Raw genomic sequence first — 144,179 nt, forward strand, 5'->3', positions numbered from 1 at the left:
ACGGCGCTTTCAGCCGGTCCATCGCATCGGGATCGTCTTGTTTTGTACATGACCGTCGGCACTATCTTTCGCTTGAGAAATATATCGCCGCCGTTTAAAATTCAACATTTCTCATCTGCGCGTGCAGCTACAAAAAGAAATGGTCACACGGAGCATTATCTGCGATCAAGTGATGGCAAACCATGGCTCGTTCCCCGCAGTGACGAAAGCGAAATTGAGACGAAGCGTTTTAAGCCGCAACCTTAGAGTGGATATTGAGATGACGTGACGAAAAATATATGTACTATCGGGGACGAAAGCCTCCAGGGGACAAAAGACACCGTTGCGTGCTGGCGGTGTTGTGCGGTGAAACCAACGTAAGCGCTCGGTTGTTTGTGGCCACCGCAATTGCCGCGCTGGTAAGGATCGCCTGAGTCGCAGTCACGTCATTGACTAAACTGCTCTGCTCTTGCGTCCGCTTTTCATGAAATTTTATATCACGAATTTTGGCTATAGTATTTAACGATTGTTTACCTGTTCGCTGTAACGAAGCCGTCAGGCACAGGCCCCTATATACAGGCGCACACTCATGAAGAGGTCTAGAGGAGAAAAGAAGATGGCAAAAATAAGTGAAAGGAAAACGCTGCACGCCGCTTTCTAGTTCCGTTCTTTTTTTTAAAAAAAATTCATTCTTTAAAAAAAAAACAAAAACAAATGATTAGCCCCATGTCACAACGCTCCGCTCAGCTGGTCCTCATCGGCACACTTTTCCTTATCTTGTACAAGATAGCGAAAAAATATACGCACTCAAAGCGGCATGATAGAAACATTTTTTAAATAAAACTAACAAAAAACATGCATACGCAAACTTTCGGATCACTCTTGATTATTGTTAATGAACATTAACCGGCTTGTTAACCGCAAAGAAACGACGAAGGCCAGGGCCCCACTTTTTTTAAATTGAGTTAGCGGTAAACCGGCCTAATGTTGAAGCATCACGCGTGATTTGCATCGAGAAGCTTAAAGAAAAGGAAAGAGAAAAGGGGCTGCGGGAAGAACTTTGCTTGCACAGAAAATCACAAAGGCAGGGAAAAGCTCGAAATTGGATTTAGGGAATCAGCAAGTTTTCAGGCACTCTGAATGTGAGCTCTGAAGCGGCTGCGCAGCATCTTCCCACTTAAGCCGCATATCTGAAGCGCCGGCACGAGCCTAAAGAAATAACCAGGGCATTATCGAAGTTGTTTACACCGACATTAAAGCGGCGACCCGTGACTCCTATTATGAATGCGAGATATGGTAATCGTAAGTTTATTGGAAGAGACGTGAATTGTTAACACGTTTTTCAGCCTGCGCCTGAAAACACGTCCGATAGCACCGAGGACGCAGAATTTGTTCCTTTTCTCTATTCGGCACATGCGTGCTTTGTGATGTAGTGACTCCGACAAAGCCGTATCTCGGAGCGTCGACGGCAGCTCACAGGTTGCCGCATTTGCCAGAACGCCCTACGAGGGGTATTATAAGCGAGCATTGAAACGACGCTATAGTGCGCGGTTTTGTCAGCATAGCACGGGCCATTTGGTTGTATACAGCGGGCACTACGTCACAGAGGTCGTTGTCCGTCCATTACGTTGGCTCACAACAGTATTAAGAAGCATGGCTTTTCCGTGTTCAGTTTCGATGTAAATACTAATGACGATTATCCTTTCTCGTAAAACACCTGTACAGACGGACATCTTTAAAACAATGTGGGCTTGCGACGTTTTACGCGAAGTAAATAGGCGTCACGTGATGCTGTAGCTCAGGACAGTGTGTCACTTTCCGCTCGACCATAGCAAACTATGCGTGAAGCCATCCGTGACTCGCAACACACAAGATATGCGGGCGGAACTTACCTCAAGAAGAAGTAGGAGTGTGTATTCATGGAGCATTGGATTTCTATCTCAGGTAGCACCGAAACGTTGCAACAATGCTACTTTTCTGTTTTGGACAAATGCTAGTGATGATAATGATGATAGTAAATTTTTATGGCGCAAGGGCATCTGCGGCCAAAAAGCGCCATGGCACAAGGCATTTCCGTTTTGCTCAAGGTGAGGTCATAGACCCATTTCCCAAGCAATTCACCCTATATCGTTCTTAATTTCTATTTTTTTCTAGCGTTTCTGAAATTTTACAAATAAAAGTTGGAATAATCTTGTCCTAACCTTAAACATTTAAACAACACAAGTGAAACTTCCTCGGAGATGGTAAAGTTACCCTGCATGAGTATGTAAGCTTGCAGGTTGTGAAGGGACGCAATTTAATCAACGCTCTGCGGGGACCAGTAGAGAACAAGGGCGACTATTGAGCTCTACCATACTCACCAACCAATGCAACTCATGCACCCACTTAAGGATGAAGAAAACTTAATAACATTATTCTAATATGTTCGGTGGTACTTGATATGAATCGAACTACGGTCCCCGCCGGAGCGTTTCAGGTTATACTGAGCGCGACTGCATGCACACGGCGCCGAAAATGCTTACTTTTGTTTCGCGCCCAGGCGCTATTAACTAGTACTTTTAGTATTCACGTGGACCACAAATGGCGTTCTTAATTTTAGTATGGACCGTTTGCAGAAACAGGACACACATATTATGCCCTCGAAATTAATGAACCCCGGACTACCGCGTGGTGGCGACGTCACTGAAGCCCTGGCGCAAGAATTGTATGATGCCATTTGCACTCCTCGGGCACGAAACAAACGACCTTTGGCGCTTCGGCCTAACAAGCAAGCATAAGAAAGCTCCCGCTGTTCGCTACACGTGGGCACCTAACAAGACCCTGATGTGACCGAAGCGAAGCCGCCGCTAAGCAAGACGTCAAACAGAACCGGTTTGATCGGCTAGCTTAACCGGACTGTTAAAAACACCACCGTCCCGTGGTTGACGATTCGCCCGAGGCCGCAGCAAGCCGTTCGGTCAGGTCTTCTTCGGCCTGCCAGCACGCCGTGCGAGATGAATGTGAGCAGCTCTCCATATTGCTGCCGGCGGCACCGCGCGTTCTCGCGGATGAACGGACTCCCGAATGCCGAGCTACGACCAGATCGCACTCACTCGTTCAAACGCCAACAGACACAACGTGGCTTGGAAAGGAAAGCGCCAGCGCAGCAGGCGTCTGCGGCGAGCGGCGCGCCGGGCTCGGGCCGCTGCGCCTGCCACAGCGGAGCCGGGCCACTTGGGAAATAAGGCAAGCTCTCGACAGCGGCCTCCTCTTCCCCGCCTCCTTCTTCACTCACCCCCAGCAGCGGCAGCGGGCGGAGGCGTTGAATACAGACTAAGTTTCCTTGACTCAGTTTTCCATCCAGCCTGTGTGCGTGTGTGCGTGTGTTCGTGGCCGGGAGCAGCAATTGCGGAGGCAGCACACAGCAGCAGACCAGCGGCGGCGGCGGATCATAATACGCCCGGCCTCGACCACTTCTTCGGACGCAGCAGGGCCCGCCGCGCTGCGAACAAAAGCGGCAGCAGCGGCGGCAAAAATACAATCAGCGGAATAACCCTCTTACTTTGACCCGGCCGCCGCACCGCTCGTTCCGTTCGCAAGGCGAGGAGGTGGACGAAGAGGCCGGAGGCGGCGGAAAGAAAAAGAACCGGCGAACGAGGGCTATCGGCACTCCGTCTCGAGTGGTGGTGTTCGTCTGTGTACTTACCCGCTCGGGTGCACTCGGCGTTGCGGGCGGGAGATTGCGATATTCCTGCAAATGACTGCAAATTTCATTTCGCGCGGAACAGGAGAAGGATCAGAGGGCATGCGTATGTGCGCTGCGTTGTAGCGACGGAGGCAGCAGAACGCCCCAGAAGCCGTGCACCACCTTCGGCCCACCGGCTCTTCCGTATCATGCCCTTCCCCACCCCCTGCTCCGCACAGACCTCCAGAGAGAAGGTGCGCGGTTGCTGCTGCCTTCTTTGGCCAGCGCTGTAGGAACAAAGTCTGAGCTCTGCTGACGTCATCAAAGCACTGAGCCACGTCAAGGAAGTGACCGAAGCAGCCACCTAAGTGGTACTGGGCAGTTGCGGCATGCTGCTATTGAGCACGAGATCACGGGTTTTCAGCCGCCGCAGTAACTGCATATTGAGGGAGGCAAAATGGGAGAAACTATGAGGCGCTTCCGCTTTCACTAAAGTGTGTGACCGCAACAACTGTGGTTCCAGTAATACAGGGCCTTCTCCCAGTGTTTCAAGGCTGACCAGCCTGTGAAGACCTATTTGGCCACATTGTGGTTACAAGATGCCAAGCTGCCAAAAACACCAATACCTCTCCCTGTAAATTTGGGCACCATACAGATGCTGGTGACAGTGCAAGGGGGTCAACAGCACACTGATATTGCCACTAGAAAGCCCCACTAACAACTATCACTATCACTTTCAATGCTCTGCTGGCCAAAACCACTCTGGTTCCTTCCACTACAGCATGCTTCGAAGTCCAGCTGTAGCTTCAGCATTGCTTTCACTACAGACAGAGATTGCTGCTCAGGGACACGAATGAGGTCCAAAGCCAACGCTGGCATGAGAGACAGGTAGTGTTGGCATGGGAAACATTTATTAACAGCCTCTGCTTTTATGTAACAAAAACAAGCATCTCTGGTAATATAAACAAGAGTGCAAATAAAAAGAAGGTGCAGCTCTCAACTCTGTCACAAAGAGAGAAAAACCTGTCGTAAATCAAGACACAGATGCACCAACCTTAGCAAGTTCATTCCTCATACGATGCAAAGTGCATCAATCATGGCTATTTGTTTTGCAAATGAAACAAGCAAGCAAGGAGAGAGTAAAGCATGAGACATCACATGCCAGCATAAATTGGCAGCCAGGCAGGATGTAAAACAGGGTTTCAGCGTTTTCAATTCGCACTTTACACACGACACACTCCGATTCCTGCATTACTTTTTTACCTTTCTTGTCCCCACATAATGGGATGTCACTCTGACTGGATGGAACATTTTTAAATCTGTTAATCGGCATTCACACTGGGGCCAAGTTTAACACAAGCTCAAATTTGAGTTGCACGCTGGCACTGATTACATTGGTCACAATATAGTACTACAACAAAATTTCGTAAAGTACATGTATAATACATTTATGTGCATCTGAAACATAAAACTCAAAGGAACCACAAAAGCTTTCAATTAGCCTTGAGCCATGTGTTCAGCACACACACCACATGTTCATATGCCATGTTCATATGCCAGCTCAAGCACGCAGTGTTAAACACACATTCAAATTTTTTACAAACAGCACTCGAGAGGATGCCAACGTGTTTTATAAAACTAGTTGGTTAAACCGGCAGACACGAATCAGCACTCAAAAAAACAAAATAAGCTACTACTATCAACCATGGAAACCAGTGATGTGGATAAGTGGCACTAGCACAGCAAATTGGTAAATGAGAAACCCTGCAGGGTAAAACAAGTTCATCCATGTGCATGGCATGTTCTTCCTTTTCTGGAGAAAAGTTCCTCTGCGAAGAGAAACTTTTATCTAGGAATTTAAACAGTGCACTTTCATTTGTAGTGTGCTAGGAAGTCATTCCCATTGTCCACAATATGCTGATTACAAGGCAAGAAAGAGAAAAATCAAGATCACAAAGAAAGAAAAGGCCATTTCAGAATTCTTACATGAGGGAGCAGATCAATGGCATCTCACATGTGAAACAAAAATTTCATTTGAAACTGTGCGACGAAATGATGTGCCACAGAGTGCAAGGCATAGTTCTGTATAAAGTAACCACAGTCACCACACTTGGTCAAGCAATTGGTGTGACAGCACCTGGGGCATTAGCTATGCAAATGTTCTCATCAGAGTTTCTGAAAGAGCTGACCATGCCATTTGCTAGCCAACCCAGAAAATTGGCAACCTCCTTAAACTGATCAGATAAGAACCGATAAAAAGAAAAATACACTGAGTTAAGCACGCTCCAGCAAACAATGTTAGCATGTTGCTTTAACTAAGTAAGCACAGCAGTTGAGATGTGTTGCTGCTTGTTAATGCTGCACTACATACCACGAAAAACACAAAATAAAAAAAGACGTCTACAGACGCAGCTCTCTCAGAGTACACCCTACCAAACCAAGAGCGTGCCATGGCTTCCAGAAGCCAGCCGTACAAGATTTTTCCAACCTCTGCCGTGCATCATTCTCAAGCACTACTTAGTTACACAACCACTTTCTTTGTTTCCGTTTTGTCATAGAAAAAATAAGGTGGAGAGTGACAGTGGTGAAGCTTGAGGTGGTGAGCTGTGAATCAGGTGGGGTGGGCGTTTGCAGTGTGGGGTGCTGTACTGGCCTGGTTCCCCGTGGCTGTAGTACCCGCGGTTGTGCCCCCGTTGGGCTGCGGACCCCCTTCTAGGTAGCTCTTCAGCTGCTGCATCGTCTCCACATCCACCTGCCCCATGAGTTCTTCAAAGTTCTGCTCACCCAGTGACTCCCGCAGACTTCGCATCTGCGAGCAGAGGTAGTCTCGCAGGGCCACCGTGTGTACGGGGTCTTGCCTGGACAGCTGCACAGCATACACCACAAAATTGGAAGACCAGCATCTCGAAACGCAGCGGACCGGGCCCACAAGGCACATTACTTCAATGACAATGTAAATGCTGACAACAATCGGCAAGGAAAAGACTACATGAATACAACACAACTTGGTTTAAACTAGGACATGTCACTATTCTACTGACTCTTGGCCCAGAGAAATTCTGCTTCCAGTAAACAGCAAGTTGTGTACTAGTTTAGGTGACTGCAGAAACAGCTGTGTTCTTACAGGGGCTTTTCTGGTGACCAAAGTTCAAAAAAGAAAACCTTCTGCCAGAAATGTGGCTTGCATATAAAATTTCATTACACAGTGTGCCAAGCATTCCTGAAGATGTCAAAAGAACTTATTTCATTTCTGAACAAATTACAGCCCACTCTGAGGGTTTCGAAGGAGGTTACCTCTATCTTGCGGCGATCATGTTCACTTTCTTCTTCACTTGGAGGAATAGGTTCACTGTCCAACATAACAAGTGAACTGGAAGCCGGAAAAACAAGAAAGAATGAGTTGATATGATGTGAAAGGAATCGGCAAGCTCAAACAAAAATGCACGACATGAAGGAATGGTTCTGGCAGAGAGAGAGAGAGATGTAACTAAATAGGCTGTTTGGGCATAACAGGCCTGCTGAATAGCTGCAAACAATATACAATTAGCATCAAATGAAACACAAACGAGACAATTGAAATGCAAACAGCAAAACAAAAAATATTTTAGTTGATCGAATATAGTCCAATTATTTTCACTTCAAAGTGCGCAGGCGGTTCACTGGAAGTGTTTTTGGACTTGGTCTGTAACTAAGGTTTTTATGTTCAAGTTTCATTTGGCGCTGACAGTACATACAGTAGCAGAAAAACAGTGGAATGAGGATGTTCCAAACGTACCTCACAGTAGTCAGTAATACCAGATAGTGGGGAAGGGGCCCAGCCTACAAACGAAACCAAGATAGCGGCCTACAAGGACGCGGTTGTGGGAAACGATGGGTGCGAACTCCCGCCGCATTTCACTCCGAAATCACCATTTCCGTGCTCCATAGGCAAGAAATATATAGATATTTCAGTAGTCAGAGGTCGAATTTAAACCTTGAAACTTTTTAGGCAGAAACTTTGCATTGATCCCAAATATGCCATTTTTGCAAAATCGAAATTTTCACATTTTGATCAAGACCCGGTGTCTCCCCTTAATGGGTTAATGCCAATAATATATGCAGAATTGGTCATTCAGTACTTAACATTCATAGATCCCTGGAAGTCCCCATGCCACTCCTGGCGTAGTGACACAGCGGTTAAGCGATGCATCACTGCCCCTTCAATGGCAGGCTTTGTGATGACACCACAAGGTTATGCAAACTAGGTGTAGGTTGCTTCCCTGGGGATTTTTCGTGGATTTTTCGTTTATGGTCAATGACGCCGACGACAGATTTTCTGCGAGCTCCTCATCGCTACCAAGTTGAAACTGCAGCTCGACTATGTAACAGAGGTATTGGACTGCAGCCCATTTCCTTTTTCACAAAAGCCTCTAGGTTTCTAGCTTAGTCAAAGGTCAAAAGGGTCAATCGTCTCCACTGTGGTCCCATCAAACTTATAACCAACTTATAACTTCAGCAGTGCAGTGTGATCAAATATATGCATACTCACTCCACTTGGGCTCCTAGATTATCACACTTTGTGACATCATTCAAGACTTCCACAATGGACAGGAGAATTCCGCAGATTCGCTCATACACAGCACTGGGTGAAAACAAAACAAAAAGCACAAGCCATAAAGACACAACTGTTAAAGACTGTTGCGGGCATACAAATGCACACAAACATTTCTATGCAAAGGCCATGGTTCCTCTTAAAGCAGCTCCGGGAGTTTTTCAAGGTTAACGTATTCTAATGAAATTTATCCTGTGGCTTTCCCTCTCGTTCCTGACTACTCCCATGAAGTTTAGCAGCCACATGAAATAGCATTCTGGCACAAATCGATCGAAAAGTTTTCCATTTTTGTGGCCTCAGTCTAGATGATTTCTGAAGTCAGTAGCACTGACTTTTTGGCGTCGCAAACATTTCCCACAAAATAATACTTCTCCCCGCTTCACTAACACAGTTTTGAGGTTTGTATCAGGCCTCAGGCACTTTATGAAGGCACTCATCCCTTTCAGTCGCTACTTCAGCCATTCGACATGTGTACAAGTGTTTCTTAATAATGTTTGTGCCATCATCGCTGCATCACGGGAAACATCACAAAAGACAAGGAATGAGTCTCGGTTTTGATTTTCCTTCTTCATTATCTTAAAACGCTTCCGACTTGGTCATGCTGAGAAACGTTTACTGTGGGAGAGAGGGGACTCTAAAGAATGTGACCTGGCTATCAGCTCAAAATGTACGAAAAACACCTCGAGTTGCCCTTTAAAAGACTGAAGATTTTGCGAAATGAATGCTGCTGAGAAATCCAAAAATAGGGAAACTTGTCAGGGACACAGTTCTAGCTACAATGACTAAACCATTGATAGCCAAAAGTGGCTTTACCCATAAAATCCCAGAACTGCTCGAAATCACAAATGTGGCTGAACTGCAGACTGAATGCGGAATAATGCATACTATTATTCACAGATTGTACGTTTATTTCAATACCACAGTGTAAGAGACATGTTACTACCTCATCATCCATGCCATCCAAGCATGCAACACACAAACAGGGGTAGGCATGTGACGGCACGAGGCCATCATTCTAAGGCAAGGACAAAGAGAGGCACACTGCCAACAAACGCTGAAATAATTTTTTTTATTATAACCAGGACTTGCCATGTAGCATAAGAAAGGGCAGTCAATATACTACAGACAACCATAGAGGCTATTTTCATTTGGAAACCTGAACAGGCTGCGGCTCTTAGTGTTGTCCATCAGCCACAGGGTGAAGTCTTTCTCCCAAATAGCCGACAGTCCAACTTCCTGTAGACATCTTGTTCTTGATACCTTTGTTCCTGGACATGTTCGCAGCAGGTGACAAACATCCACGTTGGAACATTTAGGCCATGTGCTAGGCACTGTTGCTACTTGAGAGCCTCATCGGCACATAAACATCGGCACATATTGTTGTTCACACCCACCCCTGCAATAGCCCAATAGGGCTGCAGTATGTATAAATAAATAAATAAATAAATAAATAAATAAATAAATAAATAAATAAATAAACGAGGTAAGGGCCGCCCTAGCTCTAATGCTCTAAGGGACAACTCCTCCAATCTCGTTAAATTACAAGGGAGGTGTTATTTATGTACACGGAGAAATCAAGGCACGTGTACTTTTCTTTGAAGAGGACGTCATGATGGGAAGGGCAGAGCCGAGATCAAAAGCGAGGCTAGATGGGGAGGCATTCTTGGTTGGAGACTTGGTGTTCCTGTGAGAGTGTGTGTTCTTGTCTGGTCAACGTTCTGTGCACCTTCTTATGCCCAATTTACCTGGATGCATTTTGTTATTCTCTTATTCAAGAAAATACATCTCCTAAATGATGCTTAGTCTCTTTGTAACTCTTTTGAGTTGAATGGCAGCTGAAGAGGGTGTGTAAATATGAGCTTCTCTTATAGACACCAAGTTCATTATGGCCTTCACAGCATAATGGTTAGCGCAGACCTCCATCACCAGTCGGTCCAGAGGGACAGACACATATTCCTGATGTGCGATTAACTCAGTGTGTGTCCTACCAGCAGTAGCTGTTCTACCACCCTTGTCTATGACCAACGCATTCGTATAAGCAAAGCATGTTCCTGGACTTCTGTCAACCCCAGTCTGAGAAGTCAGCTTCTCTTTACAACGTAGTTTAGTTATCTTGTTTGTACTTACTGTCGTGTATCTCCAAGGAGGGGGGATCTGTCACTTTCATTGTTTGCGCTGACAAGTCATTAAACACAGCTGCAACAGGCAAAACATACTTGCTCTTTGTTTTGCAGCCTCTTGCTGTTCAACAAGTTCATTCAGCATATTCAGCTCCACATATTCATGGAGAATTGGGATGAGTGTTAGTTGTGGCAGGGCTATGATGGTACACATTCCATTCCTATTAATCGTTTCCAGTGCCACCCACTGTCGGCTCACCTACTGATGAAACTGAGCCCAGAGTGGTATCCGGGGTTGAAGTACTGAACACAGAAACGTCTGACCATTTCAGTACAGGCTTCTCCTTCCCTAGGTAATATTCGCTTGATCAAGTGCAACATATTTGTTGTTGCCCCCTGTGTCCTGTGGAGCCATTGTGTTCCTTTGCCAAACTTATGAATGCCAATCCCAAGGGCTCTCAGCTCATCCACTTCTTGTAATGTCTGATTTCCAATTTTGACTCTTTTAGTTGCCAATTGCATTCTTCCGTTTCTGCCAACCATGTGAAAGTAGCTGGACTTGTGCTGACAGTTCTGATCCTGCTTCACAGATGTACTCTTCCCATGCATTTAAGACCTATTTAAATGAAGATCTGTGCCTTCAGCTGTTTATGAGTGGACCATATCTTGGCATTAGCTATGTAAATCCTGAATTGTACTTGTGGTATTTCATCTTATTTCCAAGTTGTTATGCGGTGGCCAGCCGAAGAATGAGGCGCGATGAACGATGAACGATGAACAAGAGATGACTTAATGGCCGCTGGCCTAGCGTGAGCACTCTGTCCCGTGCCACTGCCAGCTTCGTCTTCTACGTCACACTACCCGGGGCCACCGAGCTATTGTCCTGATTGTTGACAGAGACGCATGAAATGGCGATGGTCTTGAGAGAGGGTTTGAACAGTAAGTTGAAAAGCGTGCAGCGCTGGCCGCCACAATGTGAAAAACGAGAGTATGAGTCCTGGTCCATGAAGCTTCCAGGCCGCAGGTTACCAGGAGCCGACGGCCAAGGCCCCAGGACGCGCCGAACGGCAGAGGCAGGGGAACGGTGTCTTCACATGTGTGCAGCATCTTGGATCGGTGGAGTCAGTAGGTCGGGTCGGTCGATGTCGTCGGGTCCAGTTCGTCGTGTCGGGTGGTCGGGGCGGGGGGAGCAAAGGCGAGGTTGGCTCGGGTCGGAACAGTTGGGGCAAGCCGGGCGACGCAGGCCATGGACTCACAGCCGACCACTATAGTTCATACAGGACGCCGAAGCTCCAGGACCAGGATGCCGATGATTCCCCAGCACCTCACACCAAATGTTACGTGGCGGCCAGCCAAAGAATGAGGCACGATGAACGATGAACAAGAGATGATTTAATGGGTGCTGGCCTAGAGCAAGCGCTCTGTCCCACGCCACTGCCAGCTTTGTCTTCGTCACACTTCTGATCTTCGGTCATGGTGTTATCGACTTTCCGGCACAGTGCCAAGACGTCTTGGATGTAGGTGATGTATGATTCAGTCGCCATTTGGCCACGAGCTACAAGTTCTTTTTTGGCAGCAGGCTGATAGCCAGCTGGCTTCCCAAACAGGTCGCGGAGCTTCTGTTTGCAGACATCCCACGTGGCAATTTCTTCTTCGTGGGTTTCGAACCAGACGCGTGCGGTGCCGGCAAGATAAAAAAAATCACACTGGCCAGCGACAGCGTGGCGTCCCACCTGTTGTGCTGGCTAACATGCTCATAAAGCGAGAGCCAGTCCTCGACGTCCACGTCATCTGTAACGCACAGTGTGCCCAGGTCACGAGGGTGGGCTATACAATGATATAGTTGGTGTGGCAGGCGCAGACGGGGGGGCCGCGTCGGTAGCCATCGCGACGGGTCCGAGGTTACGTCCTCTCCGAAGAGCCAGCGTGTGGTCGGCTCAAACCTGCGACCTCCACCAAGAGATGTTACGGGGATGTTACGGGGAAGTCTGTATTGACGGCTGCGCTGCGATGGCCAGCTCCAAGGGCCCAGCTTCACACTGTCAGCGTCGTCGTCGTCCAGTGCACCGCCACTTCGTCATTCACGATTCATTCATGAGTCGAGTCCACTGATACGGTAACCAGTTCACTGGTAACAATATGAAACCTATACTATTACTGTACAAAGCGTGTAAGGGCCACACTTTTTTTTCCAGACTCCAAGGGCCCAGCTTCACACTGTCAGCGTTGTCGTCGTCCAGTGCACCGCCACTTCGTCGTTCACGATTCATTCATGAGTCGAGTCCACTGATACGGTAAGCAGTTCACTGGTAACAATACGAAACCTATATTACTGTACAAAGCGTGTAAGGGCCACACTTTTTTTTCCAGACTCCAAGGGCCCAGCTTCACACTGTCAGCGTTGTCGTCGTCCAGTGCACCGCCACTTCGTCGTTCACGATTCATTCACGAGTCGAGTCCACTGATACAGTAACCAGTTCACTGGTAACAATATGAAACCTATACTATTACTGTACAAAGCGTGTAAGGGCCGCACTTTTTTTCCAGACTCCAAGGGCCCAGCTTCACACTGTCAGCGTCGTCGTCGTCCAGTGCACCGCCACTTCGTCGTTCACAATTCATTTACGAGTCGAGTCCACCAATACGGTAACCAGTTCACTGGTAACAATATGAAACCTATATTACTGTACAAACGCGTGTAAGGGCCCCACTTTTTTTTCCAGATTCGAGGGCCAATTTTCGTGGTGCACCCATACACGGGATGTGCGATTTTTTTTTTTTAAATTAAGAAGACACCAATTAGGGAATGAGCGGCGTTTACTCTATGTTCAATTGCCATTCACAGATTATTTTGACTCTGAGCTGCTGCTATGCTCTGGTGCACACTCATCCCACAAGATGCTGCGCAGCACTTCCGCTGTCAACGCGTAGCCATTGTTTCGTGCTTCCATCACATAGCAGAGCAGCTCTTCTTTCAGTCCGCGAAACTCGCATGGCTTGCCTCGGAAAGTGTGCTTTCTGCAGCCTGTGTTTCTTAATGCATTCTTTTGGTTGCACCATAATCAGACGCACTTTTCGACCATGTCGAATTTCCTGCCTGTTGCACACTTGCAGTGTTCGAGAGCTAACGCCAGCCCATGTAGCTATGGTGTGTGTCAGCTCAGTGAAAATACCACAATACTATTATCCTGAGCTTTCTAACAGCCAAACAAGGCAGACTACAATAGACTAAACCACATGCAGAGTTTGGTGACAAAGTTTGAAAAAACACCACAGATTCTTTCCTTATACAGTCGAACCCGGATATATCGAATTCGAAGGGGATCGGAAAATAGTTCGATATAGCGAAAATTCGATATACAGATATAGGCTAAAACTGCACTCCCGATCATAACAAATTGTGGCTTACCGTTTGGAACAGCCGCGAATCACATAGTATGGGCGCGCAATGTGAAAGCGCTTTATTTCGCGGAAAAAAAAAATCACTAATTTTGGGCTGCTTTTTCCCCTGGGAAACGAAGTTCAAAACACTGGCCTCGATCTTCTCGAGACTGTCCAGGTGCGAGAGCACAGTGCCTTCCATTTCGCCGCAACAGCGCCGAATCAGGCTAACGCTGACGCCAGTTCAGTGGCTGCGCACGGACGCGTTTCTTCGACAACACAGTTGCCCTCGTCATCGCTGGAGTCGGCGTCTTGAACGCCAGCTACCGCTTGAACTTCGCTGTCAGCGATAAAGTCCTCAACAGTCACTTCGGACGGAACGGCGCCGAGAAAATTGGACAAGTCGCGAAACGCGTCGTCCAAGCACTCATCGTCATCTAAATATTCCGGACAGTCATCTCCGGCCACTTGCCAAAACAGTTGGCTACTGGGGCCTGCTTCACGTCGCGCGTTGAAACACAGGCACACACACACAAAAAAAAACACGCGAGGAGCGATAAGAGCGAAGCCTATGCGAGCGGCAGTCAACCCGGCTGCGAAGGAACGACAGAGGGAAAAGAAAGAGCAGGGAGAAAGATCGGCGCTCTGGGCTTCGTTTTTTTTTTTTTTTTCTGAGCTCTCTCTTTTCCCCAGACCCACGATGTGCCCGCGAGCAACCGTTTTCTCTCTCTCTCTTTCCCCAAGAAGCGTGGTCGCCGCGCGTCTCCATGCGGCGCTCTCTCTTCGCTGATCTCCAATGACCTTGACGGAGCACACGCCGGCGGTACAGGAGGAGAGGAGGAGCGGGAAAGCTCGCGCCGGTGGGGCGCAAAAACGGGGAACAAAAAAAAAAAAAGGGCCCTGCGCCTGCTGACTGCGGAAATGTTCTCCGCTGAGGCGGCTGAGGACCGGACAGGAATGTCTTTGGGGAAAGCGCACCTTCCAGGGGCGCGGCGCGGCGTTCGATATATCCAATGTCCGGCGAAAATGGAATTCGATATACAACGCAACTGTCCTATACTTTTACATAGTATTTTCAAGGGGGTAATCTGTGTGTTCGATATAGCCAATAATTCGAAATATGCGGGTTCGATATATCCGGGTTCGACTGTAGTAAAATTTTGACACGAACACAGTTAATACGAGTTTCGGTATGACACGAATCCGTAAAATTCCTTGGCCTAAGTGCACTGTGCACAATATGCAGAATTTCAGGTTTTCCGAACACTCCCCGGTGCCACTACCAATGATATAAACATGCAAGCCGCAACCACACCTTTGAGCACTAAGCGCTGCCCACGCATCACTGACACATGATTGCCAGCCACATAGTACACACCGGGTGCAGTAAGTGGTGGCGCAGCCACAAATAAATCTTGTAAGCTACAGACAGAACTATGTGAATGCATTTCACGTGCTTCTGCATAAGGATCTTGTTTGTTTTGGAGGATACGAATTTTTCGTAACCCCATGAGATTCATATCACCGAGATTCTATTGTACAAAATTACAGCACACTGAGTGTTAAGAAAACACACATGAATTTTGTGCCAAATGTTTTATTAGTGGTACTCTTTTAGCAGATGCAATATGTGAGGACAACACATAATATATCAGTGAACAAAGGCAGGCTGCATGCACTCAAAAGACACCACCAACACTTACTTTGAATTAGAAGTCAGTATGGAGGTAAGTGTAAGGGCCAGAAGTTTCTCCCTCTCGACGGGGTTTACAAGAGGCATCTTTTCAATCCACTTGTCCAGCAGGTTCCCAAAGACTTCCTCTGCCTGTACATGTAACGTAGACATTTAGAAGCCCAGTATGCAGATGGAAGCAATGAGAAATACATATATATTTATATATATAAAGGCAGGGATAGAGACAGTGAGGAAGAAAGGGTGGAAGAGGGTTACAGAATGTGGTAACAACTCACATCACAACCCTTGCCCTGTGCCTCTTCTTGAAGAAGCTTGGTAAAGCAAGACTTGCAGTGTAAGATGACACGAGAAATGATGGACAGGCAGACTGACGTCAGCATAGAAGCCTTCTGGAAAAAAACCAAGCACCTTGCAGCATGGCTGAGGAGCAGCCAAGTCAAAAAAAGTAAGCAGAAAAGCAAGAATAAGGACACAAATGTCAGTTCCGCAAACGTTCAAGCACTATGCTGCCTTTTCCCCTTTTGCCAATCAGTACCAGCTTTTCATGTGCTTCTCTTCTACGCTTCTCTTTACGGTAGGTCATAACAGGAGATCGTATTGTTTTTCCAATGAACCATAGAAGGCAATGCATCCCGTTCAGCATTTGAGCGCATTCCTCGGTCGCGCACTGTTTCTTGCCGTGGCGGCACTCTCCAATTTCTTCAATGTCAGACAAGGCCTCACTCAGCAAAGCAAGTTTGCAAGCTCACTTCGTCCAATCTGTGCAAATGCATGGCTTCTGACCCACTGCAATGTCTCAGTGGCTATGGCACTCGGCTGTTGAGTGCAGGGTCACAGGATTGAAATTTTGACCAAGGCAGCCACATTTCATTGGAGGTGAAAAGCAAAAGCATCCTTGTGCCGAGCGACGTCAGTGCACTTTGAGGAATCCCAGATGGTGGAAATGAATCTGGAGCCCTCCACTGCAGGGCATGTGCAGCTTTGGGACTTTAAACCCCACATGCCATACCATAGCATACCATGCATGGCTCCTCGTCGAGCGCAGGGGTTGGTAGCACCAGGCAGTCATGTTCATTGTTTGCTGCTGCAACCACTGAAACTTTCTTTCGCATAACATCTGTGTGAAACTAGCAGAGTGCCTTAGTATTTCTTTCGGTCAATAACTCACACAGGCCGTACGCTGCTACACCTGAGAGTAACGACAATACGAGCTCCCTAAAGTGATCACTGGTCACCACTCAGCTAAGACGATGTCTTGACAGAAATTAAGTGCCGCAGATATAAAATTGCCCAAGTTAACGAGTTAAAATCTTACACCTAGCGAACAACTGCACTGTAATTAAAGTGGCCTTAGATTGCCTCACTTAAGTTTGGTGTAAGACGACTGACTGAGTGCCTCCAAATGACAGATTCAAGTCATTATACGTGTACCTCACGATTCCGATCAGCCTGTTAATCTCAATGCACGCACTGTTCACATTGCTGCCTATCCAAGGCAGTAAAGGTGGCAACGCAAAAATGCACCAACCAGTGCAAGAACTTTGTGTTTATCATAAATACAGTTAAACCTGGATGTAACGAACCTCTATGTAACGAATTCCTGGATTTAACGAAATTTTTGAATTCCCCAACGCTGCCCCCATTGAAGCCCATGTATTTTCGACCTCGATGTAACGAAGACGTTGCGGCAGTTAACCTTGATGTAACGAACTCGCAAAGCTGATCAGTCATTACTTTTCGCACTTTTAAGGAAAATTCGACCAAATAAATGCACTTTATTAGTGAATATTAATATTGTACGGAGCCAACAGCTATGCGAACGCCTGGGATCACCGCGACTGGCCGCGACCAAGCGAACTTAGCAATGATGATGATAGCGACGGCTAGCACGCGGCTAGCGCCGCCCCGTGGCTAACGTAGCAGCCTGTTCAGGCTTTGCTTGTGTAGCGTGGCACCAGGTGGCATTTGTAGCGGCGGTTGATTTCTTTTGTTGCATTTTTTATGTATGGATTTGAGGACAAGCACTTTTATTTTGTGATTTCCATTTGTTTCAATGGCTCAGACACAGTTATGTGTAAGAATTCACTTTAAAAGCAACGCTGATGGCCGGTTCTTTCATTACCAGGGCCACGGCCGGTCTCGAGGGGGGCGCGCGCTCTTTAAGAGCGAGCGCGCCCCCCTCGAGACCGGCCGTGCCAGGGCAAAGGAAGGAGAGGGGGGAAAGGAGGACGCGACCGACGAGACGACGCGTTGCATTCGCCATTTTGTGTTTGTCCTGCGTCTGCGCTTGTCAGCTGTGCTCTCGTGCTGGTTCGTTGACTTGTTTTGGAGGTGCTAGGCCTACCGTCGGCGTGTAGTCGTGCGTCTCCGCTTGTAACTGCGTCGTCGGTTGGTCGTGATGAGTTCTGCTGCCAGAAAACGAAAAGTTTTGTCTTTCGAAGACAAACTTGCAATTTTAAATGCAGTCGCCGCGGGCGAGAAGAAGAAGGACATTGCCGTCCGTTTCAGCATTCCAGCGAGCACCCTATCAACGATTTTGAGTGTGGAACACAGCATCAGAAACGCAGTGGAGTCGGGAACAAGCTCGAAGAAAAAAAGACTGAAGACGTCGACATATGCTGATGTGGACAAGGCAGTGTTCACGTGGTTTTTGGACACGCGAGCCAGAAATGTGCCCATTAGTGGCGCGATTTTGCAACAGAAGGCAAAGGACTTTGCGTGTATCTTGGGCCATGACGATTTCAAGGCAAGCAACGGGTGGCTGCAGGGTTTCAAGAGCCGACACGGTGTCGTCGGGAGAGTAATCAGCGGCGAATCTGCCTCCGCAGACAGCGATGCTGCTGCTTCATGGGTGGCTGACAAGCTGCCTGGAATACTTAGTCGCTTCGAGGCGGCCGAGGTCTATAATGCCGACGAGACAGCCCTATTTTATCAAATGCTTCCGGGCCGCACGCTAGCACTAAAAGGCGATGACTGCCGCGGCGGAAAGCAGAGCAAGCTCCGCATAACGATTCTGCTGTGCGCCAACCTCGACGGCACAGACAAGCGAGTCCCGCTGGTTGTCGGCAAAAGTGCCCATCCCAGGTGCTTTAAGGGAACGAAGCGTATGCCCGTCAAGTATGTGGCGAACTCCAAGGCGTGGATGACTCGGACAATATTTTCAGAGTGGTTAAAGGAATTTAACCAGGACGTCAAGCGGCAAGGCCGTCAAGTTTGCCTACTGCTGGATAATTGCTCGGCGCACCACGTCGAAGGCCTGCAGCTCTCGAACATCGAACTGCACTACTTCCCGGCCAACTGCACGTCCCTAATACAACCCCTTGACAAAGGGGTCATTAACAGTTTTAAATGCTGTTATCGACGCCGACTAATCCAGAAGATTCTTCTCGACATCCGGCTGGAACGGGAGATGAAGATTGATATTTATCAAGCAGTCGAGATGCTTGCTGCCTCCTGGCAAGAGGTCAGGGCAGAGGTTATTAGGAATTGCTTTTTAAAGGCCGGAATAGCAAAAAACGCACAGGCTGGTGCCGATGACGAGGAAGACGTTTCTACTCCGTCCGATGTGGCCGAAGCGTGGAACGAGCTACGCACTAACGGTAGTGTACCCGACGACGTTGAACTGGATGACTTTTTGTTTGCCGACAACGCCGCCGTGGCTACAGAGGAAATGACTGATGCAGCACTAGCTGAAAGCGTGCAAGATGATGGTGGTGATGGTGCTTGCGATGCAGATCCGTGTGACGTGCCTACTGCAAAGGAGGTGATGAACGCAATGGACGTTATGCGCCGTTTCGTCGGCTCGCGCAACGATGAAGGAGCTCTACACGATTTAGCTTCTTTGGAGCGGCGTGTTCTGCCTGCACTTGTGCCGAAGAAGCAGGCAGCAATTACGCAATTTTTCAGTGCAAAAAATATTTGAAGGGTGCCTTCACCGCCCGATCCGTGAAAAAAAAACTCCTCGCCCAACGCCGCCTCTCCTCCTCCCGTTCTCTCAAAGCTGCTTTGGCAGCTTTTTTTTTTTCAACGGTCCCTCTCGGGGCCACCAATCGCGCTTCGGCAGAGCATGCGGGCGCGATGCTTCCCGCTGCGTCTGACTCGAGTTCCTCTCTCTACACCAAGTCGCCTGTGCGCAGACACATGGTGCAGTCGTTTCGCGCCACGCACTTTCACGTGCGCGGCGACGTAAGAACAGTCGTGTCACGTCATAAAAACAATTGTGATAATGAGGTATAAACAGTGTTGTAGGCATAGTGTTGTGGGCTATTTGATTTCGTTTCTGCATCATTCGTACGAGCCTTCACGCGAAACCTGCATGTAACGAAAACCTGCATGTAACGAAAAATCGGGAGCTTTCTTCAACTTCGTTATATCCAGGTTTAACTGTATCCCATCACATGTTGGCCTCGCATAAGGCCTCTAAGTACCGTATTTACTCGCATAATAGGCGCACTTTTTTTTCCAGAAAATCCGGCTCAAAGTTATGGGTGCACCTATTACGTGGGGTAAAATTTCCGGAAATTTTTCGACTCGCAAAATTGAACATACCGCATAAACGCACTCCTGTACAGGCCGCACCCCGTTTTCCAGAAGAAAATATTTAAAAAAAGAGATCCGTGTAAGGGCCGCACCAAAACTTTCCACGACCCACGCGGGAATAGCCTTCGAAATGCACGTGCCGAGGCCTCCGCGATCAGCTCTGGCGGCGCACAACGGGCGCTTGATCGCGGAGGCCTCACACGCGCACAGGAGCTTCCAGACACCGCCCACGCAGGGCGCCCGAGGCCAAGCTCATCATCACCATCATTTTCCTCTCCGCCGCGAGCTTTCGCTATCTATATCGCCATCAGCATCACCAGCTCCAGTTTTTTTTTGTTGCTATCAAGTGCCCAGCGATCTGCTCCGGCGGCGGCGCGCGCCGTTAAAGCGCGCTTCGATCACGGAGGCTACGGTTATTTCATCGTGGTTTGTGGCTTTGCCGCCGAGCGTTGCTGTTTTAGCTCGATGGGCAAGCACCTTAACAGCTACACGGCTGGGAGTTTGCTTTCGAACACGGCAAGCGTGCGGCAGGTCGGAAATTCGACGTGGCCGAGAAGTGCGACAGTTGCGACTGCGGCGTGCCCAAATTTTCGTACGCGACTCCAAGCGCCGAGGTTTTCGCGGGCCTAAGTCGGGAACGTTTCCGGCTGGAGATGACGCTTTCCAAACAGACGTTTAAAGTGAGCATCCCTGAAAACTGTGTGCGGCTGCTCTACGCGATGTCGTTGTACGTGCTGTGGGTCCGCAGCAGCTGCGACGGCAGCAGCACTAGTGAGGACTAGTTGTCAGTTCAGCAAAAACTGTTAAAATAAAGATTGGGGAACGGAGGGCGGGGGGCGGTGAGGCGTCGGCTTGCAATCGTGTAAATACAGTATTGATCACAGTGCCAAGTTGGGGGTGCGCCTATTATGCGCGGAAATAAAAAAATACAAATTTTCGCGACCAAACTAGGGGTGCGCCTATTATGCGAGTGCGCCTATTATGCGAGTAAACACGGTACTTACATGTTGGCCTCGCATAAGGCCTCGAAGTACTTACTACAAACTTCTGGATACAATGAACAAATGCCTCATGAAGGTCATGTTCGTTATAAGTAGGCTCAACTGTACTGACTTAAGGCAACGCCACTTTATGAAAAATTGACTACATTGAGGTAAACTGCAAAAATTATGGTGGATTTGCGTAGTTTCGCCAAATGCGAATTAGGTACGCTAGCAGTTTACACTTCAGTTCCAGTGCTCAGATGCAGTGTGCTCTTCCCGAGCAACACTTAAATGAACTGCCACCTGCCACAGTGGGCATGTTGCCCATCACCCGGTGGACAGGTGAGCAGCCTGCCATAAAGCAGGCTTCAGACAGACAAACACATAACGGCTAAATGCGAAGAATGGCCATTAAAAGTGCTAACACACTTAAAAATTCATGACAGACGGAAACAACAAACCTAACGTTTTGCTAACAACAAACTGCATTTCACATCTTGTTACGAAAGCAAAGGCTGCCAGTCGTGGAGAAGTGCCAGTGTATGCTCCTTTTGCTGTTCTTTTCTAACACAGCAAGAAACCAGTTAAAGGTACATAGGCTTATAATAATGCTAAAACTCCAGCTTCAACAGTGAACCGATACAGAAGAGGCTAAAAGTAGGTTGGTTGGTTTATGGGGTTTAACGTCCCAAAGCGACTAAGGCTATGAGAGACGCCGCAGTGGAGGGCTCCGGAAATGTCGACCACCTGGGGTTCTTTAACGTGCACTGACATTACACAGTACACGGGCCTCTGGAATTTCTCCTCCAAAGAAATTCAACCGCCGCGGCCGGGATCGAACCCGCGTCTTTCGGGCCAGCAGCCTAGCACCATAACCGCTGAGCCACCGCGGCGGCTAGGCTAAAAGTAAGTTTCATGCTACATCTGTCAACTGCATCAATTTTTGTTACCAAGACATATTTCTGAGACACAGAGAATATCTTTTAGTCCTTGATATCTAACAACTACAGCAAGTACGATAACAGCACTATGATACTGCACCCCAAAGTCTAAAACATAGCTCTATTCATTTATTCCAGAGTACATAAACCCATGCAAAAGCATTTCATCAAATGCACAGCTGCGGACCGAAGTTTACAGGATATGCATTCGCAGAGGGGACATGCAACCCCACAAATTACCGTATTTACCCAATTCCAGTGCGCACCTTTTTTCGGGGAAAATACGTCTCAAAATCGCATGCGCGTTGGATTCGAGTGCAAACCGAAACTGCCCCATAGCTGCCCATCGTCATCGCCATTATACGATGTGGGAGCTCACTAACTGCTGGCAAACATGGGAGCACGTTTGCTCATCTAGCTCGTCGTTTTCTGCGTCGCAGGAGCCGTTTTCAACCGGTGTGGCGCTTGTCATTGGTCGCGTGCTCAGCAACCACGGACCACGTTCACGGCGACGGTATCCCGTGCACTGCCGCGGGCGGACGCCTCATCACTGCCGTTGCACGATCGAGATACGCGGCTCAAAGAATATGTTGATGAAAGAACGGTTGTCGGAAACGCGTCATTTCGGCGGTATAGTTCCAAAAATGATGAGAGTCCTTTCTGTTTTGCGGCCGATTCTCTGACAGAGATTACATCGTCTGCAGGCGGGGCACGCCGCGCCGCTGGCGAGGTCCTGCATCATGCCGATCTCACAGATAACAGCGCTCGTTTTTACGCTTGTTTTGGCCGTCGAACATCTTTATCTTTCGCTCAGATGTACTGACGAAGTCATGGATGCTCCGCAAGAAGCTTGAAGGATCCAAATGGTGCATCACCGTTGCCGCAGTTACGCCTAGCAGCAGACGAACCTCCCGTCACCGGAGCTCTCCGCTTGCGCTTGGGGCGTCTTCCTTTATAGTGATGCTTTGTCAGGAACTTGCGTGAATGAAAATCTCGTTTCTCAGTCATATCCATAGCAGAGAAAGGAGAAAAACCCAGGCAGAAGCGTTGGTTCACGTCTCGGTGGCGGCAGAACGAAGAAAGAGAGTCTGCGTCTGACCGTGCAGTGGAATGCCCGTAGCCAATCGAAGGGCTCCGATCGTACCACGTGATTTGAAGGGCCAGTCCCGATGCTCGACTCGAGCGGGAAGCAATCTTTTTTTTCCGTATTTTTATCAACATGGAGGAAGGAAAATTAGAATGCGCCACTGTCGAAGTGGCTTCTGGTAGAAGATGGGTAGGCCTACTTCCCCGCGAAAATTCAAGAGCGGGCGACGCCGTGGAGCGAAATGCCGCGTTCCCGGAATTCGGTCAAATTCGCACTTTCGCGAGCCACCGCGAGTGCTTTAATTGCATTTTTTACTAACTTCCCATTGATTATCGGCTTTGATTTTTTTATACATAAAAGAAGAGGCTTGGGGGAATACAAAACGCAAGAAAATACAAAATTGACTTTATCGAAAAAAATCGCAGTTTTTTCACCCGCACCTCTCCTTAAAATATAAAAACGGTTGCAAATTATTTTAATTCGTGGAAGACACATGCACGTTAGAAGTGGGGCTTGTAGTTTTTTTTTCATTACCAGTATCGGGCGCGCGCTAGAACCGGGGCTTAAAATTTTTTTTTTGGTGCCGTAAATTGGGTGCGCGTTGGAATCGGGGCGCGTTGGAATTGGGTAAATACGGTACCTAATGTTTCTCTACGATTCAGCAACCTGCAAACTTTTGTCCATGACTGTACGTGCATTACCATAACCAAACAACCCCAGCTTGAGACAGATTTCAACTATCCTTGGCTGGCCATTCACATCAGAGTAAGTAAAGGGAGAAACTCACCTCCCCTTCTAGGCATTCATCCAAAGCATGAACGAGTAGAGGGTAGAAGAGCTGAGGGCCCTGTTCGGGGAAGACCCTGATCACAAGTTCCACCATCTGGAAAACAAAGCAGAAGCGTGGCCCCTGTAGTATTTGCAGCACTTGTTGCGTTGTATGCATGCAATGCGATTCAGCTCCCAGACACGAGACACGTATGCAGGCAAAAGCAGATGGCTCATGCCCAGTCCATCTGGGAAACAGTTTAACTCTTTCGTTACCATAAAAAAAAAAGACTATTTTTGATAGACCTGAGACAAATTTTTCCCTGCAAAATATGTGAGGTGTAAAAAAACCGAAGTTTACATAAAAATGATTTAAATAGGACATGCTTTCTGAAGACATTTATTTCAACGCAAATACTTGGCATGAATATAGCCCAAAAAAAATCAGCAAAAACAAGAAAGTTTAAAATTAAGAAAAAATTGTACTGACAAGACAGTACCTCTTGGATAAAAAATATTTCAAAAATTCTGGAACGTATAAAATATTTTCAATTTGTTTATAAACTAGTCCCCAAGTGTTTTAATTAATGACAAAAAATTTGAGCTAGAAATTTTTTTCTGACACTACATGAAAAAAAAAAGGCTGATATAAATTTTTCATATCGAGCAAAAATTTTCAGTCAAATATGACATACCAAAATATAGCTCAACAAATGTACTTTCCGACACTGTCAATTTGTGCCGAAAATGTTTTTAAAGAAACTGAAAAAAAAAACTGCAGAAACACGAAATGTATACCTGCCATACCATATATGATGATATACTCACATAAAAATTATAAAAGGTAATAAAGTGAAACCTCATTATAGCAAAATGGCAGAAAATAAACCGTAAAATAGTTCAATATAGCCAAAACTCATATTACAAAATGCCTTAAAAATTCAGGCTGGAGAAGCAAAATTTAATCAGCAAGAGAACAGCAAACAAAAGACAAGCGGCAAATGTTAGTTATGTTGGCTCCTCTGCAAAGCACTGAAGCACACAGTGGTGGTAGGTCAAACACAAGCTAGAGTGGCCTCCTTGCATTCCAGCTGTGTTCCATAAAAAATCGGACGCTAGGATGATAGCTATCGCCATTGTCTCCACCTCTACTTCGTGACAGTCTACATGAGCAAAGGATGGTGGCTGGAAAGCTACAACAACCCACCATCTCGCTGGTTGGAAGGCACTATCTATGGGTGCAAGAGGCATGAACAGGTGCTGACCGCTTGGCTACAAGCTGTTCTCACCACTATATCTTATGTGGTCCAGTTGGCAAAAGCAAGACAAAGCTTGAACCACGGTGCTAACATTCCAGCGCAAGCTCCATTCTCCGCCAACAGAGCGAAGCCTAGAGGAAACTTTTCCCCTGAGCTCATCCTATCCAGCCTTGCTGGTGAGCAAGGTGAGTGACCTTGCTGGTGAGCCATACGACCTCCATTCCTTAGCATATTTGCGTTTGCCTTTTAGCGTTTCTCGCTGGCTGGCATTATTGTTGCTGTAGCAGTAAAGGCCATTTTGTGTCAACCCAGCCCGTGTTGTTCCTCCGTTCCCTCAGAGCTCAGCTCGCCGTGGTTGGCGTGTGCTCGGTAGCGGCGCACGATCACAAGGTGGAGTTGACAGTTTGAATTGTGAACCAAGGATAATTAGGGAAAACCTAGTTACTGCCAATTCCAACCCTACAGATGTCACTTCAAAAGAATTTCCCAAATATGTGACAGCAGCACAGAAATTGAAGGCAGCCTTTGCCACTTCCCTCAGCACCAAGTATCTCCTTAATTTTCTCTCGATTTGGGCCTCCAGGAGTTTCATCCCACATACCAGGGCATTGCCCGGACCCTGGTGTTTACGGCAGACTGTTCTCTGCCACATGCTTCTGTAGAACTGCAGCACTGGTGGCAGCGCAAGCGAGTACAGGTACTGGCACCCCTTTCTCATGGTCGTCCATGATGGCATAATGGTGGCAACAGAGCAGCCGTGAGAAGAGGCGGAAACCTTACTATCATGCTCTGCTGATGAGCATCACCCACATGCTGGACTAGGTTAACTTGATATGGCAGCACATTTTACCCATTGAGTATGTTAACTCACCATGCTCAAGGCATGGCTTAGGCCTATCTAAAATGTCACCTTGAAAACAACGCCCGATATACTTTTCATAAACCTATTGCGCTGTAAAATATAGTCAGCTGCATACATGAAGGACTTGCTTGGGATTATAGCAGGAACTTGTTGACAAGTTTTCGAAAAAATGCAGGAAACTAGTGTATTAACTGGGAAAACGCATCATCCAAGCCCACTAAGGTTTTGAAAAGTGCGACTGACAAAAGAGGAATGAGCTACAAGGTACTTGGGGCACTTTCACTGCCTAAAAATGCTCATTAAAACTTTTTGGTGCAAGGCCGATTAAGTTCCTTCAAGTTCTTGCAAAATTCTACCTGCATGTGTGTTGTTCATTGTGCGGAAAAACACATCCAGTCCATCGACAGCAAGGGCAGAAGTAGTTAACAAAATCAAGAACTGCTCCGCAATTGCTGAGCGACAGAAACAAAGTGCGAGGCTTACCCTCATGACAAAGAGCATGCCTTCACGGTTCAGATCATTCACAAGGTCTGTGGTTGCCTTCAGCAGCCTGTCGCCGTAGGTCTGGCAACAGCAGGAAGCCAAAAAGGAGTGATAAAAATGCACAGAGGCTCAATTCACTGCACTCATTCAAGAAAATGAGGTGGCAATACTAAGTGGCGTTTTCTACTTCTTCTAGCTTTCTATGCGGAAAACTAAAGGGGCTGGAAAAAAAGGTGAAGCTTACAGCTGAGCAGGTCCTAGACCGTCTACATTCTGATTTGATGCAACAACAGACACAAACAGATCAACAGAACTTTCCATTTGAAATAACAGTGTGGTTGAATTTCGACGACTTGAACACAAAGGGGAGCAAGAATATGTTTGGATCATGCAGGGTTTCAATTTTAAAGGCAACAATTTTAATGCACGTGATGTTGGCAAGACCCAATCATCAGTGAATAAACCACATGTTTGAATTAATAGGAGAGTCCAATGCTATATAAAGGTGACGGAAGGTAAAAAAGGCTCCCATTCAAATGCCATATGAATCAAACACATTTTCAGCCTCCTTTGAGTTCTAATTACCTTGAGTCAATTGCAATAAGGAAACACAGTACAGTGCAGAACACAGAAATACTAAAATGTATTACATATCAGGGAAAAAAGTGGAAGTTACAGCCTTTCGATAAAAGTTTAACCCCCGTATTCACAAATGTTCCTTTCCTTAAAGCGTTAAGTGGGCCTTCGGCAAGGACGGCCTAAGTTGAAACGTAAGATAAGGCTGAAGTCAGCCTCAAAAACCAACCTTACGCGATTTTAAGGGCGCCTTACGAAAAGGGGCTCCTATCCGAAAATGTTGGTGATATGGGAGCGAGGCTACTCGCGTTTTTATGTTGGAATCATCTGGAGATACACGTATAATTTATTCCTACTACAAAAAGTGAATAAAAATTTCTCCTAGCACGCTTGCAAGTAAGCATCAGAGATTTTAGGCAAACAGTTTTCCAATTTTGACATTTTTGCTTCTTTTGCAGGCCACCCTGTAGTGTAGCCGTCACAATAATGTGCTTGTTGATTTCACGTCGCCCGCCTCTTTTGCGAGTGTTTGCTTCTCGACGTCGGTTCGACAATCATGTTCGACAATCGAGTTACAATCCGGGAAACTGTCGGCTGGGACACGTTTACAAGGTCTCCGGACGCTGACCAATTCCGAAGCGCCCTCAGCTGCGGCATCGATGAAAAACAGTTAGGTTTAGCGACGACTACGGCAGCCAGGGAGAAACGTTTGCCGGGGGGCAGCGCAGTTCGTCGCTCGGCAGTTCGTCGCTCGGCGTGTCCGCGGGCGGCGTCGTTGCCGAAAGCTCGACTGTCTCGCTGATTGGTTCAGCGGCTTGCGTCTCGCAGTCGAAGGCTGGAAAATCAAGCAGCGAGCAACTTGCCTGCGCGTCGTCCGCCACTTCTTTCGTGAACGGTAGGGACAGACTCACTGGCTCTCCGAAGACCGCGGCCGCATACTCACGTGTTCACGGAGAGTGGACCATCCTGTACATACGCTTTGGTTTTGGTTTTACATTACGGCCTTCGTACTACCTCCTTTTTGTTTCGCCGAGACGGCGTCTGTCAACGCGAAGATCGCGCCTCGCGCAACTCCTGTCGCACTCGAACACGAAGCTAGCAGGGCGTCCGCTCCGGCGGCGCGCCTAGTTTCCGCGGCTCGCCGCTGCGGCGCTGGCATCGCGCTCCCAAGGGAGCACTGGCATTCCGATCGCAAAATGGGAGGTGGCAAATCTACACGCTCCGACGCGCTCCGTATGCGATCCGACGGAGCGGTCTCGGTCTGCCATTGGAATTCAGCATCACTGAAGTCGTCATCGTAGCACGCCGCCATGTTGAATTGTGGTAAGGAGCAGTTTAAGGTGCCTGGGTTGGCACCTTAAATGGCTCCCTTTACCTGAATTTTAAGTTGGGCTAAAGGGGACCGTTAAGGGTAAGGTCTGTTTCTGAAACGCATTAAGGAGCAGAAAAGTGAAGGGGCGCTAAAGATAAGGGCAAGTGTGGTTTGTGAATACGGGGGTAAGAGTACAAGTTCATAATTCATGCCTTTCCTTATCTCTCTCCAATAGGATTAACATTTGGTCAAATATTCAGAGGAATCCCCCAAGGTGGAGTAAATTTGTAAAACGGAGCCAATTACTCATTGGCATCCACCCAAGAGCAGCCATATGGCCACAAAGGAAAGTTATACCCCTGTCACACGGGCACTGTAAATGTACTTTGAACTAAAGCTCCATTACTCCAAGGGAGAACGCGCGCTGCCACACGGACGCGTCTAAGGACACCTAGTTCAAAGGAACTTTGAATCAAGGCAGCTCGAGTTTGCCCTTTGAGGCTGCAAGGGAGTACTCTCTCTCCCAGTAAGTTAACGCAAAAATAAATGGGGATAAGAAACGATCGATATTCTTTTCTTAAATTTGCTTCGTAAAATTATTGGTCTTTTAAAATATAAGGTTATTTGTTTTGTGGCGGTTTCACCACGCCATACTCTCGTCCCGGATTTAAAAGCGCCACGGTAACTACGACGCCATGTCGGCCATGTTGTTTGTTGTTTTCAGCAAGTACGGACAGTGGCGGACAGCAGCTACTAGTGATACATCTTGACGGAGATCGCCGAACACAAGGCATAGAGAAAAACGTGAACAGAATCGCAATGATCGCAAGGCCGAAGAAAACAGAGGAAAAGAAGCAAAAGGAAGAGCCGAAGAACCAAGCCGAGCTAGTTGAGCTCAGTGTGGCCAGCGCTGTGATGTTATGCTCTGTACTTGGCAGATCATGTCATTATTGCAGTTGAAATTGCGTTGATTGAGCATAATATTGATATAAAGCAAGTTTTTTTTATGAAAATACGTTACACTGCTATATTCTCATGTGCACTGAAGTCTGCAATTTTAATCCAGTTTTTCATCGATGGGGGCGCTAAAATCGTTTTCCAAAGGTCGTTCCGCGACCGTGTAGCACGGGCGAACTCCCTTGAAGTAGTGCTCCTTTGGTAGCGTAATGGAGCTTTAGTTCAAAGTACCTTTACAGTGCCCGTGTGACAGGGGTATTATACAGCTTCCACAGGAACTTCGTAGTTAAAGAAAAAAAATGCTAGCCGCCCTATTCACTAGCCACCCCGGTCAGCTCAGTCAGTAGAGTGTGTGCTCCGGTGAAGTGGTGGTCCCAGGTCTGAATGCTGGAGCAGTACAAACTGTTCTTTAACTACGAAGTTTTTGTGTAAGCTGTACAGCTTCCCTTTGTAGCCGCATATGGCTGCGCTTTGGTGGATGCTAATGAGTAATTTGCTCCCTTATTAAAGGCTTAAAATCTAGTTTCATAAATTTTGTAATAGTACATAATCAGTCAAAACTCAAGCAATGAAGTGACCAATCACTAACTCACCTGTAGGAACTCTTTAGGAAACAGCAGGATGTAGGCCTGGACCACTTGCAAGCACATCTTCATGTTTTCAGAACCAAGCTCTGGGAACAAGCAGCAGGACTTTGAAACTACCAGCACAGGGCACGGTCACCTTCTAATGCTTGGACACAAACACACATACCTCTGGTTGCATGCACGTCCATATGCTATGATTTCTAGTTTAAACGTGCCTTTTCTCTTGCAGAGTTCCCATATCATGCCAAAGAAACCCTTGCTCCTTTTGAGTAGGGTGCACGTCAGCATAATAGTGCCGCTATTTAGCACGAGGTTAAGCTGTTTGAAGCAAGCTACACCTCGATGACACTAGATGCCCAAGAGAAATTTTAAAGCATAGGCTTTTCACTTGAGATGACTGCAAGTATGTGCTGCACAGTCTTCTTTGTTTTCCACTTCTTTTACTTTTCAGCATCAGTGACCCAGTAACACTTTGAAAGATAATTTAGGACAGTATGAAAAAGACAGTACTAGTATAAGCAAAAAATGCTTAGTAACAGTACGAGTGCTGGTCTTGTTCAGCGCCCATCCTCTTAAAGTGTTCTCTGTTTGTCCTGTCTTTTCAAATTGTTTAAAAAGATCAAAGAGGATGACTCAACTTGCCCAAATCAGAATTTTAATTAAAACAACACTCTTCTTGCATCCATACCATGCTATAAGAAAGCCGGTGAGCGCCTGAGCATCGGAGAGGAGCACAGCGGCGGCTCAAACCAGAACATTACAAAAACATCCGCTACACTGAAATGCTATGGAGAAAGCAGGCCTTTGAGACCCACAGAGATCTAGAGAGCTCGAGATTGGGAGCGAAAATGTCTAATCCCTCTCACACCAAAGCTAGCGCTTAAACATTCACATTACACACTCGTAACAGTCCTGCGAGTATTTTTTTAACCTCACGCAAAAAAATCCACACCCGACCTATAGAGTTGGTGTTCATCATGTTCTTTTTCAACATGTAGAAAGTGCTTGTGAAGAGAAATTTCAGTCCATGGAATTCCCTGAACTCAATCAAACAGGCGAACTGCAGATTTGCATGATACCACCACAGGTCCTGCAGGAAATCCCACAAGCAGCTGTGGCCATGAAAAAAAAAGAGAGAGCATGCGCTCACCAAAAAGAGGAAAGAGGTACTGTGCCAGCTGCAGCAGTTCCACGGAAGTGGAGTGAGTGTTTGCCAGGAGTGCCCACCACAGGTCGAGGCAGTCCTCGAGCAGGTACACGTGTGGGGACTGGTGCACATCCACCCCAAACGCTACCACCGGCAGCAGGAAGGGATGCAGCCTCTCGGATTGTGCTCCCAGGCCGTTTACCACCTGCAGCAAGTGAACAACACGTCTAACTGTGAAAAGATGCCAGCCTACTTTGTCCGACAGCAGCTTCAAGCAAGCAATATTTACAATGGGTAGCTCGGTATGATAATGCATCACGGATAAAGTTGTCACCTGTTGTCGTCTCCACTGTACAAGCAATGCTGTTCATGACAGCACTGTTGTAACTCTGCACCTGCATTGCTTGAGAGCTCGGAAGGATGCTAAGGACAAATTTAAGTTGGCTTTTACGGCCAGAGTACCACATTCTAATCACAAAGAGACCACTTTCACCAAAAACAGACATTTCATAAGTGAAAAAAAAAAGGCCAAAACATGACATAAAGGTGTCACCATCACTGGCGGATTTCACGAGCAAAATACGTTTGTCGACACTGTTTTTTGGGCACGGATACCAGAGGCAACGTTACATTGCCGTTCACTCTTCAAAATGGTGGCCACCAGTCTCTTTCACTGCAGATGTCACAAGTGCAAATCAGGTGGCAAGAAAATTTTAAAAGACAAAAATTGATAGGGGCTTAACATAGTTAAACTGAGTAGACCTGCGAAAGCAGGTGTTCATTCTTCAATTGGAGGGGGCACTTAAACTCCGCCTTAAGGGTGTGGCATAATATCTTTAGTGGGTTAATGCCCATGTATGTGGAATTGGTAACTCCTACTTAAGATTCATAGATGGCAGCGAGTCCTCATATACCACTACCAGTGCTGTGGCACAGCAGTTAAGCGATGCGCCATTGCATTGGCAGCTGGCTGTTTCTATCCCGGCCACCCGTCGGGATTTTGCGACCCATGTTGCTGTTCCCGAGCAACCTCTCGCGCAGATGGCACGACACTCGTCCAAACTTACCCGAGTTACAACCCGAGTTACAACCCGAGCTTACCGAGTAGCTACCCGGGTTGCTAGGCGACGGCGACTCAAGGTCGTTTGGTAGCCGCACTGCCATAAGCATACACGACAAGCCGAACTGGGCTCCAGTAGTGTTGCTTTCGCAACAAAAGAAAAAGGAACAACTTAACTGCTACAGAGTATTAAGAGCCGAGGGCATCCTGTGCCAGGGTCACAAAACCTGACTAGTTCATTAGCTGATCCGAAGCTAGTCAGGCTCGCCACACTGGGGGAAAGGGATATCGGTAATGAGTGAACTAAATGGTAGCGGGGTAGGCAAATGGGAATTTTTCAAGTTCCGGGCAACTGGGGGATCAGACAGAGATGGCGGAGGAAAGAATAGGCAGGAGTAAAGAGTGTACTTGAGTGAATGTGCCAAAGAATGTGTAGTTGAGGCAGTGAGAGATGTGTCAGGAAAGGAAGGTTCTCAACATTGACACAGTGAATATTTATTTGCTGCTTGTAATGGAGAGTAGTGTCCCAAATTTCTCAGCGATAAATGTATCTTACGCTCTCAGGCAAATGTCAATATATCCAGGAAGAGCCAGCCTTTTATCATGTAGTGTCAGAAAAAGTTTTCAAATTATAATTTCAAATTTTTAATGGCCATTTTATAAACTAATGTGAAACATTTTGTATTCTCCAGAATGCTTTTAATATTTTGTCTCGAAGAGATAATATCTAGGGTGTACAATTTTTTCTTAATTTTCAGCTTTTTTTGTGCCGCAGATTTTTTTCGCAATATTCGCATCAAGTATTTGTGCTGAAATAAATGTTTTCAGAAAGCACATTTTATTGTCACCATTTTCATATATTTGCATTTCTTCACGCCTTGTATATTTTTCACACCTTGTACGAGCTAGCAGACATTCACAATAAGCCATTGAACCGTAATGGGCACTAAATGCATGAGGTTTAAGGCTAGGGTCCCATGCTTGTAGGGACATCAGCCATTTTTCCCATTGTTTGCACAATCGCTTGAGACCTCCTGCTTAAGATATAAAAACATGTTGTAGTTCACTGGAAAGAGAAATGTATTAACTAACGGTATGCATTCTTAACAGCAAAGTGTATAAAACAATATTTTTGTTTGACTTGCCTGCTTGCATGACGTTTTTTGGAAAAACTACTGAACCAAAGAGAAGGCTGCTTCTGCAGCGTTTAAATGAAATGTTAACCTCGGTAAATAGGGAGCTGTTTTTGCTTCAGTGGATAGTTATCTAGAACCGGCGCCCTGAAAAAGACCAAAATGACAAAAATTACCTATATTAAGAGGCTCAACAGCTTCCGGTCTAATTGATAAAAAGCAAACATATTTGGCACATTTGTGGATCATGCATATTCTGTTAAGTGCACACAATTTCTTTAAGCCCAGCTCAGTAGCTCAGTTTTTGTTGATCCCATCATAACGAGAATGCAATCCACAAAGGAGTGTACCCAGAACCGTGTTGGTGGCCACAAATAATTAATATTAAGGTACAGATGGTTTCCACAACACCTTCGGCAGTGAAGTGAGTTAAGCATGCCAAGCGAGGGCTGCTGCTAGGCTTTCATCAGTCAGGTTAGCTTCACCACATGACAGCGATGACGCACGCAAAATGAGTATGAGAGAAAAGACTGCGCTCAAGCACACACACTCATTCACCTTACCAACAGGTGTGCAAGGCCAAGCAGCCAACCGATCTCTGCATGCAGAAAGTGGTCGCGAGAGCGCTGTTAGCAGAAGCACCACTCACAGGGGCACAGCGCATCGTTTGATACCCAAACCCAATGTTCTGGTGAATGGGAGTTCAATAAACGCAAACAAGAATGCTAGATTTTTTGACTCTTTAGAAAGTAATTGGATATACCATCCGGGATCTGTATTAGAAAACTAATATTTGCTCCAGCAGAGATTGTTGTATTGCCTAATTCAATGCATTGAAGTTACTTAATGAAAGTAAGCTGACACTTTTCAAGCGGCAAGCCAAGAGAATGACCATGCAAACCTGGACGAGGGTGGTGACGATGGCACAGCGCAACATGTGGTGTTCGCCGCATGTCTCCCAGAGGAGGGGAAGGTACTGCACCAGGTCACCCGCATACGGCATTATCTGACTGCCAACCCGCTCGATGATGAACGACGTCACGTGCAGGATGCTGATCTGCACAAGAGATGGTGAAAGAGCGTTTACAGTGAGCAAAACATGCACTGCGCCAAACTGTTGCTTCATAATCATGATTTTCAATTAACAATTATGCATGGGTGAAAAGTCATGCAGATGCTTATAGAAGGCGTGTTCTTGGGTTCCGAGTATTTTACATAATGGGAAACTATTGCACTCATGCTACACTATTGTATCATTACACAAGAAATGAACAGCTTGATGACAAGAAAATTGCACATACAAAGAAAACATACAATGAAAACATCGTTCAGAGAGTAAGCATTCAGTTTATCAAGCTATGCATCTTTTCTAGCCATGAGGGATTTAAGGTTATTTACTACAACAACGATAACTGTTTAATAACAAGCAAGAAATGTGACGCAGTGCATGAAAAGTCTTACCTTTGTGTCACACTCTGTCACTTGCTGCAGCAGCTTGTATAAGAGTGACACATAGGACTCCAGGTACTGAAAGATTAGAAGAAAAAAAAAGCCCAGTCACACCTCTTCAAATCAACGAAGAGAATAGAAATTCAAAGCCTCTTGTTGTCCACGATTACTAAATGTTGCCAATAGCTGCTTGCCTCTGTGCTCATAAGTTGAATCGATCATTCTGGTTTCTACACAACATTTCTACTTATAGTTTTATGGATTGTGTCCCAATTAACTTGAGACAAGACACCTTTAGATACGCACGAGCACACCATAAACTGACACTAAAACATCCCATTTGTTGTTAGTCACTTCATTATACAGGATGTTTCACCTAGGATTTTACATAATTTTTAAAAACAGGCTTTTTGAGCTAGAAGAGCACTTTTTTCAGCACAGCATTGTTAGCGGTGTAGTACATCAGAATACAGCTAAGACATGCTAACTAGCAGGCTGACGACGTCTTGGTACGTTGACAATGCGTACACGCCGAGTGGTGTGTCTGCAAACATGGAGGCGCAGCGAACACTGGCTATACACAGCTCTTTTTCCTTGTCACAGTTGAGTGCCACTGCACACACTTTGTCCGAGGAGCACTTAGAAAGGCACTTGGAGGACTTCTGCTGCTCTGCCCTTGTAAATCGAGGTGCACAACGAAACCATGCAGGCATGAAGAAAGCATAACCGCGAAGCACCCCAAAACATGCCGAAACTCAGCTGACTACCCGTTGCACCACCAATTGCAGGTTTTCTTTGACTTCCAACATTCAGGTTGTCTTTTTTCTGTCTTTCTCGTGTGACAAAAATGCACTAGTGGTTTCAAAACAAGACTTACGTATACTTCAATATCGATCAAACACCTTCATGCACCTTTGAAAGCCTCAGAAATCTGTGGTGTCTTTTCTCCCATTTCATCATCACGCTTGTACTTGCAAGATTGGCCTCTGGCGGCGTTAAGTGTATTTTAGTTCTTGCTCATTTCTACCTTACAAGAGCTGTTTTCAGAAAGGGTGGTGTTTTTGTGTTTAGGAACTGGTATTCTATCGATACAAGCCAACTTCAATTTTTCCTCAATGCCCCGTAAAATTTCCACTTGAGTTAATGCTATGCCGGCACAGAAGAGCGCATGATCACAATAATAATGGGGCAGCATTAGCATGATGTGGGTGGGATTGAGGAAGGTGTTGGGGAGGGGGCAGTCGGAGCAGCCTATGGCTTGCGTCTTGGTTCACGGAAGCTTCATATTTTTGGTATGGGTTACGCGAGGTGTGGTGTAGACGAGTGCGAACGGACATGAAGAAAGCATGACTCCAGATCAAATACAAGCTAATATTATCACTTACAAGCGATACAGGAGAAATAGTGGAATTCATGATATTGCAAGCGGGTTTTTCGCAGCAAAGTGATTTTTTTGAAAAGCACGGATTCTTCGGATTGTTCGACTAATCAGACCATTTTTTAGGTCCCCCAGAGTCCGAAAAATCTGTGGCCATGTTTTTTTTGTATTTCAAATTCATCAAAATGAGGCCACCCTGTACGACAGTGGACCCTACCATAGCTAATGAGCTGCAGGTAGTGAAGAGAATGGTGAATAACTGGATGTCAGTCAAGAGTTGTGCACTTACAGGAAGAAACTGCTCCGTGTTGAACTCGAAGTCATCAACAGGTGGATATTCGAGTCAAGGCAAAGTCACCCCATGACATAATAAAACCATAAGCAATCAAGCATATATCAGCTGCCTGCGCGTGGTTCTCATTATGAGAAAATGGACTGCAATGAAAAGTCGCATACCAGGAAATTCAAGGAACAAAATGAACACTCATTATGAAGTCTAAAGACACTGTGGTGTTCATAAAATTTAAATATCAGTGTAAGAGCATCTGATACAGCAGACTCTCGTTAATTGAAACTTCAAAGGACCAGAGACTTTTTGCTAGAATTATCATTAAGTTTGAATTATCAGAAGTGCACCTTAATATGATATGACCCAATACTGAATGAAATTTTCCGTATCAATATCTATGCATACAATTGGCATTTTGGATCTATTTCTCTGTACAAATGCAGCTAAATGCTTTAGTACAACATAAAATATGGATGAAAGGCAGTGATAAGTTTGTTTATTCAAATGTGGTCACAAAAAGTTATCAATAATGCGCTGGTTCCGCGACAGAGTAAAAACCTCAATGAACAAAAAAAAAAGGTGCGAGTCATTCGATGGCCGAAAAGTTTAAAGGCTACAAAAATCCTAAAGCAGTTCTGTACTGCAGAAAATTTAACTGATGAAAGAATAGGCAGTGGTCTTTCGCAATTTCACCATTTTTAGTGCATGCCCACCGTCAGGAATATCAAAGTAGAACTGCTCCAAAAAAGTAAGGCCTTCCACAGCCTCCTTCACAAGTGTTATGCAATAGCGGTAGGGCCCCCTCACATGCGACGGTGCTCATGTAAGGAGGCTTCACAACACAACGAGCAGCTCGTAATGAGCGCGCATTATCGAAGCACAGGACCCCGCGGACGGACGCGACGGGAACGCACATTTGCGCTGGAACGACGAGATGCCGTCTAAACGAAAAGACCAGCAAGAAACGTGCCAACTGGCATCCAAACGGCACACAGTTGGGCTTAGTTCGCAGATGCGTGGCCGGCAGCCGCAATCGTCGCGGGCTTGAAGTGAAGCTCAGAGAGCGAAACTGTGCTGCAATGGGGGAAAATCCAATCGACACGGCCCTCCTTCGGGCAGCATCGGAGTTAACCGGGTAGAGGGGTCGGATTTTCAGTTTATGCCGCGTCGCAAACCTGACTCATCTGACCTCGGTCACCGCTCTTTCGCGCGCTGGGAGCTTCCGAGCAAAAAAAAAAAAAAGTTTTAATTAACCAAATTTAAGAGAAATCGCAGTAAGAATTCAGCGGCTTGAAAATGAATTGAAAATACAGCCAGAAAACCAGCAAACCAAAATTTTGAAATTTGTTTGAATTAACCAAAAGTATACTAATTATCCGAGAGTGAATTACCACTAGTGTACTGTAATGCGCACAGTGAAACTTTGTCAGGAGGGCAATAAAACCCACACAGGTTATAATTGACACAAATAAAAATAAAAAAAATTTTGTGCTTGAAGTACAGCTATACTTCAAACTGGCTGTCCTGTGAAATGCTAAGGTACAGCCTGCAAAGGGCACATGATGTGTATTCAGATGTGAACCATGCAGCATCACAAGTGGTACATGAATGATCTATGAAAAAAATCGACCGCATACACATTTAAAGAATAAAATGATAAGTAAATCTGTGAACACAAAGCTAGACAGCAGAATAACAGCAAGGAACAGTACGTACACCACATCATATTTCTTTGCTGGCTTCCAGAAAGAAGTGAACATCAAAAGCTAAGGAGCAGTTTGATCCCGAACTGCTTAGCAGTTTCATTGTCAGAGTTTAAGCTGCAAGAGTCGGGGACACAATTTCACTCTTTGAGTATGACCCTCTACTGCATGCAGTCTTTGTACACACTTCAAGCGCTGCTCAATGAACTTGTTTTTTGTGGGCCTTAATCATGCTTCCAATATTTAAACTTTTAAACCATAATTTTAGTAAGCTCTATGGAGAACATAGATGCAAAGGATATCAGCCTTGACAGCTCCAGCTGCTGTGAGACGGACAACAAGGTCTTCACAAGGATCAAGAGACTCAATCAGAGTCTTGTACAAGACAGGCCTCAGCTCTGGCGACAATTTTACACCAACCCACTGTCCAATTAGCCACGCCACACGACGACGCACAATACGGTACCTGCAAGTAAGTGCATAATTTAAGTACCTAGCAAAGCAAATGCTTCACAAAACAACAAGCCCTGACAAATCCTACCTTGGCTCAGAAACTTTCAACTCAGGAATAAGGACATGAAGGAACCAGTTGTCAAAGTCCAACTCATCATGCAAGTCAAAGGCAGCAAGACCCACAGCTGTGTAGACTGCAATACAGAAACGGCAATGGGAACAAGGTTTAAGTAAACTGTACACCATGTCCAAAGCCAATGAACTTGCATGCATAATGTGTACATGCATAATATCACACTTCGCACTAAAAGCAGTAGTACTGCCATAATTTGTAAACCATTTCATTCCTTAAAGGGGCCCAGAAACACTATATTAGTTGACTATTTTGCCTGTTGATCGCATACAGTAAGTTACAATGGTGCTAGTATTAGTGTCGGTAATACCGCGTATATTCTGTTCTTTAATATTTTAATGTCCTCCCAAAAACAAATTCATGGCTCTGATGGTGTCCCCACACAGTGGCGGGTTTCAGCAGCGGACATGACATCACGTGGCGCGAGGTTGATGATTGTACAAACAGTAAATATACTGCAAATTGTGCGAATAAATAGAGAAACATTTTGTCACCTGTCTGCGTTTATATTAGATCAACAAAAACAACTTGTTTGTCTTAGATAAAATCCCTGCAAAACAAGTAAAATAAAAATACACCACCAGGGGCTCAGGCATGGAAATGACGCTGCCAGTCTCAGCAAGAACGAGTCACAGAGAGCAGGCAACCGTGGAGTGCAAACTTCCGCGACGTGCTCTGGCAGGCTGTTTTGATTGGTTGCGCCAGGTGCCGTCATTGGGAGAGCGAAATAGGAGTGGGAAGCCCCACCAAAATCGAGTTGAGGGCAGCGTTTTGTTTGCTTGTATTTTGAAATTTCTTCATTGAATAACTCCCACTCCTGTGCATCGATTTCTGTCATTCTTTTTAAATCAGCATCTGTGTGACATAAAGAATCCACCTGAAGTATAGCCGGTATCCCCCCAAGCAGTGTTTCGCAGCCCCTTTAACAGCTACCCTGAAGTGCTGACAATTTATTAAAGTTTTACTCATTTATACGATATAATTGACTATAAACAACCGGTAGCACTAGTGATAATAAAAAGGTATTAGTATATAGTAGAGAGAAGCTAATCAATGAAAAGTAAGCATGCAAAATGCTTCCCTTCTCCATCCTTACGAGGTCGCAACTATGGAAACGACGAAATGTACTAAACATACATAATTATAGGCTGCGAGATTGCCAGCAAAAGGTCATGAAAGCTGCAATGAGGAAGACGAAACAATGAACATTCTTCGGTTTTATTTCTACACGCAGTAGGTGATAAAAAAAAAGCAAAGTGCAGACAATGCAAGTAACAACTGTTGTTTTAAGGGTAACTCCATGATTTTTATTTTTTTTTAAACTTTAAGTTGATATTTCACAGTTTACCCTCCCTCCGCCATAACAAACTGTTTTTCAAAATACTGATTGGAACCATTTTGAAATAGCGAGAACAGAAAACCAAACACGAAACTGTGGCCAGGGACGATGCTCCCCGCGATGCAATGATGACATCCCATTACTTGAAAAACAGTCGTATGCAAGTTTAATGACTGAAGTGGTGGACTGAATATCAAAATATTCTATTCATATTTGAAATTTCTAATATTCGCACACCCCTGATTAGTCATAAAAACAAGTGCCATCGCATAAAAGGGGGACATGTAATTGGGGCTCTACTACAGCTGGAAATATTTAACCAATAAAATGACAGTTCCATGTAAGAGCCGTAACTCTCTCAAAACTGAAAAAAAAAAAAGTGCGGCCCTTACACAAGTACAGTCAAGCCCACTTATAACAATATCCAAGTGCCATGGAAATACCATTGTTATAACCAATAATTGTTATAACAGGGTTGTGTATGAAAAAAGAGAAGATGACAAACTTCAGAGCATTTATTGACAGTAAATACCCGAAGGGGTTTGACTGTTCTAATGCCTGTAAAGGCTCATTAATTCGAACCTCAGAGGACCGAAAAAATGTTCACCGATGACCAAAGCACTGCCATCACTGCACCGGCGGGAGTTGCGCGCCTCCACGTCACAGGAATCAAGCGGGCCTTCAAGAAGTGATTCTTGCAGGAAATTCAAGAAGCATGTAGAACCAAGGGTGCGGCGACGGCTGACAAGAGAAAAACTGCGCTGGCTGCACGTGCGCGCACTGCACCGACTGATTGGGAGTACGCATAGCACACGTAGCCAATGCAGCAACGCAGCAGCTGCCCTGACGCAATGGCTCCTGCTTCTGGGACACGTGAAATTTGTGAAGCGGTGACCATGGGGAAGTTAGCAAAGAACAGGGGAAGATGGGGCAACGTACGCACTGCCGGTGCAAGCAGTAGAACAGAGTGTAAAAACAAAGAAAAACACGTCAGCACATTTTTTTCTGCGAGCGGCACACTCTCAGAAACGTTAATAATAAACTGCTCCGCCAAGGCTCCCCTACCATGCTCCCTACTTTCTTCTCTGAATGGGCGTTTTGCTCAGGGGAATGCACCCCCTCATTTCTCCTGCCTGTGTCATTGCGACACGCAAGCATCCTCGGCACGCCCCGTGGCAGCGTTTGAATGCTTGGTCACGGGTTCTTTTGCTTTCGTGGTGTTGCTGCACCGGCTCATTCCGTTGGTCGGCCCTACATGCGCGCACTTTTGTGTTGTAAGCATGGTTTTGTTGGTGTGCTTGTAGCATTTCCATGTTTTTTTTCTATTATGGTTGACACTCAATTACCAGATTTAATTGTTATAACCAATATTGTGCCTTGACAGCATTGTTATAAGCAGTTTATTTTACCATAGAACACATAGTAAAGCTCATGGTGCCGGTACTGACCATTGTTATATCCAATATATTGTTATAACCAGTTGGCTTCTGTCACAGTATTGTTATAAGTGGGCCTGACTGTACATACGATATGCAAGCCCCAAAATTTCGTTAGTGAAGCGGAAAGTAGGTATTAAGCTGCAAGGAATGTTTATGACATCAAAAATGCAGTGTTGCCCATAGAAATCATCTGAACTGAAGGTATGAAATGTTGCATGGCTGACAAACTTCACGGAAGTATTCAGGAACAAGAGAAAAGCCTACAGCCTAAACTTCATTGCAATACGGTAACACAGAAAAACACCCGGAGCTGCCCTTTAATGCTGGCCTAGCTTTCTTCACAGTGGGGGTGAGTTCAGTCCAATTGCATGCAATCCCTCACCTGCGTCCCTGTTGAGCATTGCCTGGAAGCTGATGGTGCCATCAGCTGGCTGGATGCCTTGAACCATCTCAAGCAACAGGGGAGCCAACGTTTCCCGAAATTCGTGGAAGACAGTCAAGAACAAAACTTCACTGCATTGCTGCAAGGCAAGCATTTCAGAATAAGCACAAGAGCGTGCCCTCTGCAACTTGAACTGCCAGTTCGCAAATAGGCTGTGTCAATTAGCTCAACTGCAAGGCGACATTCAATGCACTAAGTCTGCACGGGGTTGATGATAAGAAGAAAAAATTTTAATGCTCTACCACTACTACACAGTTCCACTAGACATGCATATAACTGTACCACTCTGACAACTGAAACAGGGACAGACTTTTGACAGACTCAGCTTATAACAGAAATGAGGTGAACAGCCCTTACAGCCAGAGTTGAGGCCACTAATACTAATGGCTCCTTTTAAAGCAACCAAAAAACTTCGTAGCAACGATGATGCAACTGTCATAATCAACAGTACTGCTACTGGGCTGAGCCACACTGTGTTCACTGTTCACTTCATGCCCAAACATGCACAGGGTCCCAAATGCGAGACAAATTTCCGCAGCATATTTTGCAAAAAAATTTGTATTCCTACCCTCAGGCAAAATTTCCATGCTTCTCCACCTCCGTCCGATGCTGGAATTAAAATCCGAAAGACAAACAGATGAGTTTTGAAAGAAGTACACAGGGCAAGAAGTAGCCTTGCAGACTTAAAGGTGATGACATGATAGGAACATGAGTGAGTCAGTGAAATGTGAGCAGGCAAATACAATAAAACGTTGTCAATTCCACATTGGTTAATTCAAAATTCCTGATAATTTTGTAGCATTCCTGCAGTCCCACAATTTGTAATGTAAATTTTACTAGTTAATCCAAGCCAGCAGCTTGCACCGGCTCGGTTACTTCAAAGATCTGTGATGCTATGCAGGTATGCACGAGTTCGCTATACACTGCGGAACACCAGAATTAGACCAACAAAGCAGCATCGCGCCGTTTACGTATAATAGGCACGCTAGTTGCTAATCTGACTGTTCAATGCTTCGTGCATCATCGCGCAAAGAGCAGCGGCAGCGCGACGTATCGACATTACGTAGACCAAAGTATTGGGCCCACACAGACTGAGCCGGCACCAATGCAGAACATAGTTTCTATATTGTGCACATCGCACTGAACTAGTCGCTAAAAAATACATCATGCCATCGGACTGGCTGGATGGATCACGCAGGCACTGTCCTTTAACTCCTTTTCAGTCGACTGTGTCCTTTGTATACAAGTGCCTTAAAGCTGCGCTGTGCCACTAACCTCATGTAGCCACTCTCGGCCGCCACCCTGGCGTGCACCTAGTACTCGGGAGGATAACATCACCAGCAATTAAACAAGAGCTTAGCCAAAAACCGAGTTAGATAAGCAGAAATGTTCTGCCATATTCTGAGGACATCGAACCAGCGTGACCACAACAAGTCCAGACAAGCTCCCACTGCAGGAGTTAATCGTTAAAGGGACACTGAGGAGAAATTGAAGTTGGCTTGTATCGACAGAATACCAGTTCCTGATTACAAAAAGGGCACTCATACTGACAACAAAGCTCTTGTAACGTAGAAAAGAGCAAGAACCAAAATACAGGTATCGCCGCCACAGGCCAAACTCGCAAGTACAAGCGTGATGAGGTCATAGGACAAAACAGTGTTGCTAGAACGAATGGTTCTAGCAACACTAGGAACCGAGAAGCCACAAATCACTGAGGCGCAGCCAATGCATGCGCAAATCTCCTTGACGTCGCCAGATGGCGCCATGTGCCCGGCAGCTACACGCGCACCTGCAGCATCGGGACCAATGCCAAGTGGCAACAAAGCCATGAAATGCCGAACTATCGGATTTTGCTATAAAAAAATATTAATAGTGCTCTCCTCACTGTCCCTTTAAACTTCGACCGCTGCTTTGTTGAGCAAAATGGTAGCAATTCTAAAGTGCTGCAAGAGGTAGAACTATGCTTCATATTGTTTTTTCCATTTCGCGTCGATTTTGGATAATTCGAAAACCTGCTTAATTTGAATATTTTGCGCAGTCTGACAGGCGTTGAATTAATGAGGTTCTGCTCTAACAAGCTATGATGCAACACAACGGATATCCACTAAATCAATAAGCATTCACTGACTCATCGGTTCCCGCATTTTACTGCAGCACAGAATACGCACACTCTAAACAGCTCATATGCAAATGCAGCTTTAGATGCTATAAAGCTCTAGTATTTTCAAGCCACCCTTGTCTTCCCAAGACAGAAGCGGCGTTCCTAGGAAACGCAAGGGCGGCACCATGCCCACTTACCAAACCCTTCGGGGTCAGTGTCCCATGTGGCCAGTTCCTCCTCAGTGAGCAGGAAATAATGCAGCACAAGGCGGCGGCACATCTCCGTCACCGTAGAATATGTGAAGAAAGTCATTTTCACCTGAGCTGCCTCCAATGTGGCTGGGTCTTGCACGTCTGCCAGAGGCACAAAAGCATGAAACAACAGGAACCTTAGAACAGAGACGGCACTCCGCTCCCCAACAAAGGAAACCCTCAGGACCTCTATGCACAGTGAGGAGTATGCGATGGTACATCTGCTGTATACAGTGAAGAAAACTGCACGTTTAACACGCAACTGTTCAACATCAGCAATAAAGACTAGAGCGACTGCAAAGATGTACTTCATGACACAAAAATAAAAAAAAAGCCAACACAGCCTTACAATCAATATTCTAGCGCACACTCTGGCAGCAAAACTAAGCTCTGTAAATTAAATATACTCGTCATAAGCTGCGACACATCATGTACTCGGACAAGCATAGTTTGGAGTAACAGCTGTATCAGGAAGGTCTTTCAACCTACGGCATGTTGCTGTTGCTGTAGTAGCAGCAGTAGTAGTAGAGTAGTTGGCAACAGTAGCAGTACTACAATACTAAGTAAAAGTGTCCTGACGAATTTTATGTAGCAAAGGGGACGAGGAGCAGGATGGCCTCCTTAGGCAGGGAAGTTGTGGGGAATTCTAGGTATACGAAGTGATCTGGCTCAGTTTGCTCCAAGCATTTGTGGGGCGTAGATGATGCCTGGAGTGAGCAGTTGTTTTGATGCGGAAGTCAGGAATCACAGTATGCGATTTGCGATGAAGTTCTACATGAAACTTAACAAACCCGGCACTGAGACTCTTGCCATGATTTGTCAAGCTTACAGGGAGGATGTCATATCAAAAACAAGTTTTCAACTGGCACAAGTAGTTTACAGAAGGAACGAAGGATGTCAAAGGCAAGCAACGCGCAGGACATCCCATCAACAACCCAAAATGAAAATGTGGCAAACAGAAAGGAACTTTTGGAGCCAGATCAACGTGCAAGTGTGAGAATGATTGCGCAACAAAGAGGAAGTGCTCGAGAAGTTAAGGTAAAGGGTGCATAGCGTCCGAAGGGAAGGTTGCTAACACCTGTGTCCACTCGTAGGGAGCAAATTACATTTGATGGTCTAGTGACCAGTGGTGGTGGTGGACACTGCCACCACCACCTCACAATGCTGCTGACTGTCCACCAGCAATGTGAGCCAGTTATGCACCATCTCTTTCTTCAAAAGTAAGGGAGGGTCTAGGCTGTGAATAAGCCTAGATGGGGACTAGACTGTCTTATTTGCTGCATACAACAATGCGCACAAGGGAGTTTCTGGCAAACCACCTGGCAAACCTGCCTCAGGTCAACGCTGCCTCAACCTCCCTGTCTGGCTCCTTTCTCTACTGCAGGGTGAAACAAAGCCTGAAAGGACACTATCTTGGAATGGTGGAAACAGTGCAGGCAGCTTCGACGCAGTGCCTGAAGGAGATTGCAGCTGCAGACTTCCAGGGTGCATACCACGCATGACAGAAGTGCTAGAAACAGTGAGTAGAAGAAGCACAAGGATTCTATTTTGCGCATTTCCAAGTCATTTTGTGCAATCTCAAAATTTTTTTTTTACTGTACTCCTGATAATTTTAGATGAACCCTGTATAGTGCACAGCAGTAGAGTAGATGTTACAGCACTAAAAGTGCTAGTGATGCCAGTAGTCGGTCGCAACAGAAAATGCAATAGTGCCATCACACCAGGACTGGGTGACTGACCAACAAGTATGAAGCATGCTGTGTACTGTAGCTGGCCAATTAGAATGTGCCATCTGCAACCATGCGATCCAGGATTGTGGTCAATGGGCTTGGGAGCGCACCCTCTTGGAAGAGTGAGGCTTAATACAATTATCACATAAACTTTGCTCCCCGGAAAGGCAAAAGGTCAGGAAGATTTTCTTTCCACTAGTGACAATTCATTATGTGTTGGCATTCATAAATCAAGAAAAATCTTGTCTGCTTACCATCTGGGAGCTTTGAAGGGGAGTATTCAGCACATGAAACAATGGCCTTGATCAAGTTGAGGGACTGAACAATAAACCTCTCAAAAAGAAGCCCTGTAACAGAACAGAAGCACAATACAGTGAAAGCTCGTTAATTCAAACCTCGATAATTCAAATTTCGGATAATTCGAACTACACTACTTGGTCCGGCCAAGCTCCAAAGAGATCTGTGTATAAAAAGCCCGTTTATTCGAAAGCGAGACGGTTCCGCTACGGATAATTCGAACACACAGCACGTGTCCAAAAAAAAAAAGAAGCACCTCCGCATAGTTAGATGCTGCGCACGTCCTAAACGGACACGATGGAACCAGATAAAACCATGGAACCAGATAAAACAATGGAACCAGATAAAACAATGGAACCAGATAAAACCGTGGAAGAGTTGGTATAAAGCCTCAATGGCGCCATGACCGGTGCGGCAGCCGGCGGCGCCGGGGGGTTGGCGGCCGCGGTGGCGGCTGCCTACCCTCTTTTCTGCGCAACTTCCGAAACTCGTAACTAAATACTCGTTAATTCGAGCCCTGTTAATTCGGAAATACGGATAGGTACTGTCTGCGCGGCCCCAACCAATGCCCATGAAAGGCTATGACTTCGGACGGGCGCTACAAATTAAGTGCGAAAAACTTTTTTTTTCTTTGCGAGTGTCCATCCTTCCACCCATCAGTCGCCAACGAAAGCACGCTGTAAGCCGCGATCAAGACGCTGGCTTTTAGCAACATTCGCTGCAAAAGGCGTTTGCTGCTATCGTGCGTTCCAATGATTGAGTGGCAGTAGACGGCGTCCGCCCCAATCGCCCATGGCATGATAAGACGAACGTACTGAAAACGAGGCTTGCACTATCGGACAAGCGTTGGCACTCTGCCAAGTTCGCTTCCCTCCTAGCTAGAGCTAACGTCAAGTAAACATATCGTGATGTTATGATGTTATCGTTGCGCAGCATCTTGGCGTGCCGCCAAGAAATGCGCTGTGGACCGTGACGGTGCGAAACGGAGGGAAGCGTTAACGACTGACGCTTTTTTTTTCAAATTCTTAGGCAGAAATCGGGGGTGGGTGGGTTCATTATGCTAGTGGGTTCGTTATGCGAGTAAATACAATACATATACCATAATGCAAATGGATCTTGTCAGTTTTTTCGCGGCCATTCGATAATTCCAACATCAGATAATTCGAACTTTTTCCCGGTCCCGTGAAGTTCGAACTAACGAGCTTTTACTGTATCTTGAAACTGCAACTTTCCACATTAATTTACTACCAAACTACACGAGCGGTCGTCAAACCTTAGATTTCAGATTTCAAATTTCAGCAATAAGAAACACTTCTAGGGTCATCAGATAGACAAGTTGGATTTCACTAAAATGTCTGCTCTCACCATTTTAAAGGTGGTAACAAACATGTGTAATGAAGACTAGTCTATCTATCCCCGTCCTTCCTCTGGACCACCACTGTGCTCACATTGAGGTGACTGCCACACACATCCCCTCAAAGTGTGACAATGCTAGGCCATTACAGAGACCACGAGGGCAACCTCTATGTGAACGAAAAATAATCTACACGTGGTAGTGTAAATGTGATGCTGAAAGTATGTGCAGACATCAACAGTGCATAGCAGCATCGTATTAACCATGCACTACACAACGGACAACTGTGCTGCCAGTGGCTCCTTTATCTGATGCATTGTAAACACACATACCTTCCCCAGCCTCTGTGAAGCAGAGGGAGACTGCAGTCTCCAAGGAAGGCTTGATGAAGGGGATGTATGAGAAGGGATGCAGCTCCAGAACATCATGCAGCTGCGCAAAGAAAAAAAAAAACTCAAAACCCATACTCCATACTCCAATGGCACTGAGATAACTTACCACTTTTGTGAACAGCACAACATATTTCTCTGAAATTTGTCGAAGGTTGGGGTTCACACACTTCAGGGTTTTCCCTGTAATGCAAGGGAGAGGAATGGCACATGCAATTCACACAGTGCAATCCACTCGTAATGACACCATCACCATACATAACAACATAAATTCCTATATTGCGGGGATTGTGCTTGTTGAGCTACCCAAGTGGGCAGCCACTGCTTGCATTCAGTTCATTGGGGATTCCCTGCGAATAAAACGGAACGGTTGCACTGCTTGTCCCATCCAAAGAGAAGCATTACGGCGGGCTGCTGTAGATCGCCTTCTCTTACATTCTTCTCGCTCCAGTTTCATACCTCCACTGGATCACTCCCAGTAACATAATGAAGCATTGTTCTGGCTCAAAGTCACGAGCGGGGAAGACCGCCACTGACCCAAGAAGCAGCAAGATGCCTAGTGTTTTCCTCCCCAGCCTTTGCCAGGGGAACAAGGGTGTGCGGGAGGTGAGCGCGCACCTCATGTAAGTTTGCTCGAGTTGCGGCTTGAGTGTCACATGGAGAGCCATTGATGTGCGACCTGTGTCATCTAGGTACACTCCCCTTCTTTTTCAATGTTGTGTAAAGCGATTCAACCCTTCACGAGTGCCCTTAGTTCTTCCATCATGTGCGTGTAGTTATCGGCTCTGCGCGCACAGCTCCACGGGCCCGCTTCCAGAGCTGTGGCAGGGCTGATGATTGCTGCAGAGTTTGCAATGCAGCTTGCTATCTGATAAACACTTGTACTCTCATTAGCTGCTTCTCCCTTCTTTCGGAGCAAGAGCATGGGTGCAAAGCAAATGCTGGCTGTGCCTTCAGCTTGTTCTGGCCGTAACCCACACGTTATCTTATCGGTGCATCAGTTCTCTTCTGCAAGCGATGTCATGCTTGAGGTAAAGCAAAGAAATGCAAAAATGAGAGGGACTTACGGCACTGCAGCATGGGCTTCATCCATTGGAATATAAGGGAGAGGAACATTGTTGCCTCCGGAACCCGTGCTGGCTCCTTGAAGCCGTGGACCACCAACTTCCGGAGCACTAGCAAGGGTTGGCACAAGACATGCAAGCAAAACATGAAGCACAGGCATCTTCTATAACAGGAGTCTCAAACTCATCTCGCCATGCGGACTGCACTGACACACTTTTATGTCTGAAAGGGCAGTCGCTAGAATCCAAAGAGTAGGAAAAAAGAACAGGCCAGGACAGAAAAGTACAGATCATAGTGTCTAATCTACTACATTACAGTAAAAATAAAGCACAAGTAGGCAAAAGTAAGAGTAAGCGGGAAGCGGGAAGCTGCACTGCAGTGCAGATGGCCACCTTTATCAAATTTTTTTGTTTTTTTTTTAGTTTTTGTTTATTTTCTGCAACGTTTCTAGGCTAACGAAAAGCTAACTACTGATGCAAGCAGGATGACTGGACATTGACAAATGGCTATTTTCGGCTACAGTCCATGAGACTGCAAGAAACAGGGGGGAAGAGGGGGGTTTACAGCTTTCCTGAACATAAGATCAAGTCTTAAGGGCCAATAGGGAACATAAGATCAAGTCTTAATGGCCAATGGGCCACACAACAATGCTCTGTGGCTTGTGTGTTTGAGACCCCTATTCAATAGCACAGTGCCTTTAGACAGCCTGCATTAGTGTGTAAATCACAAACAGAAGAAAATGCATTCCTGACCTATATCACTAACAAATGTTCAGCAAACTTAACCAGAATGTGTGCATGTACATTAGGATACTAAATGCAAAAGTCTTCTCCACTCAAGTGTGCACTAGTCAGCCACAGTATCAGGTAGGGCACCTACTGATTCCAAGCCTTGGCCATCACTAGTATTAAGTAATAGCAAAGCACTTGTGCTAATCATTCTGTTTTATCAGTGTATTCACCTCCAGAAATTTCAAGTGGAACTAAGGAGAGCACAAAATGAAGAAATCAATTAAACGGAAATAGAACTTATGCATTAAGAGTCCTTACCTTTGAGGCAGAGGTATGACTTCTCAAGCGTGATACCCACATTGTTCTGGTTACTAGCCATTTGGCTGAGAAAGGCTTCTGTCTGGTTTGTCCACAGTTGCAAGATAAATCCAAAGATGTTGCTAGCAAGCTAGAAAGCAAAACCATCCATACAATTTCTGTAACTGAGATGCTCTCTATCACTGGCAAATAATGCCTTGCACCACTTGGCAAAGTTTAAACACACGAAGCCTCTATGGCTTCAATGTAGCCACCAGCTATCCGTTCATAAGCAAGCGCACCTTGTAACTAGGCAAGCACTAGGTACAATTACATCCTAGTAAGGGTAAGGTCACAGTGCTGTAAAGGCTAAAAACATGCATGACATGTCGGATACCATAGCCATGCACTTTGATGTGTTGCAGTGCTCCACTTCATTATCACCTGATTTCAGTACAGTCATGCCCATTTAGGTACAATGAACCTTACGGTCGTGCAGACTGCATTCGTTGTATCCGAAGTTCACAGTAGGCGAACTTGCGCTATTACAGCCAAAACATATAGTCAGAAAAAAAGTGGCATTTATTTCTTTGAAGAGACTGTTGTGCACGTCTGTTGCTTCAAAGCAGGCCCTATCTAGCCGCTTTCTAAGCTCTCCATCGCGGTTATGTGCTCCTGGCCGAGACCCTTAATGCGGACGAGTCGCGTTAGGGATGCGATAATACCGACAGCAATTGAGGAATTTAAGGCAACTGGTGGTAGGTTGGCATCATTGTCTTCAATCCCTCGCAAAAATGTAAAAATGCATTGATGAAGCGACCGCAGAACATGTGCAGAGTACAGTGCTTTCCAAATACCGTATGCGCCACCATTGTGTAAAGCGTCCAAGCAGCGCACTGAACGCCAAGTAAAGCAACATCTCACCACAGTTACTAGGTTCTTGAAGCAACCTTTGCGCAGAGGCATAGTCGCATATACCTACAAACAAGGTGGGAACAAGCACTTTATCCAAAAACCATCAGCTACTGTCTCATTTACAATTTCACTGACTGCTGCGAACTGCTTGACCACTCTACACAAGGGTGACGCAGACTGGCCGCCATCTGCATGCCGCCTACACACGGCAGCAACGCAGAAGGTGAGATCTGATTGGGTAGACGACCAGCAGGCATAACTTGTAATAAGTATTATAACTTCTCATACTGCTGCCATTAGTTGATCACCGGCCATGTGCAGTAGTTTTGCTCTCAATGCTGCTGCCCCTGTCAAGCTCTTACCGTGCTTCTGCTTCCACCTTAATCACTTCACCCAGCCAGCAACTTGTCTGGGCGCACCTGGCTGGCGGTTAACTGCAATTTGAATGTCGCCTTTTTTATTGCATTTCTCGGGTTCGACACTTTCTGTGGGGGAGATCATGGGAGCTGGGAGACACTCTTCGGTCTGCGAGCTGAGCGGAAGCACACATTTTCTGACTTTGGGGGCGAGTTTACTGCCCCTCCTCGTTTGTTATGACCGAGTGGTACAGTTATGGTTGCTCAATTTATTTGAGGTGCAGTACCATAGCCATAACAAATGTTTTGACGGCAACATCGCCGTCATTTGTAATAAGCAAGAGTTCATTACAAATGCAGCCGTTATAAGTGGGCTCGACTGTATTTGTGCTGATGGCGGTTTACTTATTGTTTCATAGATGACACAGAATAAGGAGCTCACCTCTTGAAAGACTCTACGGTCTCCAGCAAGCCTTTTGGACGCCAGTGATTTTGTGACATGATGAAGCACAAGTAGACTTCTCTGCTGCGGAAGGTCTTCTGGATTTCGCACAACTTGTAGCAATGTTGGCACCAATTCAGGCCACTCAGCTGGGCAGTCGAAACGAGCAACTTTCGATACCAGCACAGCGAGTTGTAAGGCAAGCTGCACAACAAAAATTGTACTTCAATTTTGCTAAACAAAATATCAAGGTAAACAAAAATGGAAAATGGTGGTACTTCAATGAAAGACGACTGGAGAAGTAAACTAAGAATGCTAAAGCTAAAGAAAATTAAGAACAAGAGAAAAGTCTACCATACCATTGACGAACAGAAACTGACAATGTAAATGTTGAGAGATGCCCTGATTAAAGGGGCCCAGAAACACTATCTTAGTTGACTATTTTGCCTGTTGATCGCATACAGTAAGTTACAATGGTGCTATTAGCGCCGGTAATACCGCGTACATTCCCTTTTTTAATATTTTAATGTCCTCCCAAAAACAAATTCATGGCTCCGATGGTGTCCCCACACAGTGGCGGGTTTCAGCTGCGGATATGACATCACCTGGCGCGAGCTTGATGATTGTACAAACAGTAAATATACTGCATATTGTGGGAATAAGTGGAGAAACATTTTGTCACCTGTCTGCGTTTTATATTCGATCAACAAAAACAACTTGTTTGTCTTAGATAAAAGCCATGCAAAGCAAGTAAAATAAAAATACACCACCAGGGGCTCTGGCATGGAAACGACGCTGCCAGACTCAGCAAGAACGAGTTACAGAGAGCAGGCAACCATGGAGTGCAAACTTCCGCGACGTGCTCTGGCAGGTTGTTTTGATTGGTTGCGCCAGGTGCAGTCACTGGGAGAGCGAAATAGGAGTGGAAAGCCCCGCCAAAATCGAGTTGAGGACAGCGTTTTGTTTGCTTGTATTTTGAAATTTCTTCATTGAATAATTCCCGTTCCTGTGCATCGATTCTTGTAATTCTTTTTAAGTCAGCATCTGTGTAACATAAAGAATCCACCTGAAGTATAGCCTGTATCCCCCCAAGCAGTGTTTCGCATCCCCTTTAAAGGAACCGGCCGCCATGGTGGTTCAGTGGCTATGGCACTCGGCTGCTAACCCAAAAGCCGCGGGTTCGATCCTGGCTGCTACGATCGCATTTTGATGGGGCCAAAATGCTAGAGGCACATTAAAGAACTCCAGGTAGTTGAAATTTCCGCAGGTTCAAGCTATTGCGAGCAGCGATTTTTAAAAATTATTTCTAAATTATAGGGTTCAAGCAAAGCTTTCAAATTTGACTCGAATACCCGCAGAGACCACCTATACAGGTCTGCTGCAGTAGAATATGCCCATCAAAATCATTTCAAGGTCCCTTTAATGAAGCATTGAAGATATGGGTAACAGACAAGGTCAAAAAAAAAAAGAAAAACAGATGAACAGCGTCTAGAGATAACTGCAGCTATTCAGAAGTCCAGTTGAACTTGCCTGGTTGACTGGCTCATAAAAATTTGATATCATCTTTTGCCTGAGAACTTTTTTCTCATCTTCAGATATTGCACTGTAACAGAGAGAGAAGGCAAAATATCAAGGGTTTTCATCAGTAAAGCGCAGCAAAACCACCCCTAAAACTTGAGATGAGATTATGAATCTGGGTCCATATTTTGACTTTAATCCCTGCAAAGAGTGACCCCAAGCAGTGGGCAGTGATTAGCTCTAGCAGCAAAGCAAATACTGGCATAAGAGACAGTGAGGACAACTACATCCAAATTCTGTACTCAGTAAAGCAGAATCGTACAGCTCTTTCTGGCCATGTTGGTGCTTGTACGCCAGCAAAAGACCCCTTTGTTGCAAGAAAACTGGATTTCTTCCCACCACTCCATCCAAACTTGTGATGTCAAGGCCAAAAAAGTACACCATGATCCCCGCTTGGAAGTAACTAGTAGCAGAGCCTGTCTTCAGGGACCCGGACTCCAAAAACTGTTCTTACGTCACAACAGTTTGCTAGCAGAAATGGCTAGTGAAGGCGATGCCTGTATCTCATTTTTCAACTTTTTTGACCTTGTAAAATCTCTGTTTTTCAGTGCAAGTAGCCTTTTTGTCCTTGGAACATGGTGACCTATAGATACGGCCAACTTAAAGGTTCTTCTAGACCTTAAAGGTACACAGAGGACAAAACTGAAGTTGGCCTGTATTGATTGGGTACAGAGTTCTAATCACAGAGACCACTCTCACTGAAAACAGAGCTTTTACAAGTTGGAAAATGCCAATAAACAAAATATGGATGTCACCATCACCTGCCGCTTTCGCAAGTAAAATGCTTGCGTCAACACCAATTTCTGGGGCACAGACCAGAGGCTAGACTAAACAGCCATTCACTTCAAAATGGAGGCAATTCGTTCTTTTCAGTAACGATGCCACGAGTTTCAGTCAAATGGCAGGAAGATTTTTTAATCAAATTTTATTGTCGATAAATGCATCTTCTGCTGCCGTACCATTGTCAGCATCTCCAGGAAGAGCCTGAGAATAAATTTTTATTCAGAACAAGAATCATGCGGAGGTGTACCTTATGTTGCTTCAAATTTGCCCTCAATGTCTCCTTACGCTGCAACCACTGAACCTGCTGTCATGGGGGGCAATTGTATTGCTTGCTCTGCAATCTTCAAGACAGCAGAAAGGTCCACAGTGACTAGCTTCCTTTGAAATGGACCTTTTTTGAAACAATCACCTATTTACTTGAACACAGTGAAGCAGCAGTGATTATGACGTTGTTGCTTTTAAAAAGCTTTAGCAATGAGCAGTTCCTTTTTTCCTGACGCAATAAACCATTGGAATGCCCTGCCCAACGACATAGTATCATGCAACGATCGCAAATCATTTCGCGCGAAACTCACCAGTCATTTTCAGAACACGTGAACCATTTGTTGGCCTTTACTTTTTTTCTGTATTTTCCCTGAGTTTTTCTTGTATTTTTCTGTGCTTTCTTGGCTTCTCTTGTTTTTTTTTTATATAACCACTTGATACTCTTTATCTTTATTTTTAGTGTTTGCAGTTGCAGTGTTTCTTTTATTGTCTATGTTTTCATCATGAGTGCGTTCACACAAAACAATTTGTAACCCCCTCCTTATGTAATGCCCTCGGGCCTTTAAGGACGAAATAAATGAAATGAAAAAGTGAGATATTTCCAGATGTGTCTTATCAGGACACATCCTTTGGTTTTTGAGTCAGTCATGCCTTCAGTTAAAAAAAAAAAAGTGAGTTCGGCAATTGCAACAACTCCAGGCTCACTCCAACCAATAGAACAGGCGCAGACAGTTTCAGTGCCTTTTTTATCACAGCTAAACTGACACAACCACTTCAACTGAATGTAGCATGGTTTTAAGGATCAGTCCTGATGGGAGATAAAAATAAGAATACGACCACTCATCTGGCACTGAATTTTGAATTTATCATGTTCCCAAGATTACCATTTGTTTTACAGTTCGCATCCAAGGAAAACTAGCACCGCACTTAAGATCAAGTATAGGCCAAGGCTCCAGAGTATAGTGATGGTCACGACATGCTGAGACAGCTATAGATGCCATCGATCTTTGTGTCATTAAAAGCAACATCTGTGACTCAGCATTTGCTCTAATAACTCCCCATTAACTTCTCTCTCACACAGCTCAAAGATATAACATTCACTGTAAATGGAAGTTTTCTTTTCACATATGAAGCGCAAACTACTGAACCATTCTTTGCTGCTCTTTTTTCTCAGTATGTGAGCATCAGATTCTGCTATTCAGGTTCTAATTTGCAACCACACTAGTGGTGGGTAAAAACAAAACAAATTCGGAGTGATTAACTAGATCGAGGCAACACTAGTCACTTTCTGTTTGGGAAGGAAAAAGTGTTGCTGCATTTTTCAATCGTAAACACTTATATACAGACTGCAAACAAGCTCTGTGACCTGAGCCAACAGCACAGGCAGTTTTAATGGTATAATAATAATAATAATAATAATAATAATAATAATAATAATAATAATAATAATAATAATAATAATAATAATGTTTTAATATTAGTTTAATCATAAGTTTAACATGCCATGCTTTCAAGATAGGCACTTATATTTATCGACATGTGATAAACACTCACTTCTTCAACAATATCCGCTGTGAGCAGCATTTACACTTCATGCATTTTCACCATAAATGCAAATAGGATTTAAGTATTATGTACTCACTTAGTTGCAGTTTTCCTCCAGTACCTTTCAATTCCATTCTTTATGTACAGCACTGCTAACCACCGCACATTAACTTCTACAGTGTGGTCTGAAAAGATGGACTGAAGAAGAAAAAAAGAACAAATTCAAAGGCAGCTCACAGGACTTGCTCGACAGTAGCACCAGCACCTCGCATAGGCGACAACAAACCATAATTAATCACCGTCATCAGCCTGACTATGACTACACCCACTGCAGGGCGAAGGCCTCTCCCGTGTCTCTCCAATTAACACTGTCCTTTGCCGGCCGTGGCCACCGTATCCCCGCAAACTTCTTTATCTCATCCACCTACCTAACTTTCTGCCACCCTCTACTACGCTTGCTTACCTTCTCTTGAATCCAATCCGTTACTTTTAACTACCATCAGTTATCTTGCCTTCACATGCCCTGCCCAAGCCCACTTCTTCCTCCTGATTTCGACTAGGATGCCATCAACCCGGGTTTGCTCCCTGACCCACTCTGCACTTTTCTGGTCTCTTAATGTTACACCTGTGAGTTTCCTTTCCATAGCTCACTGCATTGTCCTTAACTTAAGTTGAACTCTTTTTGTTATGCTCCATATTTCTGCCCCATGGGAGAGTACCGATAAGATACAGCCGTTATATACTTTTCTCTGCAGAGGTATTGGTAAACTGCCATTCGAGATCTGAGAGAATCTTCCAAATGTGCTCCACCCCATTCTTATTCTCACTATTTCACACTCGCAATCCGGATCAGCGGTCACTACCTGCCCTAAGTAGACGTATTCCCTTACCACTTCCAGCACCTCGCTACCATTTGTAAACTGCTGTTATTGTGATACTGTGAAGTTAGCACGGTCAATCACAGAACAAAACCATAACTTAGGCCGCAAGCTTACTGGTCTGCTATAAAGGTTATTTGAAACAACTGCCAAGAGATTTGTATGCATGCAGCTGCATCCCGTAAGGTTTGCCTTCGATACCATGAGATATACCAGTCCAAACATTGTATAGATTATACAGTACAGCAAACTCTTGCAGCAGGAAATGGCACTAGACAAGACAATGCAGAAGGTACACCCATATGAGCGTTTTTACGATATTGTTCTGTCAATCTGTAGGCAAACACCACATTAGTCACATCCTCTCGGGCGTCTTATTGGGTGAAAACGGTATTTTGCGGTCAGTATTGCTACTTAAGCGTGCAAGAAAGCCTTTTCCTGATTCGCAAATGAAACTTTGTGACATATTCTGTGACGTTCAAATTTGGTCACATAAAATATACATAAAACACTGTTGTATTCCATCGCAGCAGTTTTGCACATGTTGAGAACTGGTACGTTCAAAAGGCGTGAAGCAGTATCCAAGTTCATAAATCACGTTCGCGCTGTATTTCGCGTATTTGAAACCAAGTTTCTGAGCAACATCACATGAATTTTTCTGCAAGCAAGTCACGTAAATGGGGCGAAAGCCCAAAAGAACGGCCGCGCTCAAATCTCATCGCGCACAAGACAAAACTAGAAGCACATTTCCCTGCAACTTCACGGATGATGCCTCGAACGCCCACGCGGCCAAGCCATTAAAACGTACTAGCCCGTGCTTACACTTTTATCTTACTGTAAGAAACACAGAACCACGCCGCATTGCGCACAGATCGCCACCCGCCTCCGGCATGCACTGGCATACATCAAGAAGTCACTGCGGCACTCCGTGGTCGCGAACACTGCTAGATCATTTTTCAGCATTGAAATCAAGCCTCGTAAGAAAAAATTCGGCCGCATAACAGACAGGCAAGTTAGAAAACACCGGCATCTCACCAACAAAGCCGAGTAAAACCATTTTTCAGTTTCCCAACACTTGAGCTGCTGTTCGGCAGGCTTTAGCTGCTCGGCGTTTTGACTGGTCGCCTTGCGAAGCGTCTCTAAAACAACGGCACAGTTCTCCTGGTTCATGCTGTCACTTTCACTTGGCAATTTCGTTCACTATTTACAAGAAGTCCGTATTCACGTCACTCGTGTAGGCCGCCATTACAACTACAACCCATCAAAACGAGATGCGGAAATAGGAGCAAAATAGCGTTTCCGGTATTTCCGGTTCCGTCCCATGGTAATGGCGACGGCCACGGCATCCGATTTTTGAGTTCGTAAACGCCTCAAGCATGCGCGTGAGGTTTGCGCTTTTGCTGCTCGCCTCGATTGAAATTGTTGCCGAATGAACCCAAGAAGCAGACTCAGGCAAGTGCTTATTTACGAGAACAGTGCATTGTCTACCGTTGACGAGGGTGTTGTCACGGAAACGATATCCATCTGTCGAGTGCTTTACGATTAGCCGGCTCTCGTCAGCCTAAAGCAGCTGTTTTAAACATATCAAGATGCTGTCCCAGCATACTGTGATTTCTGGTATTTATTTAGTTTATCTTGTTTCCTAGCACAGGCGATCGGTTCTTTTCCAACGCTGTGAACATGCTATGACTCTATCATTGTACAACTTAACACACGTAGAGATGCTTCGCTAAACGCTTTCTACAACTACTAAACATAGGAAGCACTGGGAGCAGTGACATATCTTCGTGTACAGGTGCCATGTGTCCGGCTGTATAGGTTAACCATGGACAGATTACCAACCCACTACGGTCGCCAGGGGCAGCCGCGATCCCAAGTTATATATCACTCACCCAGGTAAGCCGATGTCACTTTGTCCAGCGCCTGCTTTGTCACTCTGCAGCGGCATTTTCTTTTCCTTTGCTCACGTAACTGTTTTTGCGCAGGTTCAAAGGATACGTGGCGAGCCTTGTTCTCTGTAAATGTATTCTGGCCTACGCATACTTCCTTTCCTACAATATCTTAAATTATCTCCACGTTGTACAGTTCCTCTTCATCGCGCGCCTTGTGTAAGTACAGTTTTTTAACAGATTCATATCCGAGTGCAGTAAGTGATCTGAAAGGCTGAATTCGCATTGTGAGTTTTGGAAATATTTTGGTGTCGATCAGAAAATCAGCACTTCTGCAGAGGCTCAGGAGTGAGGTTGTGTGCATTATAATATCGGGCTAAAGGGAAAACTCGTTGAGATGCAGAATGCCTTTATAAAGTGCATGTAAATGTCAGAACATGGGCATGGACAAATGAACGAATACAAACTTTCACAGCCAAGACTGACATTTAGTTCACAGTGACTTGTCAATCCACCGTTGTGCAAACACATGGGGTTGTCTGAAAGCATGTTTTGTGGATCGTCATGCTGCAGTTGTATTTGCATTCAATACTCAGAGTCTAAATAGTTACTTTTTCTGTTACAGGGCTTCAGCTGCTCTTGTAATTATACAAAAGCCCTTCTCAAGCGGATCAAAACTCAGCCGTTCACAAGTAAGTTCTTATTATTTACTGCTCATTTTTTACTTATTGTAGCATGAGCAACTTCAGTTTATGTGCCAGATCAACAGCTATCATGTGCCCAGCAACATATATGCCTGACCAAATGCCCGACTGGCACAGTACTCTTACTGAGTTATAAATTTTGCTAATACAGTCATCAAGGGTCATTAAGGTGGTTACTTGGCCTTTGTACATTTTTTGAATAGCGATTGGCGACTCTTTATTCAGCTAAAAATTGCTTATTAAGGTTTTTTGATATGGTGAAGCAACTTTGGGCTATGAAGCACACTGAAGTGAAATATTTTTGATAAATTTCAACACCCTGCAGTTCTTCAGCGTGCACTAAAGTCACAGTGCACAGACATTACTGCATTTCGTCTCCATCGAAATGAAACTGCTGAGACCAGGATCAAGCCCACAAACTGGTGCTCAGCAGCCAACACAACAGCCACTAAGTCTTTGTAGCGAATCTATCTAAAAACATAGTACACAGAGGGGTGCTGTCAGTGTAAAAAGAAATACAAACTTGACAACTGAAGCGAGAACAGCAAAATGAAATTTTCTCTGAATTAGACTGAATGCTAGCACTTTGATTTTCGCTTCCTTGGTGTGAAGGTCCCTGTGTGGAAGTGTTAACAAACCCAGCTTTTATTTCCTCTCCAGTAGCTGTTATTTTTCTGTTTTTCTTTTTATTTATCTCGTTCACATTCCGTTTGATGCTGACCGTACATTTAAAACTATTTAACTCTAATGAAAGGCAAATGTGAGAAACTTTTCACTGCATTTGTACTGTCATCTTGATTTATTTGGCAAATGAAGAAAACTCCCAAACTTCCTGCCTTTCCCTGGGGCAAAGTAGTGGCATTGAAATCTTTCTTGCATATACCCACACATGTAGGAATGAGTTAATTAACTGCCTTGTTTTCCCTAGCTCCTTGTTTTTAATAACTTGGAGATAAGGTTCTCATTTGTTTCTATAACTTCTCGTGTAATATGATGTACAGAATTCTGGCTTTATCTTTATCTTTTCTTTCTTGACAATTTTTTCTTTATATGTGCTTGTTTTGCAGTGGTTGCGGGTCCTTCGCCATTCTGTGATCAGTTGTTCCCTCACCCTTTTGGAGCTCTTTGGCCTCACCCTTTGTGGGCCACTGCGGACAGTCCTGCTCACCCAACACAAGGACCTTGTGGTCGTAGTTGGCATAAAGGCGCTCTTCACAAGCGCTGGCGGACACTCCAAAGTAAGTGGAGTTACGCTTGTAATTGACGCCTTTGCATGTGAAGTGCCTCGCAGCCCGTTTTACTTCGTGTTTCACTGAAATGTCTGTAGAACTTCTTGATGCCTAAGTAAGGTCTGAAATTTCCAGTTACAGTTAAACTGAAAAAATGAAACTGCAAAAGCAGTTCATTTCTGTTATGGCTTTGAAAAATTTAGAAGCGCATTCTTCGGCTAACTTACAAAGAGCAAGAAGATAGAAGCAGAGCTTACTTCTGTTGTTCTTATGCAGCAAAGTTGTCATATCAGATGGATGTGCTATCATTGCTTTGCAAAGGATTCTTGTCCTGACTGCCAGCATTAAGGAGCCTCCGATACTGAACGTGACTGACCTGAGAAGCTGGCGTTTATATGTAGGGCACTGCTGGAACAAACTTTTCTTGTAAAGTTATTTTACGTTTGCTTTCGAGGGATATTATGTCGATGTCTCATATTCCATGGCATCAGGTTCCGCATCATTCCTATTTGATGCTCTTGTTATTGTGCCAAGTTATGGTGATGTTGAAACATTAGTGTTGCCGTCAGTTGCTGGTGTGATTGGGAGTGGGGCTTCAGATGCCAGTCAGTCTTCATACCAACTTAAGGATTTGGTTTGCAGTTCATTATGAGCATGTTGCAGGTAGTTTGTTCGAATTTTCGTTTCTGTCTTCTGGGTTTTCCAGATTTTCGAACAGGAATGCCTGCAGCCCATCCTATTAATTAAGCCAGCATAATCATCAAAGCAGGCTGCTTTCATCGTGTTGAATACCACCCTGAGCTCCCCTGTTGTAGTTTCTATAATCATGGCGTTTGTGGAGTCTGAAGATTGGGAGCACAAATGACCACTTTGGAGGCACAAAATTTTTTTTCAGAATGAAAATGCACCTAAACACGCATAAAAGCAAGTAAGCATAGCCTAGAAACCCTGAAGTTTAGTTTCTGGAGCCAAATAAGTGATGTTACCTTTATTATCCTCTCAGTTGCCTTATCAATAAGCACTTTGTTGTGACTATTCAGTTACTTTTTTTTTCCGGTTGAGCTGAATCACTTTATACTGAGATTTTTTGCTCTAGTTGACCATTGACTATTTTCTTTCTTCATTTACTGATGTTATAGTTTTACAGCCCTGTTTTTACACTGTCACTGCTTATTATGCCTCTCTCTTATTCGTTGCAGTTCAGGGGAGCAGTTTGTTTTATACTGGCCGTGCTGTCGCTGCTGTTTCTCGATTTCGACGACAACGAAGCTTTGCCAACAGAACACCGTATCCTCATGTTGCATTCATAGTTTCACTCCAGAATTTCACATAGCTAAGTGCGGGCTTTGAACTTTTTCATCGGGTGGGGATTTAGTGTAGGGCCTGTCACCTGTGGTTGCAGGTGGACAACTGAAAATGGAACTTAGTGGCCTATTTAAAGGACATTTAAACACTTTCAGAGCATTATAACTAGATGGTTCCAGAAGGTACTCTGCATAAAAACTACTCGGACTGTTATGGCTGGCTTGCGCAGCGTAAAAGGCTTGTGAAGTAATTGTAAAGTTAACTTCCTCTTTGAAAAATTTTTTTTTTTTCATGGCAGCTTGAAATTTTTTTTCTTTTTCCTTGGAAAAACAAAAGGAATCAACAGAAGCAGCCTTAAGGTCCTTTTGAATTCATAGCTCGCTTAATGATCAAGGTCCATATTACATTCAAGTTGTCGTCGTACTTGGTCTGTCATTGCAATATACTTGGTACGTTTTATTTTGCAGTATTGTTGTAAGTTGCTCATTGTCAAAAGATTGGTCATGGATCCTGTGACTGCTTCAAAATATATATTTTTTAATCTTGCTAAAATTGTGACAAGCACGTCATTTCATTTTATGGTGAAGCCTGTACCAACTCTGAACATGCAGCTGATCCCAAACAACAAAGACATTGTCGTTTCTTAACCGAGACTCAGCTGAGGGATACCAGCACCATGGGTTGAGTCATGTCTTCTACTACCTGGTTTCATTCCTTGGACTTCCAGATCACAAGGTGAGATGAGTTCTTCTTACATTTTTGTTGTGATGTTATTCTTCTCTGCAGGTTGGAGAGAAACTATAATCTTGATAATACCCTACACTAACTAGATGGTAACAGCAGCGTATTATGCATTCCAGGGCGGCGTGCTGCTTCTTGTGCTGACATTGTGCCTTCAGGCGGGATTCAGAACCCTCTCTCGCACATTAGCTGTTGACATCGGTGGAGCCAAGCGTCTGAACGCCCTGTCGAGCATTACGTCCGTTGCAATTCTAGCCCCTCTCCTCCTCTTTGTGAAAGTACCAACTTCCATGGTAAGTGCACCCGTTCTGGCACAGTGCTTCAGTTTCTACACTGCACACTGCCAGCACGTGTAATGTTAGTGCAAAACCCTTTCTCACTCTGCGTTGGCTTCACATTTCATAAGAATAGCATATCAAACAGTGCAGACACAGTGCACAGAAATGACATGAATGTCGCTGTAGTTCTTGTGTCCCGTCTCTGCTCTGGTTGATATATAAGCTAATATATGTACTAGCTAGCCCAATTATGCACGTCACTAGACTTCATGAGGGCTTCAAGTGCTATGCTTTCTCGCGTTGCATGAAGTTTAGATTTCACAGCTGTACTTTGGCCATTCTGTGCATTTCCGAGTGAGGAAAAAATGTAGATATATGGTTAATCTGACATGTAGAGAGGCATTGTTCATTTTTGTGATGAATACGTATTATTGAAGACAATTCACTAGTTGTCATGTGAATTTGATGCCCTTCTACGCATTTCCCCTGGTCTTTTGCAGAAGGAAGACTTTTCGCAGATGCCCTTTTTTCTGTTGCCCCTATTCTTCTCTGGTCTGGCCATCTTTGTGCTGGACTATTACGTCGAATCTGTGTGCACCCTTCGTCTTGACTCTTGCATCACAGCCAGACTGGGTTCGCTGACAGTGTTCGTGGCTTCCCTGCTTCTGGCCTGCTCATGGGGCATGGGCAGGCATGCAGGCAGCTCGTGGACAAGTTTGGCCTCCTCAGGGCAGCATTCTCTCTCGGGTGGCCTCATCTTTTCGTGGGTCATGTTCATATTTGGTGAGTGCTTCACAGATTGCCATATAGCATTTCGTAAAGCTGGTGGCATGTAAAGAACCAGGGAGGGCCAAACAGAAAACGAATGCATGAGATACTTAGCAGTGAGTACTAGTTGCCTCGCGTTTCATGATTGATGTATTGGTTTGGTTTATTGGGGTTTAATGTCCCAAAGCGGCTCAGGCAATGAGAGACGCCGTAGTGAAGGGCTCCGGAAATTTCGACCACCTGGGGTGCTTTAACGTGCACTGACATCGCACATTACATGGGCTTCTAGAATTTCGCCTCCATCGAAATTCGATTGTCGCGGCCGGGATCGAGCTCTGGTCTTTCGGGCCAGCAGCCGAGCACCATAACCACTGAGCCACTGCGACGGCTTAATTGACGTATTGGTTTTAGGAACTATTGCTTTTTAACTCGGCTTCCTGGTACTCGATTTTTTACTCTGAGTTATTACGAAACAAAAAGGATGACCTTCAATCAGTAGCTGACAAACTTGCAGCACATTACCTACATGTTATTGTAAAACCATTTAATGATCTCAATGTTGGTTGACAGAACACTGTGAAAGCACATACTTTGTGCAAAGAAATAAGTAAACTAAGCCATTTAATCCCTGAACGGTTTTTGCTGCTTTGAATGGCTTAACTGGTGACGACAGCATTCTGGTATATTTGCCTCTGTTATGGTGCTACAGAGCTGTAGGAATGAAAAGTTCTACATTTTCAGCTTCTGCAATTTTAGGTGATTTATTATCATAAAATGAGGACCTAACTCAAAATTGTGCTTTTGTCAGTTAAGAGACCTTTTAAATACAACAAACTTGCTCCAAATTAGTTCACTGGCTGCTGAACAAACCCATTTGTGTGGTGTGGTATGTTATAGATAGGGTGACCAGGTCAAAGCTTACCTCGAAGGCACTGTACATTAAGTATGTTAGCCATCATGAAAAAGCACCCGTCCTATTGTTCAGTTTGAATAGTATTATAATCTTATCACATCATGGTAGCAGGTACTCACCTGTTCATTATGGCAGTCTTGGTGCTTGTATGTTGTGTACTCTGTAGCTACCCACATATCATCAGGAAACCAATTCCCATGCTTTGTTTTCTCAACAGCCACTCTGATTTTGAGTGCACCTGATTTGAAAGGCACCAAGGGTACCCTGGTGGGCTACTCCAGTGGTGGTGACCCTCTCTACCACTTCAATGGAGATGCGTTTCACCTGGGATCAGGCTACTCTGTGCTGTCCGTGCTCAGGTCGGGCCTGACGCAGATAATGAAGGAATCTGATTCAAGGCGGATATTCTACTTCCTCTGCATCAATCTGGTGGGCTTCAGTTTTTGCTTCTTGCTAACTTTATGAGTGAAAGTTGCACCAGACTGGCAAGAAAATATTCCACAAGTTGCTCATGCTGTCTGGCATAACATGGCGTTCTCTGCATTTTTCTAGAGCTTCTGTAATTCTTTTGCTTTGTATCCCTCTGTTCGTAGATATTTGTTTTTTGCATACTAATTGGCTTTCATTTAATACTTCAGCTGTGATTTAGTACACTCCACATAGCTGTGCATTAACTTCCATGGTTTTATTAGAATGCCCTGTGCACGTGGAACCTCTCTCTTGCTCAGTAATGCAATCTTCCCTGCAGTGGAAATCAGTGTGAAAGAAACCTTTTTCTTTGTAATTTCTAGAAAAAAATGGTACTATGTAATGGAACATTGGTTATTTGAAGTCTTGGCATTCATGCTGAGGCCACAGCAAGAGGCTAGCTCAGTTTTTATATGTGAGGCTACATTTTATGATTCCACAAAGTCGAACTGCAGTGAAAGGATATTTGTGTTATACGCGGAGTAACCAAATACAGAGCATGTACTGGTGATTGTGATTCATTGTTCTTGTCTACATATATCTTCTGTATGTTACCTTTCATTTGCTTCTGGTAACTGAAGGTGACTGTTACATGCCATTTATGTGTGTGCCCCTATGTTTTGTTGTTGCATTTTTTTTAACTGCGTTTTCTTTTATTTTTCTTATGTCGCCTTCTCATTCTAGATGTTCACGGGTGTTGAGCTACTCTACGGCATGTGGACAAACTCTCTAGGTCTGATCTCAGATGGATTCCACATGCTTTTTGACTGCTCTGCCCTAGTTATGGGTCTCGCTGCTGCCCTGCTGGCAAGGCGCAGTGCTACGCGGACTTTCCCTTTTGGGTGAGCATTTCTTGGTTCACACTCGGTGCTTTTGTCTGCTTTCTACCCCACACCTTTAGGGCTGGTTGTGGAAGGTTGTGGTTGTGGTTGTGGAACGATGGGTGCTCATTAAATGCTTTTCCTTCGAAATGGAATGGAAAAATTGCAATCTCTCTCATCAGGTAAAGCAGATGTATTCATGAAATGCTTTGCAGTACCTGCATAGCACTGTCTAGGATGGGTTATACAGGCGAAGCGGAATATCGAACTCGAAGGGGATTGCGAAAAAACTTGAAGAAGGGACACTTTAGCTCCACCTTGAGGGTATGATGCAATAGTATTAATGGGTTCCTTCAGTGGCCTGGGGTGTTCTTTGCGCACTGCTTCGTGAACATGGATGTTGTTCTCCCTTCCATCATCACATAACACTTAACCTACCCTTAGGAGTACAGTGCAGTAGAGTGAGCCCATCCTCTTAAGTGCTCCTTCTCTGTCACCTATGTTCTGCCTACATGCCCATATATGTGGAATTGGTCATTCTATACTTTACATCCATAGATCGCGTGGAGCCCTCATACCATTCCTGGTGCAGTGGGATGTGCCACTGCCCCGGCAAGCACCTGTTTCAAACACAGCCACCACAGCGTGCAAACATACTCGGTTTTGTTACCACCTCTACTGCTGCTCTAGATGTGTGACTTGCATTTTTCATTGGTCTGATTGCTTTTTGTATCCAGTCTGCTCAAAGAGAGTGTACCCACTTAGTGCTGTTGTTGTTTTTGTTCATTTCATTGCAGTATTGTGCTCCGATTGCTGATAGACTTTCATTTCCTTCCTGAGTGTAGCTGAACATGCTTGTGATAATTCTTCAAAATTGTAGTCACAGTAAATGCAGTCTTCTCAGCTTTACTGGAGAAAGAAAAGAAGTCTGTTCTCTTGTGTCACTTATCGGCTTCATTTTCATGACCCCATATCTGTCAAGCACTTGTATTAAGGCTTGTCTGATATGCCTAATGTTACCAAGTTAGCACTAATGTTTCATGTGGACATTTGTATCCAAGAGATATCTTAATTTGTTCTCGCTTTGCACTTTCAGATATGGCCGCGTGGAGGTTCTGTCAGGTTTCATGAATGGCCTCTTTCTTGTTGTCATTGCCTTCATGGTCTTCAGTGAAGCTGTCACTAGACTGTTTGACCCTCCACAAGTCAAGACGGAGCGTCTGCTGGTATGCTACCAAGTCTGCTACCTTTAACCCTTTCAGGTGCTGTGTACACAGTTGCGTAGGCGACAAACTTTGAGCTTTTTCCGAGAAACTGGTGCACTTAGCTGTGATTTCATTATTTCAGTTAAATTGAGTACCCTTCTTGTTGCAAATAAGTTTTTTTTTTTTTTTTTGTACCATGCAGCGAACGCAGTAAGTAATACAGTCTAGCCCGTTTATAACGAAGCCACTTATAGCGAAATAGCGGTTATAACGAAGGGATTTCAATTTCCCATTCCCATTTTTGCATTTTCAATACATTTTGGGTCCGGTTTTAACGAAGCAAATAAGAGCGCGTCAGTGGATATAGCGAAGAGATTTAATACCAACCGAAAAATAACCTGCCAATCAACACATTTTTGCGTCCTTGAGGCGATTTTTTCCGCGAAAATAAGAGCAAAATTCGGCTGACGGCGTCCTTTCGTGGCGTCGTCTGCTCTCCTGCGGAGCGAAAGGTTGCTTCACTGCATCGCATGGCGCGGAGGCGGGGCCTGCTGGGGACGAAGCTACCGCGATTGACGTCGCTGCAACCGCTGATGCTGCCGCCGCGACGGCCTGCTTGGAGCAGCTTTGGGATTCCGCTAGCGATTTGAACCTTGTGCCTGCGGGTCTAAGCCACATGGACTTCGTTTTCGCCGACGAAGACCTTGTTGCCACTGAGGACTTGACGACTGAAGAAGTTGCCGGGAGTGTCATGGAAGAGACCTTAGCGGAGAGCGCCTCCGACAGCGAATGCGACGATGCTAGTTGTGCCCCTAAGCCGGTCACCTCCGCAGCGGCCATCGCAGCTGTTGACACGCTACGGATGTACCTCAGGAGTCCGGAGTTCGACCAGATCTTTGGTTCGCAGTTGGATGGTATGGAAGCCGCAATCCTGAAGTCCGCACTCGCGAAACGTGTTCAGGAGACGCTGGACGACTTCTTTCAGCGGCAATAAATCGGTATGCCGATGTTTGCATTTTTTTTTCGTAGTCCGCATATAACGAAATAGCGGATATAGCGAAGTGATTTCCGATTCCCGCAGACTTCGTTATAACCGGGCTAGACTGTATTTCACATAACAGTGAGCTAGGTAGCACTTTGTCCACCATTTCTGTGCAGACAGATTCTGCCACGAGTGAAAACATCGATTCTTTTTCCTCAGTTTCGAGTTTAATGTGCATCTTTGAAACACAAAGTGATTCCATGATCCCTAGGGTGCTTGCCTGACACGCGAGAACATTTCGATGGTGCTATGTCTACAAAATCTGACACTTTGTATGGAATTCTCCACATCGTTGTGAAAACTTACCTGCTGGTCTTTCACGCTCCAAAACTAACAAATTCCCTTTCTTGAGGCCTGTATCTGCTACTTAAGTGAAAAAATCAAAGTGACTGTCATAGTCACCTAACAAATTTTGGCACGCAGGCGTACTGCAGAAGGGATGTCCGGCATTTCTGTGGTGATGGATAAAATGCATTTTTTGTGAGTGGAAAGGAAGAAACTATATTAGAAATTTGTTTTCCAGACTGTCTCTGTCATGGGCCTCCTTGTGAACCTCGTAGGAATCTTCGCTTTTCGTCATACTCATTCGCACAGCCATGGGGCCAGCCATGGCCACAGCCACAGTCATGCGCACAATCATGGACACAGCCACACAGCTGCCAATGCAAATCTGCAAGGTGAGCAGTGTTGGGCTGTGGAAGGTTGAAATTTTCACATCTACAATGCTGAGTTTGAGTTCAAGCAACCGTTTACAGTGCATAAAGCATCAACTGTCGTTGCATGCCATACCTTATGAAATTGAAATGGCACTTTGGAGGAACCATGGATTATAGGTACTATTCTGTTGCTTTGGCATCCGGCTGCTGACCCCAAGGTCACAGGTTCGATCCCGGCTGTGGCGGCCATATTTTGATGGAGGTGAAACACAAAAACACTCCTGCTGTGTGATGCTAGTGCACATTTACACGTTCAGTGTGGCAGAAATTTTTCGGGGCCCTAATCCCTGTACGTCGTGACTCACCAGTGGGCCACCCTTAGGTTTTCTTGGGTGCAGTGGGGCCCTCCAGTGGGCGTCAAGAGAGTAACTTTTTGGAACCGACAACATATTGCAATACCAACCTGGCAAATGTGTTTTGCCTGAGCTGTCCCACGGCTTCATAACGCCACTCACTATTCGTACTGCACAGCAGAAATATGACCAACTGATAACCCACGACACAGTGAACGTGTTTAAGGACCCCAAGCAGTCTAAATTAATACATGGCCCTCCACTACAGCATCCCTCATGCCCCTCATGTTGTTTCAGAACGTTAAATCCCATTTACAATTCTTAAAATTCTCTCACATTGACTGTGTTGTCCCAGTTTCGAGCACAGGCTCTGCTCATGCTCTGAGCTGAGTAGCAAAGCAACATCTCCGCTTGAAACCTATATACTGAAATTGCAAATAAAGTAAAGTATTTGGCAGAACATTTTTTTTTTTTTCATTCTGAACTTTTCTTCTGCAGCATTAATTCCTGAATGCGTGCATAGCATTTGGGAGAAGGACGAAATCTGGAACTTTTTTTTTTTTTTTTAAAGCCTTTGCAAGATCTAACACACTTGCTGTGCTTTGTGTTAAACGTGAGCACACTTATAATGCAAGGCAGATCAGCTTGCATGCAAAAAGCCAACAGTACAAGATCCATGTGCCTGATTTCCACACTTTGCTCTCCTCTCTCTTCAGGTGTGTTCCTCCACATCCTGGCAGACACATTGGGCAGTGTCGGTGTGATTGTGTCATCCCTGCTGATTGACCAGTTTGGACTGCTCGTGGCAGACCCCCTGTGCTCTGTGTTTATTGCTGTGCTGATCTTTGTGAGCGTGCTTCCTCTACTCAAGCATTCCTCCATGATCTTGGTGCTCAGGACACCTTGTCAAATTGAAGGCAAGAGGCTGTCATCAGTCCTTGGCAAGGTAGGGAGAAAGCTGTGTGTGTTTTTATGTCACGCTGCACATTAAAGGGACTATGCAATAAATTAATTGGGATTACCTAAAGCAGACGAGAAGCATTCTGTCACTCGTCACCCCAGCGCAAGGGTTTTTGAGCTAGCATCAATAACAGCGAAGTTATAGACGATCAAAAATCACGCTCCTCCTCTCCCCCTTCAACTCGTACACGAGAGGCATTAGAAAAAAATTAAGAAAACAGCTCTGGGACTGAGCCCTGCCCATGAATACGTCATTCACTGACTTTCAGTTTGCGACTTCCGGTTGTCGCACCCAGCACACCAGCAGCAGCGTCGGCAGCGTCTCTCTGGTCTCTTTTCGCCTTCCTGGATTATTGTGACTGGCTCTGGAACTCCCAACAGAAAGAGGCGACAGAGCTAAATTGAAACCATATGCGCGAAGGCAATGCCTGGCTGGCTCGCGCTTGCCCGAGGGGGTCGCGCGGCGGCACGAGCAGACAATTTTCACAGTTACCGGAAGTGTGCCTGTGACGTCGTGGCTGCCGTGGCTCCAGCGAATGACAGTGTGTGGTGGCCTGCCGACATCACGGGACTAGTGACGTCTATTTTCACGATTTTAGTTTCAAAATTGGTCACTACGAGGACACCAATCGGCCCGCGAATTTTAAAAAACACGGTTTTTGAAAATTCAGAATAAATTGCCGGCACAGTTCCGAGGACTCATACTTGGTGTGAATGCTTCTTAGCATCATTTCTATAAGCATTGAAAACATTTACAAGTGACTTTTAATTTGTTGCATAGTCCCTTTAAGCATAAGCCCTGATGAACAAACTCATTGAAATAGACGCAAACCTTCCAGTCAAACTCAAAATCCATCTCTTGCTGGATCTTTGAGGTTTGTGCTTGGAAAAAGTTTAAAGCACCCTGGTTAAACTGGCCGCTTGGACTGCCTTGGCCTTCATACACTGGATGGGTTGTAGGTAAAGGATTGTGGCTACATGAGTTCACAGAGGGACACCAAAGTTACACTTTCATTGAGCGGAGGGATGGCTGTAGGTGCTGGCATGTTGCAGCATGCCATTCACTGGACTTTGCTAGGCCTAGCTTGCTTCACACTGAAGCCGCAGCAATTGGTGCTTTGGGACCAGCTGTCACGTATTACTCCTTACCGTGATTGGTGCCTTGAGATAGCAGAGCAAATGGGAAAACAGGCCAGACGAGAGCTGACGCACACTGGTAGCTGGTGTTACAACCTGCAGTGACTTGAGCTCTGTTATGTAAGTGCTTTTTGTTTAGAGAGCAAACATGTTTTTCTTTGATCGTTTCAATGACGAGTTAGACAATATGTAGTTTCTGTTCTAGCCTAATTTTAATTTCATTTTCATCGTTTCAATCCTGTATAATGTGCAATTCCGAATTTGTCAAGGTTTGGGGAAAACAGTATGCTCGTAATGAAAGTATGCTGTGGTCAAAGTCAGAGGAGTTGGAGCCTTAATTTTACCTTCTCAGCATCTGCCTTCCACCAAAGTTTACAGTGACCTCTAACCTGCTAGCAGTGTTTAGCTGTAGTGCTTTTTTTTTCAATAATTTTTAATTTTCCCTCTGACTGCTATTGTCATGGCCTTGTCCTGTTTTACATACTTTTACTGTGGTCCTCTCTCTGTTGCTTGCTTGCATTTGATGATCATGGTAATTAACCGTAACAGGTTTGTGTCTTATTCATTCATTTATTGTACCCTTAAAGGCCCTTTTCGGGCATTAAGGTTAGTTCCAAACTGCTTTGGAACACATTGGTCCTTGCTAGCTGTGTTGCACAGGAAGGGTGGAAGAAGTTAACACTCTGGTTAACTTGTGACCAATTAAATGTGCCATGTACTGCCTATCGTGGATATGTCAAACCTAAATATATAAATACTGAATTTTTGTTTATCCTGAATATTCAAAACATCCCCTTTAAACCCTCATGCAAAAGTATCCCACTAAATTTCGCACTTACGGAACATTCAGCATGTGTGTATGTACTGAACGGCGCACTTGTACCCCTGCAAGAGGTGCGGAGTGCTTCTCCTAATGACACTCCCGTGATGAGGCTAGCACTCCCAGCCGGGTTGGTGGCTCAGCCTTGGGCACCTCCTGGTGGCGTTAGCTCTACATACAGGCACTGTAAAACAGGTATAGCAGGTTAAAGGTAGCCATTGGTCTGGGTTGCTCATTTTTCTCATGGTATTGCTGTCACACGGAAACGCCAGTTGACCTAAGGCTCTTCGCTGCTGAATGAATTGTGGAAACCCCATCAGGCAATGCATCGTTGCAGGAAGCCCGAAGCTAGCATTGGTATATCATGTGCTCTTCTAGGTTGTACATAAGCTTATATATTTATTGCTTATTTATCAAATCTTTTATATATAGTATCACACTGTTACGCAGTTCCCGTGAAGTACAATACTATATCTGGGATCAACTGTAAATTCTGCTCTTTGCGCCTGTACTGCCCTTTTGAAGGTAGCTGACAAACTCTGAGAGCTTGTGTGCATTTTTGTTCCGCAGGTCCTGAAAATCGAAGGCGTGCTGTCGTATCGAAATGAACATTTCTGGTACCACACTAGTGATGTGCTGGCTGGGTCCCTCCACGTGCAGATCGCCAAGGATGCCAACTCCCAGAAAGTGCTTAGTCAGGTAGTAAATAATTTGTCTAAATGCTAGTATTATTTTTATCTTGTAGCTTTCAGAAGATTTCACTCAAGACCACTGTTTTGTTGAAGCACAGTGCTGTACAAAGTATTACCGTAGGTGCTTGCTGAGGATAAAAGCAGTCTAGTCCAGCAGTCGCTCTACACTGGTACTTGCACTTGCTTTGTTGTTGCATTAGGCAGGCGACATCGTGCAGACACTCTTACAAACCTCCAACAGTTTGTTAACAAATCCAAACGCAGTCTGCAGCATTGCGGTGATGGAATTTAGCACCTGCAATTGAATTTATTGCATTTCTCACCTAGCACACTTACAGGCTTGGGGGAGCTTGGCTTTCGTGGAAATTTTTGCAGCCGCTGTGGGAAATTTTACGAACATATCCACATCACTAACGAACTGTGTAAGAACTCAGCTCCTCAGTTTTAAGTTGCACAGCTAAACCAACTAGTGCGCGATACAACATAGAGACTTCTTGCTGAATATCAGTGGCTTGAGATCTTTCACAAACAGCCTACAAGCCTATTGGATTTGGGGTGAGCAAATATTTGAAATAGTTTGCAAGTAGTACAGTAAAACCTCGTTGATATGTTTTCTGTACATGTGCTCAAAACCACAGGTGTTAAAGATGTCCCTTGGAATTACAATATTTTTTTCCCGGTTAATACGTTCCCGGATTCCACGATTTCCTGACTACCACATTTAAAATTTCTTAGTGCTGCTTAGTGCTGCTTCTTAGTATTGCTGCGGAACCGCTACATAAGGGCTAACCAGGCTGCATTTCGTTGATAATGCTGCATTTGCTGCAGCATTTCGCAGCATCACTGCATGTTAAAACTGTGCCACGTGTCAGCTTGGAAAGGTTGGTCCCGATCACAAGTAGCCCAGGCTCCCGCTGGTCATGCGCATTCATTTAATGAGCCATGCCCCTCGGATAGCAACCTTTGATGTTACTGCACCAGGAAAGAGATAATTGGCCATCTTACAACACTTCATAACAGTATTCAGTAAGCTTACTAAGTCAGACTTTTGTATTAAACTTTTTTTACTGAACACAGTTATATCATTAAATGAACTGTATACAGGTTAATAGTGTTGGTCAAATGTTTAGGGGAATCCCCCAAGGTGGAGTAGATTTGTAATAAGGGAGTAATTACTCATTGACATCCACCAGAGTGCAGCCAACGGCTACAAAGGAAAGCTATACAGCTTTCTCAGAAACTTCGTAGTTAAAAACTAGTCCTGGTCCGGGGTTCGAACCCGGGACCACCACTTCACCGGAGCAGTCAACAAATAGTCAACAAAATAAAGCGTGTTACTATTACCAATGCATGATTCCCCCTCCTCCGCTCTTAATTTTAGGTGTAATAAATGATGATGATAGTGAGCAAAATAAAATTTGTCCATTATGTCTTTTCCTTTCAGCACTTTGTTTTATGAAGAAACCTTTTTTTTTTTTAATTTAAACTACCACCACTTCTCTTTTCTAAACTGTCTAAAACTATTCAGTTTGCTTCACAACCAGTTGTTATTACCTTTGCAACTAATTGATACCGATATTTGCGTACCTCTGCCTATTGTGTGTTTGTGGTATTCTGGGAAGATATGCTAGGTAAGGCTTGCATTTCAGATTAGTTCTGTTTGAGTTTCTGAATGAATTGCAGTGGTTCTCTAACAGCTCTTGTGCCCACTTTAGGGCTCACAGCCTTTCACTTACAAAAGCTCATTTATGTAACACATTTTGCGCAGGTTTCATCCCTGTTCAAGGAACTAGGCATGCAGCACTTCACAGTTCAAGTGGAAAAGGAAGAGTTCTTCCAACACATGTCGGGCCTTCGTGCCAGTACAAACTATTATAGCAATGCCTTGCTGAGGTCAGCATCTCATCAGGCCTCTAATGGTGCCTTGTCTCTGTGTATTGTGAAATCAGTATGATTCCAGCGAAGGACATTCGCAGCAGCTCTACTGTATGTATGTGTGCGCCTGATAGACCCTAGGGTTTTGTACAGCGCGACTTGTGCATAGTGTACCCGAATAAAGTTATGTTGTAATAAAACGGCTGGTTCCCAAGTGCCAGTTGAAGTTGTATGCTGCTTGAATGTGCAGCATTATTGGAAACCCAGTTCAGGAGTTTTAAATGTTGCCTTATTTCTCAGCATTCCACTGGGACCAAGACCTGAAGATCATCATCATCACCAGCTTGACTACACCCACTGCAGGGCAAAGGCCTCTCCCATGTCTCTCCAATTAACCCTGTCCTTCGCCAGCTGCGGCCACCGTATTCCCGCAAATTTGTTGATCTCATCCAACCACCTAACTTTCTGCCGCCCCCTGCTACGCTTGCCTTCTCTTGGAATCCACACCGTTACCCTTAAATATCAGCGGTTATCTTTCCTTTGCATTACATGCCCAGCCCAAGCCCACTTCTTCCTCTTGATTTCAACTAGGATGTCATTAACCCGCGTTTGTTATCTCACCCACTGCACCTGCTTCCGACCTCTTAACGTTACACCTATCATTTTTCTTTCCATTGCTCGCTGCGTTGTCCTTAACTTAAGCTGAACCCTCTTTGTTGGCCCCCACTTTTCTGCCCCATAGATGAGCACCGGTAAGATACAGCTGTTGTATACTTTTCACTTGAGGGATGTTGGTAAACTGCCATTCATGATCTGAGAGAACCTGCCATCCGGATCAGCTGTCACTACCTGCCCTAAATAGACATATTCTCTTACTACTTCCAGCACCTGGCGAACTGCTGTTCTCTTACTGTTACTTCGGTTTTCTGCATGTTAATTTTTAGCCCCACCGTTCTGACCTGCCTGTCTAATTCATTGACTCAATAGTTGGAATGATAGTTAATGAAGAAGCAGTTATTATATTGAAATTTTTGTAGGCTTCACGTGATCCAAACGACAACTTTGGCGTTACAAATGGTTGAAGCCGAAACCAAAATAACATGAGAGAAATATTTGATTGTATATTATTAAGCGGTCGTAGCTGAACACCGCATGGTGATACATGTATAGTAATGTCTAATGCATCGCTGCAAAGAAGAAAACATGCTACCAAAATTAGGTGTCGGTACTCCGTTAAAAAAGGGGACAACACTGGCTGTCGTGTAGATATGCATTAACTTTCCGGTTAGCAAGAGCGGTGGGTAAATATGACAAACTTCATTTGTCAAGTGTTCAGAGACTTTGATAGAATAGACTGTACACAGGATGAACACAGGTTGTACCAACGTTGGTTGTACCACGTGTACTGGGCGCCACTACGTTTGGTCACGTGACCATTCCGCCATCGCCGGTGTTCGGGCTTCGTTTCGACATCTGCCGGTTCCCTGGTGTCCGGCTGCAGTCGCTTTTCTGGCTGTCGAGTCTCGCTATGGATAACGAGTTGTCGCACGGCAGGAAAACCTTGTGTGGGTGCGCGTAGTACCGTATTTACTCGCATAATAGGCGCACCCCTAGTTTGGGCGCGAAAAATCAGATTTTTTTTATTTCCGCGCATAATAGGCGCACCCCGAACTTGGCACTGTGATCAATACTGTATTTACACGATTGCAAGCCGGCGCCTCGCCGCCCCTCGGCCCCGAATCTTTATTTTTACAAAGTTTTTGCTGAACTGACTACTAGTCCTCACTAGTGCTGCTGCGGACCCACAGCACGTACGTCACGTAGAACAGCCGCCCACAGTTTTCAGGGATGCTCACTTTAAACGTCTGTTTGGAAAGCTTCATCTCTAGCCGGAAACGTTCCCTACTTAGGCCCGCGAAAACCTCGGCGCTTGGAGTCGCGTGCGAAAATTTAGGCATGCCGCAGTCGCAACTGCCGCACTTCTCGGCCACGTTGACTTTCCGACCTGCCACACGCTTGCCCTGTTCGAGAGCAAACTCTCAGCCGTGTAGCTATTAATTAAGGTGCTTGCCCGTCGAGCTAAAACAGCAACGCTCGGCGGCAAAGCCACAAACCACGATGAACTAATGCGCTACCGCAGATCTGGGCACTTGAAAGCAACAACAAAAAAAAACGAGCTGGTGATGCTGATGGCGATATAGTATTCTAGGCACTGTAGCGAAAGTAGGGTCCCTAGAAATACTTGTATTTCTAGGGACCCTAGCGAAAGCTCGCGGCGGAGGAAAACGTTGATGATGATGATGAGCTTGGCCTTGGGCGCCCTGAGGCCTCCTCGGCGCGTGCATTTCGAAGGCTATTCCCGCGTGGGTCGTGGAAAGCTTCGGTGCGGCCCTTACACGGATCTTTTTTTTTTTTAATATTTTTTTTTCGGGAAAATGGGGTGCGGTCCGTGCGCGAGTGCATTCATGCGGTATGTTCAATTTTGCGAGTCGAAAAATTTCCGGAAATTTTACCCCGCGTAATAGGCGCACCCCGAACTTTGAGCCGGATTTTCTGGAAAAAAAAAGTGCGCCTATTATGCGAGTAAATACGTATACGTGTTGGCACTGGAAAATGTTTGGTTAAACAACTCCCTTCCGACTGCCCGCATAGGCTCGAATCTGTCAGCAAACCGCGGTCAGCTATCTGCGCGTTCATATTTATTCAATCAATTCACCGTCTAACGCTCTTTGTGGACTGCATAACTTGTTGTCAACTGAAGCGGTGCAATGCGTGAAAGCTTGCTTTCCAGGGCTCTATATATGTTTGCCAAACGGCAAATTATGTGTTCACAGCTATTAAGAATGTTAACCGGTTAGCACTGAGCACGAGATTTACAGCCAAACTTGCGCGCACATGGGATCGCCGCACGGTTGCCCAGATATTACTTTAACTAGCCCAGCAAATCTATTGAACTATTATACTTTATCCTCCGTTATGGTTCCGGCTTCAAAAGGAAAATTATGGGCGCTGTTCAAATGCCGCTTCAGGAGCTCAGCGCCGTTCTACTGCGCTCTCCTGCTAAACAAGACTGTTCAACACCCGCAGATGTATACCCAGCCAGAATAAATTGAAATATATAAAGTCCTGTACTGATCAGTTTCCCCACTGTGCCATGCATTAGCGTACTTCTGTAGACCTTTGCGCCGGGCGAGGGAACTGTCAAAGTGCCTCCTCTGAGGACTGCCGCAAACCAGTTGCTTTCACCATGCTTCCGCCAAGTGCGCACGGCATTGGAGTGAACACTATGCCAATGCCCAAGAAGCACTTGTTGCAAAGGTGAAAAAAGTGTTTGTCGAAAGTGAGAAAGGTTATGCATATTATATCGACCTTTCTTTGCACGATCAGTTATAAACGTGTGCGCACAAATAGCCCCAACAAGATGATTTTTGATACACTGCGAAAATAACGTGGCGACATTACAACGTCCCAATATTATTACTGCTTTGAAGATATCACCAGCTCGTTCTGGCATTCCCGCAACTGCCGGCGCTGAAAGAAACTGGTGCGTGGTGCTCATGATAAGTTTATTTCTTTTTTGTAGAACAGCACATTAACGTTTTATTCTCCGAGAAAGCAGCATGAAGACAACTCCTCGAAAAACGGCGGCGTTGTGTCGCGAAGTGCCCCACATGTAATAAGCACATATATTTTTTCCCCATTTGGCCCCGTGGAATATAAAGTGGGATGCAACTTTAAATAAGCAGTTGTTAACGCTGGGCCACGTTCCGCAGTGTACTGTATTACTCCGCGGGCCAATCACAATAGTAAATGAAATCAAATTTGTAATGTTTGGCTATATTAAACAAGCAAGGTATCAAATTCTAGAGCTTATAATTTTTTTCTTGTGATTAACTTCTTGTTTAAGTAACAAGACAGGTTTTAACAACGGACTACTTTTTGTCATGGGGGAATTTTGTGCGGCGGTCCTGAGCATGTGTGTTATGGGATTCGCACCAGGACGACGGGGAATGGCGTAATTAAAGGCCAACTCAAGGGTTTTTGAACATTTTGAGTTGATAACCACGTCACATTTCTATCGAGTTCTCTCAGACAGGTACAAAAACCGTTTTTCAAAATACCTTGTAGAACTATTTAAAAAGGGCAAAAACCAGGAAACCGAGACTGTTTCGACCAAACGATGATGTCGCGACTCAGGTCCTTTCGCTTGCGCGTTGATTGGCCAAACTGGCGACTGTGAAAGCTTGGTCGTTATTTGCCTGAAATGACCAAAAGCCAGCTCGAAATTTTCTCCTTCGCCAAGGTTGCCCTGTAAAAATCTTTCCGACTAAGGCCGCGAAAAGCGGAAATTTTAAAACGCGTTTGCTCAGTAACAAAACAACACCCCGCAGTGAAATCTGGCACAAATGACCAGAAAACTGCAGAGAGCGTACCGTGAAAAATTGGGCACGTAAAATCAGAGGAGGTGGAAAAAACGCCCAAATTGGCGTTTTCTCTATCTACAGCTGTATCTTTATGGTACTCCGCGTATCAGGTTGGAGGAGCCAGATCCAACGCCACGTATGTCTATACTGGGCTAAAAATCCCCGCAAGCGGAGATGGCGAGTGCCGGCGGCTGCACAGGCTCAGCGTATGCGGCAAGCACTATAATGACGGAGGAGAAGCAGGCCGAGCGGACTTTAATGGTATCGCATTCACAACATGCACTGTAATTAAGTGTCCCCTAATTTTTTTATTGAGACGCGCATAGCCCACCGTTTATCAGAACGCGATAAGCAACAAACTTGAGCCATTTCTCTCGTCATTCGAGAATTGCGCACCCGCGGAGAGCGAACAGCGACGTCCATCAAATAGCGTCACGGCGTGGCGTACCTGCCACGTGACAATCTCTGCTCTGCCCGCGCTGAAGCAGCGAAGTGAGGCTGCGGTGCTTGCCGCTCCTCGCCACTTTGCTTCTCCAAACGATATTCTGAAATGGAAATTATTATAGGGAAACGGTGCTCGGAAACGAAATCTCGGAAGTCTGAGAGACGTGGATGCAGTCTGCAGACATTCCGCTGGAAGATGGCGGCCTCGTTTCGGATGCTTTGCACGCTTGAAAGGGTAGCTGGTCGATTAAATCCTCCAGCCATTGTGCAAGGAGAGGTGAAACGATATCAATATATAGTACGAATGGCTGTCGCCACTGTCGAGCAAACTGGTGCAAGAAGAGGACAGCAGAGTACTGGAGTTTCCTGTGTTTTGTTGAATGGCCCTTTCGCGTGGTTCGTTGCAGGGCGACTGTGTTCAAAAAAGGCATTGGTCTGGTCTCAGGATGATAGGATGTGGTCAGACTGTGCTGAGCGTAACACGAGCGGAGGGCATTTTTGACGACTATACATCTTCGGAAAGTAGAGGGCTCGGTCGGAAAGTAATTATCGTGGAGCACTACAGTGAAGGAGAAAGACTTGTAGAAGAAAATCAGCAACGACGATTGCGCAACTTATGCGTAATGGACGCACTACAGTGTACCTCGTCACACAGTCAGTCGCAACGGCTATTGCCTGAGCGGTACGTCGGGAAAAGACTCAGGATCGAGGTCGAGGTCAAGGCGATGAAAAGCTTCTGGGGAATTTCAATAGTTTGATAGGGACGGGCAGGCATATGTAGGTTTTTTTCAGACGCTGAAACAGGTTGCAGGATCAACGCAGTTGAACCTGCAACCCAAAAAAAAAAGGAAACGCTGGCGCAGCCGGTCGTAAATGCTCGACAGACCAGTAGTGGGCACGTCATGGACTTCTTCAAGGACGGCCCGGATCCGCTGTGTTAAGCAGCAACTCCTGTCAGAGCGGACATTACGGCGATACAGAATGCGTCCGCGAAGAACAAGTAGTCATAGGGAGGCTTTTTAGTTCGGATAATCGAGACCTTCAACGAACGATACATGTACCGTCGTAAAGCTTCATAGTGTGATCCGTCGGTGATGTTGAAAAAGTTTGGAACGGCAGAGGCAAGACTCAACGTCGCTCACACATTAATTAGGTGGCTTCACAGTGTTACGAGAGAAGCAGTCCGCGTCGGGGTGCAGACACCCGGATTTGGCGTGGCAGTAAACGCAAACACCCTTGCAGGCTCAAAGTGCACGGACCAAGTCGGCCCGTGGGGTCTATAGCGAAGAAAGCGAGCCAAGAGCATTGCGGTCAGTCACTGCTATGACCGACCATGCAAGGGTCGAATTTGGCAACAGCCTTCACAAGTGCCAAACACCCGCGTTTAGTGCTGGAGTAATTTCGTTAGGCGAAATTCCCCGGTAGGCGAAATCCTTTCTGGTTCACGGGCTGGGACTCTTTCTTTCTTAAATATTCTTCTTAGTCCCAAAATCATTTTGTCTCCTCCTGTTCGGCCTGGCGTCCCCACTACGTGAAAATATAATCATAGTTTCATTCTACCATATACCAGGTTGATCCCAGAAGCTGTCTTCCATCAATCCGCCATCTTGGCTAGAGTGAAGCGTCCCAGTGTGGTGAAAATCGCCAACATTTTCCTAAGTGTAATTAACCTGCTGTGTGTACTGTACCTTGTATTTATTCTTGCATATCTGATTTTTGCATGAGACTGAATTTAATTACACCACCGTAGCTTGAAGTGAGTATATATGTACCCAACTGCTTAATTTTCTGTGCCTTAGAAGGAACTGGAACATTATGAATCGACGTGTATATGTTGGTTGAAGGTTCAAGCCATCAGATAGTGGCCAAATTCTTCTTTATCTGTTATTAAGCGTGACATTCATTCGCTTTCAAGAACTTAAAACCCGCGCGAGAAATGCTTGTAATCCGCACTAGCAACTATTTAAGAAAAATAAGCGTTCAAAACTGACTGAAGTAACAAGAATAGCACTTCGCTTTCAGCGAAGAGTTGAAGCTGTCTTGTTTTCCTGTCTTCCATCGTATCTCTGAAATCACTTGTGCAAACATGTGCCTGTTATCAACGACGAGAAGCGTTAGTGCAAATACTCTGAGTCTACCGAAGCGGGCGGCAAAGGGGCGAGAGGGACCGGGCGGAATCTGATTTATCAGGCGGGAAACGGTGCGTTAATTGGAACTCCCGGATGGAATTTGCATACTCTGCCGTCTGAAAATAGAGAACAAAACCATGGGAGGGCACCAGCATATACGAAAATCAGAAAAAGGGAATGTCAACGAACTGAAGCGCGCTCGTGTATTGAGTCGACAGAAACTTTAGCGAAGGAAGTAAATGTTACGTATAATATATATTTAAAGTTCCTTGGAATCATAAAATCTCGGCAAGACTAGCAAATCGGTTGTGCATTACAAAGTTTGAAGGGGACACTTAAGCTACGCCTTAAGGGTATGACGCGATAGCGTAATGAGTTCATTCCCATAGATGCAAAAGGTTGTTCTATATGTTAATAGATCCCTGGGAGTCTTCATACCCTTTCTGGCGCAGTGGTGCAGCGTTTAAGCGTTCAGCCACTGCCCTGTTATGGCAGGTGCTCCCAGCAGTGCGCCTTGCGTAGCCCAGGTTGCTATTCCCGAACGACCAATCATTAATTTAACTGCCATATGCCGCGGCGGGCAGTTTGCGCACTATCAGGTGGACAGGTTGTGATGACGCCGCAAGGTCACGTGACCTATAGGTGAACCACCTGCCTCCTGGATTGCTCTCTGGGGACCACGTGTCAGAGCCATGCCTGTGATTTATCGTTCACAGCGCCTTCACCGACTACGCCGGCTCCGGATTATTTGGAAAGAAATTAACCGGTGCACCAGTTGACTCTGTCTCAGTGGCCGCGATGGTCTGTTAATGGGCTCCCAGAAAAACTTTCAAGGAGCTATAAAAACTCTTCTTGGGCGAAGAGGAGCCTCAAAGCAGCGCAGAAAAGGCTAATTTTGTGCTTCTGTAGACAGAGATGCCTAAAAGACCGCGCTGCTGTCGCGCTTTTGGTGCCCTGGAACAGTGAGGACTGCCTTTCTGATCTCCATGAGCACTACAGCAGGATCCCCTACACCATTATGTTCCGGCCACACGAGCAGTTCCTGGCAACAACTTTCTAAAAACACTATGCATGCCTTTAGGCATGCTACTTTCCCCTCTCTTCTACCAGTGCCGCTGTCTGCCAACCATTTCTCCTCGGTGGTAGACCGCACACACACAGACCAGGCGGAACAGTGCCCGCCAGCAGCAGCAGCAGCAGCAGCAGCAACAACAACACCCCACCTCAAGTACGGAGGTCTCGTCCGACTCTGTAGCTGCCCGGGAGACAAATCGACGCCGCCGCACTGCTGTTTAGTCCGGCCCACTGAGCCACCCTGCGCCTGCCCAGCGACGCGAGCGCGCGCTCTAGTGTTTGTTTGTCGGTGTGCGTGTGTGTACAGAAACAATCGCCGCGGGGCCGTGCTTCGGGAGCCCAATGAGGGTCGAAGGCGGAGGGAAGGAGTCGCGCCTCCGCCCCAATATACGGCACTGCGTGCCCAGACAATCAGTTGCGCCCGCCGACAGCAGCAGCAGCGCGCCGGCGGCTTGGCTCGAACCGAATAAAGAACGCAACCCGACGTGCTAAGTAAATGCTCCGCTCTTCCGAACGGGAGGAAAGCCACCACGGGAGAGCAACGCACTGGAGGCACGGAGAACAAAAAAATATACGCATATATAAAGCAAAAAAAGAAGCAAATAAAGGAAGAAACGCCGCACACGAGGTGTGGGAGGCTTTTGTGTGCAGTCACTCACCAAGGTCTCCGGGAAATTATCAGCCGACGCCATACGCCGAGGGCGTGCGGGTTGAGGAGAGGCACGTCGTTCTCTGCCCGTTCCCGAAGAGAGGAGGAACTGGGGCTGGAGGCAGCGAGCGACCACGCGGCTGCCGCCGGCTCGATCCACGGCGCGTGGCAGCGCGCGCGGCAAGCAGAGAAGGCGAGCCACCGACACACACGACGTCCTGGTCATTTATCAACTTGCCACGGGCGGGTATACGTAAGAGAAAATCCACGATACGCGATGCCGCTGCAACCTTTTTTTCCCTTCATTTTTTGCTGCGGCCTGCGTGGCAACGTCGGCCCACGTAGGGCTCTCCCCCTCTCTCTTTCTGTCCCCTCTCCGTCTATCCAGCTCTCTTCTGCCCCACTTCCGAGGGTTCTCCTCCTGGGAGGCGGTGGAAAGTGACGACAGACAGATCAAGGGGTTTTCCTCGGGCCAACGTACCGTGAGGGATTTCGCCGCGCAGATCGGGAGATTGTAAGTTGCGGATCCCCGTGTAAACGTCAAGGTTTGCAGGCGGCCTGGAGTGACGGGTACTTAATGCTTCCGTGCGCGTGCGTGACCGGATCCCAGAATAGTGCGAAGAACTCAGAGCCCCGGTGCAGCAGATACGGGTATCCTGCGAAACTGCATACTGTGCGCAGCAGAAGTCGCCGCTTAATGTCGATAAATGCTAGCTTGCGGCAGTGGCTAGATAGCCTGTCATTTTATTTTATTTTTTTGCGACGGGTACTAAGCTCTTCAGCTGTTTTCGTACTTTCTTTTTCACATGCAAGTAATTTAGAGCGTACTCTGATGATCGTGGCGTGTACGTGGGACCCTCGCGGGCGTAGCATATGTGGGCTCTCTAGTGCGTACTTTCGGGTCTGATGTATTCTGCGCTGCCGGAACTGACCTACCCTCTGCAGTTCTTCCGTCAGTTCACACATAGGAAGAAATGCTGCAGTCGAGATGTGAAGAGGGACAGAAGGCGAATCTGTTCTTCCGTCAGTCCTTCGCGACTCGGGAGAGCAAAAGTTCGGGTGTTTCCTTTTCCATATTTGTCACTCTACCTTTATTGCCAGTAGCAACATTACATAAACGAGTCTGAAACCGCGTAAACTGCGGTGATCAAAGAGATCAACGAGAACAAATTGAAAAGTATGTGAGAGACCAATGAGGCTTCGCAAGGGATGTAGCGAAAACAAAGATATTCGAGCTATGTTGTGTGTACGTTTAGAAGTCGAGTGAAGTTCGATGCGCTTATAACAGCTGATTGCCTCGGAAAATTGCAAAGCGTACAGTGACAGTTACAGAGACTCATCAGGAGCCTGTTCACTCGTCAACCTGGGTGAAATGTGATGTCTGGACGGCCGTTACGCAAGGTGAAGTCATTGAGGACACCGTCCGATAAATAACGACTTGCCCTGACCTGAACGTCGCCTATATGCTCAAGCCTTTGTAGGTCAGCACTTGTGCTGCGACCTTCTGCGCAGGAACTGTTGTCAGCAGTTGCCTAACTTTATTTGAAAGCTCGGAAAATGAAAACAGACTTCGAGCTGGAATGAATTCCATCTCATGTCGGTACTGTCGGAAATAAAATGCTGTCTAGCTCCAAAATATGAAATCGTCGAAGATCACCTGTTCAAGAAAGAAGAGCTCTATTGCATATTAGTGTGTTCATGTGGCTTGGGATGCCACCAGAGTTTGGCTTCTTCAAAACCCGCACTATTAAGTAAAGTACGATCGTTATTATATATCCTTGACAGCCCGTCCTGCATGACCCACTAATTTCCAGCTCCCGCAATACGCCGTGTAAGGTATCGGTAGCGTTCGCGGGGGTCATCGGAACGCGGCTGGGGGCATTCAAAGCGGAGCGTCTCCTTTCTTGGAACGCGGCCGCTCGCGAACGCGCCGGGAAGTACGGGTGTCCACCCGACATGCGGTACCGAGCAGGAATGTATATTTGTGTTTATTTTCATTTGACACGACCGTGCGTTTGGGTTTGTGGAAAGGGCGTTTTGCCCTACGGAAGCTGGAGGGCTGGCCAGGCTCTCGATAAACCAATCATGTGAGCATCGTGACATGATTGGAAGCCACCAAATGTGGGCCGGGCCTTTAAGTCTTTAAAACTGGGCCCCGGAGCCGGAAGCGGGGTTCTGCGCTAAGGAGAGATGCTACGCATCTTCGGCAACGCCGAGTAGGGGCCTCCCCTAGTATTAGCCAGATCCACCTTTTGTTGTTGTTTGTCCTTTTGCCGTTTAATTTGTCTCGAGTGCCTTAACTTGTATCTATTGTAAATACTGTACATAAAATTTGAAGTGTTCGCCTTACCCCTGCGTCTCAACTGAACACAAGACCGTCTCTGACGGGCACCCCTGGTGCGAAGAGCTTCAGTCTTCGAGTTGAAACCAACCCGTCTCTGGCGGGGCACCCCTGGTGCAAGGAGAGTAGAAGAACCTGAACTTTACTCGCCGTCTAAGAAGGCGGTACAATCGGCGTTTCTTTTCATGCAATGCAGATTTGGTTTAGAAGAAGGAACAGCGTATACATTTCCTGCTAAGTTACCCCGTACGTGAAGAGATTTACCCTAAATAAAGACAAGATTTTTGGCAGGGTTACGCTGGGGTCGCCTCTTCACGGTATCAGAACGAGGCAGCATTCGTCCAATATTGCTGTAGGAATGCTGAGCGAGCTTACATGTTATCTTGGTCTCCCTATGCGAGCTCCATTTCCTCAGTTCTTCCCAACGTATGACAACATGGTGGGGTGAAGCAGTTGATGATATTGCAATACCCGTGCAGTGCCAACTGGAAGGGAGACGTTCTCCGACAGCTCACGGGGCGTAGGTCTTTCCACATGCGTGCACGAAACAGGCAGTGTTCCCGGAAGCGCACGGAATGTCCAGCGAGTTGCTGTGTGCTCGCTTTGCTTTGAGGCAAAGCAATGTCGAAATCGCGCTGACAAGTCGCTGCATGCACTGGCGTAAGAGGATATATAGGGTAGAACTATATTGCCTTTGCCAGGTTGCGAGGCTGAAGTAAAACAGAGAGCTGTGCCTCGTCGCTTTTTTTTTCCCCGGTCTTTTCTTCACCTCCGCTTTTGTCTATGTAGGCGCGCTGTGTATGCTTCATGTCCCACCACCTAGCCCAAAGCAATGCGTTAGCTGCAAAGTAGAACCTACGGGAAATTGGGATGCCATCAACGATAGTCTGGCAGGCACAGTCGCCTCGAGAGTCGCCTGTGCTATTTTCCTTCACGAGGTTGTGCGAGGCTGTGGGACTATCGGGCGAGAGAAATGTTTCATAGCTCTATTGAAAAATGTGTATAGTTTTGAATGGGTCACCAAACAGGGTTATGACAAATTTGGTTTGGGTTTATAGGTTTGATGTCCCAAAGTGACTCAGGCCATGACGGGCGCCGTAGTGCAGAGCTCCGGATGACTTAGACCACCTGAGGTTCTTTAACGTGCACTGACATCGCACGGAACTCGAAAGTCACGAGTTCGATCCCGTCCTCGGCGGTCGCATTTCGATGGAGGCGAAATGCTGGAGGTCCGTGTACTGTGCGACGTCAGTACACGTTAAGAACCCAAAGTGGTCGAAATTATCCAGACCTACACTACGGCTCCCCTTGTAGCCTGAGTCGCTTTGGGGCGTTAAACCTATAAACCCAAACCAAATGTGTCACAGTCCTCCTAGCTGACCCATCAAACCTATGCAAATTTTCAAATAGGGACAGAGTTCATTCCTTGCCTTTTCAAATCTCTAAACTATACGAAATCTTGACGACTAAAGCGCGGTCGGAACACGGACAAGAAAGATTGACACATTGATTGTTCCAGGAGCGCCTTTGTAAAATAATGGAAGCGCCTACTGGAAGTCGCCTTATCTGAAGCATGCGGATCGCCTTCTGCAAGCCGGGTACCCAGCGCATCTTCTGATTGCTGTAGCTGAAAGCATGCTTCAATAAAAGAAGAAACCCAGTGAAAATAACTGTCGAGGGAAGGTATCGGTGATACCTTACCTACATACTGTGTCCCATAACCTCAAAAAGATTGGCAACAGAGCAGAAGTTCATGTTGTCTTTTCGGCCCCAAAGAAATTGCATCAGTTGTGTAGAAAGATTAATTCTGACGTAACTAGAAAACCAGACTGCATGACGAAGCATCACCCGCGTCTTATAAGCTGCGAAAGAGATTTTGTTTATTCTATCCCGCTGTCATGTGGTAATATCTATATCAGCCAGACGGGGAGATGCCTGAATACAAGGCTACAGGAACATCTATAGAAATCTAAAAGACGTTAACTCGGGTGAGCTAAGCAAACACTGCAGCCAATGTAAAAACTGCTCACCTGCCTTTTAAAGAACGGCCGTTACAACGAAGTGCCGCGATCACTACAAGGGTGATGGTAGAAGCTCAGGCAATATCAAGATTCCCCGATAAATGTGTCAGCAAGCCATCCGTGCACCTGAATAAAAAAGATCTTATCTTTCTAGCATGCCAATGACTGGAGGGAAGGTTACGGACCAACGAGATAATTGTGCCACAGGAAGTGAGTTGTTTCCCTGTGTTGTCACGGGACTGGGTCTATATAAGCCAGTTCAAGGCAATAAACGATGTTGTCAGTCAGCGCCTGGGTTTGTGTCAATCTTTCTTGTCTGCGTTCCGACCGCCCTGTAGTCGTCAAGATGTGTAACCAACAAGCTAGCCACTACTTATTGTACGAAATATTGCTTTTTATAGCGTCCGAATCCGGCTACCCGGATTAATCAGCATCGCAATGTGAAATGAAAGTGGTTGATTTCCTACTGAAAATTGAACTGCAGTCTGAGTAAAATCTCACAGTTCGCTTTCTTCGACCGAGTTCCCGATGTGAAGCGATGAATTCAAAAACACCACTGTCGTTGCGACGTTAAGGCGACACGACTATTTCGCTCGGAGTTTCAACATGTATACCGTTCCTCTGTTTGGTCGGTATAATAACCATGCCATCTAAGCGTATTAATGCGGGAGCATTAGAGGAGCCATGGTGGGAAAAATTGTCCGTCGACTGGGGACTCCGAGAAGCGATGAAAGAAAAGGAACGAAACAATTATGCAGACAGCAGGATTTGAACTCCTAACCTCCAAATTTGGAACCAAGCACGCTTCCCACTACCATAGCATATGTCTTCGGAGCAGAAAAGGAATACCTTTACATAGAAGGGGTGCCGTTTGCGGCGGGAACGGGCGCGCGCGGCGCCGGGGAGAACAGTAGAGTGGGCCGAGCAGTGTCACCGCTACTGCGCGTTCGCGAGCCACGCGCCACGCATCCCGTGCCTCGCGCCACGTGCTTAAACGAAAGCAAGCAGCAAAGAACATTAAATAAGTCAAACAATGCAGTAAAGAATTCGTGGCGACCTACGCAGCGGCAACAAGCCATGCTCACCCATTAGCGTCTAATCAACCCATAGATCGCCCGTGAATTTTTTTCATGTGCGTGGCAGTGTAGTGCTGGTTGTGATCCCCGTCATAGCAGGCATGTCTTGGAGAGCTGGGTGAACGGAGGGGATAGGGAGAACGCTGAAGTTAAGTCAGTGGTCAGGAGCACACTTTGTAGCGACAGTCTACACCGGCTCAAGCATGCAGCGCAGTGGCTCAGCCTGCCTCAGTAGGTGCGATACTCTTCCTTGTTTCGAGTAACAAAATAAACAGAAAATAATTTGGGCAAGAGCGCACAACAGAACAGTGTACGTTCGCTTCCGCTTAAAACCGGTAGGAAACATTCGCAGACTGTCGATAGTTCTCCTACTAAATTGTTTTGCTTTTCTCATTAAAGAAATGAAGTTGGAAAACTGTAAGATGTATTTTCAAATTATTTCGTTGTCATCCCTGCCTGTGACACATGCGCACCGGAGAGAATTTACAGGAAAATAAGAAATGAGGTAAAAAATACAAACAAACGGTAATATTACCGGCTTTGTTCTATAAACGCATGCACCTGCGATGAAGACAGGCGACGCGTATACGGATACTGCCAATTGCTACCGCGTTCGAAAACGTTGCCTGGTATTTGAGAAAGAAGATGGCTGAAAAGTACCGCGCGCTGGGGCGTTCGGTCGATCTCGTCCTGATACAACACTAAGGGCGCTTAGAACAAGATCTCGCCCAACAAACCTGCACCGGCACATGCTGTGACATACAGGTGTGGCATATACTCAGCTTCAAGAACTGGAAAGCTCTGGTGCATTCGTGCTCAAGGGCGTCCGACCCACGAAATGAGAAAGCTCACCGACTCGGAGATTACGCGGGTAAGCACATTCCTTCGCCACAGCCAAGTCGTCTTCGCCGGCGTGGTCAACGAAACGTCCTTACGACAACTTCTTACCGTCCCGCGCCTCGCTCTGCGTTCAACAGATTGCTCTGCGGTGAACGCGAAACCGGCTTATACGGGTGAAAGTAGTCTCGACCTTGCAATACGCCGCAACCTTCGACGTGCCTGTCTCAAACATATCGCCCCTTCTCCCTTCGCTTCCAAGGATGTTGAAATTCGTGGCCAGGTCGGCTTTGGTGGTAACCTACGCTATCGCTCCGCCGGTTTTGCGCAACTGGTTGAGGGCTATCGAGTCTCTCACATGCCTTGCTTGCCGCAGTCAGGCGAGAGAGCAGAAAGATTTTGTTCTTGTTTCTTTGTCGTCTATCGATGATAACGGCTTGCGGGCTAAAGGGTGCAGGGGTCGGCGCATGTGCAACCATTGCGACACAAAAAGACGGGTAAGGTGTTGAGCTTGCATAGCGCGTACTCGTCTGCGTGTGATGTGGAAAGGGTGCGCCTTGATTCGACCGCTTCAGCATTGTTAGCCGGGACTTTCGCGTGCCCGTGCGCACCTCGTGAACGGATCGCCTTTCCCGAGAATTTCCTTTTCCCAAACTCCACGAAAGGTCAGGGAGAACGGGTGTGAGGGAGGGAAGTGGAGAGCTGGAGAGTCAGTACCGGGGCAAGGAAAACCCAATTACGTATACGGGACTGCTTTACCAAACGACGGGCTAAGGGCCGCCGACCGTACCACGACCTTCCTTTCAGTCGATTTTGGTTCGATGTTCTTCTATTCGTTTCCCAACCATCCAGAGACCCTTGCGAAGTCGTCTTGACCGCGACGATGGTCAATAAAAATAACCGCAGCGCCAATAATAACGCCCTTAGTGTAGCATGCTCCGATGCACCGGGCCCGATTTTTTCGCTAATCAGTTTCTAGGACTCGTCTCAATTTGCTTTCCTTGTTTTAATTTTTCTTGAGCTTCCGTTTTTTTTTTTTTCGGAGTATTAAAGACGAGGCTTTCCACGTGAATCATCATTGATTCGACAGCAAGGCGTTTAATGTGGAGCCCGAGATAAAAGAAGAAGTAGTCGGCAGTAAATGGATGGCCTTAGAAATTAGAGGCCTTTAGGGGAAAGAAATGCAATTCTGATGAGGTGGGAAGCTAGGAAATAAACGTACTGCAAGTTCAACACATGCAAGCCTTGGGGCTTAACTTGCTTTTGGATTTGGCCCGTCTTTGCTGATCGAAAGTTCCTTAGAGCGCAGAGCCGCGACAGCGCTAACCAGCAGAGTAACCTGGCTGCCGTCGTCTTTCTTTATGCTCGTCATACAATTTTCTAATAATCACGTTAGATTAAAAAAAAAAAGTAACAACTCATTCGCGCGCGTGCCTATGTTTATTAAGGAACACGTGAAACGAAATAACACGGTAAAATCCTCTGTCGAAACGCGTTTTCTGGTTCCGCAGCACACGGCTGTTCATTACTGTACCCACATGAGTACGCGCTTGCTTTTATTCTCTGTCCTTGGCTGGCTGGTAGCAAGGGAACGACTGTTAAGCAAATGGAAGAAGCTGGCAAGCGCCGCTGCCTCTTTGGCTCATTTGAGAGCCCTGAAGCCGTCTCTCAACATTCAGGCGGTGCAAAGGAAATGAAAAGTGGAAATAAAAATACTTTTGAAACACGAACGAGCAACGCTGGCCCTTAGGCATATCAAAATTTACACACATGGGCTTGATCGCTTGCTTTCTTCGATCTATATGGCGCTCTAGTCGAGCAAGAAAAGCAAACAGTCCAGGTCATTTGTGCGTTAGGAAGCAATGAAGAGCTGCCAAGAAAAAAAGAAAACTACTTAAGTGCGAAATGCGAAATAAAGCGCCGGCCCTTAGGCATATTGAAATGTACATGTGCGACTTTATTCGTTTTCCAGGACATAAAGTAACAACAAAAAATGCAATTAAAACTCCTGCAAAAGAAAAAAAAATGATTTTCTTTTACACACGTTTTCGACAATTAGAAGATATGTTTGGGAGAAATGAGGGTTGTGTGCATGGACGAGTTAATTTTGCTCTCGGCTGAATCGGGACAGTGCACTTTTTCTGTCATTGGCGCCCGCGTCAACAGTTTTTTTTCCTCTTCTATTTCACCAGTCGATAACATATACATCTTACATGCAGCATCCAGGTCATGTGTATAGGTTGTGTAGTTCAAGAAAGAAGGCAGTTTAATGCTCTGGCTTCGTGAATTTCGCCTCGCAATAGTATCCGAGGTAAGCTGCGTCACACATGAGACGATCTTCTCGACGAAGTTCGCCCGAGAGAAAACGTCGCGGCGGCGCGATGCCCAGTATTCGTTGCGTAGAAATACACCGAGCGCACTAACGATGGACGGCGCCTCGTATCCCTTGACGCGAAGGCAAAAGTGATCAAGTATCAAATACCGCTGAGCGAAGTAGCCCGTGAAAGCTGTCACGCTGGCCCGTTAAAATTGCAACAGTGTTCAACCCACAACTCTATGCGTAGCACGTGTGCATAGGGCACTGTTAGCATTTGTATGCTTCAAATCATGTAACTCGGAACTCCGGTTCGGCCACGGTTACCAGTTGCACGTTTTTCGTCCACATTTTTCGCTTCAGGGAGCAAACACAGCCGTTTAGATTCCAGATTAGGGCCTGTCGTCTCCCAAACAAAGCGACGTTAGTGCTTGATGAAGCATTTAGTTCCGCGACAATCCCAATTCGGCGTCCAAATCACTGCGTAGCTCGACGGCGTGGCGGCCATGTTGGCGGCAGCCGGGGCAAGCAAATTAGAATAGGGCGTTTTCTGCGCTTCTTCCCGTCTCACCAGACGCCGCGCGTCACTCGTCCATCTGCCGAGTCATTGTGTCCCGGCCTGAAAAGTGCCCATGACGCTTCAAGGCGAGAATGAAAGGTAAAATACCGTAGAAGAAAACATTGAGGGGACACTTCGGAGTGTGACGCGATAACGTCAAAGGGTCCCTATGGTCACTTGGGGTCCCCTGGCGCACCCTTTCGAATATATCGACACGTCACGGTTGTCGTCACGGTTTTATTGCACATCAGCGTTGAAAAATAATTGGCGAGGCTAATTAGCGACGTTAATTAGCCAAATGATCCTGTTCCTGTAATGGAATTAGCCTACTGCGCCTTGTGAGATACTCGCATAAGGCCTCCATTTATTTCACTGTACTAGCGTTCCTCAGTGGTGCACAGGTTTAGCGTGCCCGACTCTCGACCCAAAGGACAGCAGTTCGATTCCGCTTAGCCCCTGTTTTCTTATCAGCACAATCTACTTTTCTGCGTCCCTGCTCTCTCTCGACCAACCAGGATTTTCCAATCACAACGACGCCGGCACTGGGTTTTTCGCCGGACGAGGCCTTTAACGCTGCCGCGTTAAAACCTGGCTCATAAGAGGGCATAGTTTCGCAATGAGATAGCGTAACCCAATCATGCCTCGTGAGATGTCATTTTCGCGATATCTGCGAGTCTTCTGCTGTCGACCATCTTTTCGCAACCGATAGGGTGATCTTACGTTACAAAACGGGCAGGAATATGCGGCCTTTGTCAAAAGGGAATAATTCGGTACGCGTGAGGCAACAGCAGAATTCGAGTTGTGTTGCGTGGCACATGCGTGTTACTCAAGGCTCTCCGAAGCATTGATTGAAATTGTCCGAGTTGGTACATGTTGAGGTTACGCAAGAGTAGCTGGTATATGGGCAGGGACCAGAAAGGGAAATGATCCTGTCCTTGTTTTTTAGTAAATGCAGTTGATAGTTCAGCGTCGTGTCTCGTCTGTCTTTTCTTTTCTCGTCCCTGTCCATGGTTCAGAAGATTTTGGCCATATTTTTATATCCCGAAGCCGTGGAGTGGAATAAGGCGAAGCAACATCAAGAGAACTGGAGTGCCGGTCGTCATCTTGACTGCGCTCACTGCAGGACAAACAAGCGTCGACAGCATAGAGGATACATTACCTTAGATACTATCTTTCGATATGCTTTGTGTATTGGTATCGGTAACGCTTGCCAAAAATTTCAATGCTAAAGTTTTAACGAAGCCAGCTGCGCCTAGAGTTGAGCTTAAAGAAATTGAGGAAGTATGTATAGTCGGGTTCTATTATACATTTTCGTATACAATGCGGTATATAAAATACTCTACAAGTACCAGAAACCGCAGATAAATTTCTTAATTTAGCAAATCATATTACCAGTTTTATTAACTTCGGCGATTTCAGTGGTGTACCGAAGTATCCACGATACAGGATCGAGCATCTGTATCAGAAATCAATTTTGGTTAGGTATCTTGTATTGGTATCGAAAAAAAAAACTATTTTTGAGGGTATCGGTATCGGTATCGAAGATATATTTTCCAAGAATCGTGTCCAGCCCTGAGGTGAAATACTTTTTCCATATTTCTTCACTTAGCCCTCTCCTATGCCAGCTCTGGCCACCGAACATTCTGCATCTCCCTGCTAAGCTTGCCTTCTCTTGGGATGCAGTCCGTTATCCCTTAACGACCATTGGTTAGCTTGCCTTCGCATTACATGCCCTGGCCAAACCCATTCCTAATTCTTGATTTCGACTAGGATATCATTAACGTGGAAGCTAACGAAAAGGGGTCAGCTTAATTTGGTGGTAACGCAGCGAGCTATGAAAAAGAGTATGATACGTGTAACCTTAAGAGACAGGAAGAGGGCAGAGTGAGTCATGGAGTGCCGGCTGTGCTAAATAAACTTAATCGCGAGGCCCACGCTCTAAACGCAAATACCCCTGAATCAGAGCAGAAGGGAAGTAAGCTGTCCTCTAGCACACTCTCTTTTATCAAAGGGAGTACGTTAGAAGACAGTTTACTCTCTTTTCACTCCTTCGTGTTTAGAGCGGTATACAGCCAGCTGTCCACTTCTGTGGAGAAATGCTCATCCACTGCATCGGTGGTGCGCAGATTCAGGACGGCATGGCCGTGCTGTCCCCGCTGGAGGGCGACGACTCGAGTGATCGGCAGCTGCACAAGCTGGTCACGCTGTCGCTGGCCTCGGCGGGCTCCTTCGTGCTCCTGCTGGCGCTCTTCCCGCTGCTGGTGCGCACCACGGGGCGCCGCGCCGAGGAGCCCACGGTCCTCGCGGCGCTCGACGACGACGCCCTGGCCGCCGACGACACGAACTCCTCGTTCGGCAATGGGCTGCGGCGATCGCTCGACCACTCGGCCGCCGGCCCCTGCGACGACTTCTACGGGTGCGGCGCGGATGGCATGCACCGCGGATGGGAGGACGATGAAAGAGGAACCGACCGGATGGCGCTGTCTGGTCGGCTTCGTTCTTGTCGTTCTGCTATCTGCACTGACCATAAAAAAAATACAGATACACATGCGAAACTATAGTTGGCACTACTGCCGAAATGGAGTCTGATCGACTGCTTATAGAATCCCATGTATTCTGACGAGGCAACCTTCTTCGTTGTCTTACTATATTCTCTTCCGAGCTCCCTTGAATCGCTTGGACAGCGTCGATGACATATCCGGCTATGTACCGCCGTCCGTAGAGTGTCTTCTTATAAATAACAGGCACGTATGCAGGATTTTTTTTTTCGGTAGGGGCCCAAGGTAATCTTTCTAGTCGGCAGGGGTCATCATCGTTGTCATCAGCCTGACAACGCCAACTGCAGGGCAAATGCCTCTCCCATGTCTCTCTAGTGTTAACCTTATCCTTTGCCAGTTCCGTCCACCGTGTTCCCGCAAACGTCTTAATCTTATCCGCCCACCGAACTTTCTGCCGCCCCCTGCCACGTTTACCTTCTCTTGGAATCTTATCTTACCTTGCCTACGCATTACGTGCCCTGCCCAAGTCATTTTTTCCTCCTGATTTCGACTAGAATGTCATTAACCCGCGTTTGTTCCCTCACCCACTACGCCTGCTTCGGATCTCAATGGTACAGCTATCATTTTTCTTTCCATAGCTGGCTGCGTTATCCTTAACTTAAGCTGAACCTTTTTCGTTAGCATCCACGTTTCTGCCCGGTAAGATACAAGTGTTGTACACTTTTTTCTTGAGGGCTGGCAGAGGTGGGGTTGGGGATTGACTTGATGTCTTGGAGTGGGGAGGTGAAGGGGAGGTTAGGGACCTCCTTGGATACATGCCTGGTGTGTAATCACTGTTTTAGTCGTCTGCTGCAGTGCGCGGTTCATTTACCGTGCTGTTTGGGGACTGTCTGCAATGTAAACCTTGTTATCGTTTGAACGGCAGTATTTGCTGGCGAATGTAGCGTACGCGGCAGAATTGTCTGACTACACCAGAAGCTTTCGCGATTCGGGGAAACACCCAGCGGATAGAGCGTCTTTTGGGAGCATGTCCAGCTTAACAAATTTATTGCGGCGTTTTAAAAAGGTAGCTTCGAAATGACGTAGCATACTTTGTGACACACTTCTTCAAAGCATTGGCCAACTATTAACAAACTGCCGCCTCAATGCTGTTCACGAACCATCCACGGTGTTGACGAAGATTCGACCAAGTTACGAGCCATGGTCGTATCTTCGTGAACACCTTAAATGGTTGCGAATATGGGGACAAGTTCCGTAGAAAATATTCGATGCCTCAGAAAGGCTGAACGCGATCTGGAGCTGCCCGACACGCGAAGATGCCGGAGAGGGAGTCCTAGAGTCTTTTCTGCCGAAATCCGACCTTCTCTTCACAGAGTATGGTAATCGTCGTCGACAGGCGCCATGTAAATGTCAGGAGCTTCGGTATCAGCGTGTGGTCGTTGTGGACAGTGGCGAGGAGCTGCAAGTTCCTAGAGCAAAAGCCACCCATAGACATGCCAAAGGCCTACTGAATTACAGACCAGCACAGATAGCGGGTTCCCATGGAGCCGCGTGCGGCAACTTTCGTTAGCTTCTTGGCTGTCGAGGGTGCTCGACTGTCCTTCTCCTCTGCTATGATCATCACTGTCTGCTACAGTTTTGTGCCGGACATTTTAGTACATTTACTTCGGCTTTTCTCGGCTCTTTCAAAACCAGCAGTAAAAACCACCATAATGATAGCTTTTTCCACTCCAGGACAAAAAAATGAAGCATCTTCCATCTTGTCCCTTTGTTTTAATCGGTGCCGAATTTTGTAGTATAGATGAATGAATGATGATTACCTGGTTAAATGATAAAAATGTCCTCTGTGAAATAAAATTGTGGAGGAGATCATTAGTCCCAACAGGTATATAGGTAAGCTCCGCCGATAGTGTTTCTACCGTAGGGCGAAAGGGTTGAACTGGGAAATGCCCGCTGGAGAAGAGCTATCTGCGCCGGTCTTGAGTAAGTCTTGGTCAATGCATAAAGGTCGCATTCCACGGCCGGACAATTTCCGGGACGCCACGGCGCCTCTGCCGGAGGAACAAAGCATGCATTTTCATATGCCTTAGGTTGACGAGCGCCATGCCTGTCGTCATACCCAACAAACCTGGACGAAAGCATTTTTGAGCGGGAAACCGTTTATGAGCGAAATTTTTCGATATAATGAAAGATTTGACGATAGCAATCGATATATTCACAGATTACCCGACGGCAGTCTTGCATTTTTCCTTTATTAACGTTATTGCTATCGTCAAAAGCGTTGCCCATTGCCTTCCATATTCCCATAACAATACCTTACAATTTTCCAATTGAAAAAAAAAATTGGCAGAGAATTTTGGACATGGGTGTAGCGCAACGTTTCCGTGGTGGGATAAAACTCAGGATCGAAGCGGTAAATAACGCTCAGAGGAGGCTCTCCGACCAATAGTCTACCCCGTGCTTGTATCACTAGAGCCGGAGGGGCTGGTCTCATTGGCAAAGCATTCGGTTGATAAAAACAGGACGCTGAAGGTACAGCACGTACCAGGCGGCTCTAATAGCGGAAAAAAAGTCGACACAGGAAGGACGTCATGCTGTTTTCAAACAGTGACAGGTCTATGGCACCAGCCTATTGTTATGTCGTCGCGTGCATGTGCCCGTAAAGACTTCTACTCATATACGAGGTTTGTTAAAAAAAGTATCCGACTTCATTTTTTTTTTGCGAACGTCTGATGGATATGAGACAAGCGCGCTTGCATCAGGCGACCTTGAACCTTCATGCGCATTCATGAATTTTTTCCCGCCTGCCGATAGCGTCAGTCGCTGGGAAGCAGCGTTTGAGTGAGGCAGTGTGCAGTGCTCTCGTCGGTTTTTTATTGCAAGGAAAATGGCGGAGTGAAAGGAGCAGCGCTACTGCAACAAATTTTGCCATAAACTTGGCGACAGCCGAGTGGAAACCATTCGAAATATTCAGACGGCTTTCGGTGAAGATGCTATGAGCAGCACACAGTTTAAGCAGTGTTACACTTGTTTTAAATATGGCCGCACATCGGTGGAGAACGAGCCACGCTCCAATCGGCCATCAACATGCCAAAATGACCAGGTCATTGCCGAACTGAACGCTATGGTGATGCGGGACTGTCGCGGGACTATCCGAGAAATTGAGGACGAGGTGGACATGAGCAATTTCTCCGCACATTCCATTATCACCGAAGATTTGGCCATGGAGAGAGTTGCGGCGAAATTCGTGCCGAAGCTGCTCACGGTGGAGCAAAAGCAGCTTCGTGTTGAAGTCTCACAGGACATGCTGGATTCCGCAAACAGTGACCCCGACTTCATCAACATCATAATCACTAGTGACGAGTCTTGGGTGTACAGGTACGACCCGGAAACCAGATCCCAGTCGTCAGAGTGGAAGTATTCCACGTCACCAAGACTTAAGAAGGCCCGCCAATTGCGCAGCAATGTGAAAGTGATGCTGACTGCTTTCTTTGACACCCTCTGTGTGGCAGAACACGAGTACGCACTCTACAGGGTCAAACAATGACCAAAGAGTACTACAGGGATGTCCTCCGTTGCCTACGTGATGCTGTGCGGCGCAAGAACCCGGAGCTGAGGTCAACAGGAAATTGGCGCACCCATCGCGCCAATGCTCCTGCACATTCCTCGCACTCGAATCAGATTTTTTGGTGAAAAACCAGACTCCTGTAGTTCAACAGACTCCTTACTGTCCTGATATGGCCCCTGCGATTTCTGGCTGGTTCCCAAAATCAAAAGGCCATTGAAAGGAGCGCGATTTAAGACAAGGAAGAACATTATGGCTGCAACGACAGCTGAGCTAAACTCCATTCCGAAAAGGGCCTTTTCGGAATACTTCCCACAATGGCAGCACCGCTGGGAGAAGTGTGTGGAGTCCCAAGTAGACTACTTTAAAGATGACTAGGTTTGCAACGCTCCAGTTATGCAAGTTTTTTTTCAACGGCCAAAGGTCGGATACTTTTCTAACAGACCTCGTATAAAATACGTGTTGCAGTTGGGGGAAAAGTTTATGGAGGTTCAACGTCCTAAATGGTTGAAATCAAGAAGAAGAAATGGGCTTGGGCAGGGCATGTAATGCGAAGGCAAGATAACCGCTGGTCCTTAAGGGTAACGGAGTGGATTCCAAGAGAAAGCAAACGTAGCAGGGGACGGCAGAAAGTTAGGTGGGCGGATGAGATTAAGAAGTTTGCGGGGATACAGTGGCGGCAACTGACAAAGGACATGGTTAATTGGAGAGACATGGGAGAGGCCTTTGCCCTGCAGTGGGTGTAGTCAGGCTGATGATGATGAACGTCCTAAAACGACTCAGGCTCTGAGGGACGCCGTAGTGGAGGGTTCCGGACTCGACCACCAGGGTTTCTTTAACGTGGGCTGACATCGCATAGTACACGGGCCTCTAAAATTTCGCCTTCATCGAAATCGACCGAAGTGGCTGGCTTTGAACCCGCGTCTTTGGGGTAAACAACCGAGCACCATAACAGCTGAGCCACAGCGGCGGCTGTTGCTGGGATAGGGGAGGCCTTGATGCGGATTGATGGAGGGCGTCGTGCTCAGTCGCCTTGCACCGGCTGGCCACCTGAGATGCGATGCTAGCAGGCGCAAGGCGGTTGGTCACGACGTCGTGACAATAGGCCGGCGCCGTTGGTTAAAAGGTTTCCTTCGAGCTTTGTTTTATACGATATACGAGTACTCGCCAAGTCGCAGGAACCACGTTCTCTAATTAGTGCAGTCCTACGTGACGCCTCGGATGCGTGCTTGGCTCCTGTTCCAGTATCTGACATGTATGCAGACCTCGGCAACGCACTCGCGCGTGCTCGCATCTTCGGCCACGCGGCTCCCCCGACAGACGCAAAGGCGTGGAAGCGCGGATTTCACATGCAGAAGTTACTTAACCCAGCCACTTTGGAACGGTAGGCAAAACGGTCCCTGCCCGCAGGTTTGTGTGCGGCCGCTGGGCCCGCACCTTCCCTCAGCTGGCTCACCAGTTTCACCTGTTGGACAACCGTATCCGGGTGGCGGCGCTGAGGCGTGTGGTGGCGCTGGACACCGACGCGGTCAACATGACGGCGCCGGAGAAGGTGGGGCGCGCGCTGGCCATCTGCCTCGGCGAGCACGAGTCCGAGCACGACCACAGCAGCGTGGTGGCGCAGCTGTTGCACACGATGGGCGTCGACTGGCCGGCGCTCAAGGCGGTCGCCAGCCGGACGCGCACCTTCAACTTCCTGCAGCTCTTCCTCGCTCTGTCGCTGAACATGGGTCTGCCCCTCTTCTTCCACGTGCGTATACACGCGCTTCCATAGCCAGAGTGTGTCGCTGTCCACTGAAGATAGAGTAAATTGATGCGACGATGAGTGTAAGGTTAAACTGTTCCTGGCACCATCCTCGAACAAGAGCAACGAAGTAAGGACACACTGAAGAAAGAGCAGTCGAACCATCGTCACAGCATGTTTTGTAGGCTCAGTAGTGATACTTAATTCGTTAGAACTATGCCCGGAAGTTGTTGAAGGTGCTATGTTGATTGGTCTTCTCAAGTGACGGGGCTAAGACTGTTCATGTCCATGAGCGTTTTTTCATTGTCTAGTATATACCAAGTGTATGGCTTCACGTGTATATCTAAGCCACTTTGCGCAGTTTAACTTTACAAGACACAGGTCAGCAGATCATGGAGACAACAGTTCGCTTTTTTTTTGGGGGGGGGGGGGGGGGGGGGGGGAAACAGGAGGTTCCGCTCTGCTTGTTTTTTTATTGACAGATTACATCTGGCAGTATACTCATCGTACAAAACTGCGCTGAGACAGACCATATAGACTTATCTGCGCATTTTTCTTTTGGTGAAAAAAGAAAAATTCGCAGCATGGTTACGAGTTTGCAGCATGAATGACCCTGCGTTAGCTGGCTTGTGGTCGCGAAGTGAAGAAAATATATTAGTTGATTTATTTGAGTGGATGCTATAATATAGAAAAAAATATAAAATTCTAATGATACGCTAGTGACTAGCGCATCTGCTCCGTTCTTGGAAAACTGTACCGAAGGTACAGTTTTACTTAAGGGTGCCAGGCTCCTCTGTTTCTATTGGAGACGCATTTTTACCAGCTGTGTTTCGGGAGGTGCCTTTTCATCGGTGGGCTGTGAGGACGGCCCCCTGCCGGTCACTCTCGCCGGGCCATGGCATTTCAGCGACAATCATCCGAGTTCATCTTAATCGTCTTAAGTCATCAGTGGCCGTGTTCATCGCCTTCCATTGCAAATCGGAATTTTTCAATTGCCTGTTTCCTTCGTTTAGAAACGTCCCCGCGTGTCAGAGCCTGCCGCCGATGACGTGGCACAACGCACACGTGATCCGGTGGCGCGATCTGGTGGATCAGTCGTGACGAAGTGCGTCATGCTCACGTGCAATCAACTAGCCGCGCATGCATTCCTCCTTTTGCTTGTTGGCTCTAGCCTTGAACAGACTCCGGCGCCGGCATTTTGCGGTATGGTCCTCCTTCTGCTAACACAGTAAAAAGAAGAGGTTCCTTGCATGCGTTTAAGTCCCCGCCTTGTATAGGGAACCTGCGCTGAAGTTTACCGTGTCGATTGAAGCGCCGTAACACACAGCATAACGATAGAAGCAGCAGTTTTTGGTGCACTCGTAGCGCTTTTTCACGCCACCTTCAAGCGCTTATTGGCGTGAGCTACCTCGCTTTGTCAAAGCCACACGTGCCATGCGTCAGCTATCTGGGCTACGCCGAGGAAAGCTAGGCAGTGAATGCTATCATCCAAACGCCGGCCTCTAATCGTTCAGAATGTGCTGTCGCGTTTGTGGCGACCGAAGTGGCTAACGGCAGCAGTTTTTAGTCGCCAAATGGAACAATTGCACTGCCACATGGGTAGCACAGGTTTCCTATTAACGTGGCATTTTCAAAATAATTTGTACACAACTGATTTGAGAGGCGGAGGTAGTAAGCGGATATTTGTGTGTCCAGAAGATAGCGCAGAAATTTCATGCTGTTACCGAAAGCACTTGAGCAGGCATAATCGTGGATTGTTTTACAAAGGCTTACCTTTTGGTACCGAAGCTCGTAAATTATATCATGTAATAGATATGACTCCTGCTGAAGCCCAGCTTAAGCACGACTTGTGGCAGGGCTATGTAGGACAGTCTAGATATTGTAAGGTGTCGCATCGATATATGCTGCCACTATAGCCTGGAAGCTGAATATGGTAGAAATGTGCAAGTGTTGCGAGCCTTCTTAGGTGCCTATATACGAGCTTAATTGTCGCTATTTGACTAAGAGTTAGAATTTGCTTTTTCTTGTTACAAATTGTGTGAAAATTTGTTAATGAATCAACCAAAATGCGTGTCTGATAGTGTTCAGAAAATTTCGAGCTTAAATACAGGAAAAAATTATTTCTTCTTTGGCGAACCGCTCAATTCATTTCGGACGATACGAAATGACTGGTCTAAGCTGACGGTAAGAGCCTTATACAAGGAACTGTTACTACATTTGGTTTTTCCCATTTTCTTACATGCAGCGATTTACGGATACTACTTGGTGGAGTTCCAATAACGGCCCACATGTAGCGCTAATTGACTTGGAAATGAAAGAAGGAAAATCAACATTACATGCAGAATTCAATACCTGAGGGCCGAGACAAAAAGAGAATGGTGCTTCTTATAGTTAAAGAAACCGCTGCACGTTTCACACCTGAACTTCGTGCTGCAAGAACTAAATAAAAAGAAACTCATTGCCACACGTGTGCCTCTAAATTACCACGCACTCAAAAGACCTTCAATCAGCTGGCCATTTACGAAGCAGGAACTGTTTCACGAAGAGTGATCGCAGAATCGGCAGGCGTGTTCAGACCGCCCTCAAGGGGCGTCCTAATTTTTTGGGTTCTGCGCTTTCCCGCTTCAGAATCGCTCGTGCGTCCACCGCAAACGTTGAGGTCGAAATTAATATTGTATGCTAATCAGTTATTAACTGCGCCGACGCGCTTCCTCGGTCTGGAGCTGTCCGCGCACTTCACCTGTTTTCTTCAGTTCGCCCTCGGCGTCGGCGGCGCGTTCACGCTGAAAGCTTCTCCGGTGGAAGTGAAACGCCGCGTTGGATTATTCGCGCGCACTGCACTCCACCGTTGCGAAATTGAGGACGTTGGCCCGGCATATATGACGCCCCGAGTTCACCGAGGATTGTTCTGTGTGCGCTGTAATTCTGTCTTTCGCGCTTTTATTGCTCGGCGGCCGAAGAATGATAACGCATGCTTTTGTGCAAGCCACTTTCTTGAACCCAGAAGGCTGCAGAAAGTAATGAAAAAGAAGAAGGCAGGTTTTGAAATCTTACTTTTTGGCGCGAGGTGAGAAAATTATGCAAGGGGAGATGTGAACTCCGGTGTGGATTTTGTTTTGCGTGCGCTGGCTGTTTGGCATTTCGCATGCTGTCTTGGGGCAAAGTTGAAGTCATTCATTTTGCTCCTTCTCCTGTTGCGGAGACGTTGGTATGACATGACACGTATGCTAGCGGATGCTCGAAGCGCTTATCTCATTTATTTATTTGACTCTGAGGCCGAAGAAGAAAGAGTTGGCGAAACTTTCTTTTTATTTTGGTACTCTATCTAGCTGCGGTTTGAAAGCAACGGCAGTAAAATAAAACGAACAACCATCATCTGTCTGAACCTGACGGGGCAGCTCAAAACGAATTGCTGAGGCAGTTGGTATTTTGTGCTTGCGTTCACACAGCGCGACAACAAACACTGACAGGGAGACACCACAGAGCGCTGTATGCTGCCTCCCTAACTATATAAAGGTTCAACGATAAATAGTATATATGTCCAACAATATGTATGTCTCAAGATGAATTTGCGAACCTACGTAATATTTGTTGAATTCTGTCACTTTTTTTGAAGGAGGGCACTTAAAGCGAAAACTGTGGTGCAGTCAAAACAGGCAAATAAACAAGTGTACTAAGCGTCCTTTGCAAACAGGGTTCATAGTCTCCAGAGTAATCCTTCGTTAACGTATGCATTAGCTAAGCATTATGTTTGGCAGCAGTGCACATCTTGACACAGTCACTAACGTTTCCTGCACTTTGCAGCTACAAATCCGGCATTTCATCGACCCAAGTTCCCGGGATCAGCTGTTCGCCGTAACCGGACACGCGCCAGATCTGAGTCACCGCCCTGAAGGATCGAGGACCTATCGGTGGCTCCTGCGCCTGCGCCAACTGCTGACCCGCCACCTGGATCACCGTTAAATAGCTGCAGCACGTCGTACGGCACCCTAGTTTGGCAGCAGTGCACATCTTGACACAGTCACTAACGTTTCCTGCACTTTGCAGCTACAAATCCGGCATTTCATCGACCCAAGTTCCCGGGATCAGCTGTTCGCCGTAACCGGACACGCGCCAGATCTGAGTCACCGCCCTGAAGGATCGAGGACCTATCGGTGGCTCCTGCGCCTGCGCCAACTGCTGACCCGCCACCTGGATCACCGTTAAATAGCTGCAGCACGTCGTACGGCACCCTAGTTTGGCAGCAGTGCACATCTTGACACAGTCACTAACGTTTCCTGCACTTTGCAGGTAAGCTGAATCTTTCTAGGCACTCTGTCCGTGGTTTTTGTATGTTTGCACTGCTGCCAAATAGTTTCATGCTCTGCACGTATTTCTTTGTACAATCGTAAACCCTCTTAGCGCGAGAGTAGTGTATTTTTCATTGGTGCTTCCAAGTGTGCATCGTTTCTTTTTTCTTTTTTTTTTTCCGTCATCTGCTGTGAACCATGCCTAGCGAACTTGAGAAATTACGGGATGAATTAAGAAAAGAACTTGCGAAAGACATTGCGGCATTGCGAAGCGTTCTTGAACGTGACTTGAGGAAGGAGCTGCGAGAAGTTTCACAGAGTATAGATTACTGTAGCAAGCAATACGATGACATGGTCACTGAGTGTGCTGCGCTGAAGGCAGAAAACAAATCCTTAAGGGCTGAAAATGCCGCGTTGACCTCTGACCGTGATGCGCTACAAAGACAAGTGTCGGACTATGAACTAAGGCTCAACAGCTTGGAACAATATTCCAGGAACCGAAACGTAGAGATCACTGGCCTGCCGGTAACCGAGAAGGAAAACCTTCCTGAGGTTATTGAGAGGATCGGGGAAGTTTTGAATGTACCCGTGACATCCGACGACATTGAAGTGTGCCACCGTGTGCCTACTAAAAACTCTTCGTGCCAGAACATAGTGCTACAGTTTCAGAAACGCTCAAAACGCGACGCCTTCCTTGAAAAAGCCAGAAAACAAAGAATTACCGCAAGCGATCTTGGGCACCCTGATGGAGATGCAAATCCTGTCTATATAAATGAGCACCTGTGCCCTTCACTCAAGAAGCTGATGGGACTCACTGTTGCTCGTAAGAAAGATAAGCAATGGAAGTTTGCGTGGACGAGGAATGGCCGCATCTTTGCTAAGAAGGATGTAGCTTTGTCAGTGGTCCGGATCGATTGCGTCAATGACCTGGAAAAGATAGCCTGAAGATTTCGTGCGCCTACTGAGATTTCCCTTTTGATTAGGCATGCCTTCCCAGTTCTTTCTACCTGCAGATATCAATAGCCTTTTTGCAAAAAACAAAAAAGTAACGTCATTCTTTCATCTTAACGCACAATCTCTGCGCAGTAAAGAAGATGAAATAATCGCATTTCTTGGCTTGTTTGATTTCGAGTTTGACATAATATTTTTCACTGAGACCTGGTACCGAACTGATCATGAAGCCCTTATCATGCCGCATTATAACTCATACGTGCTAAACCGCCCAAATAAAAAAGGCGGTGGAGTAATGATAGCTGCAAAGGAATCCGTTCGGTGTTCAGTTCTTCCTGACTTTACTAAATCCTGTGAAGATTTTGAAATACTTTCTCTAAAGGCTGGGCAGAACATTTTTTTTCTGTTTTGTACAGACCTCCATGTGGTAGCATCCCAAACTTTCTTTCATTTCTTGACACTTTTTTAACATGGATAACAGAAAACAGATTTTACTTAGTCCTTGGCGGCGACATCAACATAGACTTTTCTACACCCTCAACTCAGCAGCGTCAAATAAATAACCTGTTAGACTGTAACGGTTTCATTAATGCCATCATTGATCCAACGCGCCTGTCCACATCGACCGCAACTTCAATAGATGCTTTCATTACAAATTTGCATGACAAGTCAATCGTGTCTGGCGTTATCTCTGGCCAAGTTAGTGATCACCTACCAATTTTTTACTTCATAGATAGTCGTATAACAAAGTCCAATAAAACTACTCAACAACAGCGACAGTTAGTGAATAATGATACCTTGACACACTTTCGGTCTAGACTTGAGCAAATAGACTGGAGTCCAGTTTATGAGGTTACAGATCCTGACAAAGCATATGATATATTTATAAGCATCATAAAACCGGTATATATTGAATGCTTCCCATATCGAAGCACCAGAAAACCAAAGAGTGCTCGCAAGCCATGGATAAACAAAGAATGTTTAAAGATGATAAAACACAAAAACTACCTTTATAATTGTTTCATTAAGAATAGAAGCACTGATGACTTTCTTATATTTAAGGCGTACAGAAACAAGGTGACATCATTTCTGCGTCAGGCAAAGAAAGAGTACTTCCATAGTCTATTCAACAAGGATGTTCTGAAGCGAAGTGATAAAGTATGGAAACAACTTAATACCATTATTAACCCATCCAAGAGCATTAATGAACTGGAAGTCATGATAGATGATGAGACGTTATCAGGAAAAAAGCTGGCTGATTCTTTTAACGATTTCTTTGTGTCTGTTGCGCATACTATTCATGACCCTACTTGCATGAGATATCTTGGTCAATCGAACTCGTTTACCGCTTTCCTCGCTCCAACAGACCAAAACGAGATTATGCGATGCTTTAATAGCCTCAAAAATAGCAAGTCGAAGGACGTGGATGGGTTCCAGATCCAACCGTTCAAACATGTAATTGATGTCCTTTGTCCTATGTTAGACCATGTCTTTAACTGCTGTTTCGCCCAGGGCACCTTTCCTAGTAGAATGCAAACTGCGAGGGTCATCGTAATTCATAAAGGAGGGGATACTAACAATTTATCCAATTACCGTCCGATATCTATACTCCCGTTATTTTCCAAATGTTTAGAAAAGCTGTTACATAGCAGGATTCTAGGTTTTTGCGAAAATCATAAGTTGATCACACCCAGTCAGCATGGATTTAGGAAATTACACTCCACTGAGACCGCTCTTCTTACACAGAAGGAGCTGATTTTAGAATCTTTCGAACACAAAGAACTAACACTAGGCATTTTTATAGATTTTTCTAAGGCATTCGATCGCGTTAATCACGAAACCTTATTACTAAAACTAGACAGATATGGCTTCCGAGGTTGTTTTTATAGTATCATTAAATCATATTTAGAGGCCCGATTTCAGCAGGTTGTGATTGATAACACACTATCTGACCCCAAGCATATTGCTGCCGGCGTACCCCAGGGTAGCATACTTGGACCGCTACTTTTTAATCTCTACATTAATGATATTGTAAACATTGACCCTAACACAACTTTTGTTATCTACGCTGATGACACCAGCCTATTTTTCAGGGCACCATGTGTATCGAGTCTGGAAGTAAATGCTACGAGGTGCCTACGTTCGCTACACCACTGGTCACTTTCCAATTCGCTGAATATCAATATAAGCAAAACAAAAGCTGTGCTTTTTAGACCCCGTAATAAGTCTGTTTCTGAGTTAACGTTATCACTCGGTTCATCAAAAATACACGTCTCCTCTTCCGTTAAAAGCCTTGGTGTCACATTCCACGAGAACTTATCTTGGGATGTTCATGTTGATAATACAGCTGCCAAAATTTCAAGAGTAGTAGGTATCCTCTCCAAGTTTCGGTACTACTTTCCACAATCCATAAAAAAAACTTTTGTACGACTCTTTGTTCACCAGTGTTATAACTTATTGTTTCTTAGTCTGGGGTACAACCACTGTCTCCAATATTACAAAACTCCATGTACTACAGAAAAAAGCAGTTCGTGCAATTAACAACATTCCAAATGATGCACACACCAAACCTGTCTTTGAGGCATTACACATTGTACCTATTGTGCAATTGTACTCTGTCCTGCTGCGCAAAAAGTACACATCAAATATTAATCAAGGAACTGCATTCCTCGCTGATTTGTCTAGACTAACATGCAGAGAACGCCCCTGCAATACGCGCATCGGAGACAACTGGTATTTACCGCGAACGCGAACTAACTACGGCAGACAAATGCTGTCCTACAATATCCCGTCCATTTTAAACAATTTGTGAAAAACTGTCATTAGTGAAGAGTAACAGCATATAGTTTCTTTCTTTAGTGTACTAACTCAGCCTGCTTTTATGCCTTCCCTCTTTACGTGATATGTTTGATGGTTATGTGTTTTTTGATGCCCTGAACGTGTTCATTTTCGATACAATGTGCTTTTGTTTTAAATATGTCACAGGCATAACATATAATGTACCGTTGTGTGATTGTGAGTTTTTGTGCACAATGTAGTTGCTGTAGGGGGCGGGGACCTCCGTCAAGCCTCTATAGGCTTTTTGTCCCCGCTCCCCACATCCTTGATGTGAAAATAAACCTGATTGATTGATTGATTGATTGATTAATTGATTGATTGATTGATTGATTGATCATATTTAGAAACAGAACTGAAAATTATCAATCATGAGCTGTCTCAAGCGCATTTCAAAGAGGTCAGCGGCATGCACATTGCGGGATTAACGTTCACTGTTAGACTTTCTCAGACGCAAATATTCCTTCTGCGTAAAACGGAGTGGCTATGTTTAATAGCTACTGGGCTTCGACATACGACTGCTTATGTAACTGACAGTCTTCATCAATATCCTACCTCATTTATGGCTCTTTGTTAGCCGCTTCCAGCGCATTGCGTTATAAAACATTTCAAGTGGCTGTTTATAAGCTCCAGGGGCCTTAGAGATGTGTGGAAATCGCGGTCCGTATGTCGAAATGCCTTATCCCTCTCGGGGGCTTGTGCGTCGTTGCACACGGATAGTCAGCGCTGCAGCAGCAGTGAAGTATGCTATTTGTGGCTAGGGGGTGAAATATCTCTCGGCAACGTGTAATAGAATACGACTAACATAACAAAACACACCAGAAAAATTTCATTTTTTTTTTGTCCTTGCTTAACTTAGAGCCCACAGACTTTGTATCCTGGACGGGAAGGATAGATTGATTCCCACAGTAGGCCAGATGGATCTTAACTGCTTTCAATTATTTGCCGAGGTACCATTAGCTAACACGCCGTTTTTACCTGATACGCGAAAGCTATAAGTGAAATGAATATGAAAACAATGTTGCTTTATTTGAATAAAATTAGCAGACGAGCTAATCTTGATAACACATAAAACAAGCATTCGAATGATATCAATACATCAATACTAAAAAAAAATGGCAAAAAGATCCTGGACCTATTAGTTTTCTTGATCTTGCAGTATTAAGACTGAAATAAAATATATGAAAACATAGTATACATTGCGCAGAAATTGTTACGCGGAGAGCCGTGGCAAGCTTCTGTGATTTCACAGTAATAATCACCACCTGGCTTGCAGTTATGGCTAAACGTTCAGTAACTTAATGTGAACTATAGTTGGGATGCTCCAGAATAGGTTATAAATTTAACGGCAGTGATGCAGATGCAGCAGTCGTCCCCCCTACTCGTCCCTTCGGCGCGGTTTCTACTATCGGGCCGTTTGCTATCTTAAATCTACTGAAATTAGACGCTTGCTACGCTGGTCTTGCAGCTTTAAAAACCACGATACCCCATACAGAAATTCACAGGGACACCCAATTACATTATGTGTTGGCAGTGCGGTAGCGTTAAAAGCAGTTGATGACTTTGCGGTTAATGACTTCAGTTCCGGTCTGGCTGCTATTTTTTGTTTGCGTGGCTGGGTTTATCAATTTGCTGCTTAGCACGAGGATGCGGGTTTGACACCCTGTTGGGGCGACCACGCAGAAATTCTTGCGCATCGAGATTTCGATGGGGGTGATGTCTGACAAGCGATTGATTTCATCGCTTTTTTTTTTTTTGCCAGCATCAGTTCCTCTTTTCTCCAATAAAACTGAAATAAAACATCGATTATTTAATTTTTTTCTTGTAGGATTGTAAAAACGTTTAAATGACAGAGACACAAAAGATGGACGCGTACTTTTTGTGCCGTCGTCTTTTGAGCGCTTTTACGATCCTTTTACGCACTACCGACAAGCCGAAATATTGACACGGCTGAAATTTTTTGGGTTCTGTTCACGTTAAGGCACGCACACGGTCGAGAGCAGTTTGTCGTCCTCCAATACAGCGTTTCTTTTTTTCAACATGCACATCTAGAATGTGGACATTAATTATTAACAGGACAGCGTTAAAGGCCGCGTTCTTCGAAAACGTTGTCGGCGTCGGCGTTGTGAAAGAAAAATAAAGGCCATGGCTGTGGCAGGTGGTCCGCAGAGAACAAGCTAGGAGGCAGGTGGGCCACCCAGGTCACGTGACCATGCCGCGTCATCACAGTATGTCCATTCGGTAGTCAGCAAACTGCCCACCGTGGCAGGTGGCAGTTAAATTAATCATTGGCCGCTTGGGAAGAGCAACCTGGGTCACATAAGGCCCACCGCTGGGAGCACCTGCCATCGCAGGGCAGTGGCGCATCCGCTTAACCACTGCACCACCGCGCCAGGAGTGGTATGAAGACTCCCAAGGATCTGGGAACTGCGCTGATGGTGGTATGAGTACTTACCGCGCTTTATGAATGCAAAGTAGAGAATGACCTTCTGCATCGCTTAACCGCTGCACCACTGCGCCACGAGGGGTATGAGGACTGCCAGGGATTTATGAATGTAAAGTAGGAAATGACCTTCAGCATATATGGGAACTAACCTATTACACTATCGCGTCATACCCTTATATCGGAGCTTAAGTGTTCCCTCTGATTTTTTTATTTATTTATTTTAAAGCGTGTATGCCAATGACTACTCAGGGCGCGAATCGTGTTTTCGTGATCTGCGCGCAGTTCCTCCCAGAAATGGACCTTCGGCGCGCCAACCGGACGGTGCTGACGCTTTCGCCGGGCTGGCTGCAGACGTCGCTGTCCGACAGCAGGAGCGTGGCCAACTCGCAGTTCCTCGCTGCGTTGTACGGACGCGAGGACCTGTCCCGGCGACTGGAGCACGTGCACCGTCGCGTGGTACTGGCAGCGGCCGCGCTTCATCAGAACGCCTCGAAGGAGCGGGAGCCCTCGTACACCACAGTAGAAGGAGCGGCCGACTTCAGCGAATACCTGCCAGATCCCGAAGTGCTGCTGGCCATGATCAACCTCAACTTCCCTGAGAAGAACCAGGTGACAGCTCGCGACCCTACGCGTTACCGAATTAAGGCCAGTAGAGTGGACGGAAAAGACGACTAGAGGAAAAAGGTGGCACTCAACTACTCCATCCAGTTCGATGGAGGACAACTCCGTGCAATTATTCTCCCTAGTAAAAATTGATTCCTTAACTCTTTTTGATTACTTCCGTGTTTGTCCGGCAGCAAAAGACGCATTTATCACCGAAAAAGTCCATTTAGGGGTGGAATGAGATAGCATTAGATTTCACATTTGTCGAAGCTTCTGTTGCAACCTCTGTGTGTGGCTGCGTCCATTTCTTTGCAGCGGTCGGTACATCAACCGCTATATTTGAAATACTAGCTGTGTGATTGCGTCCATTTCTTTGCAGCGGTCGGTCCATCAACCGTCATATTCGGACTGCTAGCTGCACTAGCAGATATTTGCTATGCTTTGAACATACAACAATGCCCCGGGTCGCTCCTGACGTGAACTCTAATGCTCTTTGCTTGCTTTCTAGAAAATAGGTTGCTTACAATCTGGTGGGCAGGTTGTGATGACCTCAAAAGATGACCTCAAAAGGTCACGTAACCTCTTTCAATCAAACATTAATTTAATTGCCACCTGCCATGTTGGGCAGGTTGCGTACAAACGAGCGGCCAGGTTGCCATCTGCCGTGGTAGGTAGGCTGTGATGACGTCGCAGTGTGATATGCTCTCTCTCGACCAATTAGGGTGACTCGTCAGGGCAGGTTGTGATTACGTTACTAGGTCACTTCGCCTCTCTCAACCAATCAGCGAATTTCTGACATCGGACTGGGGATATTGCTCCTGACGTGAACTCCAGCGCTATCGCGTTAAATCTACCCCCCCCCCCCCCCCCTCTCTCATGATGTCCTGACCGAAGAGGGCGGGTTGCCACCGTTTTGAAGCGAATGCCAGTGTGGGACAGCCTTTGTGTTTCGTGCCAAATATCGGTGTCGATGTATGCATTTAATGCGAAAGCACTAGAGTTCACGTCAGGAGCAAAATGGGTCGTTCATTGCCACAAAATTCGGTCATTGGTCGAGAGAGGCCGCGTGACCTCGTGATGTCCACAAATTCGTTGTGGTTGATAATTTCAACCAAAACGTAAGAGTTTGTACTAAGTTTCCCAAACTGCTGCAAGGCAGAGTTAGTCAAAAATTGGTTCGGTTTGGTTTTATGGGGTTTAACGTCCCAAAGCGACTCAGGCTGTGAGAGACGCGGTAGTGAAGGGCTCCGGAAATTTCGACCACCTGGGGTTCTTTAACGTGCACTGACATCGCACAGTACACGGGCCTCTAGAATTTCGCCTTCATAGAAATCCAACAGCCGCGACCGGGATCAAACCCGCGTCTTTCGGGTCAGCAACCGAGCACCATAACCACTGCTCACACCAAAGAATGCCATCTTGACAAGTCGCAATACCTACATGGACTTGGCCTTCTGTTTCAAGAACAACAATGCGGAAGCAAAATATATGATTCGTCGTTGCACTGACCACAACGCCATGCTCGTAGCGTTTCAAGAAGAAAAATGCCGCCACCATCTGGAAGACGCTGAAGTAATGAGCGTTAGCTGTTTCGTTTACTAGAATTGATATGAATAAGATTAAAGCACGCAGAAAGTGGTTATTTCTGCAATGCTATTGTAGATGGTGCTACAAGTCACAATGCGAGATGATGTGCTGTTTTCTAGTTGCTGCCACAGATGGTGCTGTGATCTCAGGGTGGCAGCAGACTACACGAAATCTCGAAACGTTATGAGTAGAAGCTAACGCTCTTTAAAAACAAAAAAACAAGACCAGGATTCAGATGTCTCGTGGTGTGGTGGAAGCCTCCAGAAGAACGACATTCGTGCGTTTTCAAGCCTTCAGTCAATGCACTCGAAAGTTAGAATGCGTTGTTGGATTCTGTGTTAGCTTCTGCTGTTTCACTGAGGCCTGTGGGAAACCGGGTTACTTTCTTTACATCCCCCTCACGTTCGCTGCCTTCCCACATCCTCTATCCCCGAACACGGTGGAGTTATACTGGGAGAATCACCAGGCCAGCTCTGCGGCTGCTGACCAGCGCCGGATAATTACCGACACCCTGAAGCGGATAGCCCTCCAAAAGCTGTCCTTTGCCCTTTCAAGGCAGACCTCTAAGGGTTGCCTTGTGAAACGTAGGGAGGAGGGGGGGGGGGGGGGGCAATAGATCATTTTGCCACCAGCACCGGCGCAGAGCATTTTGCCAGAAGCGGCGTTGCTAACCACCGGCTACTCCGCTCGCTCCGGCAACACGCAACGAAACTTTCCTTCGGACTAACTTAGTAGAGCTTTCGCTCGATAGATCACGTCACTTCGCTGCGGGGGAAAAAAATAATAAAGGTGAACGAAGTCATGCACCCGATCTCCTCCTCGCACTCTGAAACACCAACAAATGTCCTGAGAAATTGCGAAAATTGTGCACAATCCGAGGCTCATTTGCGAGGGAAAATTTAATCCTGATCTCCACAGAAAAGAACTCAAAATCATGGATGAGTCTTTTATACTCAGCGCTTTCTAGGGACCCTAATTACTATATCTTTACAAGCTGCTTTAAAAAGATTTCCTGCAAGAAGCGCATCCAAATTAAAGTGCGGCGTAGAGCAGGTGAAATTTAAGTGAGAAATTTGTTTTTGAGGAAAAGAACACACTGTCTCGCATCTCGATGGACACCTGAGCCGCGCCGTAAGGAAAGGGAGGAAGGTGGAAGCGAAAGAAGAAAGAAAGAGGTGCCGTAGGGGAGGGCTCCAGAATGACAATAAAAAAATTGGCAGCGACTTAGATCGGCTAAGCCAGGATATAAGTAGCGAAAGGTAAGACATAGGTTGGTTAGCCTTGGTTAATCTTGACTGCAAGTCCAGATTAGTCTGGTTGTCTAGCTGTGTTGTTTCAATCCTCCGACATGTTATCAGGCATGCGACACAGCTGGCGAAGCGAGCGGAGGCGAGCGCAACGACGAGGCAAGCGGTGTGACGTCATACCAAACGGCGGCGGCGGCTCCGCGGTGAGGCGCGCGGTATGACGTCATGCCAGATGACGCGACGAGCGCGCGGCGTCCGCCAGCTGCGGCAGTTGCTAGGCAACGGCTCAAGGTCGGTCTCTGTGCCTCCTCCGAGCACCGCCACAGCGAAATCGCAAGTTCTTGGCCAATGTAGCTTTCGCTACAAAAGTGGTGCCCAAACCAACTCCTATAGAATTTCGACATCGAACATGTATGAAGATACAGAACTACTCGAAAGAAATGGACGTTGATGACTTAAGTGTTTGAGTTCAACAAACATTGTAAAAAAAGCGAAATAGAAACCATAAAAAAGTGTGATATGCGCAAACGTCGGCACCGTCACCGCATAGTGACTAGCAATGCGAATATGGTAGTTTATGGGTTGATGGGCCGGAAATTGCTAAAAAACTGACTCAAACACACACATAAGTTGCAATAGAAGCTGCGGCAAATGTGAAACTAATGTTTTCGGATTCCACTCTTTTAGCTGACTTAAGCGTCCCATTGTTTCCATTTGCGAAGTCGGCAGGTGATAGCGACGCCTGTATTCCCTTTCTTGGTCTTGTGAAAGGGGTCTCTTTCTTACTAGAACGCCGTAGCTTATGGGCTTAGGCCAACTTGTACTTCTCCTTAGCGTCCCTACTGTCCTATATGCCTTATAACTTCGTTTGTGATACTTCGCAACCCGGCTGTGTACGAATATTTTCCTTAATGCAGAGCGTGCCACGTCGTTGAACTAGTATCTTTGCACTCCGGTACATGGCGCTTCTGACAACCGATTAATTTTTTGGTGCCTGAAGCTGAAATTAAAAAAAAATTCCTACTTTATTAAGAGGCTACCTGCCTAACATCCAACTGTCACAAGAAATGACATATGTAGTCGCAAATTCCTTCTTTGCCTTTCTGCATTTGCATGCAAGGTAGTTTCGCGTGAAATTGTTCGAAAAAGAACGCTGCATCAGCACGCACATGTTTTTTTTTTGTGGTTTCAAGTTACCGTCAGCCGAAGGTGGCAGCTCAGGCTTTGCGTGGATGCTGTTGGTCCTGCTACAGCTGTCACGTGCTGTTTCGCATGTCAAAATGATTACTTTGCGTGCTTAGGGCTCATTTTATCCTGGAAAACGCCTCGCTCCCGTCCAGACTTGTGCTTGTGTGTGCACCTTGCTATTATCGAAGGTATCACTGTCTTTTTTGATAGTTTTCGTCACCATTGCGTGCTGGCGCATCAAATTCGCGTTAAAATTCGCTGCTTCTTAGGATTCTAATGGTGATTCTGAGAACGCAGCCTTGAGACTTTTATTTTTTTTTTTTTTGCAAAAGCGGACCCGAAAAGTGCATATCCAGTTTTTTATACCTGCTCCTTTCACACCGGTGTCACAGAACTTTTACAACATTTGTCGCGTAAAACTGATTAGGTGCTGTCAACGTCTCATACTTTGGCTCTACTCGAGGTTTGTCTCACCCAGACTCTAAACAGTGACAAATCTGACCATTGTTTATTATATGAGGCCAATATCTATATGATCACTTGGCGTCATCTCGCAGTTCAGTTAATGTGCCCGCTAAGGATAATTAGGGCGGGTAGTGGAGCTTCTCTCGTGGCCGAAACAAGCTCTAGCGTGTTCTGCTTATACTACTGAATGGGTTAGGGCCGTTTTACTAACGCTACCTGCCGTAGTGACGTGAGCACACTGGCTTCGAAGTGCTGCTCGTTTCTGCTTCGACTGAGCGCTGACCAACTTTTCTAAGGGCGTACTAAGTGCTGTCTTTTTTATTTTTATTTTTATTTAGTACATACTGCAGACCCTTTTCAGGGTCCAAGCAGGACAGGCATATATTCTTAAAACTCAAAAGATACAGAACACAATGAAAAGAAATATACATAAAAATGAGGAGACAAATATTGCAAACTATTACGATGTCATAACATGGTTCCAATCGGATATTGTCCGCGGAAAAAACGAATACTTAAAACAGTCAGTTTTCGCAAAATACGGTGTCAATGAGTGAATGTGATGATGTCGGGTATAACGTGTGGTTAAAGGGGATATGTACTGTGAAGGATCCAAAGCAAACTTATGGTTAAGTAAAGAATAAAAAAACTCAAGGCGATATTTTCCTCTTCGCGTTTCAAGTGTTTCAATATTGTTAGCCGCCATGAGGTCAGTGGGGGAGTCGGTGATTTTAAATTTGGAATAGATAAACCTAACAGCTTTTCTTTGAACCCTTTCTAATTTATATATGTTAAGTTTAGTGAATGGGTCCCAAACAACCGAAGCATACTCAAGCTTTGGCCTGATGTAAGTGTTATACGTTAGCAGTTTTACGTGAGAAGGTGAATTTCTTAGTTTATGCCTCAGAAAACACAGCTTTTTAAATGCAGAGGAGCATATGTTATCTATATGTGAGTTCCAGGAAAGACTGCTTGTGATTGTTACACCTAGATATTTGTAGCTATTAACCTGCTTTAGTGTTGATGATCCGAGTGTATACACGTGGTTAATTGGGTTCTTTTTATGTGTTATTTGCATCTAAACTGTTTTTTCAGTGTTAAGAACCATGGAAAACTCGCTGCACCAATCAAGAACATTTCGAAGACACTGGTCAAGTTCGTTTTGATCGTTAGTACACGTAATTTGACGGAAAACGACACAATCATCAGCAAACAAGCGAATATGAGTTCCTGGAGTAACCACATTAACAATATCATTGATGTAAATCTGAAAAAGCAAGGGCCCCAAGACGCTTCCTTGGGGCACCCCAGAGGTGACTGGGAGACAACTGGAGCTGCACCCATCGACTGAAACAAATTGCACTCTATTCGTGAGGTAATCTTGAATCCACGATATTAAAATGTCTGGAAGATTAATGTTTTTTAGTTTTTGAATGAGTTTTCCGTGGTGAACTTTATCAAATGCTTTGCTGAAATCCATAAATATGGTGTCCATTTGACCATTCATATCCAGTGTTTTAGCAAAAGTGTGTACTATTGTAACTAATTGTGTTATTGTAGAATAGCCCTTTCTAAACCCATGCTGAAAGTCGCTTAATATGGAGTGTTCTTCAAGAAATTTGTTAATATGTTTAGCAATAATATGTTCGAGCATTTTACAGCATGCGGAAGTTAAAGAAATAGGACGGTAATTTTGTAGTAATGTGCAGTCACCTTTTTTAAAGATGGGAACAACTCGAGCAGTCTTCCATTCAACCGGAAGTTTTGATGACAGCAGAGATTTTTTAAACAACACAAAAAGAAACTTCGCAATTATTTCGGCATAGCGTCGCAAAAATACATTTGGTAAATTATCAGGACCAGAAGAAGTTTTAGGTTTCAGTTCTAAAAGCAAAGCAAATACACCAGGGAGGCTAACAAAGTCAACCTCCGATACAGGAAAATATGATGCGCTTTGTACAGTTTGTACACCTGCTTCAGAGAATACGCTGTGAAAAAAAGAATTAAAATGGCGTGCAATGTCAATCGGATCAGTCAAAGTATCTCCCTCCGCTGTTATTTTTGAGATATGTTTCTTGCTGTCACTCAGGAAGTTCCAAAATTTACCTGGGTCATTTTTAACAAAACTGGGTAACGTTGTGTTAAAGTACAAGTCTTTTGACTCACGAACCGCACGTTCAAGATTATTTTTAAGCGTTTCAATCTGACTTAACTGGTGGTTTTTTTTCTTAGATCTTTTTAGTTTTCGCTTCAGTTGAATAATCTTCCGCGTCATCCAAGGTGTGCGTTTGTGAACTTTTTTGCGTTTATTCGGAACGAAGGCATTTAGACAATATTGTCACGTTGTAGTGACGGCAGTCCAGCGGTCAGGAAGACACCAGAAATACTTGCAAACGAAGCTCTTTATTTGGGCTGACTTGCGCCCTCAAAAGAACTGAATCACTCGGCGGCGGCGTAAGCAACACTCTTAGAAAAAAGGGTGTGAGAAAGGGGTAAAAAGGGCATAGCATAGACTTTTACACCCTTTAGAGGGCCCTAGGAATAACTTTACACCCGTTAAAAACACGCTCCCGATCACTTACCCCCTTTCAGAAAACTTGCACCCTACTTACACTCTCTACCAGTGTTGATATCTACGCGTCCGTTCATGCCCCTAAAACAGCGGGAAGGCTATAGTTTGCTCGTGTGCCACGACGGGGCGCTCGTGCAGCATTTTGTGCGGAGTGCGTCTTCATAGAGTTGTCGTTTGTGTTCCTCGTTCTCCTGTCTTGTCCCATTCGTGCTTTTCTGCAATGAACCAACTAGGCCACAAGAACGTTCTACTTCATAGAGGGACGGCGAAGAACGTATATAATGGTCGATTTTGATTGTGTGGCAAATGCATCAAGTAAAAAGATTAAGCTGAACAGTCTATGCTGAAAACGGAATGCAAATCCTTAGAGCTCTTTTTCTTATAGGCTATTTCTAGTACGACAAAAAATATTCGATGCTTTAATATGACATGATGCGACGATAAACTCCTACGTTCACGTTCTATGCGCATTTAATCTGTGTCCATTATCAAGAAAATGCAATATTTACATCTCGCGCTCAGCTGCACGTAACAACAAGATCGGCGGGTCTTGATTTAGTGTGATAATTACACTTACATCATAAGCTCACGTTTGTCTGTAGGACATTCGTGGTTTACGTATTGCATCAGTCGATGTTGCGAGTGCTTAAATAACCTAAACGCAGTTTGCACTTGACAACTTTGCTGTTAGGAGGACGGGGCGGGGGTGAGCCTACGGTAATATTTTACATAGGAACAGAAGAAAAACATGATTTTTGGGAAGCAAGTTGAGTCCTCGGCCACTTTATCCTCCTCCCTAGCAGTGCAAGTTTTTTGTTTATTTCTCCACTAAATCTGAAAAGTTCTTTTGAATACTATGCGCCAGGAGAAAAACAGAGAGCAGAAATACTGCTTGTCATTAATTATTGTGTGATCAATGAATGAATGCTCAAACTTTGTTACATGCCATATTTCTCATGGCACACTCGCAAACAAATTTCTGTAGAAAGGGCTGTGTACGAAAGAGGGAAAGGAAGGCGCCTTCGGCCACGTATGACTGCAGCAAGTAGTCCGAATAGTTTTTTGTCGCGAGTCCACTACTCCGCATTTATAAACGACCAAAGGGGGCAAGAGCGCTTCGCTCGAAAACCGATGAAGCTCGCGGAAGGGCGCGCATTCGTCACTTAACCTGGTTTCCGTGTCTGCTGAATATATCATGATAAGAGCCTTCTGCATGGGCGTGGCTCGCTGTCCAGTGCAGTAGTTCCCTCGAAGTCAATGTTGTGGTCACAAGCCTCACTCACAGTGTCCGCCACTGCGCTTCGTTGCCTGTTCATTTGTTTGACATCGTTTTGTTCAGCGAAGTTTTTGGTCTCGCCATGACTGTAATCTCGCCGATGTACGATGCCGATCACGCCGCCGCAGAAGGCTCTTACTTGAGTCATCAGACACACGCGGCGCAATGTAAACCACTCCCAAGAAACTCTTCCCCCCCTATTACATCCACGGTTTACGTTCAGTGACCCGGCGGATGACTAGCAGAATGCTTAAAAATGCAAGCTACAACTCGCCCACAGTCGCACGTGGTGAAAAAACCGAGTAGGTTCCGAAACGTGTTTTTTTTTATTTTTTGGTTGGCGTTCTCTCCAATCAATTATATTTCAGTTGGAACCATTTTAATTGTAATCGGTTTGCTATTTTCTGTAAGGTGTACAAGACTGATTTATAACCGAGCTGTGTCAGCTGTGTCCTCATTTTCTGAGTAAGGAATGCGGTTTGTATCACTGTTCATAGTTTTCCTATGTACGAAAGAGGTGGGGGAAAAGGGTAAAAAAATATTTTTTGTATTCACCTGTCTTTCCTCGGCTGTTCTGGGGGGAAACGGTAGAGGTGAAATACCAAGAAAGCAGACACGAGGGACACGCGGAAACCGGTTCAGAGAAGGAAAAGAAGAGAAGAAGCAAGAATCTGCCTGCAGGAGGAGGAAATAGTGAAGGGCATGAAGAAAGGTTGCAAGGGACACGTGGGTTCGCTCATTTGTCCTTCCGCGAATAGAGCGCGACCCGTCATTGTACTGCGTGTTACTGGCAGCTGCTGCCAGATGTGGTTTGGACTTGGCGCCTCTGGACCGTGCTTCTCATGTTGTCTGCTATGCGAACTCTGTGGTGTGCAGTCGCCGAAGGAATAACGCGTTTCGATAGCCTGCCAACAGGCTTACTTCGCGACGACGTCATCAATCCTGGTAAGTACTGTCGAACGTTTATCTGCTTGTATTCTGTAGAAGGGTGAGGAATTACTTATGCTCATGTACACTTTCACTAAAATAATTCAATTTCGTCACCGTTTTTCCATGCATCTTAGTATAAATATATGCAGACTAATCGTAATGGTGAAAATTGCACAGTGCAAACCTTATATCTCCAGCAATAAGTTTTGGACGCTCAGCTTTTACATGTTTTCGACGCAGTCGCCTTTCATGAGCTATTGACGGCGGATGTATGTTGTAAAATGCACGCAACTTCCAGCATGAGTGAAGCTATTAGGCCATTTAAGCTTCAGAGGTTGAGTCCTACTTTCATTTATGAACCTTGATTATTTCTCTGAATGGTTGAAATTAAAAAGAAAATAATTGAACTGGAGACCAACACTTTTTTATTATGCGGCTCAGAGCCATTTGGCAATCTTTGTTCCAGACGCACGCGGTTCGGGTGGTCACCGTGATATGTGAGACACTTACTGCGTCATTCATTTCCTTTCCTCAAAACCAATTTTCAGTTCTTTCTCCAAGTCGCTATAGCCGTGCTCAAGCTTCACCCGCAAACATTTTTCTGTCGCTATTTCACGTCAATAAACCCTCACAACAGTTCACAACTTGCAAAATTGCCGCTGACTTAGAAGATATTTTTTTAACACAGCAGATTTTTTCCCCAGACTGCATTATCACTTCCTGCTCGGCCCACAAAAGGGGAAATGCGTCAGTCGATCGCGAAATAGATTAGGGGCTTCTCCCACCTTCCTTTTCTAGAAAGAATGCGAGACTGTTCTCTGTGAACGAGTGCTTTTGGTCAGAAACCATCCTTCTTGAGGAGCTGACTTATACAATTTTGCAAGTTGTTGCAGAAAGAAACGCAAGATCTCAGTGCGCATGCGCTTTTGTGGAGGCTCTGTGGAGGCTTTGCTTTCGCTTTATTTTGTTTTTAGGTTTCCGTGAATAAATAGTTTCATTCGCAGATGATACATCCGCAAAATAAGGCCGCCGAAATAAAAATACGGGCGGACTGTTTGCTTCTACGGATTACTACGTATTACTCCGCCGATGGCAGAGCGGCAAGCCTCCACGGGACTGGGTGAAAGGCACTCCACGCGTTGGTCGACTCCGCCCACCGTACGGGGGAGAATTAAAAAAAAGAAAGCGGGAGCCGGACGTTAATTCGATTTAATTATGGAAATCGGCCACAAAGGGCAATAAATCGAAGTTTCTTAGAATGCTCGGAACGTGTAGATTGAGTTCCCGTGGCAAAAAGACGAGTTCAGATTCCTCTTCACTGCAACTTTAAATATGTGTACTTACCGGCATATTTCAACGATCTTTTTTTTTTCTCACACAGGTTCGCTTGGAGAATGGATGCCATCACGACGTTGACACAAGACTGCTGAGAATTATTTTGTTATTTTAAACTCAATACGAAATAAACCCTGTCGTGCGTACTGGTGTACTGTCACTGGAGTGCAAAACTGCCCTGTGATGTGCTGCACGGCACGCCACAAATTTATCGCACTAACACAAACATAACCAGGATTGTGGAAGAGAAAAACGTCTGTGAACTGCACGTAAATGAGGTAGTTATCATGTCTTTTCAGCAAGCAGCTTTGCTCTGTAGGTGTATGATAACATACACACTTGCAGGGCAATGATATGCCCACTGATACGGTGCAAAGTTGCGCTTCGGGAGCGTCGTTATGAACTCATTAGGTAGGTTTAACTACAACCCTTGTGAGGGTAAGTTTACACTCTAAAAAAACCAGCCCAGAGGGCAGTAAAGACAATTTGAGTCCTCAAAAGGGCCCGCTAGTCCCTAAATTTGCACACGACACTCTTCTTGCCACAAATGCGCGCTGTGCGCAAACTTAACAGACTAACTGCCGAGAAAGAGACTAACGGGGGGCGAACCGCAGCATAGCAACACGCGAAAATCGCGCGAGAAGACTCCGACTGCAATAGTACTCGATTTTTGAAGCGCAGGGCGTAGTCTAAGGCCAGTGAGAGCACCGCCGTTGCCTGTGACGAAGCGGATAGCCTTTCGCGTGAGAAAAAGGCTTCGTGCAACCGAAACGGCTGGCAGCTGTGCAAGTGCATAAACAAATACTACGAGCTTCAATACGTGTCGAATGTGAGTAGTAAAGGTTAGGGTTGGGCAAGTACACGTAGTTTCATATCGTTGCCGTTTGTTTACGAGCTTATGTGATACTGTGCAAGTATCGGCGACATTTAGCGAACCGGAGAGTGGCAAGCAGTCAATTCCCTGTTACCGCTGTCCGCCAGTAACAAAAAATGAGGTGAACCATCGCCTTCTATATTTGTTTTCAACAGGCTGTAATGTGCAGCTGGCAATTGCTAGAAGTAAGACCACCTTATAAGCAAAAAAACAAACGAAAAGAAATCAACTGTTGTGGTTGTGAAGTACCGGCCGTAATGTACACACAGTTCAGCACCTCTTCTTTGTCCAAAACACGATTTAGACAGTTGTGCGTGCGCACTAAAGCTTACCGCAGGTTGTTCCAAAAGCATATGACACAAAAATTACCATACTGTGCTCTAAACAGCAATATGTTTGATAACAGCTTGAGCGGTAAAGACAGACAATGTGTGTGTTTCGCATATAAGGCTTTTATTTTCTGCCTCAGACCGTCTGTTGTGGTGGCGTAGTCGTATCCGCGCTCGGCTCGTAATCCAAAGGTTGTCGGTTCGAATCCTGGTGTTTTCATGTATGTTTATTTCTGTTTCCTTTATCGTTGTTATGTGTGTTAAGCTCTGTCGGAAACTCTCCCCCTCTTAATTACACTGGAAGTCACGTGTAGTTTGCTTTCATTAAACGTCTGCTCCCGGGGACTAACTGTAGCACGGTTTCCAGGGGACCAACAGTTACACCCTTTGCCCCCTGTTAGTCCTTTTTTTTACCCTTTCTAACATGGTGTAAATGTGCACCTGAAAAGATCAAAACCATATGCTCTTGCAGAGCAATGTTACGCCCATTGATAAGGTGTAAAGTTGCACTTCAGGAGCGTTGTAGTAAGCTCATTTGATAGGCTTAATTGTAGCCCTTGCGAGGATAAGTTTACGCTTTGGAATAGAGCATAAGCTTATTCCGAGTGGATGCAAACATGCACCAGAAAGTAAAGCATATGTTTGCACTTTCATGGCCTAAGCGTTAGTCTTTCTTAGGAAGGGTAACGTTAGTCATCAAGGGCTTATACTTACACTTGTCCAAAAGGAATAACATTAGTCCTATTGCAGCCTAAACATTACACCGTACGAACTTAGTCTCCCGACGAGGGTGTAAATTTGCACCAAAAGGGGCTCGCCACAGCGTCAGTGGATTTACCCCCTTAAAGGACTAAGATCACACCTTTTTTTCTTAGAGTGAACAGGCGTGCTCGGCGGTCGTCGAACTACGAATGTCCGCCGCTCGCGGCATCGCTCAATTTAAAGCCGGCAAGGAAACTTCCAGATAACAGGTCAAGATCATCTACGGTAATCTGGAAAAACCTAGATGCAGCCTTTCAAGGCTGCGAACAATCGAGATTAGTCTGGTCGCTTCTCGCGCCACGAACAAAAGTGATAACGACCCTTTCCTGCTGTCTTGAGCGTGAACGAACAAACACTGCAATGATACGTGGCATTACCCCCCTTTCAAAGCAGCATCGTCTCGATGCTTTAAAATGAAAATAAACACGGACAATGAAAACTTCCAGTCCTTTAGCGTTCATAATATGGCTTCAGGCGTACGACATGTACGACTTCCGGGCGTGTGCGGCGTCGCTGAGATGCTGTCGTGCCGTCGGGGATGACTTCGTAGTCGAGGTCGCCGATGCGACGGAGAACCTTGTACGGGCCAAAGTAGCGTCGCAGCAACTTTTCACTCAATCCACGGCGGCGAACTGGCGTCCATATCCAAACACGATCACCTGGCTTGTAATGCGTGTCTCGTCGGCGCAGATTGTAGCGTCGGGCGTCGGTGTGCTGCTGGTCTTGAATGCGAAGCCGCGCAAGTCTTCGGGCTTCCTCGGCGCGATGAAGGTAGGCGGCGACGTCGAGGTTGTCTTCGTCGGAAACGTGCGGGAGCATTGCGTCGAGTGTTGTCGTGGGCTTCCTGCCGTATACCAGCTGGAATGGGGTAAACCTGGTTGTCTCCTGGACGGCAGTATTATAAGCGAAGATCACGTAGGGCAGAATGGAGTCCCACGTCTTGTGTTCGGCGTCGATGTACATGGAGAGCATGTCTGCGATGGTTTTGTTCAGACGCTCTGTGAGTCCGTTGGTTTGTGGATGATAGGCAGTGGTTCTCCGATGGCTTGTCTGGCTGTAGTTTAAAATGGCTTGCGTCAGCTCCGCTGTAAACGCCGTTCCTCTGTCTGTGATGAGCACTTCCGGGGCGCCGTGTCGCAGGAGAATTTGTTCGACAAAAAATTTTGCGACTTCTGTTGCGGTACCACTAGGCAACGCTTTTGCTTCTGCGTAGCGGGTCATGTAGTCGGTGGCCACGATGATCCACTTGTTTCCTGATGAAGAGGTCGGGAAGGGGCCGAGGAGGTCCATCCCTATTTGCTGAAAGGGCTTAGTTGGCGGTGGTATGGGGTTCAGGAGTCCGGCTGGTCTAGTCGGAGGCGTTTTGCGTCGCTGACACTCACGGCACGTTTTCACGTAATGGGAAACGTCGGTAGCTAGCCGTGGCCAATAGTACTTCTCCTGGATGCGGTGCAACGTGCGAGCAATCCCGAGATGTCCTGCAGTCGGCTCATCATGGCATGCCTGCATAATTTCTTGCCTGAGATTTTTGGGCACCACAAGAAGATGCACTGTCCTGTTCGGCGCGAAGTTCTTCTTCAGGAGGACATTATTGTGAAGGACGAAGGACGACAGTTGCCGCTTGAACCCTCGGGGAGGCGATGCGGTCTTGCCTTGCAGATAATCAACCAGGCTTTGCAACTCAGGATCCGAGCGCTGCTGCTGCGCGAAACTGCTCGCGCTTACCGGTCCTAAGAAAGCGTCGTCGTCTTCCTCTTCCGGTGCTGCGTCGACTGGGGCTCGCGACAAGCAGTCTGCGTCGGAATGCTTGCGGCCAGATTTGAAGACTACAGTTATGTCGAATTCTTGAAGGCGCAGGCTCCAACGAGCAAGGCGGCCGGAGGGATCTTTCAAATTGGCTAGCCAACACAGAGCATGGTGATCGCTCACAACCTTGAATGGTTGTCCGTACAGGTAGGGGCGAAATTTCGACGTGGCCCAAATAATGGCGAGACATTCTTTCTCGGTGGTCGAGTAGTTGGCCTCGGCTTTCGACAGTGAACGGCTAGCGTACGCGATAACCTTCTCCTGTCTGCCATTTTTCTGAACGAGGACCGCTCCTAAGCCCACACTGCTTGCATCGGTATGAACTTCGGTTTCGGCGTTTTCATCAAAGTGCCCGAGCACAGGAGGGGACTGTAAGCGCCGCTTCAGTTCGTTGAAAGCTTCCTCTTGCGGCCTTTCCCATTTAAAAGGCACGTCAGCCTTGGTAAGTTGGGTCAAAGGTTCAGCGATGCGCGAAAAGTTCTTGACGAATCGCCGGTAATAAGCGCATAATCCAAGGAATCTGCGTATAGCCTTCTTGTCATTAGGCTGTGGAAACTCTGCGATCGCAGCCGTCTTCTTGGGGTCTGGGCGAACTCCATCCTTGCTTACGACGTGACCAAGGAACAGCAGCTCCTCGTAAGCGAAGTGGCACTTCTCTCGTTTCAGTGTCAGGCCTGAAGACTTGATCGTTTCCAGCACTATCCGAAGCCTTCTGAGGTGGTCTTCAAAGCTTGAGGAGAAGACAACAACGTCATCTAAGTAGACTAGGCAAATCTGCCATTTCAAGCCTGCGAGCACCGTATCCATTACTCGCTGGAACGTCGCTGGGGCAGAGCAGAGGCCGAATGGCATCACCTTGAACTCGAAGAGTCCGTCTGGCGTGATGAACGCAGTCTTCTCGCGATCTCTTTCGTCGACTTCAATTTGCCAGTAGCCGCTCTTCAGGTCCATCGATGAGAAGTACTTAGCGTTGCACAGCCGGTCCAGTGTATCGTCGATGCGGGGGAGGGGGTAGACATCCTTCTTCGTAATGTTGTTCAGGCGGCGGTAATCGACGCAAAAGCGAAGGGTGCCGTCTTTCTTTTTCACTAGGACGACCGGTGCTGCCCAGGGGCTCCTCGATGGCTGGATGACGTCGTCACGAAGCATTTCCTCAACTTGCTTGCGGATAGCTTGGCGTTCTAACGGCGATACGCGGTAGGGGCTCTGTCGCAGTGGTCGTGCGTGTTCGTCTGTGACAATGCGGTGCTTGGCAAGCGGGGTTCGTCGCACATTCGATGCTGATGAGAAGCAATCGGTGTACCTTTGAAGAAGACTGCGTATTTGGTCTTGTCTGCTCCGGGGTAATGCTGGGTTGATGTCGAACGTGGGTTGATGGCCTTGTTCAGATAGTTCTGCAGGTTGGTCGGGTAGGGCAAATACGTCTCTGATGTCTGCCAGCTCGTCGAGGAAAGCGATCGTCGTACCTTTGTTTAGATGCCGGTATTCTTCGGTGAAGTTGGTTAGCAACACCTGGGCTCGGCCATTTCGGATTTCGGCGACTCCCCTCGCGACGCCCAATCCTCGATCCAGGAGTAACTGGGTGTTCCCCTCGATAACACCTTCGGCATTTTCGATGTCTCCAGTACCTATGCCGACGAGAACACTTGATCGGGGCGGCACGCTCAATGCTTCATCGAGGACGTTTAAGGCAACGTGATGAGTCGCGCTCGTCGCAACAGGTATGGCTTTTTCCGTGGAAAGCTTGATCGACTTAGATCGAAGGTCGATGATCGCCCGATGTTCGTTCAGGAAGTCCATTCCCAAAATCACGTCTCTCGAGCATTGCTGTAGGATCAGGAAGGTTGTCGCATAGGTTCTCCCATTTACAGTAACTCTCGCGGTGCAGCGTCCTGACGGCGTAATCAGGTTGCCACCTGCGGTGCGGATCAGCGGGCCATCCCAGGTTGTTGTCACCTTCCTGAGTCGGACAGCGAGTGGGCCACTCATGACAGAGTAGTCAGCTCCCGTGTCCACCAAGGCAGTAACCGCGTGACCGTCGACCGTAACTTCAAGGTGACTTGTTCGCGTTCTCGTATTGTACGTTGTCTTCGGTGTCCGATCTCGGCTTCGTCGAGTAGTGAGGCTGCGGTGGGCGTACTGCGACGTTACTTCACTGGGCAGCGGTAAAAGCTTCAAGTCTGGCCGCGTCGTCGTCGTCGGTGTCGTCGTCGTCGGTGTTGTCGTCGTCGGTGTTGTCGTCGTCGGTGTTGTCGTCGTCGGTGTTGTCGTCGTAGTGGCGGCATGGTCTTGAGTACTCGTCGATGGAGGATCTTTGTCATTGCGCTTAGAAGCAACCTCACCTCCAGAGGCTGCTTTATTTAGTTTAACCTTCGTGGGCTGGGGGAGCGGCCACGCACGGCGTAACCTCGGCTAGGAGAAACAAAGCGCGGGGACGATGGCGACGGGGAACGTGATAGGCGGCTCGGCGATGAGTATTCTTCCCGACGTAAAAACTCCTCGATTTCGGCTGGTCGCTGGCCGGGTCGGGGTCGTGGAGCGTCGTAAGAGAACCCTCGGATGCCCAGTCTTTTGTATGGGCAATGCCGGAGGACGTGACCGGCTTCGCCACAGTGGAAGCATAGTGGGCGGCGCTGGTCGGGAGTTCTCCACTCGTCGCATTTCCTCGGCTGCGCGCGTCGCTCGTAGGACGGGCGGGTTGGGGCGAGTGGGCGGCGGTCCAACGCAGCTGGCTGAGGGCGATAGGGGCTTGGGTCCCGTCGTCGAGGTGCAGGACGGCGCACAGCTGCGGCGTAAGTCATGGCTGGGGGCTGCAGAGGCTGCGTGGGTGTCGGCGTCACACCCAAGGCCTGTTGAACCTCGTCCCGGATGACGTCAGTGAGCGATGAAAGTTGCGGCTGCGTTCCCGTTGGCAGCAACCGTCGGAGCTCCTCTCGCACAACTTCACGTATAACCTCCCGCAGGTTATCATTGTTAGCGGTGTCCATGCAGCTTGCTGACAAAAAGCGCTGCTGGCGGTCATACTGGCGGGCTCGGGCGTCGAGAGTTTTCTCCATTGTGGATGCCTCTTCTACGAATTCAGCGACGGTTTTCGGTGGGTTGCGAACGAGGCCGGCAAATAGTTGCTCTTTAACTCCTCGCATAAGCAACTTCACCTTCTCTTCTTCCTTCATGTTCATGTCGGCACGCCGGAAGAGACGCTTCATCTCCTCAGTATACACTGCAACGGTCTCGTTTGGGTGTTGTATGCGAGACTGTAGCAGCTGCTGGGCTCTCTCCTTTCGCACGACGTTTGTGAAGGTCTTCAGAAGCTGTTCCTTGAAGGTTTCCCAGTTGGCAAGGCTGGCTTCCTCATTCTCGAACCAGACTCTTGCTGGTCCCTCCAGGGCGAAGAAGACGTACCTAAATTTCATGGCGTCGTCCCAGTTGTTGAAGACAGCCACACGGTCGAACTGCTCCAGCCATTCCTCGGGGTCGGCGCCAGGCGAAGCGTCGAAGGTTGGTGGCACCCGGGGCTGCTGCAGAATGATTGGAGTGGTCGTCTGGGGCAAGGTCATGATGGACGTTGGTACTTGCTTTCGCTTCCGGGTAGGGTCCGGCAGGGTCCCGAACTCAGGTGCGTCCCCTTGCAGGCGTCGGCTTGCGCGGTGGACTGGACTCAGGTCCTGCGGTAGATGACTCAAAGGGCTGGCGTCTCGACTTGTAGGGGGTGTCCGGAACATGGGAGGCTACCCCGCACCTCCACCAGATGTCACGTTGTAGTGACGGCAGTCCAGCGGTCAGGAAGACACCAGAAATACTTGCAAACGAAGCTCTTTATTTGGGCTGACTTGCGCCCTCAAAAGAACTGAATCACTCGGCGGCGGCGTAAGCAACAGGCGTGCTCGGCGGTCGTCGAACTACGAATGTCCGCCGCTCGCGGCATCGCTCAATTTAAAGCCGGCAAGGAAACTTCCAGATAACAGGTCAAGATCATCTACGGTAATCTGGAAAAACCTAGATGCAACCTTTCAAGGCTGCGAACAATCGAGATTAGTCTGGTCGCTTCTCGCGCCACGAACAAAAGTGATAACGACCCTTTCCTGCTGTCTTGAGCGTGAACGAACAAACACTGCTATGATACGTGGCAATATTGACACATTTCGACGAATCGCTCCCACAGCTTGCAGACATCATCACTATCATCGAAGCTCGGTAAACAAGTTTCCATATGTTCAATCACTGCGGCATCATCAGCCCTAGAATAATCCTTGAAACAACGTACATGACTGGCTTTTTTGTTGTGGTAAGGGGACTTAACTAAATCTATCGATACACTTACGAGGTGATGGTCTGAAATGCCTGTTTCGACCGATACAGGATGCATAGAATATTGATGGCTAGCAAAAACTAAGTCTAGTATAGAGGAAGATGTACCTTGTACACGAGTAGGTTGATTTACAATTTGAGCTAAATCATGAGTAAGCATGACATCAAACAGAACGTCTGCACTGCTCCCAGACTTAGCACCGCCTTGTAAGCGGTCCCAGCACACATCTGGCAGATTGAAGTCACCTATTAACAGTATTTTCTTATTTTGGAAATGAGACAGGTGATGTTGTAGCTTAATAAGATAGTCGGGTGTGGCATCTGGTGGCCTGTAGCAACCATACAGGATGAAAGAATGACCCCAGCAAGAAATTTTTATGCAAAGGCATTCAAGGTCAGGAACATCATATACAAGGTCGCATTCTACAGAGTCTTTTAAGAGAATGGCTACGCCACCACCCCTTGAGGTCCTGTCCTTGCGAACGACTTTATAATGAGGAGGAAATACCAGGTCATCTGCTAAGTCGTCATCTCTACCTAGACATCTCTACCTCTTGTCAACCTCAGCTTCACACATATTACATAAAATTTGGTTGCGAATATTTGTATTTTTATGAACGTTACGTATAAATGTAGTTTAAATGACATGACGTTCAACATTTCTTAGCGTTGTAGTTTCCCTCGTTTTAGGACAATGTCACCTCTAAAGTTGGCTTTGCCTCGTTTTAGCTTAAACTGCGACAGTGCACCCTTCACAGGCATTCTGACTCGGCGAGTTATTAAGGCGACTGTAAGTTCAAGTAGTAATAATTTAATTTTCTGGGTCATACTCTAACACGTGCGTAGCTGATAACTTTCTTCCATTTTTCGCGGCATGAAAAGCAGTTTTTTGTTAGCCGAAGTACTTCCAGGTAAAGAATTGCTCTAGAAAAAAATAACAAGTAAAGCTGGGGATTATCTACCAGAATCAGTCACGTAAACCATTGCCGGACGGTGGTGATGTGTCTCGCTGATGAAGAGAGTGTTTAAGTCTCTGTCAGATTGTCTGTATTTTCCACCGCTCACTGTTTGCGTTGATAGATAATGATGTCTGCGTGACCCCAGACGACCGTTCAAAATGGCATTTTCAGTTGAATGTCACGTTCTCAAGCTGAACCTTATGATAGCTTTGCCACAAGGTACTTAAAACTGCAATGCTGCACCCTTTACAGGTCTCCTCACTCTGCTAATGCTGTACATATTCGACGAGCGGACATGACCGACCAAGGACGTGTCTGGCTAAAGAAAATTTCTGAATTGGCTGGTGAACACTTAGTTGTGGTTAGGACTTAGCCGAGAAGGTCACAAGCGGCATTGTGCGTTCGGCGCCCAGTAGCTCCGTCTCGTATATGACCCGCCTTGCGTGGTGTTCTCGCCCTAAGATCCTTTCATAACAAGCCAGGCCATTTGCATGCTGTCGTGCAGTGTGTCTCACTTAATGATTGAGGCAACAACGTATTAGAAGAAAGTGCAGTTGGTTTTCCTTTTCATGCGTACTGAAGTTGCTGTCACGTTTTCTAGATTGGGTTGCTTACCTCTACTGTCACAGGTTACCCTGGCGGACGATGTTTACGTGACGATCGGCGGGCGGGTAGCTTTGCAGCTGGCAGCTCTCTTCTCCACTGAAGTGTCCATTGACGATGCTGAGGCAGCGGGAGCCTTCGTGAGCACGCTCCTGCTGCGGCAACTAGCCGTACCTGCCTCGGCCAAGCTGTCTTCCATGCTCCAGATGTCGAAGTACAGATGCTTCGAGCTTGTACACGACGTTGCTCCGCACGCCACCGCCCTCTTTCTCTCAGGTATAGATAACTTAAAACTTTCGTATTTTCCTATTAATCATCGCTTGTTTATGCCTCCTTCACGTGTTAGTAACTCCCCGTGCGCTCAGTGACTGATACGTGCGGCAGCTCATCATCATCAGCAGCCTGACTACGCCACCTGCACGACAAAGGTCTCTCGCATATCTCTCCAATAAACCCTGTCCTTTTCCAGCTGCGGCCATTCTATCCCCGAAAACGTCTTAATTTCATCCTCCCACCTAACTTTCTCATCCGCCCACCTAACTTTCTGCCGCCCCTGCTATGCTTGCTCTCTCTTGGAATCCACTACTTTACCCTTAAGGACCAGTGGTTATCTTGCCTTCGCATTACATTCCCTGCCCTAACAAATTCGTTATTACGAAATACCAATATTTCAAAGGCCTGAAATTAGCACATTCAGGTTTCAGTTTGGAGAAATTGACATTCAGTTCTCTCTATTAAGCGCAGGAGTGCTACGACAACTATGGCCGGGACACCAATATCATTGTGTCCATCCACGTGCCTAATTCGTTGTACTGTTCCCCTTGAATCCCGCGGATAGATGACTCTGTACGTGATCACCTAGCACCAGCGCCAAGCTCTCACATTCTTGAAAGCCGGTCCTTTTCAATCTTTCGTCATTACGACATCACCACTCACAGCTGACGCAGTCTTTCAACGTGAGGTAGAAGGAGGGTGTTGACTTTCTTCTCGAGACAGAAATAGGATGTATCAAGGCTCTACCGGCTCTCAAGAGCGTCCACGCTATTTCTGTTCATCACGTGTTACTTCACTGACCTTAGTTGCTTAATCTTTCTGCTTATGTCTGTCCTCTATTGCAATTACTGCTGGCAGTTGTTGCCCTGCGAGCTACAACGTTTTGTCTTGAGGACGCGTGCGCAACTGAGTTGTGGCATTAAAATATGATTACAATTGATTTGCGAAGAGTTCATTCTCGTGAATATACGACGCAAATACCATTTTCTGTTTTTTTTTTTTTGCCTGTCTATTGCTAGGATGGATAACGGCAGTTAAATGTTGAGTAAGTGTGTTGCGTAGCTTACTTGAAGTTTTTCTTAGAAATAACAAAGGCTAGTGCAGTAAAATGCTGTGGTGGGCCGGATGGACTAGAAAATACTGTGCACCACAAAAATCTTTAAAAAGCGTGAAGGGTATTAGTTAACCACGTATTTTGACTCAAGCTGAGCAGGCAGTAATATGTTAGACAGCATCCACTCGAGTCACCGTAACTATAGGCGTCATGATTTCTGTTATGCATAATGTTAGTCTTGAAGGAGAGTGTGCGTGGCTGTACGCAACTCGCATTGCTCGTGTGCTCCTTTGCGACTCCTTTCTAGCTGTCTCTTTCCTCAACAACTTATTTCATTATTTAGTTTAGTGCATTTCGGTTTTTCCTTGCCGTGGCACTTTGCTGTAGTCTAAATTACATTTAGGACGAAGGCTGGTAGCTGTCCGGTCGCGCCTGCTGAACGCCATGACAGGGAAACGTGGAGAGAAAAAAAAGGCACCCACGTGTGCACTGATTTCACGCCTTACGTCTTGGTTTTGCTCGAGTAAAATAAGGGAAGAAAAAAAAAAGGCTTGTGCTAAGAAATTGAGTTTTCGCGGCACGTGCTTACTTTTTCATGCGGTGAAGGAAGAACAGCTTACAGCAGGGCTCACTGATTCGCTAATCACGTGGTTATAAACGTTATCCAAATAACGTTTCGTTTTTTTTTCTTTGTGTTCAAGTGCCCATTCTTACGGGAAATAACGTGTCCTGTATGGTGATTCGACATTTTTCTTTTCTTTTACAGAAGGCATCGTTCTAACATCAAACATAGATATAGTTCATTCGGTTATTGGAAACATACGCAAGGTTTTAGAAACGAGCCTGGCTAAACTTCCGGAAGCAGAGAGAAAAACTGTCTTGGCAAGACTTCGCCAGATTGAGGACGTTGTTGGTAAGCGTTCTTGAAAAGTGCCTAACGCAGCTGCTTGTATTTTTCATGAGATGTAAAAGAGATTAATTGTGGAAGAGGGTGTTATTCCAAACGAAATACGTAACTGTAATAGCTAATGCGTTGTTATTGCAAATTAATTCTGTACGTAAGAAAGGTCAAAAAAGGAATTAAGGAAATTTTCACGATGTCTTGAGGAGTCTTGTATAAAATACATTTTATACATGCACATGCTTTCTTTTTCTTTCTTGTACCACATTAAGATAGTCCATAATAACCTAGCTAAAAGCAACGCGTTGAAAAGGTGGTTTTCCAATGTCTGCGTACCACTTCAGGCATGTGTTAGGCTACGGATGTTTTTTTTTCTCATCTTTACTGCGACTACTCTTTAACACAGTTTGTACTAAAATCCAGGTCAGTTCGAAAAAAAAGGTGATTGATTCCTAGTTCTAAGTGACAATGGAAATTAACTTGGATTGTAATGCGGCATTAGAAAATATAAAACTTTGCCGCTCCCACACACGCACACACTCGACACGATTGTCTGCACGCACACGTCACGCATACGCATAATTTTCATACCCGTACGCGCACACACACATACGCACGCTGGTACATACACTCGCGAACGCACACAGACACACACGCGCCCGGGCACACTACATGTTTAAAGTGGCAACAAAGAAATAAACGATAACAAAAGGCATGAGAGAAAAAAAATGGTGATTCAATACGATAAAACAACAAACTTTTTATATGAAAGAGTTCCTTGTATGAAAGAAGACTGTCCACCTTATAACAAGGGCACGCGAACACACCGACAAGCTACAAACACGCCGTACGAGTACCATAGCTAAGACAGCTCGGACGTTGAGTTTGTGGTGATGTTGGAATAATTAACACCACACCTTGCTTGTCGCCTACAACACCGTGAAGTGGCCGGTCACAGAAAGCAGTGTAGGCGCAGTTTATCCACAGTGACTTGGCAGCTCATTAAAAAAAAAATGTGTGATAAAGCCAACGACACGCCTAATAACTCGCGCGATTAAACTTTCAGAAGTACCTGATGACCTGTTCGACGAGGCGTTGCTGGAGCGCCATTACTCGTACCTGCCCGTTTTCCGCACGCCCTTCATCCGCTCGTACCTGACTGCGCTTAGGCGGCGCGCAGACCGAGCCAAGGCATCGTTGCACCGACACGTCGCTACAGCGCGGCGCATGTCGCACCGCCTGCCCATGCTGGCAGCGAAGCCGCTCCTGCTTCCCTTCTACGGCTTGTTGTTCGTGCCCGTCACGTCCATGCTGCCTCCCATGCTGGTGCGCGAATCGCCCGAGGCGACGTACGCGGCGCTGGGCCACCTGGTGGCCCGCGAACTCGTCTCCGCGCTGTACCTCTCTGCGGCGGAGGCGGCCTCGGACGGCCTCCTTGTCAGCAGGAGCTCTGACCGCAGCGCTGCCGACATCCAGCGGCGCCTGACTTGCCTGCGCCGGTCTTTGCCCTCCAACAAAACCCGATTGGATCGACTGGAAGAGGTGTACGCCGACGTCGTGGGTCTCCAGGTGGCGCTGCGCGCCCTCGGTGCGGCGACGCCCGACTACAAGCCTCTGGCGCAGTCCACGGTGGTGCGAGGATGGACGAGTCTGCAGCTCTTCTACCTAAGCAGCTGCTTCAAGTGGTGCGCCTTCCAGGAGAATGAAGTGGAAGGCACCGTGGGCTCGCACCGGGAGCGCTGTAATGTGCCCGTTGTCGAAGAGCCCGGATTTCTGGCGGCCTTCAACTGCAGCGCCGACTCGAGGATGGTTCGCGAGAGGCGGGCATGCTTGCAGGGCGCTTTGTAGGCGCCCTCAGCTCCGCTTCTTTGGACGCGAGACAAAGGCGAGAGCACTCGCGTTCAAAGGCTTCGATGGTGCTTCCTGGGAAGTGGATAGAGAGATAGAGAGGGATACAGAGCCAGTGGAGCCAACCGGAGGGCGCATGCATTCCCGGCATTGGCCGGAGTTAAGGAAAGACCTGAGCGGAGAGTCGAAGACGGCCCGTTGCATGACGAGTGGCTTTGCCAGTTTTAGGTTGACGTGCGCGGGCTAATGCCTACGCTGTGCGCGTCCCTTGTTAAGTGAACGCAGCGTGGTATGCCCTTAGAAGCCGGTTCCAGGCTTTTGAATCTTTACAAAAGAAGCCAGAATAAAAATGAATGCAAACGGATCTGGGACTGCTCGTTAAGAATAAAGGGAGGAAACATCCCCAGAAAACAGATCACGCACTAAACACGGGAGGCAGAAAGACGTGTCTGTGGTGCGGAGCGCAAGGATGCACGCGCACTTCGTGGCAGAGTGCTCCCATGCACGGCAGGCAATCGAGACGAGCCGCATCCGTGGCGCATTAGAGCGCTTTAGCTGCTTGCTAGCAGGACGTATACGCGTCTTGCCTCAGCTTCTCGGGCCCCGGTTTGGCCCACTCGACATCCGCTCGAGGAAGCAGTCTGGGCGGCCGGAACAGCAAGCAAAAGAAGGGGAAGACCGGTGCGCTCTCCGCAAGGCGCCTTGGGCGCTCCTTTCCCCGCGGGTCTATTTTCTGGGCATCTCGTGACGTGGGGCAGAGAAGGCTCGAGCGGCGGCGGCGGGAAACCCGGGAGACTTCCCTCCAAATTGCGGGAGCACTAACGTGATCAATTTGGCCCTTTCCATCTGCCTTGGTCCCAAGCATGACGGCATGTTCTTTATTTCCTTTGGTTTCCTTCATTTCCTACGTGATGCCTCCCTCATCTGGGATGCCGCTCTGTGCCCGAGTGCGGCGTCTGGCCTTGGGGGCTATCTCCTCGCTCGTGTCTCTACCCAACCACACGGCCGCCCCCGCCTCGGCTTTCTCCGCCCTACAACCCACTGTGTTCTTTCGCATCATTTTGCACACGAATGCGTTTCCAGATCTATTCTTTGGCGCTTTTCGATTTCGAGCTAATTTATTCACCCTCGAGTTGTATTCACATGTGTTTTCTTTGGCACTCATAGGGCGGGTAATTCCGAGAACGTTTTCGTTCTTTTTCCCTAATTAGTACCTGCAGGTAATGATTGATAAATTGCGTGGTGACATTTCAAGGTCTACCTGGATGCACACTGACTGCCGTGCGACGTTGGAGTAACTGGAGTGAGGCGCTTGCTTAAGTTCTACCGCTGACTTTTACGATTAAGCGTCGAGTTTCTAAATAGTGTTCAAGAACAAAATAAAATTATAATCACTCACGTCTCCATTAGTTGTGCAGGGCTAACGTGTGTGCGTAATGCAGGGGAACGCGTCGTCGACAGTAATTTTGTTGCGGTTTATGGATCCAGTTCAAAGCATAACTGGCTTCGTCGCTTACGCTATCGCAAATGTGGCAATGGCAGTGGTAAATTCGCCACGTGGACGTCACACAAAGGACCATGAAGTGCGTTATATTTTGCCAAGTGGTTTTTCAAGGTACATTAGATGTCTTCATCCTGTCGCCATTGCAGTCGGAGTAGTGGCGCAGCGTGCTTTGGCTGCTCAGCGCGTAGTCGTTGTGTAATTCGTTGCGAAGTGCACGAGCTTTACATGAGTCGCGGCTACCGCTGGGACTTACCACGCTCTCGGCAACAGAATATATGATGCGGCCCACTCTGTTATGACCTCTGAAATTATCGGGTCGCGGAACACACGGCTGACAACGTTATGGTCATTACGCGGCCATTTCGGCGACGAGGACGAGACGACCGCAAGATGCGATAAGTAGACACGACGCTATGTCAGCGCCGGAAAGAGCGCAGTACGAGTAACAGATGTCGTGGTGAAGTGGCAATCTACTTGGGCTCGTGAGAATCTTAGGGGGGTGAGCTTGACCCTGTCGAATGCCACGAGGACTGGGAGTCCCCTAAACGCTCGTTCCCACTGACGAGTCTCGGCGGTCGTACTACCTGTCCGCGACCGACAGCGAGCAGCAACAGGTGTCCGCACAGGCAATTGGTATTTGCTACTGCCTAGCCTCGGGGACTCTCGGCTTGGTTTGCAGACATGTGCTGACCGCATGCGGTATTGCTCAATGTACCTGTGAAGGTCAGGAAAATGCTGATGGGAAGGGGATATTGTAGAGCCTTGCTTTCTCGCTACCCGTGGGTTTAGAAATAAACTTACGAGACGAGGAGCACATCGGCAGTTGCCTGTTCTAAGCCCACAACAGACGAGTAACGCAAGTATGCGCACTGCGCATTAGTTCACTCCAAATATGTTTTTTTTTTTTTTCACGGGGTATTCTCGAGGTAAGCGCGGTCTTGAATTTGGAACCGTCTGAGAGCCAGCGAGCGACGATGAAGGACGTCATTACAAGACAGATGTAAATAAACATCGAATGTCGCTATGACCTTTCTGCCGGCGCCGCTGATTGTCGAAGCGGTTTGCGACCTGCAATCGCGTCGCCAAAAAAAAAATGCGAGCCGCGACTGCCTAAAACAACCAGATATTCGCCGGAGCGCAATCTTGTGTTCTGCACATGCGCGAAAGTGCGGGAATATTTGTCAGAACGGGCAAGAGCACAATTAAACGCAGTCACTTCCTTTGATCCTGTTCATAAAGGAGCAGCGCTCTGTCTTTGAACGAGGAAGACAGCGTTTGAATCTGCTTTCAAAATGATGCTTCTTCTTGTACTTTTCTTTACGAAGCATTAACAGCACGGAAGTTACCATTTAATTCAGGGAGTGTGTTGTTTTTAAGTTGCATTTTGAGATGCTTCTGAGCAAAAATCACCGTCTAAACTCCTCATTTTCACTTGTGTATCTTTTTGCCTTTTAAGCAGTGATTTCCAGCACGCAAATAATTGTGCGTTGCATTTTAGGTGGTATTCTTAGGCATTTAAAAGGAAGAAACAGCGCGAAGAAACGACACACACACGAGCGCTGTGTGCATCGCTGTCTGTGTGACGCACACGCATGTATGTCGTTTCTTCGTGTGTGCATGTTTCTTCGCGCTGTTTTTTTTTCATTTAAATGCATTACCAACTATCCCGGAACCTTGCTTTTTTGATTCTCAGGTGTTTTGGAGCTAAATTTGTCCTTTAAAAGGCTTTGGAACGAGCCGAAAGGCAAAACCGGAAGTTTGGGCATTCTACCGTTGAGCGTGTTCGGAACGCAAGATAGTGCGTAGGCAAATATTAGGCCGCATAACAAGTCGTTCCTCCTGTTGCGATAGCCGCACAGATATATCGTATGCGCGATAGAGCGCATGCGCAGGGCCAGCTCAAAACCCTATAGCTGATACGCATTGCGAACTGACGGACTGCACTTGCCCTCTCTTGCTGTTGTGTTTATTTCCGTCCGGACACTCTGCGCACGATTTCTGAGACACAGCAACAACCAAAACTAGATTTGCTGTAAAAGGTTTCAGCGGCTCTAACGAAAACCGGTCGCACATGGCTTTTCAAACACATTGGCTGTTCTGGAGATTTCAAATAGCCCGACGAAAAGCAGCCATGGAGACGATGCGCACTACCCAGCTACGAGAACAGGAGCATGCGAAGGCGGGAAAAAATTCAACAGCTAATTGACTTTGACAATACCAAAGTACGACTATCATAATCTATGAGCCATCCTAGAACGCACTATGCCTTTCCTGCAATGTATTTCAAGCTTACACATACTCTCGATCAAGAAATAGGTTATTTACTTACTGAAAGATAAGCGCCATTTTTTTTTTCGCAGTTTTTCGCAGTGTTTACAAAACCGACTATACCGAATTACAAGCACCGAGTGGCCCTTCTGGCAGCGTTCAGAATGAATATAAACGCTCTTAGGGCAAGGCTTATGAAGGCATTTGGTCGGATAACGCTTTCAAATCGCTGGCAGGGCGCAGATGACTGCCGTTCCCTTAGTAGAGATAACGACGTGATTACTAGCTGTGCGGCAGTGTGTTGTTCCCCGCTTCTTTCTCGTTGTGTCGCGTGGCGTGACGCTCACCAGCCTATGCGGAAATCTGGGTCGATGGCGCAGTTAGCTGTGCCTGGCTGTGCGATCCTGTCCACTCGCTGAGACTGCACGCGCTGCTCTGGAATGCTTAGAGTAGGAAAGTAGGATGAAACTCCAGGAATGCCTGAGCGAAAGGCTTAAGCCTGCCGCGGCAAACCTGGTAGATGAGCTGACGATGCCAGGAGTGATAACAGGAAGCTATAGCTGTGCTGTTACTGACTAATAAGGTGTAACTAACAATAAAGTTATTTTCTTTCTCCCTCTCCACATCTTATAACAACTGCAAGCAAATATCTATTCTGTTCTCAACTATGTATGCGTGGGCCTAATAACGCACTGACACAAGTGCATGGTGCGGCTGTTAGCAATGTGAATATACGAATATATGGAGCTTGTTTTTGTGATTTATCGGTATATGCAACTGACCAGATACATGAATTTTACTGAGATCCCCTTTTAATCGTGGATGGAGCTAGATACGATTTGTCTATACAATTAAACGGCTGTTTTATTAGTTTCTGGATTCTGGTTTACCAATATCCTTCAAGAGAACAGTATACAACACTTGTATTTTACCGGTACTCACTAAAGGGGCAGAAGCGTGGAGACTAACGAAAAGGGTTCAGCTTAAGTTCAGGACAACGCAGCCAGCTATGGAAAGAAAAATGATAGGTGTAATCTTAAGAGATCGGAAGCGGGCGGAGTGGGTGAGGGAACAAACGCGGATTAATGACATCCTAGTCGAAATCAAGAAGAAGAAATGGTCTTGGGCAGGGCAAGTAATGCGAAGGCAAGATAACCGGCGGTCCTTAAAGGGAAGCTGAAACGGTTTTTTGAGAATTCGAGCTTATTCGAGAATTCGAATCTATCAATCTTCTAGATAAAGCATGAAAAGTATTTTTGTACTAGCAATTAAAATGATGTCATAATCATCGATTAAAACCGCGATGATGTTTAGGCTTCTTCTCACTACGTTGGAGGAGTGCGGGGAAACTCGGCAGTGACGTCATTGTTGCCGAAATTTTAGATGTCCGCTGCTTACGCCTGCATGCTGCGATGTGTCGTCAGATGGCGCCATAGAATGCATCGTGAGCTTCACCTTCGATGACGTCGGTTTTCTTCCATGGAATAACCGTTTCTTCGCTGGAAACTCAGGGCTGTCATACGTGACGTCATTATCGGGGCCTCTGCCCGTCGCTGTGCACTTCAGAGAAGCCTGAACGCCGTAGACGACTTTATTTGGCGATTACGCGACCATTTTAAATGCTAGAGAAAAACGATTTTGCAGGGTTTATGTGCACGTTACGCACATTCGGCAACCTTAAACTCATCGAATTCTAAAACCGCTTCAGTAGCCCTTTAAGGGTAACGGAGTGGATTCCAAGAGAAGGCAAACGTAGCAGGGGGCGGCAGAAAGTTAGGTAAGCGGATGAGATTAAGAAGTTTGCGGGGATATGGTGGCCACGGCCGGCAAATGACAAGGTTAATTGGAGAGACACGCGAGAGGCCTTTGCCCTGTAGTGGGCTTAGTCAAGCCGGTGGTGATGATGATGATGGGTCTTTGCCAGTAAGGCATATTATTCTTACGTCTTAGCTATATTATTTTATTTGATGATTGGTGCAGTTTTCCCATTTTGATTTTACGTGTGACCGGTATTCTAGCCTTTTCTTGTCCTTATTTACTTCTGGCGTGTTAAATTTTCCTTCACTATTCTAAAAACCCATAGCTTCAGAAAGGCTGGCCGTATATCTTCCTTGATGTCTGAATGTTTAGCTTTATACTCTATAAAAGCAGGCTGAATGCTTCCTACATTGCTCCCGCAGGCTGCACAAAAAATCGTCTCTCCGCCCATGCTTGCTTATATTTGGCCTCATTCTAAACCAGCCTAATGTAGCCTAAGAAAACAAAAGAGGACACTGCGTCCCCAATTATCGTACATCTTTGCCCTGCGAATTTAGCTCTTTAATTCCGGCTCTGTATTCGCGCAATAAATATTTTGCTTCTATTTCTTGTCTTTGGTTAGCACTTTCGGCTTCACGGACTTTCTATCTGATGTTTGTGATAATTTCCTTTTCCTTATTGTTGCGTGCGCACGCTGTTTGTAAGCCTTTTATTCCTTTTTTGCCCCCCCACCCCCCCCCCCCCCCCCGCGTCTCCATGTTTTAATGTACTATATAGTGAAGACTTTGGCTCCCAACTTCTTCTCATTCACCTTTTTTAGTCTCCCCTCTACCAACGTTTTGCCTTCTGCTTCCCGTGCTTGAAAGGAAGACCAACCCGCATCCTCTTTTACAGGTTCGTTAATGTCCTCTTCGTAAGCACACACAGCCAATCTGCGAAGCCGTTCTCTGAAGACTTTCTACTCCTTGTAGCACATTTGATTTTAAGTAAACAGAACCAAATTTAAAAATGTCAACTCTGAAATCATTACACCCTTCCACAGTCAACGTATTACTTCACATATATTGTATCCTAACAGGGTTCCTTACTTTATTATAGCCGCGTTTCTCTTTCTCTTCCTTTTGGGATACTTTTCAGGGGTCTTTAAATTTTCTCTTCCTGCATTAATCCACACTCCCCCCAGGTATCATCTGTATGGGCAGAATTTCATGTTCATTAGACCGACACCTGCTGTAAAACACAAGAAATGTTCATGATAAATGTAGCGAACATTTTGCGCGATGCGAAACGTTGTCTTTCATCCCGACTTTACTTTTAATTCGTTTGTTAAACAAAAAAAAAAACTTTCGATCCAACCTGGAACGCGCTTATTTTTCATTGTGCACTGGGCGTTCCTACCACAGATGCCTGTACAACTGTATTGGCAGAATAACATCATACAGATCCTCAGACATATTTTTCCGACAGACACTGCTTATGTACCTAAGAGAAACGGGCTTCAAGGAAACGGCAGGCTGAATGCAAGTTATCTCAAGTAACCAAAACAGTCACCTGACATTTGCGTTGTTGAGTAGGCAAATATCTGCCCAGTCCGGATTGACATACATTTCACAAAAGAGGGTTGGAAACATCTCGTAAGAAAAGAAATCTGCTAACCAATTGTCGCAAGTACACGTGAGCAAAACTTGGTCCATCACAGCGGATTAGCCGAAAAGGACTCGTTTGTGCACCCTCTTCCATGTGGACCCCGAAATGAATACTGCAAATATGCGATGCAGTTTTTGCACGTTAACTCACGAATGAATGACCTGAGGCACATACCACAGCTTGCTCGCTCAGATATAGACTGAGCAACCGTTGAAGTCCTTTGTTTCTTCGAGCCAGCCGAACATTCCGCGTGTTTAACGGCCAGTTTGTCACGCTTCTTCTTCCTCCTCCTCATTGTAATGGCACATACCCACGTGGGGGGATTGGCCAAGGTATAGTGGTATAAATAAGGAAGTTTCCATAGGATTACGACAAAATATCGGAGCCAAACGTGAATTCTGAAAAATGTATTCATGAAAAACGACAGGAGAATATGTACAGTCGGCCAAATCTCTAGCTGGCGCGCGCGACGGCCGCTTTTTCTGTGCTCCTGCGCTTTGTGACGAAGCAAACTTGGGGAAAACTCAATATTAAGTAGGGGTTTAGTGAGCCTCTGCTTAGATTTGATATCTTTGCAAGTTTGCGCCGTCATAAGCAGCGGGAGCACGAAAAACGTGGCCGTCACACACGCCAGCTAAAGATTTGGCCGGCTGTACTGTGGACGTCGTCTTCATCAACTGCCATCCGTGCGCAATGAATCCAGAACACAACGCTGCCGTATTGCCCTTTTAAGGTGATTTCAGCGGCCCCCTAATTTTGTTAATAGTGCGCTTTTCCTTTCTTAAATAAATTCAACAGAAGTTTTACTCTGGTATGGAGACTTAACCAGCATTTGTTTGAGGTTTGCCGCGAGAAGATGCATAATGTTATGACTGAATCTATGTATATGCCACACAATAGCCAAGCCAAATACGAAACCTCATCTTCCCGGCATTCCTCTGCCTCTCTGTGGTGAATGAAATGAAGCGCCGCCTGCTTTTCCTTCAGGTAGCACAGAGAAACGCTCAAAAACATACGAGTTGCAGCAACATTCTCTCAGCTCTTAAGTCAAGTACCTCTTTTGTCAAAACCCTACAAATGGTCATCGCAAAGCGTCTATACAAATCCAAGACCGCGTGCTCGGATTGCTGCCCTTCATTCGTTGACGACTGTACGCGTCACATCGTGAAGAGGACCAATATCTTGAAAAAATGTTGAATATTTTATGCCAATGCGCAAAGGTAGCTTTGCTAAAAGGCTAAAAAATTACCTTGAATAACCTTTTTGCTTTCACAAGCTAAAGCTAAAGGCCTACTGTCTTGATT

At 46.3% G+C, this 144,179-nt stretch overlaps 3 protein-coding genes across 6 annotated transcripts; 2 read left to right on the forward strand and 1 right to left on the reverse strand.

The window, feature by feature from the left end:
• Window positions 1-4,499: 4,499 nt before the first annotated feature.
• Impbeta11 (importin beta11) lies at window positions 4,500-57,988 on the reverse strand. Of its 3 annotated transcripts, none has more exons than XM_089543632.1 (26): window positions 57,762-57,988; window positions 55,946-56,046; window positions 53,209-53,281; window positions 51,679-51,882; window positions 49,987-50,116; window positions 48,940-49,047; window positions 47,982-48,055; window positions 47,816-47,915; window positions 46,087-46,179; window positions 44,049-44,204; window positions 42,319-42,359; window positions 41,691-41,829; window positions 38,486-38,591; window positions 38,247-38,410; window positions 36,242-36,282; window positions 34,587-34,652; window positions 34,027-34,182; window positions 30,936-31,137; window positions 29,792-29,871; window positions 26,354-26,434; window positions 23,769-23,864; window positions 15,707-15,817; window positions 15,439-15,560; window positions 8,172-8,264; window positions 6,938-7,013; window positions 4,500-6,509 (listed from the first exon to the last, which is right to left on the reverse strand). In XM_089543632.1, exons 1-26 carry the CDS (start codon window positions 57,894-57,896, stop codon window positions 6,255-6,257), a joined length of 3,003 nt encoding a protein of 1,000 aa, XP_089399758.1. In that variant the 5' UTR covers window positions 57,897-57,988; the 3' UTR covers window positions 4,500-6,254. The 3 variants fall into 3 exon arrangements, with proteins under 3 accessions (XP_089399758.1, XP_089399757.1, XP_089399759.1); XM_089543631.1 differs by having other exon boundaries at window positions 15,707-15,820; XM_089543633.1 differs by lacking the exon at window positions 57,762-57,988 and adding an exon at window positions 52,449-52,581 and having other exon boundaries at window positions 15,707-15,820; window positions 55,946-56,010.
• A 36-nt stretch (window positions 57,989-58,024) lies between these two features.
• LOC149341532 (proton-coupled zinc antiporter SLC30A5-like) lies at window positions 58,025-74,802 on the forward strand. 2 transcript variants are annotated; one of them, XM_089543635.1, is made up of 16 exons: window positions 58,025-58,178; window positions 58,522-58,622; window positions 58,712-58,834; window positions 59,241-59,307; window positions 60,387-60,557; window positions 61,748-61,835; window positions 62,512-62,588; window positions 62,714-62,887; window positions 63,373-63,655; window positions 64,771-64,982; window positions 65,706-65,863; window positions 66,939-67,068; window positions 68,613-68,766; window positions 69,815-70,044; window positions 72,586-72,714; window positions 74,476-74,802. In XM_089543635.1, exons 2-16 carry the CDS (start codon window positions 58,552-58,554, stop codon window positions 74,659-74,661), a joined length of 2,253 nt encoding a protein of 750 aa, XP_089399761.1. In that variant the 5' UTR covers window positions 58,025-58,178; window positions 58,522-58,551; the 3' UTR covers window positions 74,662-74,802. The 2 variants fall into 2 exon arrangements, with proteins under 2 accessions (XP_089399761.1, XP_089399760.1); XM_089543634.1 differs by having other exon boundaries at window positions 58,032-58,178; window positions 58,545-58,622.
• Window positions 74,803-99,906: 25,104 nt separating this feature from the next.
• On the forward strand, window positions 99,907-135,881 carry LOC149341533 (uncharacterized). Its single transcript, XM_089541986.1, has 5 exons — window positions 99,907-100,263; window positions 111,061-111,387; window positions 131,649-131,898; window positions 133,716-133,862; window positions 134,917-135,881. The coding sequence occupies exons 1-5, from the start codon at window positions 100,048-100,050 to the stop codon at window positions 135,696-135,698; spliced, it is 1,722 nt and encodes a 573-aa protein (XP_089398112.1). The 5' UTR covers window positions 99,907-100,047; the 3' UTR covers window positions 135,699-135,881.
• The last annotated feature ends 8,298 nt before the right edge of the window (window positions 135,882-144,179 follow it).

Source organism: Amblyomma mixtum, chromosome 5 (genome assembly GCF_055824585.1).
Source record: "Amblyomma mixtum isolate Tamu chromosome 5, ASM5582458v1, whole genome shotgun sequence".
Classification (NCBI taxonomy): Eukaryota; Metazoa; Arthropoda; class Arachnida; order Ixodida; family Ixodidae; genus Amblyomma; species Amblyomma mixtum.

Excerpts from the sequence above, each read along its gene's own strand:
- Impbeta11 (XM_089543631.1), bottom strand. The coding sequence starts at position 57,896 with ATGAACCAGGAGAACTGTGCCGTTGTTTTAGAGACGCTTCGCAAGGCG. Across the intron at positions 41,830-42,318 it reads CATGGAAATTTTGCCTGAGG|CAATGCAGTGAAGTTTTGTT; the intron begins GTAGGAATACAA and ends CTTGCCTTGCAG. Across the intron at positions 6,510-6,937 it reads ATGATCGCCGCAAGATAGAG|CTGTCCAGGCAAGACCCCGT; the intron begins GTAACCTCCTTC and ends TATGCTGTGCAG.
- LOC149341532 (XM_089543634.1), top strand. The coding sequence starts at position 58,156 with ATGAACCCAAGAAGCAGACTCAG. Across the intron at positions 64,983-65,705 it reads ACTTCCTCTGCATCAATCTG|ATGTTCACGGGTGTTGAGCT; the intron begins GTGGGCTTCAGT and ends TTCTCATTCTAG. Across the intron at positions 72,715-74,475 it reads CCCAGAAAGTGCTTAGTCAG|GTTTCATCCCTGTTCAAGGA; the intron begins GTAGTAAATAAT and ends CATTTTGCGCAG.
- LOC149341533 (XM_089541986.1), top strand. The coding sequence starts at position 100,048 with ATGACGGCGCCGGAGAAGGTGGGGCGCGCGCTGGCCATCTGCCTCGGC. Across the intron at positions 111,388-131,648 it reads ACTTCCCTGAGAAGAACCAG|GTTACCCTGGCGGACGATGT; the intron begins GTGACAGCTCGC and ends CTACTGTCACAG. Across the intron at positions 131,899-133,715 it reads CACCGCCCTCTTTCTCTCAG|AAGGCATCGTTCTAACATCA; the intron begins GTATAGATAACT and ends TTTCTTTTACAG.